This window comes from Patella vulgata, chromosome 4, assembly GCF_932274485.2.
Source record: "Patella vulgata chromosome 4, xgPatVulg1.2, whole genome shotgun sequence".
NCBI lineage: Eukaryota > Metazoa > Mollusca > Gastropoda > Patellidae > Patella > Patella vulgata.
In genome coordinates, this window is record NC_065882.2 from 62,437,370 (window position 1) to 62,581,548 (window position 144,179).

Consider the following 144,179-nt stretch of genomic DNA (forward strand, 5'->3'; position numbering starts at 1 on the left):
GGTTGTAACGTCCTACTTTTGCTTTTCGACTGGACTAATAAAGACGGGAATTTTGCCCGGACAATGGCACTATGGTCAACTCTTATATCGAATTCCAACTGTCAAGGGATCTTTTACGTGCACGCCAATTTGAATATAGAACTTCTGATTTTCGTCCCATCGGAACGACTATACGTTGGCCCTTACCAGGCGCTTGCACCACTGACATGGGCGAACCACGCCGGAAAATCCCAATGAACCTTCTAGGCCAATACCTTGATCGATCACGGGACCTCCAGGTTAGTGAGCCAACGTTTTACTCACTGAACCAATGCGACCCCTTTTGATATACTATTATACGGCTATGTTTCAACTGTCATGCTTGTACAATATACATGTAGGTATGATAAGTGTGCATAAACATTTCGACCAGGAACACCGTCTAGCTGTCCAGATTGATGGAAAGTATAGATCCCGTGTACAAGTTGTCGTGCACGTAAAAGAACTTTTGACAGTTGCCGTCCGGGAAAACTTGTCCCCATAGCACACTGTATGTTATATGCCCGTAAGTCCTTAGCAAAGTTTGTGCAGAAAGTAGGACGTTAAACCTCATTTCATCCATTGGGGAATAATCGTATCATGAAAATGACCAGACACATTTTCCTTGTCAACCCCGCTGACGCAATCCATGACAATTGGGATTCGAACCCAAGACATTCTAGTTAAGTGTTCAGTACCATGGCGGCGCGACTACCACACCGCCTAGATTTCAGAACTGTTTCTAATAGGTCTTGTTTTATCTTATCAGCTAGAGTAAGACGTTTTTATAATAAGGAATAGGCTACTATCTACCAATTTACCTACAATAATCCAGCTTATTGTTCTGAGAAAACCTATCTACCTAAAAGTTCGCCTTCTAATTTGAAGACTCGTTTTAGACACGTAGTGGAATATGCCGACAGCTCATCGTATTTCATGTTGGTTATAGTGGAACATTGTGTCACAATAAGGCAAAGGACCCAACAATGATGTGCTAAAAATTGAAATAGAGCTCTAATATAGGATTCAGTAAAGGCATATTCTCTTGTTATTTAACATTAGATAAAAAAAAGTCTGTAGTGCTAAACTATTTATAAATTCATTTTCACCGTGTGTGTAATCAAGGGATGTTAGACACAACTTTAGGTATACTAGCGGTATCACGTGTTCAAGAAAGATTAATAAATTGCCCCGTACACGATGTCCGTAACTACACAATTTATATGGAATACAATCACTGGTTTATACAGCACGACGTTTCGACAAGTATTCTCTTATGTTATCAAGAAAAAATGAGAATAATTGTCGAAACGTCGTGCTATATGTATATAAACCAGTGATTGTATTCCATATAAATTGTGTTGTGTTTTTTTAATGTGCTCAATCACTAAATGCCACTCAAGGATTATGTTCGTAACTGTTTATAGCTAATTCTATTCTTCCAATATATATCAGTCGCATAGATGAACTTTCATTTCAGAATCTTGGACATTATTTACATTATAAAGGTGAACTAGAACCGGCGCTTTAAGAAGTCAATGATACCTTATTGATGCGCTACTGATCGGTTTTTACTGGAGCAATTAGTCTTCTATTGAGACTTTCTTTGAACTACGCAAATGGAATGTTGCGCACCATTAAGAAATTAGCTCTCTATTTTATAATGTTAATAAAAGTGTTTAGATATACGACACGTCTTCCTCAATTAAGATCAATATTTTATTATGCGATGAGTTTTGCAATCTGTTTTTATAAAGTTATTGTCCGAACTAATTAACACAGACACGTTTTATTCGTAAAAATTCAGATGTATCATGGAGACTCCCATTCTGATTAAAACGCAGATCTTAATTCATTTCGTTTTTTATAGTTCAAAATTTCGTTTTACTTGTCTTTACTATACCAGGATCTGGAAGAGTTGTTATATACTATTCAAAAAAAGTAGGGGATATTTGATTTTTAAGTGTTATTAAAGTCACCTAATGAAACTGACGAAGAAACAAATGACAAAATGAAATGAAGTTCACATTCATCGATTTATTCCAAATGATCATTAGACTAAGTAAGGCACAGACTGACCATTATAAGGGTAAAATGATACCCGGGGTCAAACAGCAAAGTTACCACAGCATCACAACCAAGTCAGTAACAGGTAAATCCTCCTCTGTTTGCCAAACAAGCATTGATCCGACGTGGCATACTCCTGTTGCAACGCAGCAGCAAGTTCTTGGACATTGGCAGGACGTTGTTGACGTTGACGTAACCTCTGTCCAAGCATGTCCCAGACATGCTCGATGGGGGAGAGGTCGGGACTCAGTGCTGGCCAAGGTAATGTGGTGATGTTCTGTTGTTGGAGGTAACCTGTAACGATCCTGGCCCTGTGACATCTTGCGTTGTCATCCTGGAAGATGAAACGGCGGCCATGACGTCGTGCGAACGGCACAACATGGACTGCCAAGATGTTGTCCCGGTAGTACTGGCCTGTAACACGCCCTGCAACAACATGTAAAGCCGTTCTTCCAGCAACAGTGATGCCTCCCCACACCATAACAGAACCACCCCCAAATCGATCATGTCTGATGACGTTAACGTCTTGGAAGCGCTCGTTTCGACGACGCCACACCCTCCTACGTCTGTCCAAAAAATCAACAGTGAACCTTGACTCATCTGAAAACATCACATTGCTCCAGCGTCGATTATCCCAGTGTTGACGATCCCTACACCAACGACGTCTTGCCTGAATGTGATGATCTCTCAAACAAGGGATCACGCGAGGACGTCGGGCGCGAAGGTGACCCCTATGCAGTCGATTCCGAATCGTCTGGCCACTCACTCTCACACCAGTGTCTGTTTGAAGACGAGCGCTGATCTGATTTGCTGTGATGACACGATTTCTCAAGGCCAAGGTACGGATAAATCGATCCTGGGCTTGAGTTGTCGCCCTTGGTCGACCTGAGCGTGGTCTGTCCTGTACAGATTGTGTATCACGGTATCTGGACCATAGCCTGCTTATGACAGACTGAGAAACATTCATCGTCCGCGCCACAACCGCCTGTGTTGTGCCGATCTGTAGCATGCCAAGGGCACGTAACCTTTCATTTTGGGTAAGCCGACGCATATCAAAATTTGTTTTCTGGTCTCTAAAACAATTAAACTGATGTTTCCACCCTGGAATTCAATGCCACAATGACTGTAACATTCAAAGTCAGAGTCGTGCAAATCTTGGGTTGGACCCCCATGATGATCCCAAGCATCACCTGCATTCCATGCGGTAGCTATTGGTGCGTTTGGGCGTCACATGTAACTGGAAATGTTTCTTCTGTTAGGTTCTATAGTGACTTTTTTCGTAGTCATTTGCATATTTTAGTATTAGGCCCCCAAAATCAAATAGCCCCTACTTTTTTTGAATTGTATATAACCCGCGTTCTGGTTGACATGAGGGAATAGCCACTGAAACGGTCTGTTGCAGCGAGTTATTGGTGTGCTCTGCACGGAACTGTGGATATTCTACAAGAAACATCAATACTGGTTTGTTAATCAAAAGGGTATCGTACGGTCTGCCAATGAGTCAACTGGCGTGGTTTCGTTTCCCCTGTAACAAGGAATAGGATCACCTATCCAACCTTGTGGGCTTTCTCCGGGTCCTCCGGTTTCCTCCTAATGCTAAAGACCCCTACGCGCAAGCGAATTATTGAAATAAAATTGAACCATATGTTAGTCCCGAAATGACCTAGTTTATGTCTAATGAACGTTAAACTCTCTCTCTCTCTCTCTCTCTCTCTCTCTCTCTCTCTATCTCTCTCTCTCTTGCTTTTAGACTGAAAATTCTGTTTACCTCTCAATATTTAGTGGGTGTCTGTTGTTATTGCATATTGCACTATTCTATAAATTCCTTGTTTATGGTGCTTCCACGCTTGTCCTTGTTTGATATACGTTTTGGGTGTGGTAGAGCCATTGTAGACTCACTTGAATATAATAATTGTATGATCGAAGCGGTTTGTAGAATAAAACAAAAGGTCAGTATTGGAAGAGTAGAAATTTTTGTTTCGTCAAACAAATATTTCCATATTTAATTATAAAGAAATTAACAGGTGTTACATATTAAAGATACTTTATATAAATGTTGACGATCATCCACTTTAGTTAATAAATCGAAATGGTCAATAAAAAAATAATTAACTATGAAAGAGCTGACCTAGCGAACAATATATGCCACTTGTGACGAACATAATATGAAAGGTAAATCTGTAACCACCCGAGTGTATGTACAAATCCCACTCTGTCTAGATTATCAAATACTTATATCCTTGAAAAAGACACATTATCACCCTAGTCTACCCATTATTTACTTATTAGGCTACTTTAATATTGGTCATTATAACATTTATAGAAGACCAGCAACAGTTCTTGTATATATAGTTTGTTAAATGACAATACAAGTAACACTTGTATCATAGACATTTGCCCAAACAGTGATCAGTGTTATTAAATGATGCCATAATTGCGATGAATAAACAAGCGTATACAGCAACCACTTAGTTTTGATTCCTGCTTTTGAATGATTATTAAATTAGGTTATTTTTATTGAATATCATAACGATGACTATTATAATTTACAGCTTACCATTCGTTAACTGAATATATACGTCATTGTAGGTTGTCTTTCTGGTAATCGTATCGCGCATAAAAAAGTTTGTCGTATACAGTAATAGACCCGATTTCGGTGATTTCGGATAAAGTCGTAAATGCATTAAATATGTATTCTTTTAGTATTAATAAGCTCACCAGGAGATATCAAACATCATCTTCGTTAACTTATATATGTCGGCTACCGCTGACATGAGGTTTTGTTTTGTAAAATTCATAATGTAAAACGATATCTAGATCCTCATTTTTTTTTTTACCAATTTCTGTAAAGTAAACGTTAACCGAGAAGATATGTGTTAGGACAGACTGGTGGGGTGGGGTGTAAGCATGCTTTCATACACACCATACTTATCCCACCTGTAAACAAACAACCATATGGATGGGGTCCAAATCTAGATTCCAGTTTCAGAATCGAGTCATCAAGAAAAACAATTTAGGGTGTTAGAGAAGACCAACTTGTTCTGTTAACGCGTGTATGGATACCACATTGAATCCAAAGAATCCACCGGTTCACAGATTCAAATATGTATTGTCGGATTTCAAAATCGTCCCGAAGCAAACAAAACTGATTTTGAATCTGAAAAGAATCTAGATACCTGTTCGTCGCAAGAAAATATGAAAACTACAATGGCGAATGTATTAAAACGTCTTAGTTCACGTCGTAGTTATCCGTTACTTATTGAAGGTTTTACGTAAAAAAAAAAACTATTGTTTTAGTAATTTAGATACTCAACAGAGATTATAATGTATCTATAGGCCGGAATTATTTTATATTATTTTAATCTTTTAAAACGTTTCTTATCGCGTCCCTCCGTCTTGGAGTGAGGGAGAGATTAGTCGATCGATCGAGTTACTAAATCGATCTATCTAGAAACTCAAGTCGTGCGCTCGAGATACTTAAGCGCTCGAGATAATTAAATCGTGCACGCGAGATATTCAAGTCAAACGAGCAAGATAATATAATCGTACTATGGTAGCTGGGAAAGTACATCCAAAGATTTTATTTTCCCAAAATTATCTCGATCGATCGATTTAGTATCTCGATCGCTTGACTTAGTATCTCGAACGCTCCATTTAGTATCTCGAGCGCTCGAGTATATATATTTTGGCATGTCCTAAATCACTAATCACATTGTAAATTATTGCACCTTGTATACATAACATGTTATTGTCTGCGATATCACCTCGGTGGAAGCGGACGTAAAATACAACTAACCAACAACAACATCAGCCACCGTATTTACCATGCTCACATTTAAGTTATTTATTTTTCAGTTACCAAGAGCAGTCTTGTCTGAAAAGCTATAAAACACCGTTACATACTATTATTATCTTAGGACATCAAAACACAAATATTCTGATATTGGAACAAGCCATGGACTCTATCGGGCGGATAACTGTAAAGGTAAAGCTTCCTGCGAACATTAATAGCAATTATAGTTTTTAGATGGATATCTCAATTGTTGTCATTAACAAACATGTTAAAAAAACCTAATTATATAAATGGAAACCATTTGTGCATATTTGATTTATCAATTTATCCATAAATAATGCACCATGCATGAATGTTAACCAAGAAAAAAAATTAGATGAATACGGGACAGACAATCCAGAATGTCAAGTTGTTATTTTTACTGTCTGGAACCATTAAAACTAAGTGTCCGGTGAATAGACATTTTCTATGTTTGTTGTATTTTAAGAAAAAAAACCAATATTCCGCTTGGGATTCCTATTCAGTCTGAGGAAGCTCTGAGATGGAATTGAAGAATGAAGAACGAGAATGAATAGATATTAAACATTAATAGACGTATTAGCAAATTAACAGAGAGTGGTTGATTTGCGAGACACAGTATTACCGGTGTTGCAGCAATATGGAGACAAACAAGCCTCATTGATATATTTTTAAGCGAACTTTTATTTGTTTCCAGTACAATAATGTATATACAATTAACATGTATAAATAGAGGTTATCGTGGGATAGAATTGAAAGTCAATGCCAGAGTTGCGAGTGTAAGGCTTATGAAGACATCTTATCAGTGATTAGCCTTTATCGATACAAATGAAGCAAAGAATTGCATCCTGTACAGTATAATAGAGACTTTCCGCACACACCATTGACGACTTCCTATAGATAAAAACTATATGTAGCAGCCAACCTATGTCGAACAGATAATACTTTTCAGTGTGTTTATGATAAAATAATGAAATGATTAGCGTTCCATAAGACCCCGTAAACCTTGATTGTCAACGTTCTGACTATCACCATGTCAAACTGGGTAATTAATTACATAATTTGGCAAGTAAGTACTATTATATATTATTTTGTTCACGTTAAATTGGAACCATTCTAACTAAGAAATATGAATTTGCCACAACTTAGGAGGAGCGCCCGAGTGTCAGAAGAGGTAATACTGGATTCGAAAGATTGAAATTATGCAATTACCACTCTTGTTGTAACTGAATAATATGTCCCAATCTTTATTCTGGTTAACAAATTGTACTATTTTACAATATTCCAATTAATTGATTATACAAATTTCATCTTAACACACCTAATTTAAAAAAATTGGAAACATTCAACTAAATAATTTGAAAAGCCTAACGTAAACCTTTTCAAATGTGACTTGGATTTAAAAATATTTTCGAACCCTCTGGACAAGTAAAATAGGATGTAATGGATAATTTACACAACAGATAGGACACTTAAACATCTAATACTTAGAATAAGGCTATTATTTATTTTCTGGAGCTGTCAAGCCAGCAAGAGTGTTATCGCCCCTTTAAAGGTGCATTATGTAAGAGATAAATCTTCTTAATGTAGATCTTTCCTTTGGACTCAAGTGTTATATAAATCATAAATTAGACATTTATTCACATGCAAAGCGCATAATTACAACTCTCTAGATCATCGGATGGTTTTGATTTTCATCGGATGTAAACACGATTGCCAGTTAATAATTTAAATAAAAATTGGATAATCGAGACTTTGTTTATCAGCGTAGCAACAGTAGCAATGGCAATCGAAGCTACACTGTTCTTCAAACGGGCATTGGTCCGCCCAGAATGAAGTTGTTTGATTGAAACTGTCAACATATTCCCTTTTCATTATCTAGGTTTTAACTATTATAGCGAGAACCGCCAGCTCTTTATCTGAAACAATTTAACATTTCCTGTCTCAAAACGTAACACCTGACAATAAAACCCACCAAACTAGATAATTCGTCGAGTTTATAATGAAATATATATCAATATATCAGATTATATATCCATGATGACGTCTCGTTTGGATACTTTAGAAATTGAATAATAATGGTTTATATTATCTGTGGAAGCAAGATTTCACAGAGCGTTTGTTAGAAGTTCCCTTCAATATGCCTTCCCAAATACAAATTGTGATTTGATGTTATATGTGGATTAAAACATATTCAAACTAATTGATCTTTTAAAAACTTGCTTCATATTCATCTCAAAACATTTTACTTGTTTTATAGTAAGTGTAGGATAAAGCGTGAGACTGTGGTTATGCTGGGGGAGAGGCTTCGGTTTTTCTGTCAAGGGTTTTATCTGAAATCTTTCTTCCCCAGCATAACCGAAGTCGAAGATTTTGTCTTGCTAATAAACCGTCTATGTTTACATGTACGCAAAATGAAAATATCCCAGAAATCCGGTAAGAAAAAGCTTATTTCATGTTTTCTTATGGAAAAAAAACCCTACCCTGTAAGAATAACCCGTTACAAGTTTAAAGAAAAAAATTCAGAAGAATAACCCCAAATTCCCCTGTATATATCCAACGCCGTTTCAAAGATCAAAGAGATTTAGTGTTATAGGTTTATAAACCATGCTAATTGCTAATTTTAGGCACGGGAGGCAGGCTGAGGAAAAATTATCGTAAAACAATTTTAAGTTGTACAAATATTTCGCATAAATACTATGGCATAAGAAATAAAATTTGCATACTATAAGATTATTGCGCTCACTATAGACTGAACTATTCCCGTATTTGCTAAATACTGCAAAGCAATTAGTTAGAGTTTCACAAAAACGAAAATAACGTGGACGAACTCCGATTCATTATAGTTTTTTTTATAATGTATATACTATATACTATATCTGGAGCAATGCTATGACAATTGTCCACTAATAACCTAGCATTAGTTTTCAATGGATCATTAATGACCGTTTCCAAACAAATGATAGTACATTCATTATTTCAGAAAATGTATTTATCATCACTTATGTTGTTTTATAACAATATTATCTGACACCAACGACACGTCAAAGGTATTATCACCAATATCCCTAATTGATTATCTTATACCTTAAATTAATTGTAAAAAGTCGTAATAAAAATAAATTAATATATTGATTTTATAGAGAGAAAAAATACAAGGCTTTTAAACCCATACATCAAAAATTACCTCAAATGGACAGCACAATACATTACTTGCAATATCAAAATATTATTGTGTGTCTATAAGATTAATTTATTTTTCGCGATTAATGTCTGTACACGTAAAAATAATATTAGTTATTGTTTCATCTTTGACATTATGTCGGATTAATAAATACATTAATAATAGATCGAAACATGACAAAAGAAAAGGTGTTTGTGCAATGTGTTTTTGCATGTAGTGTTGTTCACCTGTAATAACTATCGAGAGTTCATGTGTTGAATACCTAGGATTATTAATCCACAAAAATGAAATGATATGTGGTTTAAAGGACAATATTGGTGCCAGTCATTATCACATATGTGATAGAACTGGTTAAACACATTCCAAATATTATTTTATCCCAGGGATCATTGCTACGATAGATGAGTAATCAATGTTTCAACAATAGGAAGTGACGAACGCAAAAAGAAAATACGAGTTATCCCTTTATATAACTGAATGAAGTGACGGGTGATAACAGATACATGGGCGAATTTCTGCTCACTAATAATTCCTTCGAAGACCAAAAGTTGTTGTATGGGACTGTGAAAGGATATCTGACAATTCATAAACAAAATTGACTCTCACTAGATAAGAGAACATGAAAGAAAAATAGAAAAAGTCCGTGCATTACCAAGTTTTTATAAGTATAGAATGATTAAACGACGGTGAATGTACGGGCGGTTTCTATTTTTCTCATGTTCTCTTATCTAATAACATGCAATTACTTTTTTGAATTGTCAGATATACTCTTACAGTCTCATATAACAACTTTTGGTCTTCGAAGGAATTTTTAGTGAGCAGAAATTCGCCCATGTATCTGTTATCATCCGTCAATTCAGCCAGTTATATAGAGGGATAACTCGTGTTTTCCTTTTGCGTTCATCACTTCCTATTGTTGAAACATTGATTATTCATCTATCGTAGCAATGATCTCTGTGATAAAATAGTATTTGGAACGTGTTTAACCAGTTCTATCACATATGTGATAATGACTGGCACCAATATTGTCCTTTAACATCCGACTATTCTGCTCCAAGACAGTTTGTTATGAGGGACATTATCATGGGACACGTGCGCTACACTGCCAAGTGATCTTTTACGTGCGCGCCATTGTGTACGCAGGGTCTCGGTTTTTCGTCCCATCCGAACGACTATTAGTTGCTGCCCCCACACCCCCCCTTGTAAGTGTTGCAGGACAAAGGGCTTGACAAGGGGATGTGTGGGGGAGGGCACGTCGGAAAATCCCGTTGAATTATGTATTGGTCTAATGATAGCCTACTGATGTTGAGATAACCATTAAAGATGCATTATGTAACATTTAGATAAAGAGCTTGACTTTCTTCCTATACTAGTTCAAAAATAGAAAAATCAGTATATTGAAAATTTCACACAAATTACTTTATTCTGAGCGAAGTTATGAGAATTTGAAGTTTTACCCATATTGTCTCGGTTGTCAAGTACCATTACTGCGATAATAAACAAAGTATTGCTTATCCATTTTATCATTGAATTATTAAATAGCGAGATGATTCTAATCCATGAAATATCTAACCCGCCCGATGTCATGTGAACAAATTTTGAAATATTAACCTCAAATAAATAGGTTCTAATCCATTAAATATCTAACCCGCCCGATGTCATGTGAATAAATTTTTAAATATTAACCTATAAAAAAATAGTTCTTTCATAATACACCTTTAAAGCAACCACCCAGAACATATCATTAGACATAAACTATATTGGAGGCCTCAACAATTATTGTGATGGTGCAATACAAATTTAACTGATATGACCAGGACTACAATATACACATGGAATAGACATGGTTTTGCAAGGGTTGTTATATAACAAGGTGGTATTACTGCCCTTTAATTTTGTCATTTTATTAACATATCTTTTGTACTGTAATTTCAGTTAATCATTAAGTCCGTTACAACATGGCATGGCTTTGGTAATGAGAATTTCCATTGTTGGCCATACGACGCCAACAGCGACAATCCAACACCATTTACAGAATGCAAAGGTAAATATTTCCAGTATTTAAAGATACATTATGGGAGATTCGATAACGAGTTGGCAGTTCTCACTATAATAGTTAAATGAAAATTTCATTCAAATTGATCTACTATGAACCGATTGAAATTTCCGCCTAGCTTCGACCATCATTACTAAAGTCAGTACGATAAACAGCATAGTCTCGATTATCCATTTTATCGTTAAATCGTGAAGGAAAGTTATACAGTAAATTGGTTCATAATCCACTAAAGTTCGCGGGCTAGCGATGCCATCTAAATTTGGTTATGACCTGGATAGGTTAATTAATGTCTAATTAATAATTTAGATAACATTTCAGGCTTAAAGAAAGACCCGCAATAGACAGATTTAGCTCTTGCATAATGTATATTTAAGGCATAATGACATAAAGATGATTCAGTTATAAACAATGTTCATTATTGTCTGTAATGGATACTGACTGTGAATAAGCGAAATAAAAATACTGAAAATAGAAAGGTTATCGTTCTTTGTTGTCACAGATTCAATATACCAGTGGTGTTACATCACATGCGAAATATGTCACCGAGATCACGCATGCCTGCTATGCATTTAATTTTACTTTTTAGTATATTTCCTCGTTGTTGTTTCATATTTAGGTATAAAAATAAAATGGATTGTGGAGCCACCTTCTGAGATAAAGGCGGAAGAACATTTTAACACGACATATGAGTTGATCATAGAACCAGCATTTTATACTTGGGGTATTGGTTTAGATTTCTTTACACAGGCAAATATTACAGGCATCAGGTGGGTTTCATACATCATCATAAAACATTATAATTTGGAATCCAAATAGAACTGGCAAGTGGGAACATCCACATTAGGTCCGTCGACCGTCCACACTTTCTTATGAACATTGTACTGTCAGATTTCTTTACAACGCTCCCAATGAAGATTTTAAAAACGTGGTTCATTTGAACCCTACCTAACTAGTATATCTGGTCGTCGTTGCTACTGGTGCAACATCGAGACAGCTGGCAAGCCATCTACAATGTTATTATATTTTATCACCCAATAGTACACAGTAGATATCGCTTGTGTAATAAATTTCATAATTTACTGCGATAATATCGCTTTACATGAACTTAATTGGCAAAGGAACTACTTTTTTTTAATTTTCAAAGAACAATTCAATTTTTATTAAAGGAACTTTAATGTCTGCTAGTTGTATTATTTTCTTTAAAACAAGCTAAAATAATTAAGTTAATTAAAGGAACACAAGTAATAAGATCTGCCTCCTACTTTGACGTTTATTTCTTACTTGATAGAAGTAAAGCTATTTTCCTACCACTGTGTATAAGTTATGATGTTTTATGGCAATCATGATAAATCGGAAGTAATTGTGATTCGTTTTTCGTTTAATGTCGATACAGATTATTACTTGAAAGGCAAAATTTTACTGTCTATTATCGGTTATCAAGGGGATAGTACACGAAGGTTAGAATTATTAAAGCTGCGTTAAGTAAGAGCTAAACCTGCTTATTGCAGGTCTTTTTCTTGCTTCAAATCTTATACACATTATTATTTAGACGTGTATGTACACGCCAATGCTATAATGAACTCTCTAGAGCATCGGGTGACTGGGGTATTGAATGTAGACTACTCGCGCCACATTATCGGTTAACGTTAACATGGACGTCACCCAATAAAAGAACTAGAGTTATAGTTTATTATCTAATGGCAATGGTACGTGGCAATCGGTTATTTCTGGTCAAATCTTTAAACATTCATAACTTCGATAACTTAGCTCAGAATAAAGTAATTTGAATGAAGTTTTCAATACATTAATTATCCATTATTTATTTTTTACCTAGTATAACAAGCAAGACCAATCATCTAACCAAAAAAAAACAAACAAAAAAACAAAAACAATTTCAATATGTAGCAAAACAAATAAATTATATTAAAGATTCTATCGTGTTAAGTTAAATGTTAATTTAAAAAAAAAACAAAAAAAATTAAAAAAGAAGCAAAGAAAATTATTAAAGTTTAATAAAACATGAAAATATGTTTACAGTAGGTTTAAACATAATTTTAATCTATAAAAACTTGACATCCACTCAGTTCCATCCTACTCTTACTTTATGGAACAGTTTTTCTCTTCACTAACACCAAACAGTCTTAACTACATTCAAATCAAACTTAATGTTTTTATGTGTGTTAAATGTGTGGTCGACTCTTAGGCATGTCCCTATGTAACGTGGACTATAGCTCAATATACATTTCCATATTAACTGTATGATGTAATAGTCGTACCGGATATTTCGAAAAGAACAACCATATTCACCGCTGTTATTTAAAATGAATCAATCATGTGTCCATCCAAAACCACGATATCAGCTTGAACACACATACTTCATGCATAAGTTACAGCATTAATATGATAAGAAACGACCAATAAGGAAAATAGAAAATGCGATTAAAGGTCATAATGGTCGCTAATATTATTGTTCAAATTAATAAAGAATTGATAACAGGTAATGTGTCCTTTATCTTAAATGTTAATAAGTACAGAACGCTCATTATGCCAAAACTGTTTCTCAATAACAAGATTATTTCCAGCTTGGCTAAGCGCATAATATACATTGTACGTTTCTATGCTAAACCAATTCCAAATCCAATGGTATTTGTTCGTCCTATCGTTTTTATACGTCAATATTAAAAGGTGATCATATTGTCGTCACTTCTATCTGTCCCCATCTACAATTCCCGTGGATACTCTATGGACTTAAGTTATCATCGGACTGCTTGCTTTGTATTGGTTTTGTAGATAATTACTGTGGTTATGATCTATAATCATGGGGCTAAGATGATCATCCAATTGAATTGAGACTTATTCATATTCCTAATGTTCATGAAGCCCACTGCCCTTGGTGATTTTTTTAAAAAAAAAGTTTCTAGGTCCCCTGGAGACTAAAGCAATTTGATACCAAGTTATCACCTGAATACCGATACGTGTATTTTTGACCGCTAGGAAAAAGAAGAAACCATCCATATTTTTATACTTTCTGGTAATTATTGGACATCGAAATTTATTAATTAACGGTTACCATTTCGTTTACAAAAGAACACTTTATGGATTATCGGACGACTTTGCTGCTGTGTGTGTGTGTGTGTCTTTGTGGTTCGTTGCCTGACCACATACTTTTCGTATTTTCCAGTGATGCGGCATTGGCTGAACAGTGGTGTAAAGATGTTATTTGTCCAGCCCCGTCATTATCGACCCCTGAGAACTGTTGCGTTCATCACGTCAACGTACATTCATGTCCTCTGGGGGAAACTGACACAGTTCAAAATGGCCTCTGTGGTCCATGGATTCCACCTTCCGGTTCTGTCTTCACGCATTCAAGCGTTATGGTTGGCCCTGTGGGTCAAGGCAACTGGACTAGCACTGTTGCTGGGTTGTACGCTGTGGGAGAAACCTCCGTCATAGCCCATTTCAAACTGGCTAGAATGCATATTGCTATTGAAAAGAGAGTAAATGTTTTACCTCGGACAAGTAAGTTTACATACATGATTCTTCAGTACTGAATATATTCTTTAGCGGATAAATATAATCTAAATACGTAGATACGAAGACAATTATTTATTATCAATTTATACTTTTATTCCACATATGTTCTACTTTCGATTTTCACATGGTCAATAATATCAATGTTTCCTGTATTTGTATGAACAGTTTGTGGTGATGGGCGATGTGAACTAAGTGAGGGCGAAGAGTGTTCAAGTTGTCCTAAAGATTGTGCTGAATGCCCTCTAGAAGATTGGGAAATCGCCCTTATTGTTACCTTCATTATGATCATTCTTATCATCTTCCTGGTCATAATAATAGTAAGTCAGTTTTATTCTTCTCCTCGTCATCGGAGCAGAACAGTAGGACGTTAAACCCCATTTCATTTCATTTCTCCGCATCATCAAGATGACATTGTTTTCGGTTTTGATATGCAAATTTAACTAATGCAAATTAATTTTGATTTAAACATATCCCTATTTTTGTATTGTCAGTAACATCTGCTTAATAAACACAAACATCATCATCATCATCATCATTATCATCATCATCATCATCATCATCGTCATCATCACAAAATTTGCACTAATGTCGGTAATAATCTGTCGTTTGCATTAGTATTTTAGATATCAGAAAAGAAAGTTATTTTGGGATGAGAGCTGGATCATACCACATGAAGATATTAAAGAAGGTAAACATACGATCTGTTGCAAGATGGATGAGCACAAAGCATGTTCTTATTAGGGTAAACGCAATACCTTAATTGCTCTGTTTTGCTCTCAGAATGCTGTGATGTCTTTACCATTTGACATAATGTCAATTGACGTACTTGTATAACAGTTAAAACCAAACCTAAGTGGAAATGGTTATCGATACAAAGCTTAGAGCTTTCAGATTAGATATCAGACGAACAAATCAGTTAATTTGTAATAAAGATTTTATATAAATAGTGTAAAAATGAGACCAAATTTAGGTTATGATATTGATTATTATGTATCTTGTACATTTAGACAACGGTTTGAGAGGTGCGTTTGGCAGCATGTTAAGTATCATTTCCGGTGGAAGCAAACAAAGTGGTAGTGTAAGCTCCATGGCAACGTCAGCCGTCAGAAGGCAGGTCTTCGCAACTACAGCGTTCTAGTATGTTTCTATTCTCTATGTCCAAACATTTATATTAACAAATCTAAATGTTAGTTTTAATTGTGCATGTTATTTAATATTTAACATGTTTTGAAGCAAATCAAATATAAACGTTAAGGTCTATCAAGTACATGTTTAGTTATGTGATTTATTAGGAGGCAACGTGACGTTAATGACCCTTTGTTTAAACTATTATTATAGCGCGAAGAAAGGCAAGCATGAATTTAGTAGCGTAGCAAGGGTGAAGGGCGGACTGGGACCCAGAGACAGCATAGGAGTGGCGAATCAGGCCTCCCTCATACACAACTGGAAATAGTGCTGAATAACGCGAAAATATAGAACTCTTTCTCCCGGTCGAAGCGTAAACCACTGGTCAACCGAAGCTTTCAACATTCTTAAAATATAAAAGATTTTATCGGGGGGGGGGACGAATCTATACCCTGTCCATGCTCCACAACTCGTAGTAGTAAACCTAGCATATAGAGCACTCAGGCATTAATTTGTATGTCTGAAGTTCATTATATTGAAGTTCATTTGTTATATAATACACAGTAACGGATGTATTTTTCCAATCGGATCCCAAACTCACAAAGATTGCACAAAATTATTGAAACAGGAAATTCCTGGATATCACACTGACTGGACTTGCTGGTTTGATAATAAGTCCCTTCATTTAATGTGAATATGAAGATAAAGGCCGAGCTGATAAAAATATACGTTCAGGAATGTATTTTTTTCAGTGATGGTAGAACAGTCGCGGTAAAACGAATTAAAAACTCAGAATTCGTTTTAACCAAAGTGATTCGAACTGAAGTTAAAACTGTACGGTATGTCAATTGACTATTACTTTCTTCATAAGTACAAATGGAGTGATCGAATTCTTCCATTATTTTCGTATTAGCCATACTTGATTTGAATGTACTGAAATAGAATTCTCGTTCTAATTATTCACATATAAAATTTATAGAATTCCGGTGTCACCCTTTAGTACCAGACGTTTCTTTGAAATACCTTTTATAAAATAAACATATGCCTGTGGGTTGCGTAAAAGATAAACTATATTTGCAATAGTTACCTAAAATGGTCTTTATCACCTTTAAGGATTCCTCCATCATATATCCAACACAGTTTTATTAACTTCAGTTTGTAATTTTCAGTGAAATGGATCATCCTAATCTGTGTAAGTTTATAGGTGGTTGTATCAAAGTACCAAATGTGTGTATTGTCAGTGAATATTGTCCTAAAGGGAGTCTTAATGATGTATTACTGAACGATGATATACCACTTAGTTGGTCTTTCAGGTAAGTCGTGGTAGTTAATTAATTATTTTTGACCTGAAGTTCGGCAATCTGTTGCTTTATTTTGTTATCATGAGTAACTAAACCTCTGAATGAATGACTTCGTGGTAGTTCAATCAATTATTTTTGATCTGAAGTTCGGCAATCTGTTGCTTTTTTTTTGTTATCATAATAAGTAACTAAAACTTTTCATGAATGACTCCCTCGACGTCGTGGTTGTTGGTTTCTTTAATGGGATTATATGTCTTAGCAGGAAGAAACCATCCCCCCATGTACATTGTTACCAATGTATATGTTTAAAAGATAGTTTCACATTTTATTAAAACAAGAGCGTAATTTGTGTCTGTATACAACCGGCTGGTTTTAATCTAATCGATTATTAGTAAGTCTTCGACGTACGTGGAGATTCATTGTCAAAAGCGAACCCAAGACAAATCCGGCGAAATAGACAGCAATGGTTTGTTTCTGGCATTTTATTGTCAGATACAGTTTCAGTTTAATGGGAATATGCTTTTATAAACGATAAAAAATAAACATTAATATCGTTATGACACTATCCAACACGCTTTCCGACTTTCCATTTCATAATTTATACAAGACTGGTGATAATCGATTTGACGGATATTTACGATAACATTCAATGAATTATAGTGTATTCGTTTTGAATAATTTACATCTTAATGCTTCTATATGTTATATTTACCGTAGCATGCGCAGAAAGAGAGGATCCTAGGTATGATCCTAAGGCGATGATCCTAGGTATCCATTTCAGGGAAGCAAAGGCATCAAATCAAAGAGTGAAATTTTTGAAAATATCACAGTTAACATTCATATTTTGTATATTTTAAATGCTACCATTTTTCACTTCTCGAATGTTTGGGGTATACGATCGAAGAGTTGACTCGGGCATCATCAAACCTCGCAACACCACTTCATGCATGCATAACGTCCTTGTTTAAACTATTCCAATTGGACGTTTGCTGACATTTGCATAATATTTAAAATGTCTTCCTTCCCCGCATATCTCGCTACAAAGCTTTATACTTGAATCTTGAGGACATACGACCAAGGTGTTAGCCCCGGGCATCACCAAACCCTCGCACGTTAATGGGTACACTATCTCAGCCGAGCGTGTGCTAATTGTGTTTACATTTTTGACAAGTACGATATTATTCAGCTTAATAAACAAGTAATCACCTGTAAGAATGATAACAATTTAATCAATCTAGTGTCAGGGTTAAAATAATATATTGACACAGAAGCTATCGCTAAATCCCTTTGGGGATAAGCAATAAAATAACAGTAAAAAACCACTTTATTCATATTATTGAGAAGTTTTATGATCTGCGTCTCTTTATGTCTTTCATTGATTAATGAACTCTCTGTAAGCCGTATTATTGCTAGTAATGTTGTTTTAGCTACTCGTTATGCTTTTTATATCACTTTGATGTTGGATAGCCCACAAGAAATACAGTATATCAGAGAAACGTGCATTTCATCAGCTTTTAAAAACTGTATGGTTTAATTCTAGGGGCAGATTCAAAGAAGGGGGGGGGGGGTAAAGGGATCCGTGACTCGCCAAGTTACTGTAGATTTTCTCATGGGTGCAACTCCTCTTTTTAAAATGACACTATTGTTTGGAACCGAGAATTAAAATAAATATAAGGTACTAAACTTTGGTAATCAAGGATGCAATTATAAATGACGTTGTTGCAAATGAAACGCCGGGTCTACTAAAAGTTGAGGATCGCCACCACCATTATATGGGTTAATATATCACTGAAACATGGCCTTTTTAACGTGCCTACAGGCACGAAATGGCCTCTGGATAACAAGATCCGTGCGTTGAAAATCTGAAATCCGTGCTTTGAAAAAATGCTATGTGGCCTTGTGAATTGTATGGGGAAATTTAACTACCATTATGATCATCGGCCACTTTCGATTTATGTTTCAAAAGTTTTGTAGTGTTGACTTATTCCCACCACCACCTAAATCACGAAAATGACATCGTCAGGTGCAGGTGACTAGCGAAGGTTCGTATGTCTTTAAATCGACTTTGGATGGTTATTTGGGCGGTTAATGATACTGACACACGGTTATAAATATAAAAATATTAATTCTGTTATATATTGGTTATAAACGTGCGGGCATGATATCGTGTTATCGGCAGTCAATTTCTAGATAGTTTCACATTTTCACAAAGTCATTTCCAACTTCCAACGGGGTTTGGGAAACCATTGCCGTCGGATTTGCTAACCTATTTACTGTAAAAATAATTGACATATATGCACTTGTCTTTTACATAATAGTTTCTAATTATCCTAAAGCTGTCATCAAACCTGAATTACAAGACTAAATAACAGAAGAAAAAAAGGTGACCATCCTTCAGTGTGTTCGTTTCTTTATACAGAAAATGTATTCTTTCATCAGTGTAATATTGTGCTCTGGGTCTTTTAGAAATTGAACAATAATAGCTATGTTTGATTGGCCTCAAGTGTTCTTCTGATGGGCTAATCGCATGCTTGATATACATAAATCATACTATAGTGTCCTATCCATCATACCTATTTTATGCCATTGTATGTACGCTTTATTAATCTTTCAAGCTGAATAGATCGGAAAAAAACACACCGATGATCTTTTCCACGAGACAGCTTAGTATAAGATTTATAGGTTCAGTATACGCACTTATTTGTTGCGGGGGGGGGGGGGGTGGATGGCTGAATGGTTAGCGTGCGCGCGCTGTATCATAAAGTCTGTCATTGAGTCGACTGGGGTGGTTTCGAATCCCCGGTTGTACGTGGCAAGGAGTAGGGTCGCCTGTCCAACCTCGTGGGTTTTCTCCGGGTCCTCCGGTTTCCTCCCACTGCTAAAGACCCCTACGCGCAAGCGAATTATGTAAATAAAAAATTAAAAAACCATACGTTAGTCCCGAAATGACCTAGTTTGTGTCGAGTGGACGTTAAACCCCATTTCTCTCTCTCTCTCTATTTGTTGCTAAAATCCCCCGAAGCGTTCTTTAACGAGTTACTAAATAAAATACTAACATTTCGTTCCATTTTATTTTAGATTAAACTAATTCAATTTTAGCTTTATTTGTTGGTGATACTACGTGTATTGTGATTGGTCGACTTCACGCCAATCTACAAATCAAATTTGTGATACAGAAAATTTCACAAAATTCTAGGAATATCTCTGATAATCGAGATATTGGTTTAATCAAGGTCAAAAGTATTATTATGCTGTTGACACAGCTTTAACGCGTTTTCCCGAAACAGTTATGTAGGTGTCAACACGGAATATGGTGTATACATGTATATGACATCTACATAAATGTATATATATTTTCATAATAATATTATCCTCGTGGTCATGGTATCAGATAATAGATCTTAGCCTAAAGATGTACAGATCTAAAGTCCACTTGGCTTAACGTTCTGCCGTGGAAAATATTTTTGGCGATATCTTTTCTATTCCTTTCTGAATGAGCCAGCGATACTCGTAACTGTTGCCTTTGACGTCTTCTTTAAGACGTATATCGCCATATTATCGAATCTAGGATTTATGCCTTCTTTTTGGTAGACTTACTATTTTAAGTCACTGTATTTCCAGGTTATAAGAAATATTATATTTTCAGCCATAAAAAATGTTCGCTTGGGGCTGCATGGAGTGCAATAGATGACACAATAAACTCCGAAGGAACATAAGGTTTCACAAGTCGAAAGTTATATAAGTCTGGTTAGTTAAGACTCGGTACATGTGTCTGGGGCGTGGTAAGGTGTGGAATATCTAAGATACAACTGAAAGAACACAATACCCAACCAAAGCTTCATGCGATTTTTGTATTTACAGGTTTTCCTTTGCTACAGATATAGCTAGAGGAGTTAGCTATCTACATAGTCGATCTTTATCACACGGAAGACTTACATCCAGTAATTGTCTGGTTAGTTAAGACTCGGTACATGTGTCTGGGGCGTGGTAAGGTGTGGAATATCTAAGATACAACTGAAAGAACACAATACCCAACCAAAGCTTCATGCGGTTTTTGTATTTACAGGTTTTCCTTTGCTACAGATATAGCTAGAGGAGTTAGCTATCTACATAGTCGATCTTTATCACACGGAAGACTTACATCCAGTAATTGTGTTATTGATGACAGGTGGACTGTTAAAGTTTCAGGTAATACATAAATTATATTTTGTTACGAATACGGTGACGTACAAAAGATAGAGTATGCTTATTCTTCTAGAAACTTGATACTGCTTTGCTAATAGAAACACATTATCAAGTTCACATGCTATTGCATTAAACGTGCCATACTGGTGATAGATTTAAAGTTGTTTACATAGACTTAAGACATTAATAGGAAGAATTATCAATATGTAATAGGTACTATCCGAGGAGGATCTTCACAGTCCCACATCTTGTCTCCCATCCCTATGCAACTAGCTCGCTGTAGCCCTTGTCGAATATTCAAATAAAAGGTTGGAATAGTGCTACTAATCATAATTCTAATATCAACCCAACTCACACTCCTTCCATTTGTGTTTTGTCTCCAGTATCAGTTAGTAGTTTTATTTTATTTTTATTCAGATTTTGGCTTAAAGAACTACCGAGAAGAAGACATATTAACAGATGAAGCTGCCGACGAACTTCAGTACAAAGAAAGACAAAGAAACGTCTATCTGGCACCGGAAATACGAACAGGATATTGTGTTATAGTAACAGAACCGGCAGACGCCTACTCCTTTGCAATTCTATTGATTGAAATTGCTAATAGAAATGATCCTTACGGGGTGAGATACCAAAAATTGTTAATACGTTAATCCGTAAAGCTTCCCGTTTTATCATATTTGCATGGTATCAAACACATACACTTTGTTTAATATCCATTGCCAATATTATATGATACATACCAGTGGATTTCTTTTATAATATATTGCAGATATTGCACTAGATTTTAAAGTTATGCTTCGTTTAGAATCTAATTCTTATATTGTATGATATCCACTAGCCAGGCCTTGATGTACCAAATAAACATATTTTTTAATATGAAGAAATTGATCTTTTGATTCAGGATGAAGATGTATGCGATTTACCTGAAGATTGGGTGCCGCCATTACCAGGATTTAGTGATATTGAAGACAAAGACAACATATGTCCTTGTCCGTTTGAATATTGTAAAGTAAGTATCTCAAATAGTGTCAAATATAAATTGTATCTTCAACATTCATAGCATCGGTCACGGGGATTGCTACAAATCATATCCTAAATATGGTAACGGTGTCACAAGTATGCTCGCATACATTCCAAGTTCGTCAGAAAAGGCCCTTGATTTGATGTTATTCACTTTAAAGATGAATTATCTAAGAGTTAAATCTACCTATGTAGTTTTTCCTTTGACTTCAATTCTTATATTAATTATTCTTTAGATATTTATTCACACAATACGCCTATAACTGCACCCTCTAGTGGATGGTCGTGATTTAAATGAATTTGAAGATCCGCGAGGTTAAAACATTTAAGGCTAAAATGGACAATCGAGGCTCAGTTTCAGTTATCAACTACCGTTGCTACGTTAACAAAAAACCAAAAAAAAAAACGATCTACGCTACATCTTCAAACAGTCATAACTTCGCTCCAGAATTTTCAATGTATAGACTTTTCATTATCTATTTTTAAACTATTATAACAAGAATGGTCAGCTATTTATCTAAATCTTCCATAATCGCAGAACTCTACATTTGGGTGGGGTGTATCAAAAGCTTAATTACAAAGTTAAATATATGGACGTATGTATTATGTTTTAGTTAATTAAAGAATGTTGGAGTCAAAAGGCGGTGGATAGACCATCGTTTGACGTCATCAAGAAAACTCTACATAAAATAAACCCAAGTAAACTCAGCCCAGTAGATCTTATGATGAATATGGTAAGTGTCTATTAAATCTAATTCACCTACACTGACATCCGACTAATATGATTTTTATAAAGTCTTACTGGCGATACAAAAAATGTAAGCGTTGCACCGGGGTGTGTGTGTGTGTGTGGGGGGGGGGGGGGTGCTGTTAACTGTTATACTAGCAGGTTAAGGCTTAATGATGAATTCTCAATTTAGTACATAATATTCATTTGACCACACATCGGCTGGGTGCATCCTCGAATTGATTTTTAAAAAAATCGAGATTAAAAAGGATTGATATTCTAATAACGATGCTTGTCTATTTGGTACAGGGATGAAAAGTTATATATTCTATTAAAGATACATGTACACTTTGATACGGTCCAAATGTATAATATTATTGATCTAAGAATTTCGGTGCTTGTCTTATTGGTATATAAGGTTGAAATCGACAGCATTTTTGACAAACAGTATTGTCGATTTACTGATTATTTATTTATTTGATTAAATTAGATGGAAAAATATTCTAAACACCTGGAATCTATAGTTGTTGAACGAACACAAGATCTGGTGGCAGAGAAGCAAAAAACAGATAAATTACTTTACAGTAAGTAAATTTTCAATTTATATTGTGTCTCCAAAATCGTAAACCGGCTGATCCCACTGGAAGAATTTTGAATTCCTTGCTAAGTACAATGCTGTGAACGTTGAATCTCTTAAAGGATTACCTGTCCAAAAGTGGTTTAATTCCGTTTATTATTTACAACGCTAGGAGTGTATGAGTTGAATTTTCTCTTCAGACGATATAAACAAGCCAGTGCCACATATAATATTAATATTCAATTGAACCAGTTAATGTTCAATACTCAGTTTGATTAGACTTTTAGCTTTTTAAGCCGTGAAAAATATAGCCCGAAAATTGCAAATAACGATAAGCGGCTTGAAGCTAAGGCACACACGGATCAGAAGTGAATATTCGCCAAGCCGCTACACTCACTGGGGGGGGGGGGGGACATCGGTGCGGGTTAATGAGCTCGCAGTATTAACTTATTTCCTTCTACAAATGAAATTCTAGAACATTTTTTGAAGTATTAGAAAAATAGATAATGGTGTTTGAAATATATGTAAGTAAAAAATATTGATATTTGCTTATATCAAACATGTACGAAACCCCAGAAGGCTCATTCCAAATTCCAGATTTCAAATTCCAGATTCCAGATTCCAAGTTCCAGATTCCAAATTCCAAATTCCAGATTCCAAATTCCAAATTTGCTGTTGTAGCAAAAAAAAAAAAAAAAAAAAAATGCCAATCCTAGGATACCGAGTAGCAGAGTAGCTCACTGCAGAGGAACTTTGCCCCAAACTGTTCACATCTGCCGAAGCAAACCCGAACTGGAATATTGTTATTATACTCTAACTGATTAGGGGGGGGGGGGGTTGGATGGTCGAATGGTTAGCACGTGCGTGCTGTATCATACGGCCTGTCATTGAGTCAACTGGCGTGGTTTCAAATCCCCGGTTGTACGTGACAAGGAGTAGGGTGGCCTGTCCAACCTCGTGGGTTTTCTCCGGGTCCTCCGGTTTCCTCCCACTGCTAAAGACCCCTACGCGCAAGCGAATTATTGGAATTTGGAATCTGGAATTTGGAATTTGGAATCTGGAATTTGGAATCTGGAATCTGGAATTTGGAATTTGGAATTCGGAATTTGGAATCTGGAATTTGGAATTTGGAATCTAGTAATTTGGAACGGGTATTTATCCGGCCCAGATAGGTAAACTAGAAGTAATTAGTTGTGTAAAATTACAATTTATATAAATTCTAATTTGTTTAATTGAGGGGGGGGGGGGGGCTGCCAATTTGCTATTTTATCGGTAAGACATGAATTTGGAATTTGGAATTTCGCATTTGAAATTTGGAATTTGAAATTTGGAATTTCGCATTTGGATTTGGAATTCGGAATTTGGAATGAGCCTTCTGGGCTTTCGTAAACATGCGACTACAAAAAAAAATCTTTACAGTAATACAATCATTTTATTTTCTTACAGGTATGTTACCTCGTTCCGTAGCTGATCAACTACGACAAGGTCAAGCTGTAAATGCCGAAGCGTTTGATGAGTGTACGATATATTTTAGTGACATTGTGGGTTTTACTGATCTATCTGGTGGTAGCTCACCTATGCAGATTATAGCATTATTAAATAAACTCTATACAACATTTGATGAAATTATTGATCGATTTGATGTTTATAAAGTGGAAACAATAGGAGATGCATGTAAGTGATAAATTAATTTACGATTGGATTTATTGGAAACAGTCTATGTCGATTCTCGGCATTATGTAATTTTGGATGAACGCGGTACCTCACTGAGTAAGACTAAGACGTTGGATCGCTAACCTGGAAATCCCGTGTTCGATCCCGGTATTCGCCCAGAAAATTCATCACGAATTTCCGGTTTGCCCCGCCACCCCACCCCACACGTCCGTTCGGATGGAACGAAACGTGAGGTCCCGTGTACATATTGGCGTGCGCAGAAAAGATCACTTGGCAGTTGGAATTTGATACAAAACAGACCGTAGTGCCGCTGTCCGGGCTAGGACTGGATAATCGCCGCGTGTTGGGGTCCAAATAGGGCACATATTTAAACAATTACTGGAGATGGACTAGTTTACTACTTTAGACAAATTGCTTTAGAAGATTAGTCAGATATCTAACTTTTAAAGCTGGAATGACCATAAAGACTTATTTGTCACGACATTGCCTATATCACATCTAATTCATTTATATAGCCCGGTAATGCAGCTGTAGATTTAAGTATTAAATAACGCATTAAGTGAACACGACGCATGGCATTAAAGGGAGATAATACTAATTATTTTACTTTATGAAATGAAGTTTTATGACACGTCAGCACCAATCGTGATATATTGCGCCAAACATATTGTGACAGGCTAAATTATGTCACAGAAAAATATTATATGCATATATAAAACAATATCACAGTAAGTAAAATTAAAAATAAAAAAAAATCTTTTATGCATACAAAAATTAAATGCTATATGTATACAATTAAAATTTATGATAAAATCCCGTTTCTTTTATGTTATTATGTAAACGGTAAAATGCGACTTTACATCCTTGATATGACTGCACTCAATCAAAATGTGCTTAACTGTCAACGGAATATGATAGTTTTGACATTTTGGTCTAGGCTCACGCTTTAATTTACAAATATTATGAGTTTAAAATGTATGGCCAATGCGAGGGCGACACAAAACAACTTCATGAAAATAAAAGTATTTTCCTGTTAGTGCTTTTGCCCCTCAAATTAAAATCAAATGAAACAAAAATGATGAAAGCGGTGTGTTAAGGTTATTTTGTTGTATCGTCCAGTCTATCCCAACCACCATCTAATTGAATTTTGATTGTATTTGAAGATATGGTAGTGTCTGGTTTACCAGTAAAGACACAGTTTCATGCTAGAGAGATAGGCAGCATGGCACTAGAGATCAACGATGCTTGCAAAAGATTTGTAATACCACATAGACCCGACGAGGCGTTAAAAATTCGAGTTGGATTACATTCAGGTTTGTTATAAGTATAATAATAGTTTCTTTCGCTGATAAAATAGTAACAATTAAAACGCCAATGCTCAACATATACAGCGATTATAAACTTTAAAGAACTTATACCAGACATGTTAATGAATACAACTGCGGAAAGCACTCATATCAACTGCTGTGGTAGTCCTGTGCAGCCCATCTTGAGATTTGTAACAAAATCGAAGAAATACAAACTTTTATTTTCCATTAGATATTGTGCCGAAATTCCATTTGAATATACACGGCGTCATAGTAAAAGATTAAAGATACATTAAATTAAAGAGCTAAATCTGCCCATTGCAGGTCTTTGTGGGTTCAAATGTTATATTAAGCTATTATTAAGACATGTATTAACATACATAATCAACTCTTTAGAACATCGGGTGGCAGAGATTTAAATGGATTAAAACGTCCTCGAAATTTAAAAAAAAATAGCGATATAATGGATTATAGAGACTTAACCTCGTTTATCCAATACCGTTGCTACGATAATAAACAATCTTCCAACACCCATAACTTCGCTTAGAATAATATTATCTGAATGATATTCCAATATATTCATTTTTCATTATCTATTTTTGAGCTATTATATATAGCAAGAGAGAAAGAAATGGGGTTTAACGTCCACTCAACACAAACTAGGTCATTTCGGGACTAACATGTAGTTCAATTTTATTTCAATAATGGGAGGAAACTGGAGGTTCCGGAGAAAACCCACGAGGTTTGACAGGCGACCCTACTCGATCTTTGTCACGTACAAATGTGGAATCGAAACTCAGTTGACTCAGTGGCAGACCTAATGATACAACGCGCACACGCTAACCATTCGGCTACTCAACCCCCTATTATATATACATGTAGCAATAACGGCCAGCTTTTTTTTTTTTATCTAAATCTTACATAATACATCTTTAAAGGACAATATCGGTGCCAGTCATTATCACATATGTGATAGAGCTGGTTAAACACATTCCAAATATAATTCTAATGACATTCAATTACTTTATTGAATTGTCAGATATCCTCTCAGTCTCACACAACAACTTTTGGTCTTGGAAGGAAATATTAGTGAGCAGAAATTCGGCCGTGTATCTATTATCACTCGTCACATCAGTCAGTTATATAGAGGTATGACTCGTGTTTTCCTTTGGCGTTCGTCACTTCCGATTCAGGAAACTTGTATTACTCAACTATCGAAACAATGATCTCTGTGATAAAATAATATTTGGAACGTGTTTAATTAGTTCGATCACATATGTGATAATGACTGGCACCAGTATTGTCCTTTAAGTCACTTACCAAAGATGAATGAAAATGCTTGTATGAGTTACGTAAGCCCGTAATATTAATTTCTGAAGTAAATAGTTAGGGAGACACTATAAAACAGTCGTCCTGGATAAAGATAAGCTCGGCCCAGAAACTGGGGTTTAACTTTCCTCAGCATAACCCATGACTCCTACACCGAATTATCGATTGTTTCTTTACTACGTATTGGGTATACACCAGTACTTAAAAGATTCCATAATATATAGGTATTTTATAATGATATTACAGGACCAGTGTGTACAGGTGTAGTTGGTTTAAAGATGCCTAGATATTGTTTATTTGGTGATACGGTTAATACAGCATCTAGAATGGAGTCCAATGGAGAAGGTAACTTTAAGACAACCTTTGTCATAATCCGTTGGTAAAACAGTATTAATACCCGTTGTTAAACATATGCCAATATATCAAGCTATAGACGTCAATAGTGTATTTTATATAATTCTTTGACTCGGATGAATTGATTGAAATACACGCGTACCAATTAGACCTACACGTGTACCAAAATTGTTTGCGATATCACTCGCGATCGAAGCGAGGGTTAAAACCACGAACTAACTTATACCAATAAATTCAGTGCAGTAAATAGCTCGCTAAGACTGTTGCCGAAATTCATAAATATGTAAACAAAATGTCCGGTTACGGAAGATGCGAACATCCTTATTCTCTTTATACAGTCATGCAATGATTTATATTTGCCAGATTTTTCTACAACACTTTTCATTTCAGCTTATCGGGTTCATATTAGTTCGTCTACACATAGTTTCCTGGAGAAAATAGGTGGTTACATCTTTGAGAAAAGAGGCGCTATTCCTATAAAGGTAACAGATACAACGAAAACTTTATAATTAACTTTCTGGTACAGGAATGCAACATTTACGTGACAAATGAAATGAAACTTAATGGAGTTTAACGTTATACCGTCCGGTCCGACTGGTATAATGAAGACGGCCATACGTGATACAGAGTTTTATGATGGCCTACTCTTATCTAATTTCGGGGGGTTGTGTGCCGAATGGTTAGCACGTTGGCGCTGTATCATAAGGCCTGTCATTGAGTCAACTGGCGTGGTTTCGAATCCCCGGTTGTACGTGACAAGGAGTAGGGTCGCCTGTCCAACCTCGTGGAGTTTCTCCGGGTCCTCCGGTTTCCTCCCACTGTCAAAGACCCCTACGCGCATGCGAATTATTGAAATAAAATTAAACCATATGTTAGTTCCGAAATGACCTAGTTTGTGTCGAGTGGACGTTAAACCCCATTTCTCTCTCTCTCTTATCTAATTTCAACTATCAAGGGTTCTTTTAGTGAATGCCAATCTGTACAGGGGACCTATGTTTTTTTGTCCCAATCTAACGCCTATACGTTGTCACTTGCCAGACACTGACACGCCGGAAATTCCTGATGAAGTGTCTCGGTGACAAAAAAGTGGATCGAACAGGTGACCTTCGGGTTAGCGAGTGCTAACGTCTTACTCCGATTTAAGTGGGGTTAAAGAATTTAAGTTCATCTACAGGTAACTAAGTTGGTTAAAACTGGCTTAGTGAAAGTTCCCGTAAATTCAAATAGATGCCCCCCCCCCCCCCCGCCCGTCAAATTATTCTATATCGCTCGGTGAACGTCAAACTCACCTACTCAAAGATACCTATACTCAGTATATATATGCTGCAATATCAAACATTCGGTATAAATGGCATGCATATCCAACCTGCTTACTCTTTTTTCGAGTGCAATTCGGCTTCTAAAACGTACATGATATCAATTATACGTAATATGCTAATGAGTGTCGAGCACAAAGTAAGGTATTCTGACTGACTAGGTGTGACATGATACTCGATGTCATATTTCACGTTTTTGGAGGTTTAAATAGCTAAAAAGTCTAGCTTTTCATGTGTAATAGGGAGGACATGGTGATATATCGTTGAACTACTTATAACAAAATTGTTTCATTAATTTCCAGGGCAAAGGAGAAATGGTCACGTGGTGGCTTGTAGCCCACGATAGATCAAAGTCTGATAATTCCGGCGATGATGACAATGACAATCATGGCGGAGGTGATGATGCAGCATTAATTAAAAATAGAGTGAAAATAGATGACACAGAAGGTAGCTCTTTATTGTAAATTCAAATGGTAGGATATATTTTGATACATGACATGGTAGAGAGTAGTCTAACTAGACGATATGCTTACAATTCTTAAAACTTGAACAGAATTGAACTACATGTACTGGAAATTAAATGAAATGTGTTTTAACCACCTGCTCTTCTGTGTTAACCGGGATGATGAAGACGGACATGGTCATGTAGTGCGCTGTGATGGAATCTGCCCTGACCGCTGTGTTGACGCCAACTCTTAATCGAGGGCTGTATCAAGGGTTCTGTTACGTGCACACCAACAACTAAACGTTTTTTTGCACCACTGACAGATACAGGTCAAAATTAGAAACGGTTATGATAATGTCAATTTTAATTTCAAATCTTTTAATTTGAAACTATTACATACAATTTCAAATAATATATATATACTCACAATATACCTTATTAATTGCCATATTTAAGGTTAGCGCGAACTCTTTAACTTAGCCTTAAGCTGGAAATATGAAACTTGTTTAAATACAAATTTCGATATAGAAGTTAATTTACACTGATTTACAATTAAAAGACGGTTGTAGTAAGATTTGTAGAATTTTTGCTCTTTAAATTAATAATAGCATTATATTAACTATGGCGTTTGACTAATTATTGATTTTATATTATTGAAAAATCTTATCCCACGCACTTATATTGAATGAGTGATGAGTTGACACATAAAAAGATTTATAATTTGGTAAACATAGCTGGCTGTATGTGAAAACAAAATATCACAAGATCATTATGATAGAAAAATTACTATTGCATCATTTGGTTTAGTAACCAATCATTATAATTAATTACGTCATATTTGACCAATTAGATAATTGAAAGCCGAAACCCAGGGGTACATTCTTAGAGAGCACAGACCATGTAGATTCGTTGGGAGAGACCTGGTAGTCAAACATCTCAGTATGAAGAAAATACACAACGTGAAAAAGGGTCCTAGCCATAAGACGAGAATTACAAATATAACCAATGACAATACTAGACGATCACAAGGCTATTGAAATATGTAGCAGTGGAGCGGGTATGCGTCACACGTTGGATGTGGGGGATTTTGGTATCTGTGCTTTCCACATCTAACCAGCGACGCATAACACTCCAAAGTACTATTAGGTATAATACTGTAATAGAATTGACAAAAAACTACCCTCTTTTCTGAATTTGTCTCTTCATGTCAGTATATTGGGATTGGGTATTTTTTTAAAATTAATATACAAATTTAATCATGGTGTTAATATTGTTATTTTGGGTTTGATTTTCAGATATTCCCAGGAAAGATAGTGCTAATAGTTCACAAGATTCTGGATATAATGACAAAAATAGATAAATCTGACGTATTAAGGTTTGTACTTTTAGAATATCGGTGGGTTGCTCGGTTAAAGAAACTTCCAACGGGTTAAAGATTAAAACATCGTAAACATAGGTTCATGCTGTAACGTTTTGTTAAAAGTACTGATTAATTCGCAAACAAGTCAACACGGTCTATGGTGTCATAAAACAATCGATGGCTCAATGAGAATTGAAATATTTGATATATAAAATAAGATGAGGGTAGAATTATCTCCATGGCTTTTCAAAATATATTATTGGTATTACCCGTAAATATCACTGTGTGAAGTGAATCACTAAACAGCACAGCAAAGATAATCCAAATTGTCAAATTCATAAATGACAAAGCCCATCACAATATAATAAATCTATTCAATTAGATTGCGCGTAGGGATCTTTAGCCGTGGGAGGAAACAGGAGGATCCAGAGAAAACTCACCAGGTTGGACAGGCGACCCTACTTCTTGTCACGTACAACCGGGGAATCGAAACCATGCCAGTTGGCTCAATGACATACCTTATGATACAGCGCGCACGTTCTAACCATTCGGCCATCCACCCCTCTATTAAATTAAAATACATACATAGTACTATACAATTATTAGCAAACACTGTGTTATTCTAGTGTATACTATTTTTAATTATTGAATAATAACTTCTATTAATTGATAGGTGACGTCATCAAACCTATTCATGTTATAGAAGGAAGTCATGTCCAAATCTGTGGATAAATCAGTATTACAAAGAAATGTGGGATAACTGTTTAATAAAGCTCGGTGACTGTTAGTGCATAAAGAATAGATGATTCTTGCTTCGTACCTGATTCCATTGTTAATAGATGTAGGGAAGATAAATTTCATTTTTTATTTTTGTCTTCGACTATATATCATATTTAAAGATTGTACTTCTTTCCAGGGTAATATTAAGTCTCCACACTTTACGAATCCCAGAACACAGGGAGAAAGAGGGAAATGGGGTTTAATGTCAACTCGACACAAACTAAGTCATTTCGGGACTAACATACGGTTCAATTTTATTTCAATAATTCGCTTGCCCGTAGGGGTCTTTAGCAGTGGGAGGAAACCGGAAGACCCGGCGAAAACCCACGAGGTTGGACAGACAAGCACGTCATCTGACTCAATGACAGACCTTATGATACAACGCGCGCGCACTAACAATTCGGCCACCCAACACCCTCCCCCCATCCCGGAAGACAATTTGGCATTTGCCCAAACTGTAATTTTCCGATATTAGTGAAGTAAACTTTAATGACTCCCTATGCTTCTTGTAAATCATTGCTAAGTTTTTGGAAATCACCCTTTATGTTCATATTCCAATAAACAATATTGAAACCATTTTCCCTAATACATTTTTCAATGTCCGTATTTTGTTGCATTCAACAGCTATGGTGATATTTTCCCAAGATCAATCACTAATTTACAGCATATCCATAACGGGTTTTATTCTGGAAAATCCCAACTAAATTATATTATTACTGTACAAGTGTTATTTATTTTAAGGTTGGCCCTACTCCATTTGATATGGTTTAATATTTGTAGCGGTTGTCGGTTATCTCAGATATTACTTTGATATTGGGGTATTAATTGGCGATATATGTATTCCCTTTTAGCAAGTCCATTTCCTATAAATTGTCATGATTTTGACTGTTGACTAATGGAGTTTTGTATCTGATGAGATCTTTCAAGTACCGTATTTTATGTTAGAATATACTCGTGTATAATTAAATCGTGTATAAAACCGTCATAACAATGATGGATACTGATTATTATTTGTGTCAGTGGACAGCTTGATATGAAATAAGATCTTATTAAATTTATAATGAAATTAGTTACTGTATCTAGCGTGCATTTGTTATGTATTTCTTAAAATTTGTTGAATTTAAAAGCAGTGCCATAATTTTTACACAAAAATAAAAAAAATAAATTCACCTTTTATTGTATTTTGTTATTAATAAAATCCAAATATAAAACGATGACATTCGTTTGCTGATGAATTCAGATTTATAAATTTTTTTTTGCTTTTTCTTCGTATTGTGTCAGATTACATCACCCAGTATAAGTGACTGCATCAGACGAACGGGGTATGAAGTACGCTTCCAAGACCATAGGTTATTTTTACTCTCCCATTCATCATCCGTTTGCAAGCCGGATGTTTTCACAAATCAGGAATTCAAATAAACAGGAAAAAGAAGGGCTCAATTTGTTACACCACACAAGAAAAAGTATTCTAAAAATCCTGAATAATTTCCTCAGTGGACACTGGAATCAAACCTGGACCTTCTGGTTATTCAAATAGTGCATTACTCACTGACCCAAAGTGACCCCAAATTCAGGTATTATACAAATATGAACATCATGGATAATCTAATAACACAGTTCTGATCAAAGAGGAATCGGGTGATGTAAAATGTCACTAAAGTGCTCATCCTCGAAACCTTCAAGGAGTGTTATCTTACATGTCCAAGGCTGAAGCGTTATATTATTTTTAGAACGACACCAAGACTCCACAACAACAATGAGATCTGTCTCTTCATAACTTATGCCTTAAATTTTGTAATAGTCCACGAATGACCGATTCATAATAAGAAGGATCAAAGAAATCACCTACAGCACCAGTTCTGAATGCTGTTCATTTCGAAATGTCAACAAGATGGCCGCTATAACGTCATACGCAGTTCCTGGTCTATATAGTACGCAGGTTCTTGTTTATATTACTTTTTAGGTGATTTATTTGTTTAACATGTTTCACAGAAATTAAACAAATTTAATTAAACATACATTATGCAAGAGCTAAATCTGCCTATTGCAGGTCTTTCTTTGGCCTGAAATGTTATCTAAATTATTAATTAACATTAATTAACTTAGCCAGACCATAATCAACTCTCGATGGCAACATGATAGCCTGCGATGTTTATTGGATTAGGTTCCGATTTCCTGTTCGACTTCCATTCATAATTTAATCATGAAATGGATAATCGAGACTATGTTTTTTTTATCGTACGGACTTTAGTAATGATGATCGAGGCTAGGCCGAAAATTCAATCGCGAAAATCTCAGATCAATTTGACTGACATTTTCAGCAATTTGCCTTTACATTATCTTTTTTCTAACTATTATAGTGAGAACTGTCAGCTCTTTATCTAATCTCCCATAATGTATCTTTAATTAATATCTTTATTTTGCTTTTTCTCTTCCTTGTTTGATCTAGAGATAGTAACCTTTACATTATCTTTTTTCTAACTATTATAGTGAGAACTGTCAGCTCTTTATCTAATCTCCCATAATGTATCTTTAATTAATATCTTTATTTTGCTTTTTCTCTTCCTTGTTTGATCTAGAGATAGTAACCTTTATCAATTTATACGTCCATATTTGTTAAAGGGCGTATAAATCTAACAAATTATTAGGCCTATCCATAATTCGAAAATTAGAATTCAATATTAACGCGAGGGCATACATTTAGAAACGTCGGCAAAAGAAATTAGATGTTTTTCATAAGTCTGAGTTATGGTTTAACATTGCTCTCATCAGCTACTAAATGCCTCTAAACGATTAATATCGACGTTGTTGTCTTACCATAAAAAAATATATTTTCATGACTTTCAATATTTAAGATATAAAACATACTCACAAGGCCATGCAGAAGTTATTACAAATGGCTGATTACTGTTGGATATATGCCAATAATTATGTGCAGATATTTAATGCAATCAGACCAATAACTGAGTTCTAATGGTTCTTTTACGTGTACGCCAAGGTATACAGCACCCAAATGTGTACACGTGATCTCGGTTTTTCGTTCCATCTGACGTTTTCCCTTGTCAGGCCCCCTGTCCTACAGCAATCACAAGTAGAAAATTTCAGTGACCAACACTGGGATCGAACCCTGAGACCATCTTGTTAATGCCCCCGACAGACCAACCAGGGTGTCGTCCTTACTGCACTACTACGACCGTACGGTGACCAGAAAATGCAAAAGATCGCCGGCAAACGTGAACACAACGCGAGAAAATGTCCAAAAAAATTACAAACTTGAAAAAAGTCACATTCTCACAGCTTTCCAGGTCAGATCGCAGAACCTTGGCGTTTGTTCAAAACAAACGCGGTGACTCGGCAATCTTTGGCGACCATGGAGACCACAGCACGATATCTGGCGTTCCACCACGCCTTTAGCACGTTTATGGCGATCTTGACCCGCTCCGGGACCATTTTCCATCGCTGTAGCATCGCAGTAAGGACGCCATCCCGGTCTGATGGGGGTATAACGAGCGAGTGCTCTAACTCACTGCGCCAACGTGGTTTCTGGCATCAATTGGAACATACGATATGATGTTAACCAATGGCAATATTTTTGGATATTATATTTGCAGATAAACAATCAATGTCTAAATAATATTCTTTATTTAATGAAACCCGAGTTTTGTCTCATCCGTTTAAAATATTCCATAAATCATGAATACTTTATAAAAGTTTTTTGAATACATAATACATGTAACAATTAAATGCCCGCAGGCAAGTTGATAAATTGCTCATTTCAGCTTACAGAGACAACGCGTGATGTCCTCGGTCTTCTACATCGCTTTCAATCTGCCTAATGTTTTTGCATAGAAATTAATAAATAAACAATAAAACCGGAATAAACATCTTCCTGGTCTTAATACTTATAATACGTGGCGTTGTTAGAGTTGCCACACATGGCTAGATGGGTTTAGACCGATAAAATGGCAGGGTTAGGCATTGGATATTTGGGTCTAATATATTTGTTATTTCATTTCTGCTACCTCACAGGTAAGAAATATACTTATTTAATTGATAATATATGACCACTAATAGCAGGTCCATTGTTTCAAAATATTGAACATGAACATTGGTTATAGGGGGACCTTTGAATGAAATCTCATCAACATTAAAATCAGTCAAAAATATGCATAAGATTAAATTCAAATACAGTTTAATGCTCAATTGCCTGGATACATACTTTCGATATATATATATTTAGAAACTATATGCTTCTATAGCTCTGTCGTGTACTTTTCGTGCTTCGCATTAGATTAGTTTAGCCTACTTTTAAACCAAAAACAGATCAGACGAAACGAGAAATCAAATTTATGATAATGAATTGAAATAAAACATATTCATCCTCTCTGCTTTCATCCTGGTTAAATCCGGGTGTCAACAAAAAATAATTCTCGGTGTGCGCAGACTTCAATGAAAGTATTTTTGTTTTTTTTATTATAGGTAGATATGGTTGTTATTGTCAAGAGGAATGTAATATTGGATGCACGGATACCGGATGTAATAATACGACAGGTGTCTGTACAGAATGTAAACCGGGTTTTTCTGGAAACACTTGTGACACTTGCAAACAGGGTTTATTTGGTACTGACTGTACAATGGATTGCCATATAATTAATTGCATAGGCGACTGTGACAAAATCAACGGGAGTTGTGCTAAATGTAAAGTTGGTTTCCATGGTAATAATTGTCAACAAACGTGTAGCAGTGGGTGCAATGAAGGAGTTTGTAGTAAAACTACTGGTGATTGTACGGATGGATGTAACGATGGAAAATTTGGTTCAGACTGTATCAAAAGATGTGATATTACTAATTGTGTAGATAACTGTAACATAAATACAGGTTACTGTATGGAATGCAAACCTGATTGGTTTGGTAAAAACTGTGAATCAAAATGCTCCGGAAGCTGTGAAGGTAACTGTGGTAAAATTACGGGCCACTGTACGGAATGCAAACCTGGTTGGTTTGGTGACACCTGTGAATCTAGATGCTCTGTAAACTGTAAAAGTGAGTGCAGTCAAGCGAATGGTAGATGCAACGAATGCAAATCTGGATTGTTTGGTGATGGTTGCACCGAACAATGCCCTGTCAACTGTACAGATACCTGTCAAAGGTCTGATGGCAAATGTTATGAGTGTAAACCTGATACAGTTGGGTCTCACTGTAACGGTACGTGTGGATCTGGATGTGTACCTATGATCGGAACGTCTGGGGGAACCTGTAATAGAGATGGCGTATGTACTACATGTATTGAAGGAAAATATGGTACTTTATGCGATATTAATTGCAGTGTCAACTGTGTTGCTGGATGTGCGAGATCTGGTGGTAGATGCGGCGATTGTATTAAAGGTAATAATGATACGTTCAACCTTATCTTTGTAACATTACAATTATTTTGGCCATATTGATTATTTCATTGGGAAATGCGTTTATAATACCGACCAAAATCTATTCTTTAAAATGTGGTATCTTACGGGCTATGGATGAGAACCCCAATTCAGTTTCAAATCTAAAAAAATTCCACCAGTTTCTCTTTATTTCGAGCCGCTATCATTTAACTTGTATTGTTCTGTTACTAGACATTCATTATTAATTAGAAGCACAACACTCAATATAATCCTCTGTTGACAGCTTTATATGTATACAGTGGACTATTCTATACTGGGCGTAGAATTTTATAGTTACATGGAGGAGGATGATCGTTGCCGGGTCTGAAAATGAGGTTTTGAAAGATAATGCTAGTTTTACGAAGTATAAATTTGACCGATGGTCCCGAGGCATATATGGCCGACCTGTACCCTAAGTTGTAGTGAATGAAACTAACATCCCTTCATTATTTTCACTAGCATCGCGGCGAAGAGAATATCCAACCTCTACTACGGTCACTCTTTATTTTTTTAGCTATTGTCTACTTTCACCCTTGCCTTTGTAATATTCCAATTATTTTTAACATATTGTATTTTAAACTAGACGCTTTTCCATAGCATATTCTGATTAATAAATCAAGGACGTGTGCTGACAAAATATTGCACAGCGCATTAGTTTTCCAGAAGTTCTTTTACATATTACCGTAGATCACGGAGAAATCCAAAACCTCTCGTGTGTTAAACTTATTTGAAATCACATCAAATGGTTTATTTTTGTCAAAATAATACTGTTTCCAATTATGTCAATGCTGGATTTCACGTATTGAAATTGAATTCTCTCAAGCCAACGTAATAAGAAAATAGTTGTAGTATGCAAGGCAACTACAAAATATTCGCCGTATTTGATCACATCAAGGTATACATCAGTTATCGGGTGTTCATAAAATTTTTAGTTAACGGGATTGAAGTCAGGGCCGTATCTAGCGGGGGTGCAGGGGGTACATTGCACCCCCAGAAAAAATAAGGCGCCCCGAGAAATTGCGCCCCCATCCCATCCAAAAAAAACTCAAAAATTATTTGACAATCTTTCAGTTATAAAATAATACACTTGATTATGATCACACAGTGATGTTCTAAAGCCACTGATCAGTCGATCGGTTTTAAGGGCGCCCACACGCCAATGGGTTCGTTTGCCCTGATCCAAACTTTCTTATATCACATACGTGGAGGCTATGGCGCCCACCACTCTGCTGCACCCCCACTTTTAAAATCCTACATACGGCCCTGGATTGAAAATAGTGGGTCAGGTCTGAAATCCATGAAACTCGACTCGATTGTAATTCTGTGAAACCTGTGTTCAGTAGAATCGTGTCGACCAGTTTAATATATCCCACAGTTTAGGTAAAATATATCTCCAGTCGTTCTCTAATTATGACTTATATTCTGAAGATTTTTTTTCCCTCTTTTGTCAACATTCAGAGCATTGGAGGTACCCACCTTTCTATTTTTGTTACAGGTAAAAGTGGAGATATGTGTAATAAGTACTGCAATGATAACTGTACTATATGTCAACAAACTGACACCAATGATTGTTCTGGATGTATTGATACAAGATGGGGAACATCATGTAATAAACCATGTAGTTCTAACTGTAATGGTAGTTTATGTCATCACGTGACCGGGCTTTGTTTGTATGGTTGTATAGCGGGAAAGACTAGAAACAGTTGTATAGAAGGTAGGTTATACGTTTAATAATCCAGGTGTAGGGAGTGGTAATTATTTGTCGTGATGATGTTTTTGATCTACATGGTTTATTGGTTAAATTGTGTGCATATTATGGATTCTGGTAGTTGTCTAGCTGGTGGTCTAATTTGTTGTATTTTATTGTAGATTTTAGAGATACTGTAAATTGTTATAATTTTTTTTAAATTGATTGTCCGTTCTGGTGGCCGGCATAGGTCTTGTTATACATGTAAATTGTTCTTGTTTATCATGTTATCACTATAGATTGTTCTGATAGGCTAGATGTTTGTTTATATTATAATATTACTACAATATTCGGTGTAGAGTGCTTGATTATATTATTATTGCAAATTGTTTACATAATTATCCTTGTTGTTAAAAGGATGTAAATTGTTTACTATATATCACCATATATTCGTCTGATGGGTGGATGATGTAAATTGTTTACAGATTCTCCTACATGATGTAAATGTATTATCTGATTACAATAGATTATCCTTGCACATATTAATTATATCATTATTGCAAATTGTTTACATTATTATTTATTTTGATTTCTCGCCGATATGGTTAATACTATTATTACAGATTTTATATGATGTAAATTATAACACATACTTATGGAAGAACAATTACTGATTTATTTAAGCGACATTTTGAAGAGTATTCTCTCAACGTTTTCAAGCAAGTATGTGTTCTTCCACAAGTATGTGTTATAGTTTATTGCTCTGTCCAGTTACTAAATGCCTCTAAAAGATCATGATGTAAATTGTTTACTGTGTTAACGCAATAGGTTGTTCTGATATGATGTAAATGAACTACATTGCTACCATATATTGTCCGGCTTCTACTGATGTAAATTGTTCATTATATCATATTGTCCTTATTTGTGAATTGTGAATTATGTTATTATTGTTAATTGTTTATATTGTTATTTATATAGATTACTGTATTACTACTTTATTATTGTACATTTTCCCTTCGGTTTTTATCCAATGTAAATTGTTTACTGCATTATTAATATTAGTAGGATTACTATTATTACCCTAGTTATATTATTACTTTTGATATCCTACTTCTTCATAGCATAAATTGTTTATTATATTAATTATTTTACAGATTGCCCTGCTGTTTTGCTGGCCTTTATAGGGTACATAATTATAACGATTATTGCCATTCTTCTGGTGTTTTATATACTGTAAATTGTTTATATTAATATTATTCTGCTGATATGTATAGTGTACATTGTTTATATTATTATTTTAGATTGTCCTGCAGGTCTGTATGGTATGGGTTGTGAGAATAAATGCGGTAACTGTGCTAACAATACACCATGTCATGTTGTTAATGGAGAATGTGGAACAATTGGATGTTTGCCAGATTTTACAGGAACATCATGTCAACAACTAGGTAAGATCAACATACCTAAACAGATGATTGAAGTAAAAGATTCGGTTTGGCCATCTCGACTTCCAACACAACCAGGGCATTTGGGGAATTGACATGTTAGTGCATGTAGCAGGGACAGGAAGCCACATAAAGCTCAGGCGTTTAGACAGATGATCCTGCATGGTTACACACAATCCTTGGAATGAGGCCTTGAATGGCACAAACATCCAGCTAATGTGTTCTCCCTGAACTTACTAATAATACAGAAACGATAATTGCGGTAATCTGTATTTCAGCGTTAAAAGATGACTTCATAAGCCTTGCTGCGAGTGGTGGTATTGGTGCTCTGGTTGGAATAATATTTACCAGCGTTTTCTGTATCGTGGGCTTTGTTTTCTATAGTAAAAGGTATTATTTACTTTACATAAAATTTACAAAATGTAGATTGAGTAACTTAGAATAATGAATGTAAAATCTAGTAAAGATTAAACCATTATAATAATATATATTAGTATTTTCTTTTACGCAAATATAGTGTACACTTTGTCTGCAGTGTTCACTTTTAATACAGCCCAAGGACAACTTCAAGTCAAGTGTTCACAGTAGAAACACTACCAAAGATACTTCCCTAGTTTAATTGATAATTCTAAAAGGCGGCCTATTTCGTCATCAGTTCATCGACATTTCTGAAAGGATGTGCTGACACTTCTAAAAGATAGTCCATTTACCACAGTGACTTTTAGTGCCAGGATTTCGGTATGACACAAATCTCATCCCATTTAAAATGTCACTATTTTGTTTATTTATTTGTTATCTTTTAGAAAACTGCAGTCTTCAAGTGCAGCAAAGACATCAACTACCGACGAAGAGTCTTATGCCAAGTTGAAGAAATTATCAGTGAATAAAGAAAGAATATACGAAACCTTACAAACATCGACGCCATCCACCAACGAACAACGTGTTACGTATGAAAACATTGATACAACTGCTTTTTCCAAGAATGATGTAAACGATACCTACGTAAATTTAGATACAAAAGCAGATTCTCAGGCCGAGTCAAATACATACGAAAATTTTGGACTTAAGTAAAAGCCTCGACATTAATATGATCAAAAAAGACAATTCTAATTTTAATTTTTCTATTTATCATTAAAGGATATGAATGCAGACCACCAAGTTTCTCTCCTTTTGCACGGCTATTTTTGTTCACCTTTTTTGATCTAAAAACTGTGTGGTGGATTTGAATTGATCTTGTGGTTTAGAGATTGTAGGTTAATAGGTAATTTAGTCCGAAGTAAATTTGGATACAAAGTTGGAGCCTGGAAAAGAGATCGGAGCCAATATGGAAATTATTGGCGGTCTGCATCCGTAAAAGTAGATTAATCGTCTGTTGTCTCCCTTGTATTAGAGCTTTCAATGTGCATGTCGGTTGCACTGGACTGATAATGTTTCGAGTATAGCCGTTGACTGAAAATTAGCTGCTTACAAAAGACCCTAAGATTCCCGAGAAAGATCGTTTAGAATTATATGATTTAGGTCATTAATCGTTATTGATAACGGTGTTTTAATTCAGTACAGATGTTTAAAAGATAAACGTCAGAAATAATTTGAAAGTTTTGAGATTAAACATGAATATGATTTTTTTGTTGAGATTAAAGATAAATATGAAATTTCGACCTTTAGGAAAAATTTTTGATGTCATAAATAAATAAATCTTAACCCATGTAATTATTGAAGATCCAAGTAAACATTGACTGGTCAGACTAACAGCGGCGCTACGATTTACCCAATACTACTCGGTTCACTCCCATTCGACTACGTCCGGTTCCGACTACACCGCATTTCGACTACAAATTTTATTACTCTCAAAATCCTGACCCCCAAGTAAATCAGCAATGAACTGTTCCACTGATTAAGAGATCTAATTAAGGTAATGATTATTGTTAAAATAGCTTATTCATGATATATATTAAAGCTTGTTTTTTTCAACATCAAAGCAAAATATCAACTCAAGAGTACATTTTTGTTTTGACAAATATTTGTAATATTTGGAGATTACATTGAGTTTAATACTTGCTTATCTATATAAGATGAATTTTTTTCAAATTTTGTACATTTATTCATCAAGTTCACTATCATTCAGTCAAAATTTACTCCGAAGAACTTGCTCAAATACCTGAAGAATTTGCGCCTAACTTAACTTCCTTTCCCCCCTCTCTAGTGGAATGCAAAGCCCTGTATAGGGAAAATTACAACAACTCATTTACAGGCGCCATTTTGGGTCCCAACTATGACGCCACAGAGTAAAAGTACACAGAGTGGCGACTGCTTCATTTGCATAAAAAGTAGGTCGCGCACTGCATCTTGGGGTTTGTCTGTAATGTCACTAAACATGGCGGCTAAAGAAGACTTTTCGCAGTTGAACAGAAGAAAATGTAAACATCCGAGTGGTGGATATGGTACCCCGAGTGGTGGATATGGTACCCAGAGTAGGTCCTATGCCGGGTGTTTTAATTTTAGGGACTATTGAGCGATTAAAAGAATTCAGCATTCCTGAAGAAAAAGAGCTCAGTCTACGTCGCGTCGTCTGCTACGAGTACGATACGAGTCATCGTCGAGTGCTAGGCCTAGTGCTATATAAATATATAATAAATACTGAGCCATAATAACATAGATATAATAGCTTATAAGAACAGCAATATATATCATCAGAAATTTTATTTTGTAAGAGTATATATTTGGTGAAAGATGTTTTCATATTTGATTGGTTAGGCTTTATTCCAATGTAGAGTACTGAGTGGGTCTACTGTAGGCCTAGAACTAGAAGTTCAAGTAGATCTATTATTAGACCTCTCGCTCTAACTTGTCTAGGTTAAATCAAATCAAATCAATGTGCTATTAATGTAATGTAGAGAGAGACTTCAGAGACTAGAGAGAAATTTGGTTTAACGTCCACTCGACACAAACTAGGTAATTTCGGGACTAACATGGTTCAGTTTTATTTCAATAATTCACTTGATTGACGGGTCTTTTTCAGCAGTAAGAGGAAACTGGGGGACCCGGAGAAAACCCACGAGGTTGGACAGGCGACCCTACTCCTTGTCTCGTACAAGCGGGGAATCGAAACCACGCCACTTGACTCCATGACATGTCATAGGTCTAATACACGGTAATTTAAATTGTAGGACCTTTTTTTTTTAGTAGTTTCGCGTACGCGAGGCAAGAAGTAGTTCCGCTTCGATGTAAACCAAATCATTCCTTGCATTCTTTATCGCATGCTATCTATTATTTTCGTAATTTTAGAATTACATGTAGATGTGATTTTTAAAGGATCAAATTTTAAATTTATATTTTTTGTAAAAACAAATAAAGTCTACAAACACAATAATAGGCCTACAGTCTACCGAATAAAATAAATTTAGATTCATATGTTGTCATTAAAGGCAATTGAAAATGAATCATGTGCGAGGGAACTAACTATATTTTCTGTTGTATTCTGGCAGAAGGATAATGGACAAGCCAAATTTTTTTGTGTATCGAAAAATGTGATTCTATGTAGGCCTACTATTACTTGTGGTAAACAATTTAAGTGTTAAGTTTATGGTATGTTATATTTATATACCTTTCCAAATTTCATAACAAAAATAGTATTTTGCTCAATTTTCAGTTGCAATAAGCTTTTAATAAAACAGTAAGCCTAATACTGTTATGCTATTCAAAATCACATTTCCCCTTTTACTGGTAGGCCTTAATCCGACCAATAAAATATTTACTGAAGCACTATCACTAATTTTAAACCATTCAGTAATTCAAAATAATTTTAATTTACTCTGTGATTATCTAGTAATAGTATGCTGTATGGTTAATTTCAGTTTGTATGGCAGATAATTCCGTAATAGTACACAGTATAAATTAAATTTTCTATTTGTAAATAATCAGTTGACAAAAAAATCACAAAAATAAAAGTAACTCTGAACACAGATCAGACCTAATGGCATGGATGTCTAGAGCAAACTTCAGAATTATAATAATTTAATATTATGCAAAATATTCATTCTCAAGTTGTTTTTGGTTTATACTTGTTTGTAAAAAGAGAAACCAATCAACTCAAATAATGTTTACTGAAAAATGTTATAGGCCTATTTAAAATAGAATTTTAATATCTTTAATTATCTTATTTTTTAAAAGCCTACATTAATTAATAGAACAAAAATCATAAAAGCACACGGTGAGTCAACGTTGGAGCCAAAGGTATTTTATCTTGGAAAACAACCAACGGCTCAAATCTGTTTATTGGAAAACGTTATATGCCTATTTGAAATTCAATTTAAATATTCTTAAATTATTATTTTATATTTTAATGAAAGCTTACTTTATTTACATAACATAAATAAGAGAAATTCTAGAAGACAAATGAATTTTTCTTTGGGAGAAAAAATAAATCATGTTGATGTTGAGTAAAATAGCCCTTATCCAAAAAAGGGCGTGACACTTTGACATTTTCAAATGGCTCATTTTAAGGTGTATGGAAATTACATTTCAAATCTAGGAATCTTAGTATTTGGTGGAATAGTTTCAAAGTAAATAAAACCTCTTAGAAATCGACAATAATTTACGGCCTTAAATAAATAATTTACGGCCGTCTCTCGTCTCACTGGTCTCAGTCTCACTTCATTCATTCCGGGCCGTACCATGCTTTATGCATGTTTTAAAAATATGAATCATGTTTTATAAATTCCCGAAACACACACACAACTAACATATTATGATTGTTTATGGGATAATTCTCAGTAGTTTTGTTACCGAAAATACTATAAAACTACGAAATTAAAGAGATTTAGTTCATCGATATAGATATCGTAAGGTCGTTGAGCGAACTGTCAGTGTGTGTTTATTACAGACAATTCCCAAGATGCATTGCGCGTCGCTGTGTTTCTATGGGCCGTAATGCGAGTCGCCACTCTGTGTATTTTTACTCTGTGCATACATTATGCAAGAGCTAAATCTAAGTATTGCAAGTCTTTATTTAGGCTTTAGATGTCATAGAAATTATTAATTAGATCTTTATTTACACAACACGCACAAAATCAACTCTGTAGACCCACGGATGGCTTGGATTTAAACAGGATTACATTGATTGATTAAATTTTTAAATGGCGTCGTAAGCGGAGATTAACCGTTACGTTGACGCCATACTCCCGGAATTTTAGAACGAGGCTAAATGATAGAGTGTACGAAGCGAGGCCGCTGTTGAGCGAGGCCACATGTCAGTCAATTTCATTGAAAGTTCGATATATACGGCCTTGATATTATGTTTAGTTGTGGTTAAAATGAGAGTTTGGATGTCGGTATTATATGCCCTTTTGTCACTTGCGTTTACAGAAAAATTATGGAAATTGATAAACATGGCAGCTAACATCACCCCAGTTGAATTGCAACCCAATTGGATCACTGTTTCCTATTTGTCTGCTTCGGGTGTTACGTAGGCCTACCAGTTACAGTACAAGAGTACACGCAGGCTAACAAGAAGTCGGCTATGATTATGCCTCATTGATTTGGTCCATTCCTTTCAAACTTTCGCTTCTTATCTATATATTAAAAGTCTTATTTTTAATAGTAAAAATAAATGTGATACGAATTGAATTGCAACCCCGTCTCAAACCGAATAGGCTAACGGTACCACAGCCATTGAAATGAAATGAAATGAAATGGAGTTTAACGTCCTACTGTTCTGCTCCTAACCTGGGCTAATGAAGAAACGTTACTTGGGGATCATGTGGCTAAGTGGGTAAGACGCTGACTCGTTAGCCTGGAGGTCGGGTGTTCGATCCCTGCATTGGCCGAGAAAGTTCATTCAGATTTTCCGGCGTGGTTTCCCCTTGTCAGTGATGCAGGACGGAGGGCCTGACAAGGACAGCTGTCTAGTCCTTCGGATGATATATATTGGAATGCACGTAAAAGATCCCCTGGCAGTTGGAATTCCATATAAGAGTAGGCGATAGTGCCGCTGCCCGGGAAAAAATTCCCTCATAGCACGCTGTATGGCGTATGCCCGTCTTCATTAGCCCAGTATAGGAGCAGAACAGTAGGACGTTAAACCCCATTTCATTTCATTTCATGATAATCGAGATTATGTAGGTGGAGTTAACGCCTGCAAATCAAACGGGTCCTAAACAAATTGCAAAAGAAACCAATGTAGTGCGTTTAATGATAAATATGTCAGACAAAATCATACTCAAAATCGGCAAAGGCAAAATGGCATGATTAACAGAATTCAATTTGGCGTTCTTCAGGAATTATTGGAGAGCGATATCTCATACTGAGTGTCTTTCAGTGGTGGGAGGATAAATAATTTCTTTTTAAATTCCTCAAACACAGAGTGGTTATGCAAGCGAAATGTGCCGAAAAATCGAATTTGACAAACATCAATTAAAAAAATGTATTTGTCATTTGGTGGCGGGCATTTCTTTCAAAATGACTGCCAAATTTGGTAATATAATACTATTTTAAAAAAAAAAGAAACAACATTAATTTGGTAATAAAAGGGCAGCGATAATCTCAAAAATTTAATTTCTTGATGGTAGAAATTCAAAATGGCCGGCAAAATGAAATCCAAAATGAAATTCTAATTAATCGTCATTTTGTTCCGTTGGGTATGACTTGTAATATGTGGTATATTAATCACGAATTGAATAGTTGCTCTTAAATGAATATATTATTGTTAACGCGCTTTAAATATCTAGATGCAATAGACTTGGTGCAGAAAATTCTAGATACATTGAAATGTTGGCAATAAAGATAATATCATAGTTAATAGTTACACATTGTTAACCAACCACCTATAGATGTTTTAATGACAATAAATCATATACTTTATTCAGCTCGAAGCAAGACTTAAAATGAAGAGATGTAGTTCGTTTAATTTGAATGTAGATATTTTATATCTATGTTGCATATATAGGATCTTTCGGCTGAATCATATCATAAAAGTATCTTATTTCGTAGTTTTACGCATTTGTCGACATTAAGGTGTACTTGTTCTATTGTTCCATTTAGCCTATGAATTTTCATGTTTCACTTGACTAAACAAAACATTTGTAGGAATGTAGGCTTTATAGAATGAGCAAAAGGCTGATAAATGTTGAGATGTGTGGAACATGCTCGAGGTGATTTGTAACAAACCTCAGACACGATATATATTTGACACTAGTTGAGCATCAGAACAACATGATTATTTCATTGGAAATACCCAAAGGAGTCGGACGATTTCTAAACCAACTGCGTCTCCTTCACTGGGCCCCTCCAATGTCTATCTACCTGTGGAATAACATGTACATTATTTGTATCTGTTTAATTTGTGCGGTTTATATATTAGATTAATATTATCATTTACACATGGGCGGGGAGTGATAACGTCTTACACCAAACAAATTGCAAAAGAAACCAGGAAGTTTCGGAGAGCTATATCTCGTATTACATGTCACTTATGAAACATATGCCCGAAACACATGTCACGCTAGACACCTTTTCTTTTTTTTAAATTACACTGATTTTACATTGATTTTAAGTTACGCTGATTTTAATGTGTTGTCCATTAGTCAATTTAAAGAAATTTCTATTTTCGTAAAATTGGTGATACAATTAATGATCGATGACCGAAAACTGACACACAATCCGGAATGGCTCCAAACCAACAAATCGTGGAATTTCAGGCAAAAAGGTTTTATCTCCCAAATTATTTAAATTTTCATTTTACACTTTACCGTCTGCACAAAAAATCTGATTTTTAAAAGCGTATGCAAGTTAAATATATTTAATAGCGCTTTTATCTGCTGTATCTTTTAGTTTTATTTCATTTTCTTATGAATTAGACTATATTATTATAACAATAATGTGCGGGGTTTTTTTGTATAATAATAATAATAGTTTGTTCAGCTATACTTTTCGTTTAAAAAATGTATGTTTTATGTCTTTTTCGCGGAATTCTATGACATAAATATCTACATCCCTGTCGGGGCCAGCCAACTTCGACACAACAGTATGATAGGACATAAAATAGATAGTGAGTATGTAGCTACAAATACTTGGGACCCAAGATGGCGTCTTTGTACACTTGACGTCATATTTTCATGACGTCATATGAAATTGTTAAATACACCTTTAACCCCAGCCACCATTCAAACAGATATTGAACTACCTGCAATCCAAGCTGCTACTGTGGAATTTGATGTGGATGTAAAAGGATGTTTTTTTTTTATTTTTCGCAGTGTATTTGGCGTAAAGTCAACCTTAGGACTTGCAGTACAATACAAAGACGATGAAGAAGTTAGGACTTGGATTAGGAGAGTAACAGGTTTAGCATTACTATCAGCCCATTTGGTACAAGAAACCTGGATGTCAATAATAGAGGAAACTCCAAACATCACTAAGGCCGATGAATTTAATGATTACGTTACTAATACTTGGGTAAATTACGACGCCAAATTTCCAATTGCTTTTGGAACCATTTTGAAACTTTTGGACCCAGGACTAATAACAACCTAGAAGGTTTCCACCCAAGACTGAATAAAACCATACCACACCGTCATCCTTGCGTCTACAGATTTATTGGTGCGAACGATCGAAATATGCTGCTCCAAACAGAAAACGGATATATATGGAAATAAACAAACAATAGACTACAAAGACTAAAGACCCAACTTATACATGACGAAACGACACCAATTCAATATTTACTAGTGCTACATGTATATTAATATCATACAAATTGATACAATAGACAATAGAACCAGTGTTTTGTAAATATTATATTTGGACTACAGTGCTTTGGAATTATTACATCTTGCTTTGTTACATATTTCATACAATTTCTATGTAAATTAATTTTTCATTCTTTTTTCTGTTTGTTTTGATATAATCTGTTATACGCAGTAGCCTGAATGGGATATGGAAGAATCTATTTTAGCTATAGAAAGGGTATTATATAAGTAGGGATAATAAAACCACCAGACCGTATAATCTGTTGTTATAAGCTGTAGTCGAAATGGGACACAGTCGAAATGAGAGGATATCTACTACCCAATACCACACCAATATCACCACATACTAGATAAGAGCTGACAATTCTCGCTATAATAGTTAAAAATAGATAATGAAAGGGAATATGTTGAAAATTCAATCAAATTACTTCACTCTGAGCCAAGTTATCACCGTTAGAAAAAATGCGTTGTGTTGATTGTCATTGCTACCGTTGTTACGATAATAAACAAAGTCTCGATTATCCAATTTTCAATTAATTCATTAAATGTTAATCGTATTTAAATCTGCTGAAAATCTCCTGTATCCGATGTCATCTAGAGTTGATTAATAATATGGTCTTGGTAAGTTAATTAATGTCTAATTAATAATTCATGACATTTAAGGCATAAAGAAAAACATGCAATAATAATAAAAAAAAACACTGTTATTTTAAAGTATATAATATACGTCTTTTTTAACCCTTTTAACCAATTGAAGAAACCTGTGTTATATATTATGTATGAATATGGTAATTTTGTGAATAAACATTTTACAATAAAACTGGAGTATCCATTAGAAATGTGAATACATAGACAACCTTTTATATCTTTATATTCACACACAAATACTTACAGAAAGACCATATCTAGTAAACTCAATGACAAAATATAGTAATTTAATGGTTCAAGGTTTCTTATCGTGGAGTAAAGGGTGTTAGACACCTTACCGTTTATTGAGTATAGCTATACCACCTCGGAGCAAGCGGACATTGTGAAATGAATCGTGGGTTAACATCTTACTGCAGGGGCGGATCCAGAGGGGGGGGGGGGCGCTCAGCTACATATTTTTTTTTGTAAATCTACAATTTTTATGAGAAAGGTTTCTCGGCTTTACCGTTGGATGTGGGACCGGATGGGCACTCAAAGCACGAGATAATGATATAGACATTATGTGATATCCCAATTAATGCTTTGCATCCATGAAATTGAATCACAATGTCATTGTATTAATTCATAATAAAATTGACGTCAAACGAGGTGTTGAATTTCTCTGTTTAAAAAGCTCAATGTGTATGTATATACGCCAAAATGACGATAGAGACCATGCGGGAGGGGGGGGGGGAGATACATTGTCTCAGGAACCTGGCAAACTCCCTCCTTCAAAAATTCCTGGATCCGCCCCTGTACTGTTCGGCTCCGACTAGGCTAATAAAGGCGGGTATATACGCTATAAAGTGTGCTATGAGGGACATTTTGCCCCTACAGCGGCAACATGGGCTACTTTTATTTCAAATACCAACTATCAATTGTTCTTTTACATGCACGACAATGTGTACACGCGTGTTTGGCTTTTCGTACCATCAGAACGACGCCCTCTGTTCTGCACCACTGACAAGGGCGAAACACGCCTAAAAATCTCGGCCAACACAAGGATGACACACGGGACCCCCAGGCTAGCAAGCCAACGTTTTACTCACTGAACCACCGCGGCATCGGAAGCGGACGTTAAATAAACCTATGTTCTCTGCAATGCATTTTCCTTAGCACCAGTATGTCTTAAGAGTGGCCAAAAATTTTGCACTTCACATTTTCACCAAATCCATAATGAAATTCAACCACTGACATATTGAAACGAACTGAAATAAATCGGGGTTTAATGTCCTACTTTTCTGCACCGACTGGGCTTATGAAGCCGGAGACATATTGAACCACACGTGCACTTAATAGAAGAAACAAATACAGCAATATGATCATGTTAACATCTCTAGAACCACCACAGTAACTGCATAATATCTGGCACTCCCTTAAAAGGCTAGCATTCGGTGTTCCAAAAGAGTCAACACAGAAACTTAACAAAACTGTCGGGCCAAAGTTGTTTTTTTCTAAGATCTTGTGTTTGTAGATATTAAAGTTCCGATGCGTCATTTTATCGCTATGTAGATTCCCTTGCGAACTACAATATGTGGCGGACGGATCTCTAATCAGAATAGCATTCCAAAATTGGTTCAATTCCGTTCAGTATTTACAAAGGCAGTTAGAATTGACATTTCATTTCCAATAGGAATAACATTCCAAAATGGTTCAATTCCGTTTAACATTTACAAAGTAATTTGGAATTGACGTTCCATCGATCTATGCCGCTCGCTATGCAATAAGCCCACCTCCATGTTGTCCTTGAAACTTTATTGATATGACATTAAAATCCGATTGAATCCAAGTCGGTATATTATTTGGCATTGGTATTTAGGAATTGTTTTATTAATTGTAAATGAATGTTTTATATTAAGGCATGGACCCTGTTTAACAAAAACTTAAAATCGCCATAAACTAAAATTTCATCCTAACTTAAGATAAGTGAGTTTCACAAAACTATTTTAAAGACCACATAAGATAATGAAACTAGAATTTATGGACTTATAGCTAGTGGTTACTATATACACATCAATCCGGTTAAATTTTTTCGACATATTAACGTTTAAGTATCGGATACCCCAAAACGCTTTTCAATTATTCCCTTAATCCTGTTGATTGGCTGGTGACGTCACAGGGACTAAACGTAGTTATATGCACTATCTATACAATATATCACTGTCTACACAATATATCAATATACACACTGCCAGTTGACTGGTGTTTATTGACGATCCCCGGCCGAAATCCCAAAAGTATCAAGTAATCAGACTGATTATCAACTATACACCCAGTTTCATCACTCTCTATCAGATAGCATCAAAGTTATCCTATCCCAAAGTCTCGGCCAATCAAATTGCTTATCGCTCTGCTTACCCTGAACAGAAAATGATCATTAACTGTCAGTTAATCTTTAATGTGTCCCATCTAAACGATGCCAGACTCTTTCGTCCTGCAACACTGTCAAGGGAAACCAGACTGGGAACCAGAAATGTGTGTTTAGTGATCATGAGCTAGCACCATACTTACGTTGCAACTGTGACTCACAGTTTGTTTGTAGTCTGTATTATATTATGCTGTGTCTGCAATTTGTTGTCATGACGAAAGCTGTCTTAACACTAACAGCCCCATGTCTATAATCAGAACTGGACCCAGTTCCGTTATTGGGACTCCTGTCTCCGCAGTCATAGATCCCGAGAAGGGTCTAAAGAGTCCAGGCCCTCACCTAGCCTACTCCAGATCAATTCGGTGGGTCTGGGTCCGAAATGCTTGTTGGGAATGGCGTCTACATAGTTTCATTTTTTTTTCTTCAAATTTTCTGAATGAAGCCACAAAGACATAAATAAATCACAGGCTTCGCGCATTCGGCGCTCATGAATTGTTACTACTACGACACTTTATGGAGATCTGAAATTACTGGTTGCCCCACCCCACTCAGTTCTTCAAAAAATAAAAAGACGACCAAGATCATCACAAGAAAGGGTACACATGATTTATCTTTTAATGTCGCTATGAAGAGAGAAGCCCATTATGTGATTGGGATCTTGGTATCAATTCACCTCTATGCACCACATACTATAGCCTGAATTGATGATTTTATATTATTAAGGTTAAGTTCATTTCAAGCTTTGCTGCCATTTTATGCTGTGGGATCAATCCAAGTATTGCGATATTCATCCTGGGCCTGAGCATTCTCCCACTTCTAAAGACCCAAGGGGATAAGCGACTTATTGAAATAAGAAAGATTATATGATATGTTTGTGGAAAAATCACCTAGCTTCTGCCTTCTACTCGGTGGACGCTATACCTCATCTCTGTAAATCATGCCTTCAATAATTGCAAGCGTCATACAAAGGGGGGTTTGGTTACCTATTTTTAAAAGTATTCACTCTATATTGACCCAGAATGAGAAGTTAAATTAACATATTTTGTAATACAATATTGTCGACCTCAAATTACTACCTGGTTGAAATATTATTAACTAAAACTAGTGATATTAGGTAAAATGTCTTGGCTAGGTAATGGATGTTTAAGTGGGATATATTTATTATTTTTTGTATACTATATGACAGGTAAGAAAAGTATTTTATATAAATTTCATACTTACTTCATACCTGAATTGCCCGAAAAAATTTCGGCTTGCAGACAGCGGTGCTCTCTCGCTCTCGCTCTCTCTCTAAACCTCTAAACGGGTTCGATGAATGTTAGGGGGTGGGGGCCGAACCTGAATTGCCCGAAAACATTTCGAGTTGCAGACGGCTGTGCCGGTCGCCATTGAGAGGCGAAGGAGTGGAGCTCATCGTGTAAGGACCCGCAAACACCTTGGGAAAAATTAGAAACACGTTTTCCCACTATTCCATCCCGTGAATACAACAACTTCAAACTACCACCCAATCTCTTTGTTATCCTGTCTTGGAAAAGTTTGCGAAAAAACTATTTACAACCATATCTTGAATTTTACTGTTATAACACAACGTATTTCCCCTCTTTCAGTCAGGATTTCAACCGGGTAATTGTGCAGTATTTCGGCTATTAGAAATGTATGATTACATTTGGAAAACATTAGATAGTGGTAGAGAAGTAAAATCATCTTTTTTGACATAAGTAAAGCCTTTGACCGCATTTGGTATGACCGTCTTCTACACAAATGTAACGCTATTGGTATCCGAAACGATACTTGAATTGCTAAAAAGTTAACTTTCTGACCGTTTCAAAAAGTAAATGTAGGTGGAAGTTTTTCTAGTAGTTTCTCCCTACTATTCTTAATATTGATTAGGAGGGCTGGATGGCCGAAAGGTTCGCGCGTGCGAGTTGTATCATAAGATCTGTCATTGAGTCAACTGGCGGGGTTTCACACTGACAAGGAGTAGGATCGCCTGTCCGACCTCGTTGTTTCTCTTCGGGTCCTCCGGTTTTCCCCCACTGCTAAAGACCCTAACGCGCAAGCGAATTATTGAAATAAAATTGAACCATATGTTAGTCCCGTTAAACCCCACCTCTGGTCAAAAGCATGGAAGGCCTATTTTAATACAGTAAAAACCAGAAGTTTAACTTTTTCCAGTAAAACCGTCCCATCAGATTTTAACCCCACTTTTAACAATGTGCCGATTATTGATAACACCTCGGTGTCGTTTTTAACTCAAAATCTAACTGAGCAGATCATATTGAGTATTTAACGTCAAAACCCAGCAAACGGATAAACTGTTTTAAATCCCTCAAATATAGGTTAAATCGCAAAGCCTTAAGAATTATCCACAAATCATTCATTTTATCGATTTTTGATTATGCCGAGATTCTATGGGATAACTGTTCGTTTGAGCAAACTACAAAGTTAGAATAACTGCATTTAGATGGCTTAAGAACTATAACTGGTCTCCAAAGGGGACCTCACATAGCATCCTGTATGACGAGACTGGGATTTGTTCACTGAAATCTCGCCTAACACAACCTGCAATGTAAATCAAATCTTTACCAAAAAATCATTTTATCCTTCATCAATAAAATTATGGAATAGTCTAGATACTGATATATCTGATTTCCATTCGTTGCCCCTTTTTCAAAAACAAAATTCGGTTACAGTTTTCAATCCCTTGTAAACTTTTCATGTGATACATTGTAAACTTCGTAATTGCATGAGTGATCTCAGTTTACACAAATTTCTAATGCAAGTAAGTAATAACCTTATGTGTAGTTGTGGTGAATCTGTTGAAAATTGCGATCATTTTATCTTTCATTGTCAACCTATTCATTGTCCAAAGATCAGTAACTATCGATACTCTGGACCCTATTTTTAGAAATTCGAAGGATGAACCTGCAAATCTAAATCATGCTGCTTTTGATAAACTGAATAGATACATTGAGTTAACTCATCGGTTTAAAGGGTAGTCTCTGTCACTTGATTACTTGATCTCACTCACTCTATGAAACCCCAATTTGACCATTATTTTGCATCTCGGAACTTCAGGTATTAAAGTGGATGTAAGTTACCTGATGTTTTGTTATCATCAATATCACACCCCATTCCTTCATTACCTGGATAACATAGGTAGATTTTCGGACGTTGAAACTTCCAATTTTAAAAACTATTCACTCCTTTATTGATGATCGACAACTCACTTTCACTTTTTATTTTTTTATTTTTATAGTTCTTTGTATTTATTTAGCATAAATGTTCAAACTACCGTTCTTTAATGTACTCTCACTTTCACCGATTTAAAATAACCACCATCCGATGATGCGATTACCATAAGCATGCTACTTGTTGTTCTCAACCTTTTTTTGCCAACGTCACACCTTGGAACACATGAAAAATAGCGTCACCTGGCTAAATATATATGACAAATATTTGAATTTTGCAAAATAAAAAATATAGTCAGTCAGACGTCATACAACCGTAGACAGAGATTAGTCATAGACACATAGAATGACTCAAACTAAATAAAGAAAAACACAGCTATGAAGTTACCAGTAGACACCGGTGAATACTCAATTGGGATCACATGGTTTTTCGCATTTTCTTAAGTGTGCCGTCCACAATTTAGCGGCACACTTAGGAAGATCTCGTGGCACACCTGTGTGCCGCGGCACACTGGTTGAGAATCACTGCTTTAGACTGTACAATTGTAGGATTATATGTAATTATATTGAATAAAATAATGCTTAAACCAATTACAAACTATTAGATAAAGATCTTGCCCATAAATAATAACAACACATTAATCTCTTCATGTGTACTTTTGTCTGCAATGTGAATTGGTGGGTGTGTGAGCCTTTGAATTTATACTGCCTCCATCAAGGTTGATCCTATTTTATTGATCTTTGCTGAGTTCATTTAAATACAATCCATGGGGAGGTAATGTGAAATTTGTGGGGCGTGATACATAATTGTTATTTTAGTTTTCGTCTAAGAAAATAATGCGGGAATGTAATAGCCCGATCAGACGCTTATATGGAACTGGTTTAAAAACCCCGGCTATAGTTAAACCAGTTTAACTTTGTCGTCTGAACGCAAACGTGGGGTAAATAAACCAGTTTAAATAAAAACCACAGCTCGCGACCTGTATTCGAGAAGGCTTTTTATTTTAAACTGGTTCACCTTGGCCGTCTGAACGGGTTAGCTTAAAAAAAGGGCTCCAACTAGCTTTGGACATGCGCAGTACGCACTAAGTTACATTCCTGGGAAAATGGTGGCGTCATGCCGTGCCAGTGTTATCGAAAGCGGCAATGATATTAATAATAATCGAATTGTACTGATGAGGAAACACATTTTCTCATTTCTGTGTGTGGAGATAGGACACCATCCATATCTATTTCAAAGTAATGCCATTTGAGAATATAATGCCGTACATGCAACATTTCCTTTCCAGAATCGACAAATGTTTGCTTCGACACACGTAAGCATTTTACATTAATCCCCGTTTTCTCATTTTATATTTTTCTATCTATCTATCTATCATGAAAATGCTTACAAAAAGTCCACAGATATGTGCAAGAACCAAGTAAAGAATATGAAGCTACCCATGCGTAGTTACCTATAACCTCCGACCGAAGAGGTCAGAATAGTTAAACTGATTTGGCCTATACTAGGTGAACGCAACATGATCCCGTTTTAAAATCCCTGGCGATATCCAGCTGGCTTAAAAATAAGCGTCTGAACGGGGTATACACAAGGTATAGCTTCAGGAACGAGGCTATTTGTATAACGTAGATGCGCGTTTATTTGTTTACTAGCAAATATTTTGCAAGTTTGTCGAATTTCAGTAATTGTAATGATGAATTTCAAATGCCAAAGCTAAAAAATCTCGGATGAAATTTCGAATAAATTATGACCCGAAGCTCAAATATATTTCCCATGAAATAATATTAACCAGTACATAATAACACGGTGACTTTACAGGTGAATATAATGACCATAATAATATTTACATCTGTCAACTTATTATTCAACTTTTAAAATAAAAAAACTTCATAATGACACAACAAATAATTGAAAGGCTATATTATATAACTTGATCCAAGTATAACATTCACTAATAGCCTATACTCTATCCCATAGTTCAGTTTACATCCGTCATTATGACCCGAAGCTCAAATATATTTCCCATGAAATAATATTAACCAGTACATAATAACACGGTGACTTTACAGGTGAATATAATGACCATAATAATATTTACATCTGTCAACTTATTATTCAACTTTTAAAATAAAAAAACTTCATAATGACACAACAAATAATTGAAAGGCTATATTATATAACTTGATCCAAGTATAACATTCACTAATAGCCTATACTCTATCCCATAGTTCAGTTTACATCCGTCATTAAAATATTATAAGTCGTGACTTCATTTTGGAATTCAATCACCTACCTGTGTGTGAAAGGGCTTATTTAAACTCGAGTCATGCATACAAGTCGTGACAGATTGAATACAATTATCAAACCATGATAAAACCATAATAATTGTCTTCCTTGTTGAGAAATGGTAGTAACTGGTATTATATAACTTTGTCGCATTTAGCCAATGTTCGATCTATGAAATGGCTTGTTTGGGTATTCGAAGCTTTGGCACACTATTTTTATTGTTTTGTTTCTATTATCTGACAGGTAAGAAACTATGAAATATTTTAAGCACCATATCTTTGAATTACTATGTTAAAATGCTTTATTCTTACCATTACATGTACTTGTTATCTTCGTGTCCATACACGAGTGTGGTACACATATTACGTACGTAGGACAATCTAAAACTTAATCAACGACATTAAAAAGAAAATAAAGTTAAAGGTTAATACAATATACACCCATAATACAAGGATAACTTGGGAAGTTACCATGTTTGTTTCTCAAAATATTTCATGATATTTTTGTAATCAATTACTTCAACATGATATACTTTAGGGAATTACGTGTACTTTTTTTACATATCATGTATGGGTTTTCTTATTTATTGTAAAAGATATTTGATCTTATTCTGATTTAAAGGTAATTTTTATAACAGGTAGATATGGTGGTTACTGTCAAGTATGCAGCACTGGATGTCTAAATGCTGCATGTGATAACTCCACTGGTAACTGTACAGATGGCTGTATACAAGGCAGATATGGTACCAGCTGTGAATCATCATGTATAGTTACTAACTGTACAGGTAACTGTGATAGGAACACAGGACAATGTTCTAACTGTACACGGGGTTACTATGGTATGAACTGTCAACAGAGATGTAATGAGGGTTGTATAAACAGTTACTGTAACAAAGATTCTGGTGGCTGTAGAGACGGATGTAGATTAGGTTTTACTGGTACTAACTGTCAATCAGCATGTATAGTTACTAACTGTATAGGTAACTGTGATAGGAAAACAGGACAATGTTCTAACTGTACACAAGGTTATCATGGTGCCAACTGTCAGTCAACATGTACAGTTACTAACTGTAACGGTAACTGTGATAGGAATACAGGACAATGCTCTAGCTGTACACAAGGTCATCGTGGTACCAACTGTGAACAGTCCTGTAACAGTGGATGTATAGACAACTATTGTAATAAAGATAATGGTAACTGTACACGAGGTTGTATAAAAGAACGCCATGGCCCAACTTGTGCATCAACATGTACTATAACTAACTGTATTGATAACAACTGTGAACGGGATACGGGGGAATGTTCTGTCTGTAAAAAAGATTACTATGGCACCAACTGTGAACAGTCCTGTAACAGTGGATGTATAGACAACTATTGTAATAAAGATAATGGTAACTGTACACGAGGTTGTATAAAAGAACGCCATGGCCCAACTTGTGCATCAACATGTACTATAACTAACTGTATTGATAACAACTGTGAACGGGATACGGGGGAATGTTCTGTCTGTAAAAAAGATTACTATGGCACCAACTGTGAACAGTCCTGTAACAGTGGATGTATAGACAAATATTGTAATAAAGATACTGGTGACTGTGCCTATGGTTGTACTAACGGAACATATGGTCCCAATTGTGCATCCACATGTGTAGTAACTAATTGTCCAGATAATTGTGACCGGAATACTGGACTGTGTAGTGCATGTAAACAAGGATTCTTTGGTCCAAACTGCCAATTACCCTGCTCGGATGAATGCATTGGGGGTTGTGATAATGTCACTGGTACTTGTACTAAATGTAAACCTGAAAGAGTTGGACCATACTGTAACATGTCATGTGGATCTGGATGTGTCCAAATTGAAGCGAAGTTTACAGAAAATTGTTATAGAAATGGAACATGTAATACCTGTATTGAAGGAAGACATGGTGATAGATGTGATCTGAAATGTAGTACAGGATGTGTGTCTGGATGTCGACAAATCGATGGAAGATGCAACAATTGTATCAGAGGTAATTGAAATATCATCTTCCAGGTGGTCGTTCAGGAATTATTTGTTTATTTCAATTTGATAAACAAAGAATATTTTGTTGTATGTACCCCCTCAGACTATTTCCGCCCATTAAGCCTCCATTAACAAGGTCCCCTCATACTTATTTTGATACTCCGGTGGGAAAAAACACAGAGTTCCCGTGTACAAACTCGCGTGAACGTAAAAGATCCATTGACGGGTGGAATTTAGAATAGGCCGCAGTACCGCTGTCCAGGCAAATATTTTCCCCATAGCACACTGCATATGGTGTACTCCCGTTTTCATTAGTCCAGTCGTGGCAGAACAGAAGGACGTTAAACTTCATTTCATTTCATATTTATATTAGGTAAAAGTGGATCGACGTGTAATAGAAACTGTGGTAGTTATTGTACTGCCTGTCAACAAGATGATCACAACCATTGTTCAGAATGTGTACCAGGGAAGACAAGTATTAATTGTACGGCAGGTAAATATATATTATGTTAATTGTTTATATGATTATTTGAGATGATCTGTAGTGGTTTATATGATTATTATTTGTCCTTATGATTCATATATATATTACTTATCATGTAATATTCTAGATCGGGAGCCGCGATGGCTCAGTGAGTAGGACGCCGGGTCGCTAACCAGGAAGTCTCTGGTTCGCTGTCGGTGCTGGCCGAGAAAGTTCCTCGGTTTTTATCCGGGGCGGATTAGCCTTGTCAGTGGTACAGGACGGAGGGTTTAGTCGTGTAGAAATTGGCGTGCATGTAAAAGAGCGCTTGACAGTTGGAACTCGAAAATAGAGTAGGCCGTACAAGCGCCGCTGTCCGGGCAAAATTTCCCCATAGCACATTGTATGGCGTAAACCCATCTTCATTTTCCAAGTCGGTGCAGAAAAGTAAGACGTTAAATCCATTTTCATTTTATTTCATCATTCAAGATTTTTGCTTATAATATTCACTGAATTACCGACCCTTGCCGCAAGAGGGGGGTGTCCCAACTGTATAGCTCACTTTGTTTGAAAAACACCGCCGTCGGCAAGTCAAGTTCACGATCTGTTAAAATGTCACGGGACGGGAAAGTAAACCCTTTGCAAATTTCTGAAGGCGGTAGAGATAATGGTTCACCCCCCAAAAAATAAGCCAAATGGTAAATAAAAACATGTCTTTAGATATTATTGGATCCCTAACTACGTTAAAAAAAATTCTTTATTTTTGTTTGTTTTTATTTTTCAATTCGCTATTTACCTACAGAGTGTTGCTGTTTAGTTTTGGCGATTTTATATCCTGTGTTAGGCAAGATAAGAATACAACCCGTATTTTCTTTCAATTTTGCAAGGTTCCAAAAATCTTCGTTGAATTGCCTAAGACAAGTGTTGCCTAGTAGGAAAATTAACAAATTGTTTCGTATTTTAAATTTGCTACCGGGAATTAGTCGAAACTGTTCGAGACTATTGGCTTTTAGGGTTAAGGGGAAAGAAATATTTTTAATTTGTTTAGGAGTTGACCGACGGACTCTTTTTAATTCGTTGTCAATCGATTCAATTGGCAGGAATGCCGCTCAACGATAAATTACTATCCAGCATTGGCTTGGGCGATCACTATGATCCCGATACAATAACCAAACTTCCCTTTGCAAGAGTTACAATAGGCTAGTACTAGGCATTATTAATGAATTTCCGACCAATACGGAGCACCAGTCTTTAAAATTATATGACGATTTTATACTGCACACATAAATATATATGATTTAAGGATGTCGTAATAGACGAAATACCGTTACGAAAGAAGATCTGTCATACAGGCATATTGAACATAGCCCCAAATAGGAACAGAATGTATAAAAGTGTGTTATGGGGCGAAGTGTGATATGGGTTGAAGGTGGCGTTAATATTCTGTGTTTAAGATTAAGTAAATATGTTAATAAGGTGCATATTATATATCATTGTCTTAGTTTTGATATTCCTAAACTGATCCCTGGGTGCCTACAATACGTACATATAAAGGCAAAATGGTAATTCAGAGGAAAGTATACTATTCACTGAATTACCGGCCCTTGCCGCAAGATGGAAGTGTCCCAACTGTATTGCTCACTTTGTCTGAAACACTAAGTACAGTGCAAGAAGTGGTAGTTCCTGCAGTCCACTTAAAGCCTTGTTTACGAATTTTTACAAGTTAAAAACAAAAAGAAAACAAAAGTTTGTGTTTTTTGCCTGTAGGAAACCTCACAGTGGAAGCAATGTGCCTACAATACTTAAATGTATAGGCAAGACGGTAAGTCAGAGGAAAGTATACTATTAGTGTAAATTATGCTATTATTCTGATAATCCGTACTGTGTAAAATGTTTATATTATTATCCCGATGATATGTATAGTGTAAATTGTTTATATTATTATTTTAGATTGTCCTGCAGGTCTGTATGGTATGGGGTGTAAAAATAAATGCGGTAACTGTGCTAACAATACACCATGTCATGTTGTTAATGGAGAATGTGGAACAGTTGGCTGTTTGCCAGATTTTACTGGAACAACATGTCAACAACTAAGATCAACAGCTGACATAGGTACACATAATTTATACATAAAAACCTCGAAGAACTACATATACCAAAATAAATAACCCAAAGAAACAAAATATAATTAAAAAAATAAAAAATTTCTGTAATTTGTCTCGGGATATTTCTTGGCAGTTGGAGTTTGATATAAGAGTAGGTCACAGTGCCCAGACAAAATTTCCCTCATAGCACACTGTATGGCGTATTCCCGTCTTCATTAGCCCAGTAGGAGCAGAACAGTAGGACGTTAATCCTCATTTTATTTCATGTGTCAGATTCCATGCACTTTACGGACATTAACGATGGCGTAACGGTGTATAGAAACTGGAGGCTTTTCAATTGGAGTATTGCCAACCAAAGAGATGGCCATAGAGAATTCAAGGTTACCTACGTAGACCGACCAGATCTGGTCAAGAACAAAAATGAAATGTAATGGGGTTTAGCTTCCTACCTTTCTGCTTGGTGAAGATCAGAGAAATAAGGACCCTGTCATATCAAACTTGATCCAGACTAGGAATGATAGGTGAAATAAATTTTGTGAGGATGAGGATCTTAGAAATCTTGTATGGTGTCAAGATGGATGGTAGTTCCTACAAGATCAGCGTAATCGGCGGCAAAGGGTTTGCGAAAGGTTTGTTGACACACAATAAAAATTCTATTGTCAGCTGGTTGATTTCGCCCTTCTTTCCTAGTCTGGAACAAGTCTGATAGAATTACGGCCTTAGTTCTCTGATCTTGACCAATTCTGGTTTGTCTACGTAGGTGTCTTCAATTTTCTTTTTGGTTGGCAATATTCCACTTGAAACGCCTGCAGATTCCACACACCGTCGATCTGTTAGGTCTTTCCTGGCCTGAGTACGGATTGACGTTTTCGATAAGCTATACATGGTTTGGGGTTACACATAGGATCACATCACTAGTAGTACACTCTGAATACACTGATTACATTTAGGAGTTCACAATGTTTACTCCAATGTGCGAAAGGTACATGGAATGGGACAACCGCAGTGCGTATACATGTACATCATATTGGCATTTTAAGCGCCGAATTTGGGCTTTTTTATGTTGTTATTATATGAAGTCATATTACACATACTTGATTACGTATGACTTTGTACAAAATGGCAGCCATGTTATGTCCACCATCTTGAATTTCCGCTAAATTGGATGGTCAAAATTAGTATTAAATTTAGATCCAGGCTATGCAGCATCGAAAACCTATAAAAAGACATTTTACAACCCATATATACCATACAAGCATGGAGTTCGGACAAAAGGGGAGCCATATTGGTCGCTTTTTTGAATATCCGCCATACTTAATTGTTGAAAATCATTTCGAAGTCAATAATCAGATTCGTTATCATGAGAAACCTGTAAAATGAGAGTATACAAGGTATCCTTGCGGGTGACAAAATCGGCATTCTTGGGCATAAGTAGGGGCGAGAACTTTCAGGGAGGTGGGGGGGGGTATAGTTAGGACTCATGTTTCTGGGAGGTCCTCCACCCCTCCCACCACCACGAGTTGTAGTTGTAATCAGTGTTTTTTTGCATGTATATTTCAGAAGGGGTAAGCCCTGCTGTTGGTGGTGTTATTGGCGCTGTGTTTGGAATAGCTGTAACCAGTATTGTCTGTATTGTAGGCGTATTCTTCTATATCAAAAGGTATATACTATAACGAAAAGTATCCCTATCCTATAATACAATGGATACACCCCTCCACCCGCAATCACCAGATTTTACATGGTAAAGAATAGGCAGTAATTGGGGTGTTAAGTTGATATCCTACCAAACTAACGAACATAATTTAGTATATATAAATGGTTATAGTTAACTGTTCAAAAACTAACGTAGATATGATATTAACTTAATGATATCTTTTGCAGCGCAGTGATAATTTTGTTAATTTCAGAAAATATCCAGTCACGCAATCGTCAACTGAAGCAGGTTCATGCCAATTGACCACTCGGCCTCAAGCAAGAAAAACCCCAAAGAAATCAGAAAATTGTCCTTACGATTCAGCAAAACGTGGATCACGTAAAGACGATCGGCCATATGAAAACTTGAATAAAGCGTCAACTTCAAACCAACCACGCGATGAGACATATGTTAATTCGGAGTCTGCTCGAAAGCAGGAGGCAAATCCATACGTTAATGTAAATAAAGCCTGATCAAAATAGTCTAATGTGTAAAATTATCCCCTTTATTTTTAATACTACACTTTGCTGTTTATGTAATTATATCATTATATACTAAGCAGCAAAAGAAACGTTAGGTTGGTATGTTACTCTGAATAGACGCAATGCATAAAACTTGCCAAATGTTTTTATTGTATATTTGTGACCACATCTCCAGCTTTACTTGAGCAATATGGCTCCTTCCCAAACAGAATTGAACCCAGGAAATGTTCTCAAAAACGCAACCTGACTTCTCAGATGGTAATGTGTTGTCCATGATTTCCATGTAACCCATGCTGCACGAGATGTTCACCGGGACCAGTCCTATAAAATACACCCATATACCTGGTTGAATCATTCACACTACAACGTCAACAGCTCAGAGGAACCAGGCGATTGGAAGACTCGACGCTGACCACACTGCCCAAGGCGTTGGCAATTACTTCCAGGTCAATGTTCGGACCATCTACAGACTTCAGCAACGCTTTCGGCCCACCAATACCACGGATGATCGTCACCAAACTCGTAGACCAAGGGTCACAACAAGGCGACAAGACCGCCGTGTTGTGCGACATCACGTGCAGAATCCCTTCACACAGGCATCTGAGACAGCACGTCAGACAGTGGGAACACACGGACGACCCATCAGTACCGATACAGTGCGCCAACGTCTCACTAGAGAGAACATCCTTTGCCGTACATCTTACCATGGACCGATCCTCACCCCTCGCCATCGACGCGAACGTCTACACTTTGCCCAACAACACCAGAACTGGCGACACAAGCAATGGAGAAATGTTCTGTTCACAGATGAGAGTCGGTATTGCGTATCAACTGCAGATGGCAGGACCAGAATATGGCGTCGACGTGGCCAGCGTTTTTCTGACCAATGTGTCATGGAACGAGACATATGGGGAGGTCCAAGAATAATGGTTTGGGGTGGAATCGGCCTGAATCGGAAAGGGGGTCCTGTGGTGTACAAAACTCTTAGTTCACGGAGAGTAGGCGGCATCACAGCAGTGCGCTACATCGATCAAGCTCTCAGACCACACTTCATACCACATTTCGCGCGTCATCGAAACAACGTTTTCCAGCATGACAACGCCCGTGCCCACACCGCCAGAGTTACTTGGACTCGGGACTTTTTACAGCAGCACGGTGTCAACGTTATGCACTAGCCAGCCCTTAGTCCGGACTTAAACCCGATTGAACATCTTTGGGATGAAATTCAGAGGAGACGTAATAACGTCATACCGAGACCAAACACAGTCGATGGATTGCGCCAGGCTTTTCTGAGAGTGTGATTCAGGTGGCGTTCATCAGTCGTCTGGTCCATTCCATGTACAGACGCTGCGCTGCTGTTATTGACACTCGCGGTGGACACACCAGATACTGATGTATAGACTGCGTACAGACTCTAACCCCTTTCGTAATGTCATGGAATTATGATGAATTAATCACTAATGTGTCAACATACTGTTCACAAAAAACTGCTTTGATCCATTTAGTAAGTCGTTTTCTAGAATGATTTGACTAAAGTCCCTCTCTGATTTTCAAATCGTACTGACGGTTTTTTTTTTTTGCTGTTTAGTATATTATGGCTTCTTTTCTTTTTTGAATATAACTTGCATCCGATAAAATTGAAATTTTCTAGCGATATAAATGCAGAAGGCTACTAGTTTCTAAATGTTGCATTTGTTCAATTTTTGAGTTGTGGCTTTGTTGCGAAACGTTTTAAACTATTGTTTTCATAGAATGGATAGCTACATAATATTAATAAGGAGTAATTGACTTTTAACTTTCGGTAGATAGATTACAATGCTCCTTTGTTACGATATCCTTAGAGGCTACAAACGTCATCCGATATATTTCTTTTTTAATTGTGGGCCGAAAGCTTCTCTAATTAATAATATAATTTTACGGGGTTAGTTGACTTTCAACCATTTATAACATTCACTACTGTGTTATGTTCCTTTATTGTAAGCCTATCAACAATTTGAAATTCATTATAATTGTCTTACTGGGATGAAGCTCACTGATTTCGAATTGGTTTTACTTTTTATTATATAACTTTTTATTATATAACTTTTTATTATAACTTTTTATTATATAACTTTTTATTATAACTTTTTATTATAGAACTTTTTATTATATAACGTTTTATTATATAACTTTTTATTGGGATAATTATGCGATGTTTCGTCATATTTGACAAATCCGTAGCAATTATGTTTCAAGGCAAATATGAATGTACAATTTATATTGATATTTACGCTGACATTTATAACTATTTGATTTTATGAAATTAGCCATGATTTTAAAGTTGTATTATAGCTGAGGCCAATTCGTTTACTATTTTTATATCAATTGCTATTTTCAAGGCTTAAATAAGTTGATTTGTGTACTAATATGTAGCAAGTAAGTCAGTTATCCGGTGTTGGAGTGGTATATGAAAATAAATCCTACACATTTGTTACTGTACTTGCTTGAAAACGTTGAGAGAATACTCTTCGAAACGTCGCCCAAATAAATCAGTAATTGTTCTTCCATAAGTATGTGTAATAGTTTATTGCTCTATCCAGTTACTAAATGCCTCTAAAAGATCAAAATAAATCCTGTTGGGACTTTTATATGGTTTTGAATTCTGGAAGAACACACAGAAACCGTTGAAAATATATGGTCACAGACAATGTATTTTTTTAACCTATTACAAAATTGTATACACCCACTGTTTAACGCAGTTGTATATTGCAGTCACCTCTGTCTGCCCGTCTGTCCTTTCGACGGGATTTCGTTCACATTTCTTGTAGAGACTACAATAACTCATAGATTTTTTTAAAAAAATTTTATGGGTTGTCTAGTCTATCTCATTGAAATGAAAATCGAATCGTATTGATTTTCAATAATTTATGATAATCACCTTCAGATCTCTGCTCCTCTGTTACCAAATTTGTTAGGCTGCAACTATTATTCTTCTTATTATGTATAAGGTGTGACTGTCATATTACTAGCACCGCCTTTGTTAATTTGTTATGAGTTTATGTTTTAGCTAATAAAATTTGGACGACCCAGATACTGGTTTGGTATTATGTTTTTAGTTGCAATGTATGTTTTGTAGTAAAAGGTAACAGTATATTCCACCAGATGTAGTTTTTAAACTATGTGATAGGTATTTTAAATAAACATACCAACAATTGTGCGAGCGTAGTGCTTATGGCATCTATAATGAGCAAAGTTCGTTTATGTCTTCAAGATAAGCCAAGTCCACGTAAACCATCACTCTGAGTGTTTTCCCATTTTGATTCTTGTAAATCCCATAAATCCGACCTCAGTTGGTGTGCTAAAGTTTAATACCAGAAATAGAAATACAGATGAAGGTTGGGGTTGAATTAAATCTTATTTAGAGGTTGCTATAATGTTAAAATATCAAACCATCAAATGAGTTTTCCATAAATACTCTCCTCTGTAACACAAGCAAAAAAGTGATAAATTAATTTTGATTAAAACCGGAAGTGATGTACATGGTTCAACGCGCTCACTGATCTCAATAGTAAGCATACAGATTTGGCATACGTTTGCTGCTCTATTTGGTTCACGCGTCGTCGTTTGGATGAGAATCCGACCAAAGGGACTGTTTATTTCGACATTATAAATATATGGAATTATGTTGGGGATTTTTAACGGTTAATACACAAATCCGACGCGTACATTCGCCCATATTGAACAGTACGTTGTGGACCAATTCAGGCCACGCGGATAATTAGGTTTACATAACGTGGTTTGACACCCGGCAAGTGAGAGATATTTGGCCTGCTTGAATGTTGTCGTGCGTGCTGAGTCTGCTGACAGTGTTTGTATTTATTTGCATAAATTTCCAAAGTATGTCAACGCCAGACACCAACGTATCGGAATTTGAGATATCTCTTTAATAGGTCTACAGTAATGTCGTATACAGATTCAAGCCCAGCCATTCTCAAGTAGAAATGGATGAAAAAAGGAAAAGTCGTTCACGTCGGCATTATGTGCCAAAATGCTATATTATAGGTCTCGCATGCCAATACTTTTGGCCTGTTTATGTTGAAAAACACTGTCAGCAAGCACAAAAACATCGAAGCAGACGAAATAGATGTCACTTGCAAGCTGTCAAACAAACCACGTGATGATTGCAAACAATAAGTCCTGTGGTGTGAATTGGGTCACAGCGTACTGTTCAGTATGGCTGAATTTACGCGTCGACTCTGTGCACTAAATTCGTTTTTCTAATATCCTAGCTAATAAACAACACTTTTGATCAGGTTTTAGGTCAAACGATGACGCGTGAACAAATACAGCGGTACACTTATGCCAAATCTGTATGCTTACTATAATTATGGAAACTTTGTTGAATAACGTTGGTCTTCCCCTTTTAGTAACCGTTGTTCCTAAACTCGCGGACAAAATTGGCACTCTGCCTAACAGGGGCACCATGATGACCGATGATCAGAATGGGAATTCTTAAGTTGCACATCCCCTGGGTTTAGGGACTGTACGCCCCCGAAATCGCAGAAAAAGTCGATTTAATTCAAATTTTTGCTGACAAAGTTAATCTTTGCTACATATGTTCAAAGGCAAACTTTAAAAGTGCCCTTCAGAACAAAAAATCCCATGGCTTCTGGCTTCAGAACGCCCCCTAGTGACCCGAGTACGTAGATTTATTTCAAATATGACGGACAACTTTGATTCCTTTTTCAGCTGATATGGTATGATCCCAAAATAAATAAAATACAACTTCAGAACGAATAATCCCCTGGGTTCCTACTCCAGAATGGGTTCCAAGCTGAACACATCACAAAATCCCGGTAGAACTAGTAGAAGACTGTTTCTTTTCAAGTATAGCGGACAAAATTATTCTTTCGTGAGAATGGTGCCACAGTTGACCTATAAATAAAAAATGCCCTTCAGAAGAAAATATCACCTTGCTTCTGTACTTCAGAACGCCCCCTACTGACACCAATAAAGAGGTTTATTTCAAATATGACGGCCAACTTTTATTCGTGTTTCAGCTGATAGGTTATGGCCCCAAAGTAAATAAAACACCAAGTTTCTCTCCATTTGCACGGCCATTTTGCTTTATCGTTTTTGGTCGAGATTCAATGAAGACGATTTGAATTGATCTTGTGGCTTAGAGGTTGTAGGATAATAGGTAATTTGGGTTATTATTCGCTTATTATGTGTGATATAAGGAAGCAAATGGAACATCCGGAGATCGGTAATCGCATTTGAAGTACATATGGCTCGGGGCCATTACCAATAAATGAATGAAACAGGGCTTAGCGTCCTACTCATATAGGGCAGTGTACATGGATGCGAGGAGCAAGGTGGCTTTTCAACTGCTAGGGGGTGTCGTGTTTATCAAACTATCCAAATGTTTTTCGGACAACTAGTTTCATTATTATAGCAATCGTTGTGAAACTAAATCGGAGAGATTTCGATTTGAGAGTTTTTACGTATATTTAAAACAGGTTTCGAAGTGTTTGGGTCCTGTTATGCAGGATCTTTTACGATGTTCAAAGTAAACGTGCCGTGCTAAGACCACCTAAAGATAAATTTTAAATGTTCTTATTATTAATTAGAACCGGTTTCGCTTTGGTAGTTTTTATATTTAAATCGTCCTTGTGCAAAAACAGAAAATTTGAACTTTTGACCTCCGGGGTCACAAAGAACAAAGGTTAATTTAGCAAGTTTACATTTTTATTAAAAGAGTGATTACATTCGATCATTTACAGCATGTTTTCATGATACACGAATGGCTGCGCATTCACTTTTAGTGTAAATAACTTCATTTGACTTTTGACCTCAAATACCTCCACAACATCCCAACGACGGACTGATTACCAACCGGCAACGTACTCTACGCAAAATTTTACTATAGAAAAGTTGGTTCCGGTTTTGTGCCCATTTGATGGAACACCCACCCCCCCTCCCCACACACACACACATACACACCCATACACACACATACCCCACACAGAGCCTCTGGTCTATAATATACTATGGTGTTGTCATCTCTAAGGTGTATGAAAGCAACTTTTGTATATCACCAATTTCTGCTTTTTGCAAAATCATCTGCTATACTAAGGAAGTTGGGTGACCGAATGGTCTATACGAGTATATTTCATTGATTCGTGTGGCGTGTATATACAGATTATAGTGTGTTAATGCTGTTCAACAACTGTCCGAAATCCTACGAGATTCTGCTATGTCTATGATCGTTAAACCTGCTATTAGTATGAAAATTCAACAACCAAAATGGTGGAATGATGAGTGTTCGGAATTAAAGCTACAGAAATACAGACTTCTAGATATTTTTCGAATCACAAACTTAGAAGACGATCTGTTAATGTATAAAAAAGTCAAAAGTAGATTCAAACTCGCGTGCACAAAAAGTCAAAAGGAACAAACTGAGCGTAAATCGAATGAGGTGATTCAAAGTAATGGTGAAGATTTATGGAAGAGCGTCAGGAACTTTTTGAAACGCAGTGATCGTAAGCCAAATATATCGGCCGATGATTGGTACTCGTACTTTAAAGACTTATTAAATTCGAGTCATTTTGAGACAGATGAACGCTTCAGTGAACTTGCTACTGAGACAGTTAGAAATCACATTCCGGTTTTCGATGAAATCTTAGACTCAGAAATCACAGCTGCAGAGATACGCAAGGCAGCGAATGATTTACCATCATCGAAAGCACCAGGCCCCGATGGCATCGTAAATGAAATGATCAAGCATGCTATAGACGTTCTGTTACCATTTCTCTTGCTACTGTTCAATCAAATTTTAAATTGTGGTCATTTTCCCGTAGACTGGGGAACAGCAGTTATCCATCCCATACTAAATTCCGGAAGTGTAGATGAACCTGGTGATTATCGTGGAATATCTTTGATATCAGTAATTGGTAAATTATTCATAAAAATCTTGAAAACCAGATTAACGACCTGGTGTTTAATTAATGATAAATTATATGAAGCTCAGGGGGGATATAGGAAGGGTTATATCACTACTGATCAGATTTTTACGTTACAGGCACTCGTACAAAAATACCTCACAAAATCTAGAGGGCGTTTTTACGTAATTTTTGTCGATTTTTGCCGGGCCTTTGATGGAATTCAACACCATATTTTACAATATGTACTGCTAAACAATGGCGTAAGGGGGAAGTTATTTAGTGTGATACAATCTATGTATCAACACCTTGAATCTTGTGTTCAAACTAACAACACAACAGTTACCGAATTCTTCAAATGTAACATAGGAACTCGACAAGGATGTATGATCAGCCCATTGTTGTTCACATTATTTTTAAACGAATTAATTTGCATGTTAGATGAGTCTGATTGTCATGGGATATTTATTAACTCTGATATTAAAGAAATATTATCATTACTTTACGCAGATGATATTGCTGTGGTAGGGGACACTGTTCCTAGATTACAATCTCAAATAAACTGCATCCAAACATTTTGCAAGAAATATGGGATGCAAATTAACTTAAGCAAAACAAAGGTCGTCGTGTTTAGACGAGGTGGAATTGTCAAGTCGTATGAGAAATGGTTTCTCGATGGCACAGAAATTGAGACGGTAAATGGCTATAAATATTTGGGTATATTTTTCACTTCAAAACTATGTTGGACCCTTGCGACAGACACCCTTGCACAGCAGGCCAGGAAGGCCTCCAATATGTTAACATATTATATCAAAAAGAACAATATTAGTATTAAAAATTCATTATTTTTATTCGATCGAATGATCGTACCAATATTAGAATATGCTTCTGCGATTTGGGGTTTTAGAAAATATGAATCGATAGAAAAGGTGCAGTTAAGGTTTCTGAAATCTATATTACACGTTAGTTCTAACACATGTAATTGTGCAGTATATGGTGAAACTGGTCGAGTACCACTCTATGTAAATACTATATATAATTGTCTTAAGTATTGGTTAAAATTACTATATTTACCAAATTCCAGATATCCTAAAGCTTGTTATGACTTATTGTACAATTTAGATTTGGCTGGAAGGTCAACTTGGGCCAGTAATATTAAGCATATTTTATATGAATATGGATTTGGTTACGTTTGGCAAGAGCAGGATGTTTTTGATGTAAATGGGTTTTTATCATCATTTAAGCAAAGGCTAATTGATTGCTCACGTCAACAATTATCATGTGATATTAAAGAGACGTCCAGACTACAAAATTATAGCTTGATTAAACACAATGTTAACTATATGAACCTTATTTATCCAAGGTATCTGTGACTAAATTTCGACAATCCTTAACTCGTTTTCGATGTTCAAACCATGATTTGGCTGTAGAGACAGGACGCTGGAAGAATGTACCAAAAATTGAAAGAGTCTGTAAATACTGTGATGAAATGCATGATTTAAAACAAACAGAGGATGAAATACATGTTATTGTTTATTGTAAATTGTATGATAATCTAAGAACCAAATTACTTCCAGAAATAGAGAACGAGAGACAACATAAAACAAATAGGGATATTTTTATTAGGGTCATGTCTGACGAAAATAATTATCGAAATTTAGCTATGTTTATTTATCAGTCATATGTTATCCGAAAACAAATTGATAATTGTAAATAGTTATGCTTATTTTGATTTATTATTATATTATATCAACAAATTATGTATACATATTGTCTTTATTACCATTATTATTTATTACTGTTATTTATCTCACATTTACTCACCGCACTTCTTATATGTTGTAAAAATTTATGTACTATGGGCTGGAGGCCTTAAATACTGTGAATAAATAAATAAAAAAAATAAAAAAATAAAAGATTTTATTTTAAAGTTTATTAAGCCATCTTTTCTTATTCAACTCAATTACATGATGAGATATGTATTGATTTTTAAAGATGTGTTATGTAACATTAGACAAGAGCTAACAATTCTTGCTATAAAAATAGATAATGAAACGGAATATGTTGAAAATTCAATCAAATTACTTCATTCTGAGTCACGTTATCACCGTTAGAAGAAAAGTCTTGTCGAGTGTCATTGCTACCGTTGTTACGATATAAACAAAGTCTCGATTATTCAATTTTTAATGAATTCATTAACTGCCAATCGTATTTAAATCTGTTGAAAATCTCCAGCATCCGATGGCATAGAGAGTTGATTAATAATATGGTGTCCGTAACTTAATTAATGTCTAATTAAAGATACATTATGTAAGATGCAAAACATGCAATAGGCAAATTTAGCTCTTGCATAATGCCTGTTTAAGTAAGTTTAATAAATAAAGAAAAAAATAACAAACTTTTATCTCAATGTATATACGCCTTTTTAAAAACCGTTTTAACTCAATTGAAGAAACCTGTGTTGTTATATATTAATGTATATATGAATATATCGTGATTATATGATAATTTTGAGAATAAACATTTTACAATAAAACGGGAGTATCTAGAAATCTCAATCCATAGACAGCCTCTTATCTCTTTATATTCACACACAAATACTCACAGTAAGACCGTATCGTGTAAACTCAATGACAAAATATAGTAATTTAATGTTTCGAGGTTTGTTTTTGTGTAGTAAAAGATTTAACCCCCCCCCCCATCCCAATGCCGTCCCCCTCACGGTTTGTTCAAAACGTCTTAACCCAGAGAACTGTGATAGTCGACCATTTTTGTAAAAGAGAATTTAACTCAATTTATTGCATATCATGGTATAATAACAGAATACAACAATATACAGTTGTCCTATTTTTAACATAGATATTCAAGTGAAGCGTATCAATACAGTGTTTATATAACATTGTGTTTATTAAGTATAGCAGGGCGAATCTATGTGCTATATCACCTCGGAGCAACTTAGCTAATGAAAACGGGCATACGCCATACAGTGTGCTATAAGTGTCATGTTGCCCCGACAGCGGCACCACGGGCTACTCTTACTTCGAATACCAACTGTCAAGGGTTCCTTTACATGCACGCCAATGTATACACACTACCTCGGTTTTTTTGTCCCATCCGAACGCCCTGCGTCTTGCCCCACTGACAAATGAGACCTACGCCCGAAAATCCGGATGAACTTTCTCGGCCAACACATGGATCGAACACGAGGCCTCAAGGTTAGCAAGCATAAGTTTTACTCGCTGAACCACCGCGGTGCCGGAAGCGGATGTTAAATAAACTAATTGGACACACGTTCTCTGCAATTGGAATTGAAATAATTACGTTGCAACTGTTTGTTTGTAGTCTGTATCTGTAATTTGTTGTCATAACGAAACCTGCCTAACACTAACAACCCGATATCTTGTTCCATCATTGGGACTTTGCCACCACAGTCATGGATCCCGAGAGAGGTCCAAAGAGCCCGGATGCCTGGCCTCGGGGTCAGAAATGGTTCTTGGAAATGGCGTCTACATTTTTTTTCAATTTTGTTGAATGAAGACCTATGAATCGTCACTGCAGCACTTTATACCAGTAAAAGCTCGACCAAAAATCTATATGGATTTAATCTTGTTAATGACAATCACAAGGCTTTTATACAAACTACCAAGATAATCACAAGAAAGGGTACACATGATTTATCTTTTAATGTCGCTATGGAGAGAGAAGCCCATTATGTGATTGGGATCTTGGTATCAATTCTCCTCTATACACGACATAATATAGCCTGAATTGATGATTTTATATTATTTATGCTGTGGGATCAATCCAAGTATAGCCGTTTCCATCCTGGGCTTGAGTTTCCTCCCACTTCTAAAGACCAATGGGGTCAAACGAATTATTGAAATAAAGATAGATCATATGATATGTTTGTGAAGAAATGACCGAGCTTCTATTATGTGGACGCGATACCTCATCCCTGCAAATCATGCCTTCAATAATTGCATGCAGGTGAGAGCTACATATTGTTCAGTAACAGTGAGAAACGTGACACAAAGGGGTATGGTTGAGCAACTTTTAAAAGTATTCCCTCTATATTGACTCAATTTGTTTCTTAATATCTCAATGAACAGAATGAAAAGTTAAATTTACATATTTTGTAATAAATTATTGTCGACCTCAAATTACTACCTGGTTGCAATATTCTTATTTAAAACTAGTGATATTAGGTAAAATGTCTTGGCTAGGTAGTAGATGTTTAAGTGGGATATATTTATTATTTTATCTATACTATATGACAGGTAAGGAACGTATTTCATTATTGCTGCCTCATTCTGTTTTCGTTTTTATTTTATATACATTTCATACTTACTTCATCATATTAATCACCTGTCCAACCTCGTAAGGTTTCTCCTTGTCCTCCAATTTTCTTCCACTGCTAAAGATATCTAGCACAAGCTAAATCTTATAATAAAATTGAACCATATGGTAGTCGCAAAATGACCTAGTTTGTGTGGACGTTACCTCCCCCCCCCTCTCTCTCTCTCTCTCTCTCTCTCAATCAATCATAGGCTAGGCGTATTGACTCGATGACTGATAGGGTGGCAGAACACCACCCTTCGAAATATTCGGAAATAAGACGGCTGCAAACGCGTTTTCCTGGGGAGAATCTGATAGTGGGCACCTAGAATTAAGAAGGTTGTGTTGGCATCTTCTATTTCTATTGTAACACCTCACTGGTTTCTATGAATAAAATGCTCCTTAACACCGCGACATGTGTAAAAATAAAATAGATATCTGAGTAACTTCCTTGTTGAATAAGTATGCTATTAGTAATATATAATATAAAGAAGACGGTGTGTGAAACTGGCTACGAATGTATAACATCAACAATAAATAATATATGGTTAAGTGTGATTCATTTTTTATACATTTGGATCATGACGTGACTTTTAATTTTTTTAATAACTAGAAGCCTTTTATGTCCACCGGTGTCCTCTTACCAAGGCAAATCTAGAAATAACAGATAAATTTATACATTAGATGGTCCCTGATGCATAGGCGTACGGGCTCTATGAATTTTTAAGTGGGGGGGGGCGGGGACAGCATCTGAAATGCATTGGAAATGTCAGTTTACACACGGCGGTGCCGGTCGTCTGCGAGAGACCAAGGAGCGGAGCGTACCGTGTAGCCCCCCTCCCCCTCCCCCTCTAAGAAAATTGGGAAACGCGTTTTCATGCTATTCCAGCGACTTCAAAGTGGTCTGACATAGCCTAGCTTAGGTGGCGGAGCTTTGACTATCGATATAGGATTCCTCCTTAGGGCAAGTTGAACAAGAAGTTCCCGGGGTTAGTCTGCACACTAGTTTAATATGCATTACTAACTTTGCCTAAATGGCGATGGTGAATGCAATGTATTTATTGCTAAGGCGTATTTCTTCCTTCAAGCTTATCTTCTCCGACGGTTGATGAAAACTATACCACCCACACGGACAATATACTGAATGATCGCATCTCTATCACTAAACCTGCAAATTAATTGGACGACAACCGGAAGGCCGGTGGAGAGAACTGGAGGATAGAAAGGGTGGTTCCATCAAACCCTCCTCATAACCATCCTATTCATGCCATACACTGATAGAAAAACTTATGAATTTGACTATATCTGAGTCTCATAATGACATAATGAACATAGCAACGTATGCAAGAACTGTGGGAAGTCAATGGTATTTAGAGACTCGCCACGTAACACTCATTAGTGACAAAAGATGGATTCTCTTGAATACAGGTTGGAATAAAGGGGGTTGAAAATAAAGGTGTACAATCGCCATGATTGTTCTACAACTTGAAAACAAGTATGGCGATTATTTAGGGTGTTAACTCTTTTTATTTGATTATTTCTGTAGTTTTGTAATCGGAGTTCAGCTTTAAGGGTCAAATAGAAGATATGTTATACATAATATGGCTGAATTGATTTTTCTGAAATATTTGGACGACTCATTTGCTAATACGAATTAGTAGGTTTACAATCCTCAGATCTGTGACCATTTCTCGGGGAACAAGGTTTGATGATCGTTTTTGATAGAAGGGACCCTAGTGAAGATATTTTTAGTTTGCAATCTCTGAAAACTCCAGTAGAGCCGAAAATCCAATATGGCGGCCCAAAATGGCCTGAAATTGACCTGGACAAGTATCGCTGGCGAAATGAACTGTGTAATATCGGTTTTGCTGGTCACCCGACTCATTTTGGACAGTTTCCGATTCATTTCACAAATGGTTCATACAATATGGCCGCCAAAATCCGAAATGGCGACAGAAATCGGCTCGAAAAGTATTCTGCCAATACCAGTGGCAACATACACGTGTGATGTATCGTTTCAGGGGTTCTAGGGGACCAGAAACGCGAATATGCCATTCATAGTCTTTTAAAAGGTTATATACACTCAAGTTCCAACCCACTTAAGGGTCAAATAGGAGATATTTTATACATAATATTGCTGAATGGATTTTCTGAAATGCGGTAAGAATCATCCTAAGATGATAAAGATAAGAGTTTGTCTGAAAGTGATTGGGGAATTTTTGATAACTATTATTGGTATGAATGTTTCTTATCGAATGGAATTGCCCGATCCCATAGTTTTAGTGAGACCCTTTAATGGGTTCAAACAAAACTTAATAGGTATATTGCTTGAGATCCTTATACGGCATTTAGTAATTGAATTTAAGATATAAAACACAAATTTATATGGAAAACAATCACTGAGTTTATTTCACACTACGTTTCAACAAGCTCCTCTTGTCGTTCTCAAGTAAGTAATGACAGTATAATAGCAAGAAATCAAATTATATACAAGGTAACAAAAACAATAACTAATATGAAACCATCAAAGGGTTAATAAAAAAGAACAATAATAATCCTGGCAATATGTTTTGAATTTTGTTGCAGCCCATCATGAGTTTTAGGAGAATCAATAACCCCACAATGTCTACTTATGTCCTTTCACGGTGCCAATGTTGGTGGAGTGCAGAGGAGATACATGAAATAAAATGTGGTTATGGATTGGTGTTTAATATCCTACTGTTCCGCACTGGGGTTGTGAAGCAGTACGTGGCGGTGCCATAAATCTGGTCTGCCCTCTGTTTGCCCCCACCCCCAATAATTTTAGACAATAAAAAAGTATTTGTGATACGTTTCGGTAATCAATATCTTCTTCGGCGATTAAATCTCACATTCACACTCAGTCATAGACTTGCATGTTGTAGAGTCTGGGTGATTTCTTACCAATCCCATCCTGCGGTAAATTTACTATAAACATTAACACATGAACCACTTGAAAAGTGCTTTTAAAGATCCTTAAAATTTTTGGGTATAGGTTCAACGCGACGAGAATATACACTCACTCCGTTCGCTTGATACCTCCGTCTCTGTTCGTATAAGCTGGTGATTTGGCGAACAACAATATCTGGTCAGCTCTATTTATCTCGACGACAGTGTCTGAAATACTGCCAGACTGCATTTCCGGCAGTCTATTTCTCAACATATCACTCAACATTTTATTCACTCACTCCGTGCGTTTGACACTTTCCTCTCTAGTCGGATAAAATAGTGATTAGGCGGCAGGCGGTATCTGGTAAGCTCTATTTATCTCGTTTATCAATGCCTGAAATACTGCCAGACTCCATTTCCGGCGGTCTATTTTTCAGATTTTCGGGGCTTCGTTGAGATTCGCAAGTCCGTTCGTTTGGCACTTTCCTCTCTGAGGTCGGATAAAATAGCGATCAATCGACAGACGGTATCTGATTAGTTCCATTTATCTCGACAATCGGTGCCTGAATACTGTCAAATGTTTCTTGTGGAGGTCCCCAATACCTTCCGTAACGACTCGTTACTTTGGAACTCATGAAGGGGACTTCGTTGAGGTTCGCAAGTAGTTCGTTTGACACTTTCTTCTCTGACCGGATAACTAGTGATCAGGCGACGGACGGTAAACTCGTCAGCTCTATTTATCTCGACGATCGGTGCCTGACTGAGTACTGTGAGACAGCATTTCCGGCAGTGTATTTTTTAAAATGTTCTTGGGGAGGTCAACCATACCCTCCGTAAACAGTCTCTACTTTGGCGCTCTTGAGTTGGAATTTTCGAGGTTCGCAAGTTCGTTCGTTTGACACTTTATTTCAACGATTTGTGCTGGAAATACTTCCAGACTGCATTTCCGGCAGCTTGTCTATCAAAAATGTCTTTATTACATACTTCGAGAAGGTATTTGTTGAGTAATAAAACCTTCTAGTAGTTTATCGAGGGCTGGCCGTCCTTATCGCACGGTACAAATATTATCACCACTAGAAGCAACAAATTCCAGAACAAGTCAGAACTCATACCAAAATGGCCGCTTTATACAGATGAGTATTTAGGGGAATACTAACCCTAACCCTTTTAAGAGAAGTAAAAACTAAATTAGACCCAAGTTCAGTCTTTTAAAAAGGATTAGGGTTCGGGTTAGTTATCCACAAAATTCTCATTTATATAAAGCGGCCATTTTGGACTCCGGAAGCACCCGAACCTTGATAAACTACTAGAAGGTTTTATTTGTACCGTGCGGTAAGGACGGCCAGCCCTCGATAAACTACTAGAAGGTTTTATTACTCAACAAATACCTTCTCGAAGTATGTAATAAAACCTAATCGGGTGACTAATTATATGATTACTTAGTTAACATTTATTACCGTACTCCTTTTGGAGAGATGTGTGACAATTGTGGAGATCTGTGACGTGTTATCGTTTTGAGATATCAGAAAATAAAACAGTGTGGCATATAATAATGTTGTTACCAGTGGGCCTATAATCCACGCTAATCGTTTTACATTATACAGTTTTAATGTATTTGTATCCACCTTTCATAAATTTGGTTATGTTTAATATAACGAACCTTGTTGTATCACTACAAAATAGTCTAATAAAACAGTCTATTGACATTCTGGAATAAACTGGGTGTTACACTAAATTATTTTGTAAATATGATTATCAACGCAACCAAACTTAAAATGAACCTCAAACATTTACGTCGCTTTATTGTCCATGACATGCAAAGCTTGTAAGAGCTATGTAGGTTAGAGCTTTTTAAAAGATCCTTTTGAAAAATAATTCAAGTAGTCAGGGAAACTGTAACGAAATTATTATATTAGCATGTATTATTTATCAGCCAAAAACTTGTAAACTCCGCACACGTCATTCTGTTTGAATTTTGAATTGTTTGTATGCCAGAGCTTTTTTAAAAGATCCTTTTGAAAAATAATTCAAGTAGTCAGGGGAAACTGTAACGAAATTATTATATTAGCATGTATTATTCATCAGCCAAAAACTTGTAAACTCCGCACACGTCATTCTGTTTGAATTTTGAATTGTTTGTATGCCCTGACCCTATTACAGTTATCAAGGAAGAGCCCTGTCAGTCATGGGTTTTCCTCTGCTCATACAAACTTATAAATGACTTTAAAAAAATAAGAGCTGGGCTATTGGATGATTTTGCCGATACCTTCACAAAGGTCGCGTTTTAACTACCAGGCGCCATGTTTAGTGAGATATTTAATGCAATCCGACAAATAATTGAGCTCAAATGGTTCTTTTACGTGCACGCCAAAGTGTACAGCACCCAAATTTATACACGGGATCTCAGTTTTTCGTCCCATCCGACCGGCTAGACGCTTTCCATTGTCAGGCCCCCTGTCCTAAAGCAACCACAAGTAGAGACCACGCTAGAAAATTCCGGTGACCTTTCGCGGCCAACACCGAGACCCAACCCCGGGACCATCTTATTAACGAGCGAATGCTCTAACTCACTGCGCCACCGTGGTTTCTAGCATCAATATGGTATAATGTTATGCAATAGCAATATGTTTTGGTAACATATATTTTTGCAGGTATACAATCAATGTCTCAATAACATTCTTTATTTAATTAAACCCGAGTTTTGTCCATAAATCTTGAATACTTAATAAATGTGTTTTTGAATACACTTAACATGTAACAATTAAATGCCCACGGGCAAGTTGATAAATTGCTCATTTCAGCTTATAGTGACAACGCGTGATGTTCATCATTCTTCAACATCGCTTTCAATCTTCCTAATTGTTTGCATATAAATGGATAAATAAACATTAAAATAGATAAGTAAACAACTTCCTGGTCTTAATACTTTAAATACGTGACGTTATTAGAGTTGTCACACATGACTAGATTGGGTTAGACCGATAAAATGGCTAGGTTAGGCATTGGATATTTGGGACTAATATATTTGTTATTTCATTTCTACTACCTCACAGGTAAGAAATATATTTATTTAATTGATAATATATGACCACTAATAGAAGGTCCATTGTTTCAAAATAATGAACATAAATGGTTATAGGTGGGCCGGAAGCCGAATTATAAGGCTTTATCATGATCTCTCATCAACATTAAAATCAGTTAAAAATATGCATAAAACGGACACAGCGGATTACATTCAAATATTATTTTACGATTTAATGGTCCTTAGAAAACATATCTTCAATGTTTAAAAATTGTGGGTTGAATGTTCAATTGTAAACAGCAATTACCTGGATACATACTTTTGCTATATATTTAGAAACTATATGCTATTATAGCTCTATCGTGTACTGTTCGTGCTTCGCATTAAATCAGTTCAGCCTACTTTCAAACCAAAAACAGATCAGACGAAACAAGAAATCAAATTAATGAAAATGAATTGAAATAAAACATAGTCATCCTCTTTGCTTTAATCCTGGTTAAATCCGGGTGTCAACAAGAAATAATTCTCGGTGAGCGCAGACTTCAATGAAAATGTTTTTGGTTTTTTTTGATTATAGGTAGATATGGTTGTTATTGTCAAGAGGAATGTAATAAGGGGTGCACGGATACCGGATGTAATAATACGACAGGTGTCTGTACAGAATGTATACCGGGTTTATTTGGTACAAACTGTACAAAGGATTGCAATAATTGCATAGGCGACTGTGACAAAATCAACGGATATTGTGCTAAATGTAAAGAAGGTTTTCATGGTAATAACTGTCAAGATAATTGTAGCAGTGGATGCACTAACAGTGTTTGTAGTAAACCTACTGGCGATTGTACGGATGGATGTAAAGATGGAAGATTTGGTTCAGACTGTATGAAAATATGTGATATTACTAACTGTCTAAATAACTGTAGCATAACTACAGGTCACTGTACGGAATGCAAATCTGGTTGGTTTGGTACAAACTGTAAATCAAATTGCCCAGGAACCTGTAAAAGCGAGTGCCGCCAAGCGAATGGTAGATGCAACGTTTGCAAAACTGGATTGTTTGGTGATGGTTGCACTGAACAATGTCCTGTCAACTGTACAGATACCTGTCAAAGGTCTGATGGCAAATGTTATGGGTGTAAACCTGATACAGTTGGGTCTCACTGTAACGGTACGTGTAGACCTGAATGTGTACCTATGATCGGAACGCCATTGGGAACTTGTGATAGAGATGGCGTATGTACTAAATGTATTGAAGGTAAATATGGTACTTTATGCGAGATAAACTGCAGTGTCAACTGTGTTGCCGGATGTGCGAGATCTGGTGGTCGGTGTGGTAGTTGTATTAAAGGTAATAATTATACATTCTATTATCTACGTTCATTCTTATCTTTGTAACATTACAGCATGACTATATTACAACCATTCCGCCTTTCTGCCACGGCAGCGGCTGCACTCGGGTAAGTCCATACGCCCGTCTCTGGTCGCCTCTGCTCTTCTCACCTTCCCGTCTATCTAACTGTCAGTAAACTTGTGGTTATATACCTTAAACAATAGGGAACGTTGATACGAACAAGTTCATTATAAATGGAATTTACAATTTATCGTATTAATTTCGCTGACTGGTATAAATCTATACAGGCCATACATCAACATTGTCAATACGTGTGGGATTGATTAAGTCTGTAATTATATAAGTACGTGCATATAGGTAGTAGACGTGTATATATAAAAAAAATTGAAAAAAGAACTACATTATTTGTCGATTACTAGCCCTTTGGCTCATTTTAATACCAAAATACTATTTTAAACTAGTATCTACTTTCACACTTGCCTTTGTAATATTCCAATTATTTTGACCATATCGTATTTTGAACTAGATGCTTTTCATACTAGACCCACAGACCTAGGATCTTCTGATTATCGAGTCTCCGCAAGCACCTGGCCTGACAGGAGAAATCCAAGAACTCTCGGGTACTAAATGGCGTTTCCAATATGCCAATACTGGATTAAAGGTATTGAAATTGAATTCTCCCAAGCCGACTTAATAAAAAAATATCTCTAGTATCCTTGGCAACTGTAACAAAGTACTCTATAACTTTCATGAATTAAACGGTCATTTAGGTGCTTAGAACTTTGTGACCTCAGCTGATTTTTTATAATATATGATATTGACTTTTCAACTCTGTATAAACTTCTCTTAAGGCACGGACAGGCTATGATCTAATTAAACATGTAATTAATCCCATATGTCATTTACAAACTACATATGATCTGTGCACACGCTCCGCATTACTTCGAGGAAATACGAACTGGTCAGTAAGCATACCATGACGAGATAAAAGAGACAACATTATTGCATATATGATCATGAGTTATATATTGTCCGAGGGTATATAATGAGGAGTTCACTGACAGTTAAACAAGACAACTAAAGACGACTAGACAGAGCAGAGAGAGACGGAGAGGCCGGTGTATGAACTTACCCAAGTTCAGTCGCTGCCTTGGCAGAGGGGCGGAATGGTGGATTTAATATGGTTATATGTGTTCCTGTAGAAGTCTAGTTCCCGATGTAGTTTAGTTCATGTTGTATGTATATAACTGTAGCTGTTTTATATACCTGATGTAAATAAATCATATATTTACTAAACTAATCTCTGTTATCACTAAGATAGTGTTACACAACAACAAGATAATCGCCGTATTTGGTCACGTCACGATTCCCAAACTGTGACAGGTCTGAATTCCATGTAACTCGAATGTAATTCTGTGAAACCTGTGATCAGTAGAATCGTGTCGACCATTTTAAAATATCCCACAGTTTTGGTAGAATATATCTCCAGTATTCACTAATTATGACTTATATTCTGAAGATTTATTTTCCCTTATTTGTCAACATTCAGAGCATTGGAGGTACCGACCTTTCTATTTTTTGTTACAGGTAAAAGTGGAGATATGTGTAATGACGACTGCAATGATAACTGTACTATATGTCAACAAGCTGACCCCAATGATTGTTCTGCATGTATTGATACAAGGTGGGGAACATCATGTAATACACCATGTAGTTATAACTGTAATGGTAGTTTATGTCATCACGTGACCGGACTTTGTTTGTATGGTTGTAAAGCGGGAAAGACTAGAGCCAATTGTACAGAAGGTAGGTTACGTTTAATAATCCAGGTGTGGGGAGTGGTAATTATTTGTCGTGATGATATCTACATGGTTTATTGGTTAATTTGTTTGTTGTATTTTATTGCAGATTTTCGCAATACATGGTTTATTGGTTAAATTGTGTGCATATTATGGATTCTGGTAGTTGTCTATTGGTCTAATGTGTTGTATTTTGTTGTATATTTTCGCGATACTATAAATTGTTTATATTATTTTCAAGATTGATTGTCCGTTCTGGTGGCCCTTATTGTACAGTTCTTGTTATAAATTGTTCTTGTTTATCATGTTATCACTATAGATTGTTCTTATAGGCTAGATGATTGTTTACACTATTACTATAGATTGTCCTTCAGTGTAGATTGCTTGATTATATTGTGATTGCAAATTGTTTACATAATTATCCTTGTGGTTTACAATATTACTATAGATTGTCCTTCGATATAGATTACTTAATTATATTATTATTACAAATTGTTTACAGGATTGATTTGTGGTTTATAGGATGTAAATTGTTTATTATATTATCACAATATATTGGTCTGATTGGTCTGATATAAATTGTTTACAGATTCTCCTACATGATGAAAATGTATTATTTGATTACAATAGATTATCCTTGTCAATCTTAATTATATCATTATTGCAAATCATTTATTGTAATTTCTCACCGATATGGTTAGTACTATTATTATAGATTTTCCGTGTGGTTTATATGATGTAAATTGTTTACTGTGTTAACGCAATAGATTTTTCTGATATGATGTAAATGAACTACATTATTACCATATATTTACTGATGTAAATTGTTGATTATGTTATATTGTCCTGGTTTATAAATTGTTGATTGTATGTTATTATTGTAAATTGTTTATATTGTTATTTATATAGATTATTTTTCGGTTTTTATCCAATGTAACTTGTTTACTGCATTATTATTATTAGTGACATTGCTATTATCACCCTAGTTATGTTATTTCTTTAGATATCCAACTTCTTCATAGCATAAATTGTTTAATTATATTAATATTACAGATAGCCCTGGTGTCCTGCTGGCCTTATAGGTTAAATAATAATGATTATTGACATTCGTCTGATGCTTTATATATTGTAAATTGTTTATATTATTATCCTGATGATATGTAGTGTAAATTGTTCATATTATTATTTTAGATTGTCCTGCAGGTCTGTATGGTATGGGTTGTAAGAATAAATGCGGTAACTGTGCTAACAATACACCATGTGATGTTGTTACTGGAGAATGTGGAACAGTTGGATGTTTGCCAGATTTTACAGGAACAACATGTCAACAACTAGGTAAGATCAGATCAACACATCGGAACAGGTGAGGGGGGGGAGGGCGGGGTGACACTCTGGGGACACTTATTCTATGCCCTGGCAGCTAACTCTTTAATTTCACACTGCCGTGTGTCTGGGTAGGACTTAATGATAGTTGTCGAATAGAACTTCAAACTCCTTTCTGTGAGTTGGAGGGGGTTGGATGACCGAATGGTTAGCACGCGCGCGCTGTATCATAAGGTCTGTCATTGAGTCAACTGGCGTGGTTTAGATTCCCGTGTTGTGCGTGGCAAGGAGTAGGGTCGCCTGTCCATCCTCCTGGGTTTTCTCCGGGTCCTCCGGTGTCCTCCCACTGCTAAATTGAAATACAATTGAAAACCATGTTAGTCCCGAAATGACCTAGTTTGTGTCGAGTGGACGTTAAACCCCATTTCTCTCTCTGGGTTCGAGGTATTTTTATGTTACAATGGTATATTCTACAGCATGAACACAGCAACTGTTCCATAGGATCCCTGCATTGGCCGAGAAAGTTCATCCAGATTTTGCGGCGTGGTTCCCTCTTGTCAGTGATGCAGGACGGAGGGCCTGTCAAGGACAGCTTTCTAGTCGTTTGGGTGGGACGGAAAACCAAAGTCCCGTGTACACATTGGCGTGTACGTAAAAGATCCATTGACAGTTGGAATTCGACATAAGAGTAGGCCGCAGTGCCGCTGTCCGGGTAAAATTTCCCTCATCGCACACTATATGGCGTATGCCCGTCTTCATTAGCCCAGTTCGGAGCAGAACAGTATGACGTTAAACCCCATTTCATTTCATTTTTGTATGTTAACGTTACACACGATTCAAACCTATGATGTCTGCCCTGGCTATTTCGCCCAACGGTCTCTCGGGAAAACGCGATAGTTTAATAGAAATAAAAAGTTTAGGGGCGTCAACTATCAGGGATCCTTGACCATATTTTGGTAAATGTTTCATTTTTTATGAAAGTTGGCTAATCTGTACCAATTGTGCGGAGACCTCTGACCTGCGTCTGATCATTAACTTAATAGGATATCATTTTAAGGAACCGTGACACAACAGTAGAACATTTCTCGAAATAAATGTTGTCAGGAAATGTGGATCAATCTAAGAAAGTTGAAGGAATCCTGAAAGGGTAGCCTGCATAGTATCATAGAGTGGCCGAATGGTTAAAGCGTGCGGTTGCGCCATACGATCTGTCATTGAGTCAAGTGGCGTGGTGTCGAATTCCCGCTTGTACGTGACAATGAGTAGGGTCACCTGTCCAACCTCGTGGTTTATTTAATACTCTGATATCGTTTCACGGGCTTATAATGATTTGAACCCAATCGATTACTGCTTTGGTCATGTTTTTTATTCTTGGTATTTTTCCGTATTTCTCGTTGTACGTACTGGCATTGAGATTCCTTGTAACACATAGATGATCATGACTAATGCTAGAATGATACAGCATTTGGGATATAGTCCTCTTTTTTCGGGGTTTGTCTCCCTTATTGTGGGTTTATTTTATTTTGAGAGAAACCTGTATCATTACACGCCCAGATCTATTCACTTGCCTTACGCATACGGTTGATGTTTATTGCTTGCAATGTCTGTGTATATTTTGCCTCTTAAAGTGTTCATCCTGCACTTACTAATAGTGAAACGATAATTGCAATAATCTGTATTTCATTGTTACTAGCTGAAGACCTAAGCAGTGCTGCGAGTGGTATTATTGGTGCTGTGGTTGGAATAATATTTACCAGCGTTTTTTGTATCGTGGGATTTGTTTTCTATAGTAAAAGGTATTATTTCCTTTACATAAATTTTACAAAATGTAGATTAAGTAACTTAATAATGAGTGTAAAATCTAATAAAGATTAAAGATTATATAATATATATATTAATATTTTCTTTTATGTAAATGAAGTGTACACTTTGTCTGCAGTGTTCACTTCTAATACACCTCAAGGGCAACTTTAAGCCAAGTGGTCACAGTGGAAACACTACCAAAGACACTTCCCTTGGGGGACTCTCTCTCTCTCTCTCTCTCTCTCTCCCTCTCTCTCTCTCTCATTTCATTACCAAATCTAAAAAGCGTCTTATTTCGTCATCATTTCATCGACGTTTCGGAAAGGCTGTGCATACAGGTGATCATTTGGTTGACACCTCTACAAGATAGTCCATTTACCACAGGGCCTTCCAGTACAAGGATTTCTTTATGACACAAATCTCTTCCGATTTAAAATGTCACTATTTTGTTAATTTATTTGTTATCTTTTAGAAAACTTCATCCTAAACTGCAGTCTTCAAGTGTAGCAAAGACATCAACTACCAACGGAGAGTCTTATGCCAAGTTGAAGAAATTACCAGTTAATAAAGAAGGCGCGTACGAAAACTTACAAACATCGACGATTACCATGAACGAACAACGTGTTACGTATGAAAACATAGATACAACGGTTCTTTCCAAAAATGATGTAAACGATACCTATGTAAATTTAGATACAAAAACAGATTCTCAGGCTGAGTCAAATACATACGAAAATTTTGGACCTAAGTAAACACCTCAACATTAATATGATAACAGACATAGCTATTCTATTTATCAATAAATGATATGGATGCAGACCACCAAGTTTCTCTCCTTTTGCACGGCCAGTTTTGTTCTCCTGTTTTGGTTTAAAAACTATGAGGAGGATTTGAATTGATCATGTGGCTAAGAGATTGTAGGATAATAGGTAATTTAGTCCGAAGTAAATTTTGATACAAAGTTGGAGCCGGGAAAAGAGATCGGAACCAATATGGAGATTATTGGCGGTCTACATCCGTATAAGTAGATTAATCGACTTTTGTCTCCCTTCTATTAGAGCTTTTAACGTGCAGGTCGGTTGCACTTGATGGATAATTTTCCGAGTATAGCCGTTGACTGAAAATTGGCTCCTCAGAAAAGGACCTAACAATTATTTTTTTTTTTTCTAAGCAATATTTTTATTCAGATTTGTATCTGAATAGAGAAAGGGAACAGGCATAGCCTATATTAAACCCCTCTCCCTAAGATTCCCTAAAAAACGTTTAGAATTATATAGTTTAGGTCATTAATCGTTATTGATAACAATTTTAATTGAAGTTTGTCTTAATTTGTGGTAAAAATAAGGAGCAATTATTTTATGTATATACAAAAAAAATCTTAAACTCATGTGGTTATTGAACATACAAGTAAACATTGACAGGTCAGAATAAAATGGGTTTTGGGTTGTTTTTTTTTTTAATTTTTTTTTAATTATTCATATTAAAATTTTAAAGTGCCCCTGAACATCTTATATGAAAGGGCGCACTATAAATATGCTGTAATAATAATAATAATAGTAATAATAATAATAATAATTAACATTAGTGTTACTTTGCTCTTATTTTTTGAAAATTTTTTCACAAGTTGTTTTCCTTTATTTTGTTAATGTAGAATGGTAATGAACTGCTCTTTTCATTTTCTTTGTTTTATTTGTTTCGTTTGAATTTGATTTATCTGTTTAGTTTTTTGATTGTTTAATTTTTGTTAATGAAGTTGATTCTTTTAAACTTCGTTTTTTATTTTTGAACTCTACTTGGTGTAGGTGTTCATCAGGTAATACCTCGACTGAGTTCAATATAGAGATTAGCCGGTCGATTTGTTGGATATAAACCTTTGAATAATAGCGCCTAACAGGCAGCTGTGTTTAATTATGTTCTCCTGATTTTGATTGTTTCTGTGTGTTTGAAGTATATGTTTGTGATATGCGCTTAGAAACACTTCACGTGTAATGAAGCGCTATATAAATCGAACAATAATAATAATAATAATAATATAGACGTGTCTAGTTTATTGAATTCACGCATGAATAAAGTGTAAAACGTCTTTTTGTTGATATATTATTTTTACAACCACTGTATAATATGGCTCGGGGCCATTACGAATGAATGAATGAAACGGGGCTTAGCATCCTACACATATATAGGGCAGTGTATTACCGATATTATGTACATGGATGCGAGGAGGAAGGTGGCTATTCAGCTGATGATATACTATGGTGTCGTCATGTCTCAGGTGTATGAATGCAACTTTTCTATATCACCAATTTCTTCTTTTTGCAAAATCATCGTCTATACTAGGGATGTTGGGTGTCCGAATGGTCTAAACGGGTGCGCTTTAGATGATATGGTCTTTCATTGAATCATGTGTCTTTGTTTGGATTCCCAGCTTCATTACTAAGAAATTGAAATTGTGTATATCTAATACAGATAATAGTGTTAAAATGTTAAAGATCTTATTTTAAAATTTATTAAGCCATCTTTACTTATTAAACTCGGATTAAATGATGAGATAAAAATTATTTTTTAAGTTTAATAAAAATAAAAAAAGAACAAAAAGGCTTCTTTTTTTCAAAAAGTATATACGTACTTATTAACCATTTTAACGAATTGAAGAAACCTGTGTTGTTATATATTAATGTATATATGAATATATCGTGATGTAAATATATGATAATTTTGCGAATAAACATTTTACAATAAAACTTGAGTATCCATTAGAAATGTGAATACATAGACAGCCTTTTATATCTTTATATTCACACACAAATACTTACAGTAAGACCGTATCGTGTAAACTCAATGACAAAATAGAGTAATTTAATGTTTCAAGGTTTCTTTTTGTGTAGTAAAGGATGTTACCCCCCTGACGGAATGGTTGGTCAAAACGTCTTAACCCGGAAAACCATGAAAGTTTTAGAGAGAATTTACCTCATGTTATTGCATAACAAATATACAAAGCATTATCACTTTATAATAACAGAAAACAACAATATACAGTTGTCCTATTTTTAAAATAAATATTCAAGAGACTTTTGGCAAGCGGAATTTTCCCCATCCGTATCCGTATCGTTAGTGTAGCTTTAGAGTTTTGGAGCAGAGATTAGTTATATTAAAAATCTTCGACTTCGACTCGGCAGCAATGTTTGGTTTCACTAATGTATCATTTATACCCCTTACCATAGAATCACATCATTTATAGATTTGCAAGGTCCCACCTCCCTAAATTTAGTACATCTACGCAGTGCCGGACTGTTGGGCGGAAGGCCCGCCTGTCAGGTCATTGACTAAGGCCTACACAAGTACGCGCCGAAGGCGCGTCACGAAAGCGCGCGAGCGTCCGAGGGCGGTCTGGGAAAATTTTGAAAATTGACAACCGCAAACCCATTTTCCAAGCATTTTAGACCAAAGCAGAAGGCGGCAAATTTTTGATTTCCTGATACAATTAGAAAACAGAATCTAAGAGCACTATCATTAGATGAATTTACCCGGAAGTGATTAATTTTTCGAGAAAAGCTCAAAACTGGCAAGTTTTAGGCGATTATTTCGGCGATAATGACTTATGAAGAACTAAGTAGAGTTTAAAAGATGAATCACATAAAGTTCTTTCCTTGTAGTACACTTCTTTTTTTGTGTTGTTTGTCAGTCATTTTTTCCTATCTTTTCTTTCTCCTGTCCTCCGTCCTGTCCTCTCCTTCCTTCTTTCTTTTTTTTCTTCTCACTCTCCTTTCTTTCTCTTTTCTTTTTTCTTTTTTTTCTCTTTTCTTTTTTCTTTTTCTTTCTTTTCTCTTTTTCTTTTTTTCTTTATAGGCTTAGGCCCACTTTTTTTTAATGAGCTTAGGCCCACCTGTCGGCCAACCTGTGGGCCTAGTCCGGGCACTGCATCTACGTAGATCAACTAGCAGACAAACAGTAAAAATGTAAAGGATCCAAGAAAAACTCATCAAAAATAATGGTTAAATTCAAGTCTTTATCATGGTTAAAATCACGTCAAATATACACCTTCGTGTTATAGGAAACACATAGATTCATAAATACACTATGGCTCAACATTTCAGCGTCTAAAAGTAGCAAAAAAAAAAAACGGCAAAAAGACGACCATGTTATACGAACCTTTGCCGTACGAAAGCTGCTCGACACGTGCTACCGACTATATGCTGTGAGATCAATTCAAATTGACCTAAATACATTTCCATATTATCCATCCCAGGCATGAGTTTTTACACTCTGGTGGCAAGCGAATCATTAAAAAAAGATATAGCATATCTGGTGTGTTTGTGAGATAATGACTTGAAGGCGTATAATAGAAGCCAAGTCACTATCTCACAAACACACCAGATATGCTATATCGGCAATACTATATACCGGAAAACACCGGAAAACAACCGGAAAACACCGGAAAACAACCGGAAAACACCATTTTATACTGAATACCGGAAAACACCGGAAAAACACTAAATACCGGAAAACATCCTAAAAACCGGAAACACCCTAAATAGGTAACCCAGAGCCTGGTCCTCTGTGTGCGGTTTTGGACCAAGTGAGCGCCGATGAAGGAAGGTCAAGGTCATGTTCGTTTTACAAAAAGCCCCCCCCACCCCACCCCACCCCCCCCCAAAAAAAAATCCGATTTTTTTTTTTCCCAAATTTTTTTGACGAAAAAAATTTTCTGTCCCCCCCAAAAAATAGAATTTTTCCGAAAAATTGGTTTTACAAAAAAAAACATTTTACAAATAGCCCCCCCCCCCCCCCCCAAAAAAAAAAAATCCGATTTTTTTTCTCCCAATTTTTTTTGACGAAAAAAATTTTCTGTCCCCCCCAAAAAATAGAATTTTTCCGAAAAATTGGTTTTACAAAAAAAACATTCCGTAGGAAATAATTTTACAGAGAAAAATACTGGAAACAAAATTTGAATTTTTTGAGAGAGAAATTTGGGAGAAGAAATTCTTAAAAAAAAATCTGAAAAGAAATTTTTCTTTGACCGTAGGCGATCGCTCGCTTGTATGTGAATGAACTTATTTCATCAGCGCTCACCTGGTCCAAAACCACACACGAGGACCAAACTCCGCATTACTAAATACCTACCGGAAAACTTAGAAGAGTAAACTGTGCCCGAGATTTTTTTTAGAGAGCGCGCCGCACAGCGCCGCGCCGCTCCGGGAGGGATCATCGACAGGGTGCGACGGGGGGTGGAATTGTCCAGTCACGTGACGAACATAGATCTTCCATTCCTCAACCCATATTATTTCCACAGTCATTGTCATTAATTACGGGATGATATACGAAAATGCAGGTTTACTTTGAAATAGTGCAAATGATACTTTTCCATCTACAATCTTCAGATCAAAGGATGAAAGTTCTTACACAGTGTAGCATAATTTGTGCAACAGAAGACATCTCGAATATCGATTGTCGGAAAAAACATTTTCTCGGGGACATTTTTTTCCGATTACGCATTCTGTGTAAGTCTTCAGCCACCAGGAAGTGGTTAATATAGTAATGTTTTATTACGATAGTAGTACATAAAACAAATTGGTTGCCTGAGATTCTCGGGGGGAAAGTAGCCTCATCGGCTAGAGTCCTCTATTTCACAAACAAAAACAACAATTGCTTCCTTGAAAATTTATGGATCAACCCTTTTCACAGACGTCCAGCTAACCACTTCCCGTCATTGCAGTAAGATAGAATATGTAGTTTCCTCATGGACAATTGGGCGAAAGTTGGGGTTTTCTCAAGGAAAACTGGTCAACGAGTTGGGGAATAAAGCTCGAAAAGTAATCCAGAAAAAAAACCCTGGTGCGGCCCTCGGATTATGATGGAATATGTTGAATATTATTATGGTTCAAGTGATTATATTTGACCCTGGAATGAAAGTAAGCTCAGAAACAAGTAGATTTTTAGCCCTTCCAACGAGATGGATAGCTCTTGGAAAGGATAGACACTTTTCAGATTACAGCCTGTCCGAGAATTGCGTGGCATCCATTTCGTTTGGTGATTAGGACACATAGCGGTTAAACCTGGAACTTCAACTCGAACTATTCAGAGATTTATTAACTCGCTTTTGATGATACTTGCTGTTTTATGATGCGATTTTTTGTTACCTAGGGAGGAGTTGGCATAATCGTGCCTTTCACTAATTCGTACCACCCTGATGCCAGCGTTACTGGCATATAACGGGGCCCTCAGAGGGCTGTGTTTAACCTACTGAAATACTGAAACACTGAAATCTACTAAAATTTACTGAAAACTAAAATTAAAATACAAAATAAAATATGGTCAATGATGGAGGTAGACTGATTGCGTCTTTTAAAACATTCAAAACATAATAGGCATCAATAAAATTTTGGAGAAAAAAAAATCGGATTTTTTTTTTTTTTGGGGGGGGGGGGGTGGCTATTTGTAAAACGAACATCGTAATGACCTTGACCTTCCTTCATCGGCGCTCACTTGGTCCAAAACCGCACACAGAGGACCAGGCTCCGGGTGTTTTCCGGTATTTAGGATGTTTTCCGGTATTTAGTGTTTTTCCGGTGTTTTCCGGTATTCAGTATAAAATGGTGTTTTCCGGGTGTTTTCCGGTTGTTTTCCGGTGTTTTCCGGTTGTTTTTCGTTGTTTTCCGGTGTTTTCCGGTATATAGTATGGCCCCTTGCATATAGTTCAGCGGAACTAACAATGAAATGCGTGATACAAAGAGTTGATTACACGACATTAAAAATATTCACTCTTTTTTGATTAAACTTTTTCCTTATATCCCGATAAAGATAATGACTATTGTCAATCTTATATTACTACCTGGTTGAAATATTATTAACTAAAACTAGTGATATTAGGTAAAATGTCTTGGCTAGGTAATGGATGTTTAAGTGGGATATATTTATTATTTTTTGTATTCTATATGACAGGTAAGAAACGTATTTCATTATTTATTTGATATAGATTTCATATCTTCTTCATCATATTATATGCGAGAATGTAAACAAGTTATAGCATTGGCAACGGGATTACTTGTATATTCCGTAGTCTGGTGTCCGTTGTTTCCTAGCTAACATATTGCAAGTTTGTCGAATTTAGTAATTGTAATGATAAATTGCAAAACAAAATCCGGGATAAAACTTCGTAGCTCACATATATTTCCTATGACACAATAAAACAGATCTATTAACCAGTACAGAAAAACACGATGACTTTACGGATGAATATAATGACCATAATCGTATTTAAATCTGTCAACGTATTGTTCAACTTTTAAAATACAATACTTCATAACGGCAAACAAATAATTGAAAGGCTATTTTATATAATTCACTAATAACCTATATAGATTCTAGCCGTTGGTTAAATTAATATTCAACACTAGAATAGCAGGCGTGACATCATTTTGACAGAATAAACACAATTATTTGCACACTATTATTTTGTTTGTACTATCTGGCAGGTAAGAAAGTGTAAAACATTTTGAGCACCATATCTTTAAATTTCTACCTTAAAATTCATGATTAATTCTTTCCAGTGTCGTCGTGTCCTGTTCATGAGTGTGGTACACACATTGCACACGGGTATGGAGATGGTGCATGCATCAAAAATCGGTTTAATAGAAATTTTACATTTTCCACATAAAACTCACACCTGAGCAGAGATTCACACATACTAACGACGTCATTTCTGGACGTATGACAAGCTTTTAGAAGTCAGGTAAAACAGCAGTAATTAGGGGAAACCCACGTGGTATTGTAGGCAGACCACTGTTTGTCAAACTCATGACAAACTTTCATATATAAAAGACATTAGAGACTTTTGGCAAGCGGAATTTTCCCATCCATATCACGTATCCGTATCGTTTACGTGATACGTGTTGCGTCAATGTAGTTTTAGAGTTTTGGCAGATTTTCGCGTCGCGTACGTGTGCGTCGATCAGCTGAGCTTAGTTCTATTACAGCATGATGACAGATATCTACCAAGATCACCATCAATACTTGTCAAGTGCCTATTAGAGCCGAGGTATTAAAAAAAATTAATGTCGAATCTTATTTAAAATCTTCGACTCGACTGCAATTTTTGGTTTCACTAATGTATCATTTCAGAAAGTTTATACCTCTTTACCAGATTTGCAATGTCCCGCCTACCTAAATTTATCACGTAGTTCAACCATCATGGTTAAAATCACATCAAATATACACCTTCGTGTTCTAGAATACACAAAGATTCAAAAAACGCTCCGAAACAACATTTCAGCGTCTAAAAGTAGCAAAAATGACGGTAAAAGGACACGACAATGTTATACGGACCTTTTCCGTATGGAAGCTGTTCGATACGTGCTGCCGTATCCGTGTGCCGTGTCACGTATGAAAAATACACACACATTGATGACGTCACAAGCAAAATCCATACGGATACGCGATACGGACCAGAAATTTACGCTTGCCAAAAGTCTTTATTATGATGTACACCGTATCCACATACTCGGCCACCCAAGCCCACCTCGCAAAAAGAATTCGTCCTCCAAAATAAAAGTCTAATAAACTGTAAATATAATACTGACGACAATAAAAGACTATGTGGTCCGAAGCTTAATCTACAGTGGCTACTTATATGATATGAAGTGGTGACGAATGTCGTTCATTTGAGAACTCACATAGCAAGCTAACCAACATGTGTAGTATTACTGCATCTGCGAGCGTGCTCTTTTTGTTTGTACTAGCTTGAAGTATTTTAGGACTCTTATGCTGGGTGTGCGTACCTCTAATAAGTCGAAGCACAGCGCTCTCACAATATTTATTATTTAAGGAGCTTTAATCTATAAGAAACATAATTACTAATTATTTGACGTCGAACTGGGTTTATTAACGAATGAACATGATAACACAAATAAAGATATATTGAAATTATAATTAAAACATCAATTACAAATTATCTATTAATGAATAATTGAATATATACTTTTAGCATATATTATGTGACCAAGTGTAATTCTAAGCTATTTCACATTATCATATTATTATGTATAAAAGAAACATACATTAATCAATAAGCGATTATAAAGTATTATCATACTATCTGAATAAGTGTAGTAAACTATTTCGCATCATAATTTTATACATAAAATAAACATACATACTAAATGAATTATTAGGCTATAAGAAACATAAGTATTTATTATTTGACGTCGAACTGGGTTTATTAACGAATGAACATAATTGTCCGTATTTCGTCTCTTATATTTATACCCAGTCGCTATCGCCAATTTTTAAATTAAAACATCTTAATAATAATTAACTAGACATGTTTGAACATATACATGATAAGGGTTAAACATATAATACAAAATGTGATATAAATTAACATATTTACATTACTGAGACCTAACTCAAATATAGGTACATACTAAATCAATGACTAAGATGTATGTTAAGTAATATTAAGTTATTTTAAGATAGATGTTCAGAAAAGGTGAATAGATAAGACAGTGTGTTCAGATTAGAACGATCAGGGTTCGGAATAAAGATTAACTTATTCACTTTAAAGCAATTAGTTAATTTAGATAAGTAATTACATGTATATCAAAATATGTACTATAACACATCTTTCACATAAACACATAAACTTACACTCTCAAACACATCACTGCAGCAGACAGCATCTGAGATTCATCAACAAATCCACTCCATATTAGTATGTAGAGTGCTGTCGCGTAAGCTTGTTAGGTGTCATAGGACAATCTTAATCAACGACATTAAATGAATTGATATTATAATACAAGGATAACTTGGGAAGTTACCATGTTTGTTTTCCAATAACGTTTCATGATATTTTGTAATCAATTACTGCCTGAAAAATTTCAGAGAATTATGTGTACTTTTATTTGCATACCATGTATGGGCTTTTTCATTTATTGTAAAAGATATTTGATCTTATTCTGATTTAAAGGTAATTTTTATTACAGGTAGAAATGGTGGTTACTGTCAAGTATGTAACACTGGATGTCTAAATGCTGCATGTGATAACTCCACTGGTAACTGTACAGATGGTTGTATACAAGGCAGATATGGTACCAGCTGTCAATCATCATGTATAGTTACTAACTGTACAGGTAACTGTGATAGGAACACAGGACAATGTTCTAACTGTACACGGGGTTACTATGGTATGAACTGTCAACAGAGATGTAATGAGGGTTGTATAAACAGTTACTGTAACAAAGATTCTGGTGGCTGTAGAGACGGATGTAGATCAGGTTTTACTGATACTAACTGTCAATCAGCATGTATAGTTGCTAACTGTATAGGTAACTGTGATAGGAATACAGGACAATGTTCTAACTGTACACGGGGTTACTATGGTACCAACTGTCAATACAGCTGTAACAGTGGATGTATAGACAAATATTGTAATAAAGATAATGGTACCTGTACACGAGGTTGTATAAGTGGACGCTATGGCCCAACTTGTGCATCAACATGTACTAAAACTAACTGTTTTGAAAACTGTGAACGGGATACGGGAGAATGTTCTGTCTGTAAACATGGTTACCATGGTACCAACTGTCAACAGTCCTGTAACAGTGGATGTAAAGACAACTATTGTAATAAAGATACTGGTGACTGTGCCTATGGTTGTACTAACGGAACATATGGCCTCAATTGTGCATACATATGTGAAGTAACTAACTGTCTTGATAATTGTGGCCGGAATACTGGACTGTGTAGTGCATGTAAACAAGGATTCTTTGGTCCAAACTGCCAATTAACCTGCTCTGATGAATGCATTGGGGGTTGTGATAATGTCACTGGTACTTGTACAAAATGTAAACCGGAAATAGTTGGACCATATTGTAACATGTCATGTGGATCTGGGTGTGTCCAAATCGACGCAAAGTTTACAAAAACCTGTTATAGAAATGGAACATGTAATACCTGTATTGAAGGAAAACATGGTGATAGATGTGATCTGGAATGTAGTACAGGATGTGTGGCTGGATGTCGAAGAATCGATGGAAGATGCAGTAATTGTATCAAGGGTAATTTATATATCTTCAATGTGGTTTTTTAGGGGTTATTTGGGGTTTTTTTCAATTTAATAAACGAAGAATATTTTGCTATATGTACGACCACAAATTATACGCCCCCCCCCCCTCCATTAAGCCCTCAGTAACAAAGACCCCTCATATTTATTTTGTTGCTTAGGGTGGGACGAAAAACCGAGGTCCCGTGTGCAACGGTGGTTCCGTGTACAATTTGTCGTGCACGTAAACGTTAAAGATCATTTGACAGTCGGAATTTAAAATAAGAGTAGGTCCTAATGCAGCTTTCTGGGCAAAATGCCCCTCATAGCCTAGCGCATGGTGTATTCCCATCTTCATTAGGATGTTTAACCCCATTTCATTTTAATTTCATTTCATATTTATATCAGGTAAAAGTGGATCGACATGTAATAGAAACTGTGGTACTTATTGTACTGCCTGTCAACAAGATGATCCCAACGATTGTTCAGAATGTGTACCAGGGAAGACAAGAAATAATTGTGCTGAGGGTAAATACATATTTTCTAAATTGTTTATATTATTCGTCCAGATGGACTGTAATGGTTTAAATGTTGTCCAGGCGGTTTATATGTTTATATAATTATTAATTATCCTTATGATTCATATATATATATACATAGATGAGAAATCTTCCTTTGTTCTTTTCGCTGATCTGTGGGGTGTAATTTGTTTATATTATTATCCTGATGATATGTATAGTGAAAATTATTTATATTTTAGATTGTCCTGCAGGTCTGTATGGTATGGGTTGTAAGAATAAATGCGGTAACTGTGCTAACAATACACCATGTGATGTTGTTACTGGAGAATGCGGAACAGTTGGATGTTTACCAGATTTTACAGGAACAACATGTCAACAACTAAGTAAGGTCAAAATCTGACATAAGTAAACATTGGTGTTGTATGAATACAAGAGTCTATATATACCGACAAACTCCGATAAAATAAAATAAGGCCAATTAACCAACGGCCAAACAACCCCGTTGAAATACCCTCGCCAAATGCCTCGAACAATCCCCTCGAAAAAATATCCGCGAACAAATACCCTTGAACAATCACTCCTGAACAATTACCACCTAGGACAAATATCCCCCGCTAAATACTCCAAGGATAAATTCTCCCCAGGGATCAAATACTCTATATTCAAATACCCCAACACCACGAAAAACCTAGGACGAACACTCCCTGCTAAATTCGCCCCCTTCTCCCACCGCCAAATATACTCAAAAATTGCCCCCACCCCATTCCCCCGGGAAATAAAACCCACATCACCACCCCCTACCACCACCACCACCAATACCCTTCCAAATACAAATAGCGCCGAGCTAAATACCCGAGTGAAACATTTAGTGTGCTTTAGAGTTCCTAATATTTTTTCTGTGATTTTTTTATATATAGCGTTTTGGTATTCTTCGGTAATATATATCCGCTATTTTTCTTTAGTTTTCAGTGTTTCCCAGTGTTAAGTATGGTCCTGAATTTCCTCGAACAAGCTGTTTGAAATACAATTTCATGTACTCCGATCTCCCGTTATACTTTCTTGATGTATATTTATACCGATATTTTAGATGATGGATAAGTCATGCTTGTGAGATTGTTGCTTGGTTTGTTATTGTTATAACCAACGTTTTTGTATGTATATTTCAGAGACAAAAGATGAAGGAGTAAGCCCCGCCGTTGGTGGTGTTATTGGTGCTTTGTTTGGGATAGTTGTAACCACTGCTGTTTGTATTGTAGGATTCATCGTCTATATCAAAAGGTATAAAACATCCGTCTACCATATAATGCATTGGACACAACTCCTTGGAAATCATGCAGCATTTCTTTCATGTTCAAGAATGGGTAGTAATTGGGGGGTGGTAAGTCGATGTTTTACCAGGCATGAGCAAAACAACTTACAAGAATTAACAGATATGAATGGTTGTAGTTTAATGTTCAAATACTAACGTAGATATTTGTTGATTTCAGAAAATATCGAGCGGCGCAATCGCCAACAGAAGCAGGTTCATACCAAATGAACAGTCGTCCTCATGCAAGAAAAAAGTCAAAAAAATCACAAAATCATCCTTACAATTCAGCAAAACATGGAATACGTAAAGACGATCAGTCATATGCAAACTTGAATATAGCGTCAACTTCAAACCAACCACGAGATGAGACATATGTTAATTCGGAGTCTGCTCGAAAGAAAGAGGAAAATCCATACGTTAATCTACGTCATGTCTGATAAAAAATAATCTGATGTGTAGAATTATCCCCCTTTATTTTGATATTACATTTTGCTCTTTATGTAATAATATCATTGTATTATGGTGGGGTTTTTTTGTTTTTGAACACAGCTTGCATCCGATACGATTGAACTTTTCTAGCGATGTAAATGTACTAGTTTCTAAATATTGCTTTTGTTCGTTGTTTTGAGTTGTGTGGCTTTGTTGGGAAACTTTTTAAACGATTGTTTTCATAGAATGGATAGCTACATAATAAGAAGAAGTCAATTAACCGTTTACGTTTGGTAGATTGATAATAATGCTCCTTTGTTACGATATCCTTGGAGGCTACGATGGTCACCCGATTTACATTTCTTTTAATTTGTAGGACTATTGCTTCTTTTATTAATAATATAAGAGTAAGGTACCAGTTGACTTTCAACAATTTATGACGCCCAATACTGGGTTACACACCCTTTGATCAAAGTTTATCAACAATTTACTACCTAATCTTTACAATCTGTTAAAATTGTCTTCAGGAAGAGATTAATGATTTCATTGTGTTTTTACTTATAAAACTTTTTATTGGGATAATAATACGATCTTTCCTAAAGAAAAGTTAAGTCAGATGATTTTGTGTAGCTCAGGTTGTTTTATATGTTTTATCTGGAAACGATAGTAATAACGTTTCAAAGAAATTTGAATGCAAAATTTATATTGATATTTGTAGTGTTGGTATTTTTAATTATAATTATATAAAAGCAAAATAATAGTATTTAGTGTTTATACTGTATTTATTAAATTAGTTGAAGGCCTGTCTAGATTTTCAAAGTGGTATTATAGCTATTTAGTCAGTTGATATTCAGTGTCGGGGCGGTATATTAAAATAAATCATGTAAGACTTTTATATGGTTTTGGTTTCTGGAAAAACACACAGAAACTATTGAATGGTCACATACAACGTATTATTTTTTTTTTACCGATTACTAATTTTTATAGCCCGACATATTGCCGTCACCTCTGTCTGCGTGTCTGTCCTTTTGCCGTGATTTAGCTCGCATTTCTTGTACTACCAGAACCCATAGATCTTTTAAAAATAATTTATGGATTGTCTGTCTGATTGAAATGTAGAAGCCTATTGGTTTTCAACAATTTTTAATAATCACCTCCAGATCTGTGCACTTAAATTTCGCTAGGCTGCAATTATTAACATATTGTTCTTATATGTATAATGCGTTACTGTCATATTACTAGGACTACTTTTGTTAACTTTCAGTGATTTTCGATAATCAGTTCAAAAGTTAATTTTTTCGATATTGTCATGAGTTTTTTTTAGCTAATAAATATTTTGACGATTCAGTTACTGGTGTCTGTGTGCACGTTTCGTTGACTAACTATGTTTTGAAGTAAAGTTAGCAGTATCCAAGCAATCTGTTTCATAGAGGATTACGAAAGTCTTTTAATGACTCTGTAAAAGATGACCACTTTCAATACATGACGTCACATCACGCGGCGTCAATCATTGGCTCAGTGGCGTGTGCATTGTTTGTCCAGGCAGAATGGTGCCTTTTACATACCCATTTACACTAAATTGGACATAGTTTTTACTTACATATACTTCAAACACCTCTATTTATTTTTCTAATGCTCAAAGAGAATGTTCTAGAATTTGATTTTCAGAAGGAAAAATGCTAATATTGGGGGCTCATTAAGCCGCACCGATGTCATTCCTATAACTGTAGCGGCCTAGCGAATATTCAATGCCGATCAATGTGGTATCCAAGATGTATAACATAAGGATTTCATTACTTTGCTATCTGCACATATTTTGAAAGAAAACAAGCCAATTATTGTGCATCCTAATCCCATCATAAATATATTGTACTCCATCTAATTTTTTTTGCGCATTCTTTTATAATAAGGCGTCGAACCTGGGCAGTTAATGCTGATTAGGAAACTATACACTATCACTCTCACTCAATTAAACTCAGAATTATCGTGTTCCAAAGCACCGACAAATCAAAACGCTTATATCTGCTCATCATCGAACATAGTAAAGGGATTGATGTAATGAAACTACGCCGCAAGTTTCATCCCTCTCACTCAACTAGGATCAATTTTATCGTGTTCAAAAGTGTCGACCAATCAAATTGTCCATTGGCAAGAAAATGTTCGTCATAGAAATCACACAATGAACAAATTTGAACATTTAATATCAGTTACAAGCAGAGTTGTGTCGCAAAAAGGTGGTGGGTGGTGAAATCTGTTATAATAGTAAACAGAAAAGAGATGGTGTTTTCATTGATCAAAACCTGAAAGCATGGCTTTCGGGTTTCAGATGTTATGAATACAATTGATTGGCAAGTCTGAATTTTGATCGGGTTTCTCCTTATGATGAGTCAAGTAATCCCATCAAGTTTTGTAAAAACAAATATCTCAGAAAGTATAGAACCCTTTGCTAGTTTCTGTTACAAAGACAGTAACTCTGGGTGAAATCAATGCGGAACTCTGACTATCGATAGGGTTTATCCGTAGGACTAGAAATCCCGGAGTTACAGGAGTTAGTCTGCACACTAGTTTATTATACCACGCAGGAAAAGCCTTGGATCATTCCCTGCCAAAACCGGTAGCGAACCCGAGACTTCCTAGTTAGCTACCGCGGCCCCCGATCTAGTATAATACATCATCAGCGATATATACAATATGAATCATAAGGACAATAAATAATTGTAGAAACAGAGCAATCGATAATAATATAAATTCTTAAACTATTACAGACCATTTAGAATAATAACATAAACAATTTACATAATATATTTTTACCCTCAGTACAATTATTTCTTGTCCTCTGTGGTACACATTCTGAACAGGGGATTCTGATACCGTACATACAACAACAGTTTCTTAATTTATCGATTGAAATAAAACAAATAAACCCCCTGAAACACCACCTGGAAGATATCTACATTTACCTTTGATACAATTACTGCATCTTCCATCGATTCTTCGACATCCAGCCACACATCCTGTGCTACATTTCAGATCACATATATTACCATGTCTACCTTCAATACAGGTATTACATGTTCCATTTCTATAACAGGTTTCGATCAACTTCGCTTCCATTTGGACACATCCAGACCTTTAATGTCTCTGTGTGTACTTTTATAGAAATGTAATTGATGGGTTGTGAGCTTTTCAATTTATACTGCCTCAATTAAAGTGTGTCCTTTTTATTGGCCTTTGCGGAGTTCATGTGTAATGTGAAAGTTTTGGGGTGATACATGAGAGGGTGAGAGAGAGAGAGAGAAGAGAGAGAGAGAGAGAGAGAGAGGGGGGACTTATAGACTTGTTTATTTGGTTCCTAACTAATATATTGCAAGTTAGTCGAATTTCAGTAATTGTAATGATGAATTGCAAATGCCAAAACCGCACCCCGAAAGTGGCCCATACACGCACAAACTTTTTCATAAATAGTATTGATCTCAATAGTATTGATGGTTTGCTCAAAAAAAAATACTACAACTTCTCCGTCAATATACTGACGTCAATACTTTTAGCCTGCCAATATCACCCATAGACGTTCAAAAGAACGTCAAATAATCTGACTTCAATACCATTCAATACCTATGACATAATAACAGGCCATTAACCAATACAGAATAACACGATGACTTTACAGGTGAATATAATGACCATAATCATATTTAAATCTGTCAACTTATTATTCAACTTTTAAAATACAATACTTTATAATGCCACAACAAATAATTGAAAGGCTATTTTATATAATTCACTAATAATCTATATTCTATCCTTTAGTTCAGTTTACATTCGCCATTAACATAATATAAGGCGTGACTGTGTGTGAAAGGACTTTTTTAAACTCGAGTCATGTATATCGACAATGCACCCATTATGAAATATTGATAAATCTGTTTTCTGCATACAATTTGTGACAGAATGTATGCAATTATTAAACCATGATAAACCACAATAATTTTCTTCCTTGTTGCGAAATGGTAATAATTGGGACTAAATAACTTTGTCACGTTTAGCCAATGTTCGATCTATAAAATGGCTTGTCTAGGTATTGGAAGCTTTGGCATACTATTTTTATTATTCTATTTCTATTATATGACAGGTAAGAAACTATGAGATATTTTAAGCTCCATATCCTTGAATTATTATGTTAAAATGCTTTATTCTTACCATTACATGTACTTGATCTCGTCGTGTAGTAGTAGTACACAGATTGCAAAAGGGTGTGTGTAGCAATTTTACATTTTCCATATAAAGCTCAAAGTTCACAAAGAAGGGAGAGACACTGACACTAACGATATCATTTCCGGACGTATATGTATGGTTCACATAAGTTTATTTTAGAAGTCAGAGAAAACAGTAGTTTTCGGGGGAAAACAAACAAGGTATTATAGGCACCCCACTCCTTGTCAACCTCAAACATAAAATATCTTATGATGTACAATGTATTCAATGTACTCGGCCACCCAAGCTCGCCATGAAAAATAATTGTCATTTACTTTTTGTAATTTTCAACCAAGTCAATTTTAATATAATTAATTTAGTTTTTTGCCATTTTCACGCAAGTCAATTATAATTTTCACCCAAGTGATTAAACATAGAATTTGTTTTTCTTAATTTTCACACCAGTCAATTGTAATATACGGAAGCGTATAGAAGACCTCGAGATCATGCGATCTTGTGATACTTTCTCGAGAACTCAATTTAATGTTCTCGAAATTCCCTAATAATTTTCTCGAGAATCTCCCATACCGTGTTAAAGATCTCGAGAATTCGAGTTAATGTTCTCGGGATCTTGCCATCCTGTATAAATTTTCTCGAGATCTCGGGTATTTTTATGTGTACGCGTAGTTTTAACGTATTAACCCCCCCACACACACACACACACACACCCACACCCACACACACCATACACACACACACAAAACCATAATAGCACGATAGAGCCTACAGTTTTTAACTGATTTTGTTTTTCAAATGTGGTGTGAAGCACTAGGACCTTTCGATTTTCAGTACTCCGTAAACTTCTGTTCGAAGGTTACCATCTTTGTCCGTATTTTTTTTCAAATATTATTTGACGATGAGAGGACGAATCCTATCGTTATTCAGCATTTTGTGACCTTCCTTAATATACCCCCCCCCCCCGCTCCCTGAAAGCCTTGTTCGCGTCATAGAGGCTTCACTTTTACAATTTTGTGTGAAGCTTTGGAGTCGTGAAATTTATCGATATTCAATGGTTAGCGACCTTCGTTTCCGGAGTTATACTCTCCATTCTTTGAAAACCTTGTTTTTAACGGAGTTTCGATATTCGGTGTTCCGCGACAAGGATGACCCCTGTTAATTTTCAGCAATATAAGATTTCTGTCCTAGCGATATAACAAGCACGTGAACACGATAGAGATTAGATTTATTGATGAATACTAGATCCTTATTCAATTTATTAAACAACCAAGTTTTCCTTTCGAATAATCTGCTGTTGAGGCATAGATGCTGCGTGGGCGAGGAATAGATGCTGCGTGGGCGTATCTCCACACTCTGTGTGGCTATCGTTCAAATTTCTTTTGAATCATTAGTGTCACAAGCAGAGGAACCCAATTTATTTTCGGCGGAACAATGAACCTTATTGATTTGCAGCGCCCCCTTGTGAACGCGTTAGAGCCCAGAGTTTTTCAAGACTTTTTATTTAAAATCTGCTCCGAAGCATTTGTGCCACAAGACAATAAACTCTGTGTCTAACTTTAATCTAAAACAAAATATGGTCTGAAAACCATGCAAAAAAATGACATATTCTACTAAACGTCGCCCTAAACATTAAATTGAAATAATTTAATACGCATGTCTGTAATTCAAAGCTTCACACATTAAAGCTAACTTTTGAAATTTCATATTTGGTGTGAAGTATTGGGGCCATAAGACGATGAGACCTATCGATTTTAATCATATTTCAAATTTAGTGTGAATTATGGGTACACTATCAGCCACCCCTACGGAAGCGTATAGGGGTCATGCAAAATTTTGTAGACGGTCTCGAGATCCTGCGATCCTGTGATACTTTCTCGAAATCCCGTGATCACCTGGTAATTTTCTCGAGATCTCAATTTAATGTTCTCGAAATCCCCTGATAATTTTCCTGAGATATTGACATCCTGTGTAAATTTTCTCGAGAACTCAATGTTCTCGAGATATTGACATCCTATGTAAATTTTCTCGAGATCCCGAGTTAATATGAAACCTTATATGGTAGTGTCTCCACGTTGTGAAACAACCATTGTTCCAATACTTCGCACCAAATTTGATAACAAAAAAATACTCTAACATTTGTTACAAAGGAAAACTGCTAACTAATGAAAGAATAAGCGGACAATCGATAGGGTACCCATGATTTACACTAAATTTGAAATATGATTAAAATCGATAGGGTTCATCGTTTTATGGCCCCAATACTTCACACCAAATATGAAATTCAAAACCCTACCACGTTAGCTTTAATGTGGGGAGCTTTGAATTACAGACATGCTTGTTAAATTATTTCAATTTAATGTGTGGGCGACGTTTAATTGAAAATGTCATTTTTGTATGGTTTTCGGACCATATTTTGTTTTAGAATAAAGCTAGGCAGAGAGTTTATTGTCTTGTAGTACAAATGCTTCGGAGCAGATTTTAAATAAAAAATCTTGAAAAACTCTGGGCTCTAACGCGTTCACAAGCTTTACCGGAAAATAGGAATAACCCTATAACAAAACCTCAGGGAGCGCTGCAAATCAATAAGGTTCATTGTTCCGCCGAAAATAAATAGGGTTCCTCTGCTTGTGACACTAATGATTCAAATCTTGAAAAATTCTGGGCTCTAACGCGTTCACAAGGTTTACCGGAAAATAGGAATAACGCTATAACAAAACATCAGGGAGCGCTGCAAATCAATAAGGTTCATTGTTCCGCCCAAAATAAATAGGGTTCCTCTGCTTGTGACACTAATGATTCAAGGAAATTTGAACGATAGCCACCCAGCATCTATGCCTCAACAGTGTCAGCAGATTATTCAAAAGGAAAACTTGGTTGTTTAATGAACTGAATAAGGATCTAGCATCCATCAAAAAATCTAATCTCTATCGTGTTCACGTGCTTGTTATATCTCTGGGACAGAAATCTTATATTGCTGAAAATTAACAGGGTCATCCTTGTCCGGAACACTGAATATCGAAAATACGTTAAAAACAAGGTATTCAAAGAATGGAGAGTATAACGCCGGAATAGAAGATCGCTAACTATTGAATATCAATAAAGTTCATCACAATGCTTCACACAAAATTGTAAAAGTGAAGCCTCTATGACGTGAACAAGGCTTTCAGAGAGCTGGCGGAGGGGGTTGGGGGTATATTAAGGAACAGAAGGTCACAGAATGCTGAATATCATTAGGGTTCGTCCTCTCATCGTCACATAATATTTGAAAAACAAAAATACGGACAAAGAGGGTAACCTTCGAACAGAAGTTTGCGGAGTACTGAAAATCAACAGGTCCTAGTGCTTCACACCACATTTGAAAAACCAAATCAGTCAAAAACTGTAGCCTCTATTGCGTTAACAAGTTTTTCGGAAAAGGGAGATAACTCAAGAACGACAAGGTGCGCTAGAAGCGACCGAGACCGTCTTCTCGTGACCCTAATGCTTTACATTGAATTTGAAACAAATCCGGTAAAAACTGTAAGCTCTATCGTGCTATTAAGGTTTTCGGGAAAGTGTGTGTGTGTGTGTGAGTGGGGGGGGGGGGCTAAATACGTTAATACGTTAAAACTACGTGCACACATAAAAATACCCGAGATCTCGAGAAAATTTACATAGGATCGCAAGATCCCGAGAACATTAACTCGAATTCTTGAGATCTTTAAGACGGGATGGGAGATTCTCAAAAAAAAATTATTATGGGATTTCGAGAACATTAAATTGAGTTCTCGAGAAAGTATCACAAGATCGCTGGATCTCGAGGTCTTCTACAAAATTTTGCATGACCCCTATACGCTTCCGTAGCCATCGCATCATAGAGCAATTTAAAACCTTATCCATCAACATTAAAATGAAAATAAAGTTAAAAGTGTACTTTTATAGAAAACATTTTTTATGAATTGATAATAGTAATACAAGGATGACTAGTTACCATGTTTATTTTCCAAAGATCTGTCATGATATGTTTGTAATCAATAACTGCAGGTCTTGCACATGACAAATTTCGGGGAATTGCGCATACTTTTATTTGCTTACCACATATGCTTTTTTATTTATGTTGAAAAGTAATAAGATCTTCTCCTGATTTCACGGTGGGTGTTATTACAGGTAGATATGGTGTTTACTGTCAACAAGTATGTAGCACTGGATGTCGAAATACTGCATGTGATAACTCCACTGGTATCTGTACAGGTGGATGTTTGCCAGGCTTTACAGGAAGCAGGTGCAATGATTGTATACAAGGCAGATATGGTTCCAACTGTCAATCATCATGTATAGTCACCAACTGTATAGGTAACTGTAACACGACAATAGGACAGTGTTCTAACTGTACACAGGGTTACTATGATACCAACTGTCAACAGTCTTGTAACAGTGGATGTAAAGACAACTATTGTAATAAAGATACCAGTGTCTGTACACGAGGTTGTATAAGTCGACGCTATGGTCCAACTTGTGCATCATCATGTACTATAACTAACTGTATTGATAACTGTGAACGGGATACGGGAGAATGTTCTGTCTGTACACAAGGTTTCTATGGTACCAACTGTCAACAGTCCTGTAACAGTGGATGTATAGACAACTATTGTAAGAAAGATACTGGTGACTGTGCCTATGGTTGTACTAACGGAAAATATGGTTCCAATTGTGCATCCACGTGTGAAGTAACTAACTGTCTTGATAATTGTGGCCGGAATACTGGACTGTGTAGTGCATGCAAACAGAGATTCTTTGGTCCAAACTGCCAATTACCCTGCTCTGATGAATGCAATGGGGGTTGTGATAATGTCACTGGTATTTGTACTAAATGTAAACCTGAAAGAGTTGGGCCATATTGTAACATGTCATGTGGATCTGGGTGTGTCCAAATTGAAGCGAAGTTTATAAAAACCTGTTATAGAAATGGAACATGTAATACCTGTATTGAAGGAAGACATGGTGATAGATGTGATCTGAAATGTAGTACAGGATGTGTGGCTGGATGTCGAAGAATCGGTGGAAGATGCAGTAATTGTATCAAGGGTAATTTATATATCTTCAAGGTGGTTGTTTAGGGGTTATTTGGTTTTTGTCAATTTGATAAACGAAGAATATTTTGTTATATGTACGACCACAAATTATACGCCCCCCCCCCCCCTCCATTAAGCCCTCAGTAACAAAGACCCCTCATATTTATTTTGTTGCTCAGGGTGGGACGAAAAACCGAGTTCCCGTGTACACCCGAGGTTCCGTGTACAAATTGTCGTGCACGTAAACGTTAAAGATCATTTGACAGTCGGAATTTAAAATAAGAGTAGGTCGTAATGCCCCTCATAACATAGCGCATGGTGTATTCCCATCTTCATTAGGATGTTTAACCCCATTTCATTTTAATTTCATTTCATATTTATATTAGGTAAAAGTGGATCGACATGTAATAGAAACTGTGGTATTTATTGTACTGCCTGTCAACAAGATGATCACAACGATTGTTCAGAATGTGTACCAGGGAAGACAAGTAATAATTGTACGGCAGGTAAATATATTATGTAAATTGTTTATATTATCTAGATTGTATGTAATGGTTTAAATGTTAATATCATTCTAGATTGCCCTGGTAGTTTATATGTTTATATAATTATTAATTGTCCTTATGATTCATATATATATATATATATATATATATATATATATATATATATATTACTTATGTATTGTTCCAGATCGGGAGCCGATGTGGCTCAGTGAATAAGACACTGGCACGCTAACTAGGAAATCTCTGATTCGATGCCGTTGATGAACGAGCAAGTTTCTCGGTTTTTATCCGAAGCGGATTTACTCTTGTCAGTGGTGCAGGACGGAGGATGTACACATTGACGTGTACGTAAAAGAGCCCTTGACAGTTGGAATTGGAAATAAGAGTAGGCCGTAGCGCCGCCTTCAGGGACAAATTTTCCCCATGGCACATTGTATGGCGTGGGCCCGTCTTCTAGCCAAGTCAGTACAGAAAAGCAGGACCTTAAATTTAACCTTTTCATTTCATTTCATTATTCTACATTGTTGGTTCATGGTTATTTTACTATTACATCTATTGTAACATAGCTGAGAAATCTTCCTTTGTTCTTTTCGTTGAATAAGCAGATTGTTTTCCCTCTAGTAGATTGGGTGGAGCTTAACCGTGCAATAACTAGACATGTTCAATGTTGTTGCACAATTTTGCTACTTTACACTAGTTTTAGTAGAAATCATATAGAGAAGTGGGGAGGGTTTTCTGTGGAATAACAATAAGCATGTTGAGCAGTTGTCAATGTTACAAGTCATTTATAGCACGCTTCATTCGTTAACAGGTTTAACCCCTCGGCCGTCGGCCTCTGGTTTAAACCTGTTAACTCATGCTATAAATATAACTTATTCTTTATGGTGTAAATTATAGTATTATTCTGATGATCTGTGGGGTGTAATTTGTTTATATTATTATTCTGCTGATATGTATAGTGTAAATTGTTTATATTATTATTTTAGATTGTCCTGCAGGTCTGTATGGTATGGGTTGTAAGAATAAATGCGGTAACTGTGCTAACAATACACCATGTGATGTTGTTACTGGAGAATGCGGAACAGTTGGATGTTTGCCAGATTTTACAGGAACAACATGTCAACAAATAAGTAAGGTCAAAATCTGACATAAGTAAACATTGAGCTTGTATGAATACGAGAGTCAATTTAAACCGACAAACTCCGATAAAATCAAATAAGGCCAATTAACCAACGGCCAAACAACCCCGTTGAAATACCCCCGCCAAATGCCTCGAACAATTCCCCTCGAAAAAATATCCACGAACAAATACCCCTAAACAATAACTCCCAAGGACATATACCCCTGAACAAATATCCCCCGCTAAATACTCCAAGGATAAATTCTCCCCAGGGATGAAATACTCTATATTCAAATACCCCAACACCACGAAAAACCTAGGACGAACACTCCCTGCCAAATACGCCCCCTTCCCCTACTGCCAAATATGCTCAAAAATTGCCCCCCACCCCCTGGACATAAAACCCACATCACCCCGCCCCCCTCCAAATACAAATAGCGCCGAGCTAAATACCCTTGTGAAACATTTAGTGTGCTTAAGAGTCCATAATATTTTTTCTGTGATTTTTTGATATATAACGTTTTGGTATTTTTCGGTAATATCCGCTATTTTTCTTTAATTTTCAGTGTTTCCCAGTGTTAAGTATGGTCCTGAATTTCCTCGAACAAGCTGTTTGAAATAAAATTTCCTGAAATCCGAACTCCCGTTATACTTTCTTGATCATGTTTATATCGATATTTCAGATGATGGGTAAGACATGCTGCTGGTGGTGAGATTGTTGCTCCATTTGTTATTGTTATAACCAACGTTTTTGTATGTATATTTCAGAGACAAAAGATGAAGGAGTAAGCCCCGCTGTTGGTGGTGTTATTGGTGCTTTGTTCGGGATAGTTGTAGCCACTGTTGTTTGTGTTGTAGGATTCATCTTCTATATCAAAAGGTATAAAACATCCGTCTACCCTATAATGCATTGGATACAACTCCTTGGAAATCAGCATTTGTTACATGTTCAAGAATGGGTAGTAATTGGGGTGATAAGTCGATGTTTTACCAGACATGAACAAACCAGCTTACAAGAATTATCAGATATGAATGGTTGTAGTTTAATGTTCAAATACTAACGTAGATATTTGTTAATTTCAGAAAATATCGAGCGGCGCCATCGCCAACAGAAGCAGGTTCATACCAAATGAACAGTCGTCCTCAAGCAAGAAAAAAGTCAAAGCAATCAAAAAATCATCCTTACAATTCAGCAAAACATGGATTACGTCAAGACGATCAGACATATGCAAACTTGAATATAGCGTCAACTTCAAACCAACCACGAGATGAGACATATGTTAATTCGGAGTCTGCTCGAAAGAAAGAGGCAAATCCATACGTTAATGGAAGTCATGTCTGATCAAAATAATCTGATGTGTAGAATTATCCCCTTTATTTTGATACTACATTTTGCTCTTCATGTAATAATATCATTGTATTATGGGGTTTTTTTTGTTTTTGTTTTTGAACACAGCTTGCATCCGATACGATTGAAATTTTCTAGCGATGTAAATGTAGAACGCTACTAGTTTCTAAATATTGCTTTTGTTCGTTGTTTGAGTTATGTGGCTTTGTTGCGAAACTTTTTAAACGATTGTTTTCATAGAATGGATAACTACATAATAAGAAGAAGTCAATTAACCTTTAACGTTTGGTAGATTGATTATAATGCTCCTTTGTTACGATATCCTTAGAGGCTACGATGGTCACCCGATTTACATTTTTTTAATTTGTAGGACTATTGCTTCTTTTATTAATAATATAAGGATAAGGTGCCAATTGACTTTCAACAGTTTATGACGCCCAATACTGGGTTACACCCCTTTGATCAATGCTTATCAACAATTTACTACCTAATCTTTAAAATCTGTTAAAATTGTCTTGAGGAAGAGATTACTGATTTCATTGGGTTTTTACTTTATATTATAAAACTTTTTATTGGGATAATAATACGATCTTTTCTAAAGAATAGTTAAGTCAGATGATTTTGTGTAGCTCAGGTTGTTTTATATGTTTTATCTGAAAAAGATAGTAATAACGTTTCAAAGAAATTTGAATGCAAAATTTATATTGATATTTGTAGTGTTGGTATTTATAATTATAATTATATAAAAGCAAAATAATAGTATTTAGTGTTTATACTGTATTTATTAAATTAGTTGAAGACCTGTCTAGATTTTCAAAGTGGTATTATAGCTATTTAGTCAGTTGATATTCAGTGTCGGGGCGGTATATTAAAATAAATCATGTAAGACTTTTATATGGTTTTGGTTTCTGGAAAAACACACAGAAACCATTGAATGGTCACATACAACGTATTATTTTTTTTTTACAGATTACTAAATTTTATAGCCCGACATATTGCCGTCACCTCTGTCTGTGTGTCTGTCCTTTTGCCGTGATTTAGCTCGCATTTCTTGTACTACCAGAACCCATAGATCTTTTAAAAATAATTTATGGATTGTCTGTCTGATTGAAATGTAGAAGCCTATTGATTTTCAACAATTTTTAATAACCACCTCCAGTTCTGTGCATCGATAATCAGTTCAAAAGTTAATTTTTTCGATATTGTCATGAGTTTTTTTTAGCTAATAAATATTTTGACGACTCAGTTACTGGTGTCTGTGTGCACGTTTCGTTGACTAACTATGTTTTGAAGTAAAGTTAGCAGTATCCAAGCAATCTGTTTCATAGAGGATTACGAAAGTCTTTTAATGACTCTGTAAAAGATGACCACTTTCAATACATGACGTCACATCACGCGGCGTCAATCATTGGCTCAGTGGCGTGTGCATTGTTTGTCCGGGCAGAATGGTGCCTTTTACATACCCATTTACACTAAATAGGACATAGTTTTTACTTACATATACTTCAAACACCTCTATTTATTTTTCTAATGCTCAAAGAGAATGTTCTAGAATTTGATTTTCAGAAGGAAAAATGCTAATATTGGGGGCTCATTAAGCCGCACCGATGGCATTCCTATAACTGTAGCGGCCTAGCGAATATTCAATGCCGATCAATGTGGTATCCAAGATGTATAACATAAGGTTTTCATTACTTTGCTATCTGCACATATTTTGAAAGAAAACAAGCCAATTATTGTGCATCCTAATTGTACTCCATTTAATTTTTTTTGCGCATTCTTTTATAATAAGGCGTCGAACCTGGGCAGTTAATGCTGATTATGAAACTATACACTATCACTCTCACTCAATTAAACTCAGAATTATCGTGTTCCAAAGCACCGACAAATCAAATCGCTTATATCTGCTCATCATCGAACATAGTAAAGGGATTGCTGTAATGAAACTACGCCGCAAGTTTCATCCCTCTCACACAACTAGGATCAATTTTATCGTGTTCAAAAGTGTCGACCAATCAAATTGTCCATTGGCAAGAAAATGTTCGTCATAGAAATCACACAATGAACAAATTTGAACATTTAATCTCAGTTACAAGCAGAGTTGTGTCGCAAAAAGGTGGTGGGTGGTGAAATCTGTTATAATAGTAAACAGAAAAGAGATGGTGTTTTCATTGATCAAAACCTTAAAGCATGGCTTTCGGGTTTCAGATGTTATGAATACAATTGATTGGCAAGTCTGAATTTGGATCGGGTTTCTCCTTATGATCAGTCAAGTAATCCCATCAAGTTTTGTAAAAACAAATATCTCAGAAAGTATAGAACCCTTTGCTAGTTTCTGTTACAAAGACAGTAACTCTGGGTGAAATCAATGCGGAACTCTGACTATCGATAGGGTTTATCCGTAGGACTAGAAATCCCGGAGTTACAGGGGTTAGTCTGCACACTAGTTTATTATACCACGCAGGAAAAAGCCTTGGATCATTCCCTGCCAAAACCGGTAGCGAACCCGAGACTTCCTAGATAGCTACCGCGGCCCCCGATCTAGAATAATACATCATCAGCGATATATACAATATGAATCATAAGAACAATTAATAATTGTAGAAACAGAGCAATCGATGATAATATCAATACTTAAACTACTACAGACCATCTAGAATAATAACATAAACAATTTACTTAATATATTTTTACACTCAGTACAATTATTTCTTGTCCTCCGTGGTACACATTCTGAACAATCGTTGGGATCATCCTGTAGACAGACCGTACAATATGTACCACAGTTTATATTACATGTCGATCCACTTTTACCTAAAATAAATATGAGGGGATTCTGATACCGTACATACAACAGTTTCTTAATTTATCAGATTGAAATAAAACAAATAAACCCCCTGAAACACCACCTGGAAGATATCTACATTTACCTTTGATACAATTACTGCATCTTCCATCAATTCTTAGACATCCAACCACACATCCTTCACTACATTTCAGATCACATCTATCACCATGTCTTCCTTCAATACAGGTATTACATGTTCCATTTCTATAACAGGTTTTTGTAAACTTTGCATCGATTTGGACACATCCAGATCCACATGGCATGTTACAATATGGTCCAACTATTTCAGGTTTACATTTAGTACAAGTACCAGTGACATTATCACAACCCCCAATACATTCATCAGAGCAGGGTAATTGGCAGTTTGGACCAAATAATCCGTGTTTACATGCACTACACAGTCCAGTATTCCGGCCACAATTAACAAGACAATTAGTTACTTCACATGTGGATGCACAATTGGGACCATATGTTCCGTTAGTACAACCATAGGTACAGTCACCAGTATCTTTATTACAAAAGTTGTCTTTACATCCACTGTTACAGTACTGTTAACAGTTGGTACTATAGTAACCTTCTTTACAGACAGAACATTCTCCCGTATCCCGTTCACAGTTATCAATACACCTAGTTATAGTACATGTTGATGCACAAGTTGGGCCATAGCGTCCTTTTATACAACCTCGTGTACAGACACTGGTATCTTTATTACAATAGCTGTCTATACATCCACTGTTACAGCTGTATCGACAGTTGGTACCACGATGGCCTTGTGTACAGCTAGAGCATTGTCCTGTATTCCTATCACAGTTACCGTTACAGTTAGTTATAGTACATGCTGATGCACAAGTTGGGCCATAGCGTCCACTTATACAACCTCGTGTACAGACACTGGTATCTTTATTACAATAGTTGTCTTTACATCCACTGTTACAGGACTGTTGACAGTTGGTACCATAGTAACCCTGTGTACAGTTAGAACTGTACAGATACCAGTGGAGTTATCACATGCAGTATTTCGACATCCAGTGCTACATACTTGTTGACAGTAAACACCATATCTACCTGTAATAACATCCATCATGAAATCAGGAGAAGATCTTATTACTTTTCAACATAAATAAAAAAGCATATGTGGTAAGCAAATAAAAGTACAGCGATCCTGTGATACTTTCTCGAGAACTCAATTTAATGTTCTCGAAATCCCATAATAATTTTTTTTGAGAATCTCCCATCCCGTCTTAAAGATCTCGAGAATTCGAGTTAATGTTCTCGGGATCTTGCGATCCTATGTAAATTTTCTCGAGATCTCGGGTATTTTTATGTGTGCACGTAGTTTTAACGTATTAACGTATTTAGCCCCCCCCCCCTCACACACACACACACTTTCCCGAAAACCTTAATAGCACGATAGAGCTTACAGCTTACAAATTCAATGTAAAGCATTAGGGTCACGAGAAGACGGTCTCGCTTGCTTCTAGCGCACCTTGTCGTTCTTGAGTTATCTCCCTTTTCCGAAAAACTTGTTAACGCAATAGAGGCTACAGTTTTTGACTGATTTGGTTTTTCAAATGTGGTGTGAAGCACTAGGACCTGTTGATTTTCAGTACTCCGCAAACTTCTGTTCGAAGGTTACCCTCTTTGTCCGTATTTTTGTTTTTCAAATATTATGTGACGATGAGAGGACGAACCCTAATGATATTCAGCATTCTGTGACCTTCTGTTCCTTAATATACCCCCACCCCCTCCGCCAGCTCTCTGAAAGCCTTGTTCACGTCATAGAGGCTTCACTTTTACAATTTTGTGTGAAGCATTGTGATGAACTTTATTGATATTCAATAGTTAGCGATCTTCTATTCCGGCGTTATACTCTCCATTCTTTAAATACCTTGTTTTTAACGTATTTTCGATATTCAATGTTCCGGACAAGGATGACCCTGTTAATTTTCAGCAATATAAGATTTCTGTCCCAGAGATATAACAAGCACGTGAACACGATAGAGATTAGATTTTTTGATGGATGCTAGATCCTTAAACAACCAAGTTTTCCTTTTGAATAATCTGCTGACACTGTTGAGGCATAGATACTGGGTGGCTATCGTTCAAATTTCTTTTGAATCATTAGTGTCACAAGCAGAGGAACCCTATTTATTTTGGGCGGAACAATGAACATTATTGATTTGCAGCGCTCCCTGATGTTTTGTTATAGCGTTATTCCTATTTTCCGGTAAACCTTGTGAACGCGTTAGAGCCCAGAATTTTTCAAGATTTGAATCATTAGTGTCACAAGCAGAGGAACCCTATTTATTTTCGGCGGAACAATGAACCTTATTGATTTGCAGCGCTCCCTGAGGTTTTGTTATAGGGTTATTCCTATTTTCCGGTAAAGCTTGTGAACGCGTTAGAGCCCAGAGTTTTTCAAGATTTTTTATTTAAAATCTGCTCCGAAGCATTTGTACTACAAGACAATAAACTCTCTGCCTAGCTTTATTCTAAAACAAAATATGGTCCGAAAACCATACAAAAATGACATTTTCAATTAAACGTCGCCCACACATTAAATTGAAATAATTTAACAAGCATGTCTGTAATTCAAAGCTCCCCACATTAAAGCTAACTTGGTAGGGTTTTGAATTTCATATTTGGTGTGAAGTATTGGGGCCATAAAACGATGAACCCTATCAATTTTAATCATATTTCAAATTTAGTGTAAATCATGGGTACCCTATCGATTGTCCGTTTATTCTTTCATTAGTTAGCAGTATTCCTTTGTAACAAATGTTAGAGTATTTTTTTGTTATCAAATTTGGTGCGAAGTATTGGAACAATGGTTATTTCACAACGTGGAGACACTACCATATAAGGTTTCATATTAACTCGGGATCTCGAGAAAATTTACATAGGATGTCAATATCTCGAGAACATTAACTCGAATTCTCGAGAAAATTTACACAGGATGTCAATATCTCAGGAAAATTATCAGGGGATTTCGAGAACATTAAATTGAGATCTCGAGAAAATTACCAGATGATCACGGGATTTCGAGAAAGTATCACAGGATCGCAGGATCTTGAGACCGTCTACACAATTTTGCATGACCCCTATACGCTTCCGTAGGGGTGGCTGATAGTGTACCCATAATTCACACTAAATTTGAAATATGATTAAAATCGATAGGGCTCATCGTCTTATGGCCCCAATACTTCACACCAAATATGAAATTCAAAAGTTAGCTTTAATGTGTGAAGCTTTGAATTACAGACATGCGTATTAAATTATTTCAATTTAATGTTTAAGCGACGTTTAGTAGAATATGTCATTTTTTGCATGGTTTTCAGACCATATTTTGTTTTAGATTAAAGCTAGACACAGAGTTTATTGTCTTGTGGCACAAATGCTTTGGAGCAGATTTTAAATAAAAAGTCTTGGAAACTCTGGGCTCTAACGCGTTCACAAGGGGGCGCTGCAAATCAATAAGGTTCATTGTTCCGCCGAAAATAAATAGGGTTCCTCTGCTTGTGACACTAATGATTCAAAAGAAATTTGAACGATAGCGACACAGAGTGTGGAGATACGCCCACGCAGCATCTATTCCTCGCCCACGCAGCATCTATGCCTCAACAGCAGATTATTCGAAAGGAAAACTTGGTTGTTTAATAAATTGAATAAGGATCTAGTATTCATCAATAAATCTAATCTCTATCGTGTTCACGTGCTTGTTATATCGCTAGGACAGAAATCTTATATTGCTGAAAATTAACAGGGGTCATCCTTGTCGCGGAACACCGAATTTCAAAGAATGGAGAGTATAACGCCGGAATAGAAGATCGCTAACTATTGAATATCAATAAAGTTCATCACAATGCTTCACACAAAATTGTAAAAGTGAAGCCTCTATGACGTGAACAAGGCTTTCAGAGAGCTGGCGGAGGGGGGGGGGGGGTATATTAAGGAACAGAAGGTCACAGAATGCTGAATATCATAAGGGTTCGTCCTCTCATCGTCACATAATATTTGAAAAAAAATACGGACAAAGATGGTAACCTTCGAAAAGAAGTTTACGGAGTACTGAAAATCGAAAGGTCCTAGTGCTTCACACCACATTTGAAAAACAAAATCAGTTAAAAACTGTAGGCTCTATCGTGCTATTATGGTTTTATGTGTGTGTGTATGGTGAGTGGGCAGATCATTGAATTGGGGGACACTTGTATGCTTGCACACCAACAATTGCTGGACCATCGGGTTTTCGAGGACCAAAATCGGTCCTCGAATTTAGAAACCTGTGTAATCTACTTTCCACCCCTGCCGAGTTTATTTTTAGAATATCTCGGTAGTGCTCGGTTAACCGTAAAATACCAACCCCTTGGGTGAAAGGGTATGTTTTCCAGCCTGATCACCTCCCATGTCAGTTCATATTCACACAGCTCAGTTACGTCATTTATCACGCATGCGCATACTGTAAGCGTATCTCCGCCATATTAATAATAGCTTAAATCACCTCGGTGGAAGTGGACGTAAAATACAACTAACAAACAACAACAATCACGGTAAGGCACCATGTTAGTCGAGTTAGAAATATTCATGTTATTTTTTTGCTGACCATTTTCCACTTTTGTTGTTCTGGTCATATTAACTGTTGTGCTTGGTGTCATGTACAAAAATTGGGATCGACTTTTTCGACATAATATGCAACGTAGTAGACTCTATCAATAACTTGTCATTTAATTTAAGTTATCATCTGATCATTTGGGCCTAGTATCATTGATTCAGTCATTGACTGATTGAGTCTAGGCCTATATATATGTATTTGTATGAATGGTGAACATCTTCTAATATTCTGGTGTTCAGTAGAACGAAATCTTGTGATGTTGAAAAAAATTAAAAATGTCTCGGAGGTTTGTCTTGCGCCAATGGGCAATCGAAATTGACCCATGTTTTCCCTATTTCTGGAATAAAATCGTTATTTCAGAAATAGAATATTTCTATTTCATGACATAGATAGAATTAAAAGTGCACCATTGTCATTTGGCTACAATTATGTATGTATCGGTAAGGCGGAAGACGTACATCAGTAGTGGAACCATTTCTACATTGTCATTGTATTTCCCAAAGTAAAGCGATAATTGCATATTTTCTAAGAAAGTCAAAACATAATTATTTCTATATCTACTACGTACACAATCATAGGAATCATTCTAGCACTTAAAAAAACATTCACATAAAATTTGAAATAATTTCTATTCGCGGACGGTATTTGGAAATTGTCACACGGACCACTACGGTATTTTTCTGCGCTAGATGTAGAATATCGGCGAGTCTGTCGAGGTTTGTCGAATGGGAAATTGTATCATTTCTTTTCACTGGAAAACTATGTCTACACAACGGAAGGGGAAATTGTCTCGATTGTCAAAGTCCGCGGTTAAAGGAGTTAAATCGCTAACATCTGATGTACGTAATGTCCTGGCAAGGACAGTGTCTAGTCGTCCAGTGTTATCATTGGCGTGTTCCTCCACAGAACACGGTATGGCACAAGTATTGTAATTTTGTTGTTGTTCTAAAAATTCGAATCAGACCATCTTTATTCATAGAAAATGGAGTTATATTTTCTTCCACTGTATTATTATTATTATTATTATTACAGCATATTTATAGTGCGCCCTTTCATATAACATGTTCAGGGACACTTTACCAAGTGACAATGTAATCATAAATAAACAAAAAGATTATGGACATGTTAACGATTGTATACAAAGTCAGATAAAAGCCTGATTAAATAAATGTGTTTTAAGTTGTTTTTTTAAAAGAATATAGAGATGTACAACATCTTAAACTAAATGGTAGATTATTCCATAAAACAGGTACTTGATAACCAAAAGAGCGCTGACCATAAGAGACTAAACACTGTATGGCTTATGCCCGTCTTCATTTGGTCAGTCGGTGCAGAAAGTAGGGCGCTATAAATCCCTTTTCATTTCATTAATTTCATTGTTCTAGATTGTTGGTCCATGGTTATTATACTATTACATATTGTGTTATTCTTTATGGTATAAATTATAGTTTTATTCTGATTATTATTTTAGATTGTCCTGCAGGTCTGTATGGTATGGGGTGTAAGAATAAATGCGGTAACTGTGCTAACAATACACCATGTGATGTTGTTACTGGAGAATGCGGAACAGTTGGATGTTTGCCAGATTTTACAGGAACAACATGTCAACAACTTAGTAAGATCAACATCTAACACAAGGAAGCATTCTTTATATTCGTTACCATCGTTTTATAACAATCTAATATTAGAATATGACAAGATGCAATTTAATGGAATATAAGTTTTTTCTTACGACATTCGACGAGGGTTCTCGCGTCTTTATCTGAATATTTACTAAAACCAAACCCCTTTAATGACAAACGTAATCGGCTTTTCGTAATACTGTAAAACACTGAAAAACTACCGAAAAACACCCCGAGACACAATATATTTTTCCCGGGAATATTTGTGTGTGTGTGGATGAGTGGGGGGGGGGGCGCCTTCGGAGGGTTGTCAACGGGTATTTGGCCGCGTACTTATTTTATTTTATTATATTTTTATTTTATTTTATTCTATTATGTAGGGTACGCGTCGGTGTTTTTCGGTATAGTGTCTCGGTGTTTGTCGGTAGTTTGTCGTCCTTTTTCGGTGTTTTTTTCCTTTTTTTGTCTGTTTCGGTGTTAAGTATGGCCTGGATTTTCCTTCTACGAGTTGTTTGTAAAATGGAATGCCCTGTTCTCCGATCTCCCGTTATGGTGGGTAAGCCCTGTTGTTGACAATGGGGTAGGTGCTTGGTTTGTAATAGTTGTAACCAGCGTTTTTTTGCATGTTTATTTCAGAGTCGAAAGATAAAGGTGTAAGCCCTGCTGTTGGTGGTGTTATTGGTGTTGTGTTTGGGATAGCTGTAACCAGTGTTGTCTGTATTGTAGGAGTTTTCTTCTATATCAAAAGGTATAAAACACACCTCTCTACCCTATAATGCACTGGACACAATCCCTTGGAAATCAGCATTTATCTTTTTACATGTTCACGAATGGGCAGTAATTGGAGTGTAAGGTCGATGTTTTACCATACATGAACAAACCAACAGACAAGAATTAGTATATATGAATGGTTGTAGTTAACTGTTCAAATACTAACGTAAATATGATATTGTCAATCTTTTACAGCGTGGTGATAATTTTGTTGATTTCAGAAAATATCCAGCCACGCAATTGTCAACAGAAGCAGGTTCATACCAAATGAAAAGTCGTCCCCAAGCGAAAACAAAATCAAACCAATCAGAAAATCGTCCTTACGATTCAGTAAAACGTGGATCACATAAAGACGATCAGCCATATGCAAACCTGAATATAGCGTCAACTTCAAACCAACCACGAGATGAGACATATGTTAATTCGGAGTCTGCTCGAAAGCAAGAGGCAAATCCATATGTTAATCTACGTAAAGTCTGATGGAGGCAGACCACCATTAAATTTCATCATCACGAATTGTAGTTCGTCTATTTATAGCAATTCTCTCTCTCTCTCTCTTTTCTCCCCTTTTGCATGCCCATTTGTGTTGATTTTTTGGTCTAGAATGGACGAAGAGGGTTTGAATTAACATTTTCTGCCAGGTTTTGGTAAATATTCATGATTTTGAGGCGGAAGGATAAGAGGGTTATCAGGTTAGCTACGGCGATATGTACGGCAACTAGTTACATGTTTTTAGTATGCTTCTTCAAGTTTGTGTATCACAAAATTTTGGTGGTCAATCTCATACAAATTTTAGTGCAAAGACATGACCATTTGTTCCTCTGTCTGTAGTGAAAAAAATTCAGCCCAATGAAAATTTGGGGAAAAGTTGGAGGTGGGCAAAGAGGCCAGAATTAACATTGAAGTCAATGGGGAAATTAATGGTGGTCTGCCTCCTGATAGTCTAATGTGCAGAATTACCCCCCTTTATTTTTAATACTACATTTTGCTGTTTATGTAATTAAATCACTGTATTGTAGTTACTTTTTGTTTTTGAACACAGCTTGCATGCGATACGATTGAAATTGTCTAGCTACATGTATATACATATGTAGAAGGCTACTTGTTTCTAATTATAATTGCCTTTGTTCATTTTTTGAGTTTTGTGGATTTGTTGGAAAACGTTTTAAACAATCGTTTTCATAGATTGGTTAGCTACATATTTCGGTAGATATATTACAATGCTCCTTTGTTACGATATCCTTATAGGCTACAATGGTCATCCAAACAATTGTTATTTATCGTAGGCCTATAGCTTCTCTAATTAATAATATAACAGTAAGGTTTCAGTTGAATTTCAACGGTTTATGACATTCACTACTGAGTTATGCCTGTTTATTTAAAGCTTATCGACAATCCAAAATTCATTATAATTGTCTTGAGGATGAAGCTTACTGATATCGGTTGGTTTTTACTCTTTATTATCAAACCTTTTATTGGAATAATAGTGCGATCTTTTCTAAAGAAATGTTTAGTCAGATGATTTTAAGTAGCCCAACTTATGTTTTATTTGCAAACGATAGTAATAACGTTTCAAAGCAAATTTAAATTCATATTCATATTTGTAGTGTTGGTATTTATAATTATAATTATTTAAAACAAAATTAACAATATTTAGTTTTTAAAAGCTGTTTTATAGCTAAGTCAAATTCGTTTACTTTTTTATATTAAGTGCTATTTTAAGGATACAATTTTATTTTTACTACATATTATTACACAAATCAACATATTAAATAAGTCTGAACTTTATATTGTTTTGATTTCTGGAAGAACACACAGAAACCACTGAAAATATATGGTCACCTACAACGTATTTTTTAAAAAACCTATTGTAATACTATAGGGGTTATTTTAGTTCTAAGAAAAGTGTTCTGTTTAATATAGTAGTTCTTTAACTACATGGTGTGTGACGAAAACTAGGGTAATGAAGTATTTTGCATTATTCTACTACTATCTTAGACTTACTTATACCGACAGCTATGTCAGTATCCATTGCTGGAAGTAGGGTACTATCGTCCAGTCATCTCGTGCACAGATTAGTACAATTAACTAGAATAGTGCTGACTTAAAACGGTGCCTATACGAAACACTTACCCAAAAATTGTAATTGTCCCACTCTAATAGCTGAAAGAGCGAGTTCAATTTCACCCCAGACATCATGATGAGACCGTAGAGAAGACATAATCCTCGAGTTCCTAGGGGAACGTCATACCGACAGCCGCCTTGGCTGAGAGGCTGAGATAGAGATAAAATGTGATGTTTAAGCCGTTAGGTCAGGGTTATAAAGGATGTTAAACTCAGACCGTGGATATTTTAATACTCCCAAATTATCTATAATAGCTGTTGTAGTTTTCCTATATTTTACCCTTGTAGTTTGCTGTATTTGTTATATAAACTTAGTAAAAACATAAACGATGTTCCAGAGTCAGTTAATTGATGATTGAAATAATTTATCCTACAACGTGAAGTCAAAGAAAGTCCTAGACGATAGTGTCACAGCCTACCTCTTATTTTGGAGTCTGTGACCAGGATAGTCACATCTGTCCACATAGCGTCACACTATTACAATATTTTATACACCTACATTTTAAATGCGGTTGTATATTGCCGTCACCCCTCTCTCTCTCTCTCTGCCCGTCAGTCCTTTTGTCGGGATTTCCTTCACATTTCTTGTAGAGATTACAATAACCGATAGATCTTTTCAAATGTTCATGGGCTGTCTATCTCATTGAAATGCAGAATCCTATTGATTTTCAACAATGTTTGATAATCACCTCCAGATATTTGCCCCTCCATTACAATAGTGTGTTAGACTGCAATTATTAACATACATGTATCCTTCTAATACATGTATGTATAATGCGTGGCCGTCATATTACTAGACCCGCTCTTGTTAGTTTTTAAAGACTTTCGATAATCATAATCTGATTAAAATACAGATCCATAGTGGAAGGTCGCGTCAGAGGTCATACGAGTGGCTTTGTAGCAGTATCCCAGATGTAGATTTTAGACAGTTTAAAAACAACATACCAACAATGGTGCGAGCGTAGTGCTTATGACATCTATAACAAACGAAGTTCGTTTAGGTCATCAAGATAAGTCAAGTCCACGTAAACCATCGCTCTGGGTGTTTTCCCATTTTGTATCTTGTAAATCCCATAAATCCGATCTCAGTTGGTGTGCTAAAGTTTAATACCAGAAATAGAAATACAGATGAAGGTTGGGGTTGAATTAAATCTTATATAGAAGTTGCTATGATGTTTAAATATCAAACCATGTAAATCCCCCTTTTAAACAAAGCTATTGGTTTTAATAGGAGTGTCTGTATGGGGGGGGGGGCTTAAATTGAGTAAAGTTGTTGAAAAAAGTTTTATGTTTAAAATAGAACAAAATGTCATATAACTTGGTTTTAGCGAAGAATTACATGTTGTGGACTTCAAATTTAAGACACAGTCGCAATAAAGGGTCGTGTACGTCACAGGTACTTCCTGAAAACAATACACATAAAGCTAGCTTGATATTGAATTATTTTCTTTTTCTTTGAATAAAGACGACCCTTTTTAGAGTTCGGTTCTTATATAACAAGTAACCATATTCTTGAAGAAACGTTTCATTTGTTAACCCCTAAAACGTAGGATGTGTATACATAAGTCTATTAGAAGAATTTTGTTCATCTGAAAAATTATCAGAGCGATTAACAGCAGGAATATAAGGATAATAACGAGATAAAAAGTTCATAATAAAGTCACTAGGTCCGAAGTTCAATACAGGGGTTCAAGGGGTCATTTGGCCATTCGAAGATTAAACTTTGCATTTCGTAATTATACAGAGAGCTGCATGGTTTCGGCAGTTCAAGCATTGTTAGAATGCTCTTCAACAAATTTATAATTTGATACAAACATAATTTGTTTGATGCTTATGATTTATTACGACAGTTCCTTACAGGTCGGGGGTTGGATGACCGAATGGTTAGCGCGTGTGCGTTGTATCATAAGGTCTGTCATTGAGTCAACTGGTTCGGTTTCGATTCCCCGGTTGTGCGTGACAAGGAGTAGGGGCGCCTGTCCAACCTCAAGGGTTTTCTCTGGGTCCTCCGGTTTCCTTCCACTGCTAAAGACCCCTACGCGCAAGCCAATTATTGAAATAAAATTGAACCATATGGTTTGTGTCGAGTGGACGTTAAATTCCCCCCCCCTCTCTCTCTCTCTCTCTCTCTCTCTCTCCCTACAGGTCACTAAGAAAAACAATGTAGCATAAGCTAAACGGCTTTAACATGAAAGGGCTATTCTTGAAATCTCAACCAACAATGAAGGATTATATAGGATGGGATTTATTGTCAAGAAGGTATTGTTTGGGTAACAGAGTTACTCACCAAATACCATGACAATTTGTTTTACTCTGTTTTATTAGTCAGATTGGTTTCTCGTGTAGTATTTCTGACTAACCATTGAACATGATGCTGTAAGGGCACAGTCTGAAGATTAAATTAAAATTCCCAAGCAATCCATACTAATTAGTTACTGTCTAAATAATTTATTTAATCGTTTTCTTTAACAAAACGTCTGATAGCATTTACTATGTTTTCCTGTAATATTGGTCATAGAAATTGAGCGTACGGTGGAGTGGGAGTGAGGGCATGTTCGGTCCTCTATCAATGCCCATGACTGAAGTCGCATAACACATAATACAGGACATTAAATAATGCGTATCATATTATGTCAAAAAGTCGTATAAGCTAGGTACGATGTTTGGGTTATAACTTCTCGACATAGTCTGGTTCGATATCGTAAGATACAAACATCTATCTAATACAGGTCGCTGTGTATCAATGTTACACTGAGCACTATGTCTTCTTGGGCTAAACAGACTTAGCTGACCTTGTTGGGGGCTCGTGTATGAAGGTGACATTATTTCTACTAATAACAATAATTATGCTGTTGACAAATAGCCTCAGATACGTCAAGAATTATCTAGAAGTTATGTCCTCGGGAATAAAGTATATGGATTACAATTATTTAGCGAGATGAATCTGGCAGGATATTAATCTTTAAGGCGGCTGGGATAACTCTAATTCAAAGTCCTGAATATATTAAATATTCATGCTTAATGCATAACCACAGAAAAAGAATCTAATTGATAAAAATATAACATGTATTACATGTATTCGGTATGTTGTGTTAAATCTCAGTTTCTTTGTTTTAGCAAAGTGACTTCCATTTGCCCTAGATATAAGCCAAAATGACGCTATATGTTTCTTTCAAAAATTTTCGAGGACGGGCGGAGAGATCCCACAATCCGCTCGACAAGTAGCTTATCCAGGGCCGTCTGGGCCCTGTCGCGGACTCAGCTTAGTAATGGCGTCATTGAAATAATATTATGTGATATAATTCATATTACGGAGTCAAACGGCTGGTTTAAATTGATCATTCATGAAGTGTTAATAAGATAGATTGTCTTTAAAAGAACATCATATCACTATTTCCGAAATAATTATTTCTTTAGTTTCTGCATTACATGTCAAGTTTAAATGGCGCATCTTCGGTGACATATATAAATATCTGCAATAGAAGAAATGAAACTTTCCTTGAATAATAAAGGAATATGAGGAAAATTATTTTCCTATTATTGCAGACGATTGTATTATAAGTGGTTTATTAGTTACTCGTATACAAATAATTCATCTGTATGTTATAGTTATATTATAGTTGGCCCAGGCTACATGAAGACAAATTTAACATTTCGTAAATACATTAATAACTGAATTAGTTATATATTATAGAATAAGATATCATAAAACCAACCAACTATTTTCTACTGGTTCATGTAAACCGACAATTATAAGATCAGAGTTTTATCTTGTCTAACTACATTTGGTCACTTCGGTTATCACTATGACGTCATGATAATAATGACCGTGATATTACAGAACCCTTTGTCTGTTATCAGGGATTTTGCGTTAAGGATAACACAGCTGCCAATTAAAACAATTAGTGATGGCAAGGCAGATGGGTATCTAGGTAGATAAGTAATTAGTGAAAGAGAACAGAAAATGTACCATGTCAACAGAACCTTGACATTATGTTGTATAATAATATATTGTTCTATGTGGAAAAATGAAGAAAGAAACAACAAGCTTAGCCGCCTGTAGATATAGATTAATATGTCAACTATCACCCTATATCCTTTTAAAGACGCACTTCGGCTTTATTAAAGTTTCTGTTAAAATACAGATGTTAATCAATCCATTGCTTAGGAAATTTGCATATATATACTTTAGGTATAAAACCAACTATAATATTTAGCGGGGTTGGGTAACCAAATGACCTCACACGTACGCTTTAGAACTGTCACCGAGTTGAGTGGCGGAGCTTTGAACCCACATCTGTGAATAGAGTAGCCTAACATCAAGGTTAGGCTCCAGTGTCTCTAGTTTTCTTTCATTGCTAAAGACCCGTGTTAGTCCCGAAATGACATATGTGATCGGATAACATTTTCGCCATCTTTGTCTATCCCTACCTATATTCCCTTTATTCACTATCTATATTTATATATCTATTGAAAGCAGATGGCATCGAAAGCTGTAATAGTATTGTACATCTTACTGTCCAAATAGTCTATATCGACAATACATTGATCTGAACTACTGTATTTTATTTGCTTTTCATTCTTGATTGGCAGCTACATAGTTAATATAGGGTTACCACCTGAGCGTCAGTCTGACTTAGAGTCTATAGTGGCGCGGTTTCTATTCCCCGTGAGTAGTTTCGTCTGCCCAACCTTGTGTGTTCCCCCGATATCCCCCACAGCTAAATATTCGTACTGGCAAGCGAAATATTGAGATAAAATTGAACCATATGCATCTTTCTTATGCATTTTACTATCAGCATTTCCAGTTGAATTCTGGACCATTGGATTGTTGGTCTCTTAGGATGTGGCTATATTGCATGGTTGATTATGTAGCGATAACTTTTAAAACATAACGTTATATCTTTTTATCGGTTATCCAGATTCTGGGTGTCGTAATATACAGCTGCATGTCTGTTAGATACAAATATACCGTTTCGATACGTTTTGCCGAACAATTCACAAAGAGTAGTCTGGGGGGGGGAACTTTTAAGCATCCCCCCACACTCACCCATACACAGATCAAACTGCCCCTCCGCACACACCTACACTCTCACATACACACCCCACTCTACCCCTCCGCACACCTTTAAAGAATTAAACAATCCTTCTCAAAATAAACACACATATAAAATTAAACAGCGTGGTGTAGGCTGTAGGTGATTTGCAAATGTTGATTTTAAAATTGGAAAAAAAATAGATTAGTAACAAAACAAACTTAATTTTAAACAGGCTATCGCTAAATCTCAATCACAGACGAACTAGAAAACTGGACGCAGGTGTCATCTGACATGTCATGCTGGTCGTGACCAAATTCATTCATAACAATTCTTAATCTTGTCCGACCCGACACGCGTGGTGACAGCACGTAGGTGTTTCTAGCATCGATTTATCCGCCGCCATATTGGATACCAGGTGGTTCCCAGAATTCCTCACACCTCCCGGTAATGGCAGGAGTTCCCCCATGGCATGATTAACACGCGTGTTTTTATCCTATAAATACCGTTTTGTCAATAACCAACTCGCTCACTCGGGCTCAGGACTAACGTGGATACATTGATGTTCCCTGGCAGAAAATTTTGATATTTAATTTTCTTTACATTTAGACCACTGCCAAGGGTATTTTAAAATCCAATTGACCAACGTCAATAACGAAACAAAATAAAGAAACAAGAAAACTAATTTGATCTTTAAGAACGAATAAGTAAGTACCAGATTTTTTAATTTATATTTAATTGAATAATCGTAAGCTAAGGATAAACATTTTTTTTAATTTTTAAGTAAAAAAGATGCATGCTTAGCTGCAAATATTACTTTTAATTAAGTGAAAACAATAAACATTAAATGTGGATGATATGTGGTTTCAAAACAAATCAGTTTGAAAACACTAGATTGTTTAATGTAAGTTTACCACAATGTAAGTTTCATGCAAAAGTTTACTTTCAAATATCCAATTTGTTGTGCGAAATGGCATTGAATTTTTTTCCTATTTTTTTGCACCAACTGGGTCAATACATGAGGGGCTTGTGCCATACAGTGTTCTGTGGAGGAAGTGTTTCCAGGACAGCGGCACCACGGCCTACTTTTATTTCGAATTCCAATAGTCATGGGCTGTTTTACATGCACGTCAATGTTAACACTGGACGACGAGACACTGTCCTTGCTAGGACCTTGGTCCTGCACAACTGACAAGGGGAAACCGCACCGGAAAATCGTAGGAACTCTTTCGTCAATACAGGGGGCGAAATATACTCAAATTGAATACCGGTATTTAACATATTAACGGGATATTTTAGAACTTTATACACCTGGCCGAACATTACGTACATCAGATAAACTACTTTTAAAGTACAAAACTGTTCAACTAGTCTCTTATGGTCAGCGCTCTTTTAGTTATCAAGCACCTGTTTTATGGAATAATCTACCATTTAGTTTAAGATGTTGTACATCTCTATATTCTTTTAAAAAAAAAAACTTAAAACACATTTATTTAATCAGGCTTTTAACTGACTCTGTATACAATCGTTAACATGTCCATAATCTTGTTGTTTATTTATGATTGTATTGTCACTTGCTAAAGCGCCCCTGAACATTTTATATGAAAGGGCACACTATAAATATGCTGTAATAATAATAATAATACAGTGGAAGAAAATATAACTCCATTTTCTATGAATAAAGATGATCTGATTCGAATTTTTAGAGCAACAACAAAATTACAATACTTAAATCATCTGGAAGGGACAGCAATGCAGATTTCATATATTATCACCCCTATTACTGTATCTCACCTTTTGACTGTTCCATTTAAACGTTTCAGATTGTAACGTACAAGAAACAAAATGTCTGGAATAATACCAAAAACTGCAGCTCGTTTGGCTGCAAAAGCGATACCAGAAATAGCCGCTAAGAGAGTTGTATCCACGTCCGCGTCGCACAAACAAAGTGCACAAGTCCTCGAGATGGATCCCGTTGCCATGGGAACGGTAAGAAAACAATTTACATATTTATTTATTTACACTTATTTAGTAGTTTTGAAATTATAATGAAAATTTGAATCATTTCCGTTTTTTTTTTATTCCAGTGTCCTTTCCGTAACACATTAGAAACTGTAGGTAGCTTTATGAAAAATCCCGTTGAGCCAGAAATCCAAGCACCTGTTAAACAGTCAGCCATCAGATCATTTGAACATGTACCCGGCCCCAAGGGACTTCCCATATTAGGAACTTTATTAGACTACTTCAAAAAAGATGGTCTTCGTTTTAATAAAATGTTTGAGGTAGGTGTGTCGAGTCATTTGATTTTTATAGATTTTGAAAAAAATCTAATTTAAGTCACTCACCTTATTGACGTTTAGTATTGTTTATTATTTATTAAATGCTTTGATGATTGAAACATTGATTTTGATGTATATGTTTCTTAAAGCTCTGACTCCAAAGCAACCCGAATAATTATTATATGCCATTGGACATTTTAAATCGTTTACAGAAGGCATTAGTAATTTGTTTTAGAAAGTGTTCAGGTGTTAGCATTTGTTATTGAAAGTTCATTGAATTTGACGAACGGTATTAACATTTATATCATGGGGTAGTGTGAACATGGCGATGAAAATGTTTAGTTACTCGTTGAATCATGTATTGCACAGATGTTCCGAAGTTTCCTAAATGTAAAACAAGTTGCACGATGCATTTTTTTATATGAATCAATTTTTTCTCGTCTAACGTCCCCATAAAACTTTAATATCCAAAGAGCCTGAATATTGAAAGTTTTCGAAAAATGATGAACAATGTTATTTGCGATTCAAACCAGACTATAGGAAAAATGTTCAGAACTTTCAGTGCTGATTTTCGAAAACGTCACTTTAAAGGTCCTTTGACTTAATAATTTCAGGCTTACCAGTCTCGTTCTTTAGAATTTGGACCAATATTTAAGGAAAGTATTGGCCCTATTGATACTGTGGTTATTAGCGATCCCGATGAATATAGTAAAGTGATACGAGCAGAGAATAAATATCCCAACAGACGTGAAATGGAACCAATGGCCTATTATAGAACGAAGAAAAACCTCACCTTAGGTCTTGTAAATTCGTAAGTATATATTTATATACCACTCAGTTAAAATATAATCTATAAAAAAATCGATTGGCAGAGATTAACATAACTTACCCGCAAGTTTCGCGTTCCCTTCGTCGTCGATAATACACCAAACAGTGACTTTCCATTTGTTTCCATTCTATGACATTGAATGTTCATTTCCCGTTTATTTAGTAAAAATGTATATTTTGAAATTAGCTCAACTGGCCATATAACGCAGTACGTTAAATCCGGATTTATTTCAGTAAAACCGTCGTACTATATAATATTATAATTTATTAAAATTAAGAATATCTTTAAAATGAAAGAAAAATGTGGTATTTAAAGTAACGATGCGTGATTTTCATTTTTCGGTAAATATCAAATTTCTCACGCTAGTATATTTAATTAAGAATATGGCATCGAGGTCAATTGGATTTAAAACAGGTTCATCAATTTCGTTCACGGCAAATACAAATTGGGGCGTCTTGTTACATGGGAAGGAGCATATATCGAAGGTACTGTATTTTCAATCGATCATATCTTTGTAAATACAGAACGGAATTCAACCGTTTGGAATCTGACTCTATAGCGCTAAAATTACCTGTACAGTTTTTAACTTCTTGGATTTTCCTATGTTTGAGTACTAGTTTTATACATACAGACAGGGTGAAGAATGGCATCGACATCGAACAGTTGTAATACAGAAGATGTTGAAATTAAGCGAAGTTCAAGATTACTGTCAACCTATGGATGTAGTTGCAAATGACTTTATCAAACATCTAGATGTTTCTCGAGATGCAAACGGAGAAGTGCAACAATTAGATAAACAATTATTTAAATGGGCTATGGAATGTAAGTTTATTTTTGTACGCTCACATTATGTCGTCAACCCCGTTCTCCCGACAAGTTTGGTGTGTCGAATATGGGTCATATTTCTCAAAAGGGGGTGGACCTTCGATGTTCAGTGCTCTGCGACTAGTTGTTCCTGAGTTGTCTCCAATTTTCCGAAAACCTTGTTGAAGCGATTTTTTTTTCAAATTTGGTTTGAAGGATCGGGTTCATAAGAGGACAAACCCTATCGTTATTAAGTGCTGCGCGATTTTAAGTACCTAAGTTACCCCCCTTGGCTTTGTAGAAAACTTTGTGAATGCTCATTGCTATAGATAGGGTGCCCCGTGAAGTGAAAATCCTTTCCCGACAGAAAGCTGAACTCGATACGGCAAAAGTGCACGCTTCAGTGGCTTGTTTTGAAGTGATTTCTGTCTAATCACGCAGTGCGACTCGGCGCTAGAGTCTATGGGTCTATAAATAGCCATCGCATGTGAAATTCTCTATACATCTATCAACTATTACAGCCGTAAAAATCTATTGTTCACGATTCTGAATAGCAGTAATATTTAGCTTTTGGTTATTACAGCAGCTTTAGAAATTGCATTCGTTTTATTTTTTTAAATTGCTTTATCATTAACTTTTGGTTTAGTACAAAAAATATATCTGAAACACTCGGGTTAGGCAAGAACATAATACTAGCAGTAGTTTCATTTTACTTTTACAAGGTTCTTAAAACAATTGTTGAGTTGCCTAACGTGCGTTTTTTCTAAATTCAATTTCTTGTTCCAGCTTTCTGTTATGTTTCGCGAAAAAGTAGTTTTGATTATCCCAGCCTGTCAATCAGACGTAGAATGGTCGGTAGACTGGTTAAACGAGACTAATTTCAAAACAACGGCACGTAACCTATTTTTTACTCAAAAGTGCTCCGATGTTACCTTTGTCGCGTTGAATATATCTATGAAAACAAAAAAAAATTTAAATATCTAATTAACTTGGATTATGAATTTACAGCCATTGGTACCTTCCTATTTGAAGAAAGAATTGGTTGTTTGAACGAAAAGCCCACAGAATTAGCTCAGGAATTTATAGATACTTTACAAAAATATTTCCACCTCATGCAACATTTAATGTATAACCTTCCACTGTATAAATTATTCCCCACCACCAAATGGCAAGCCTTTGAAAAATATTCTGACAGAATTATGGAGATCGGTCGTGAATTCGTAAATAAGGTAAGTAAATATACTTAGCTCATTTGTTTTAATTTTCTATTTCCGAAAGTGTGTCTGGATTTAGCTGTTAAGGAAATTGACATACCTATAATAACCAATTTAGCAAATATGAGGTGCGGAGAGGGGAAAGGTCGGCGTGGAATTTCCTGTCATATTTGTTATTTGAAGTGTGCCTTACAAGTATCCTTCTTCCAACGGTACAAATGCCTCAAAATTGAGAATTTAACATGTTCCGATATATCTTAAATGTGATTTGCAGAGATACATTGCGTGAATAATATTCTCTTTGTGTATGGTGCACCCTAGAGATAAGTACCATTTCATAATATTCGCCGGTTGTACGTGACAAGGAATAGGGTACTCTGCCCAACTTCGTGGGTTTTCTCCGGGTCCTCCGGATTACTCCCACTGCTAAAAGCCCCTAACACAGACCTCTAATACTGTGTTTTATTTCTTTTAAGAAAATAGAAAAAATACAAAGCAGCGATTCCAATCATTCCGAAGAAAAGGGGGCTTTCCTTACTCACCTTTTATCACAAAAGTCCCTGTCTGGCGAAGATGCTACATCAACTGCAGTCGATTTACTAACTGGGGCTGTGGAAACGGTATGTATAATATAATATATTTATTTTATGGTATTTATTTAAAACGTAAAACAGGGGTCAAAATATATCAGATAGTGTGTATAGAACAATGCGCCAACTTAATATGTATACTCATTCATATTCATTCGTTCTTCGGGAGCCACGGTGGCTAGGTGGTTAATACGCTGGCTCGCTAGCCTGGAGGTCGAGTGTTCGATCCCTGCATTGGCCGAGAAAGTTCATCCAGATTTTCCGACGTGGTTTCCCCTTGTCTATGGTGCAGAACGGAGGGCCTGACAAGGACAGCTGTCTAGTCCTTCGGATGAGACGAAAAACCGAGGTCCCGTGTATATATTGGAATGCACGTAAAAGATCCCCTGGCAGTTGGAATTCGATATAAGAGTAGGCGATAGTGCCGCTGCCCGGGCAAAATTTCCCTCATATCACACTGTATGGCGTATGCCCGTCTTCATTAGCCCAGTATAGGAGCAGAACAGTTGGACGTTAAACCCCATTTCATTTCATTCGTTGTTCCTTAACTTCCTGTTAACTTTGTACAATTATCATCGAAATTACCTAATTATAAAATTCTGAGGGATGATTAACGATGCTTATTGGAGTTTTTCCCCTTGGTTACGAATGCCTGATTGTGAAACCGTGTTATTCGAAACCGGGTAGACTCCATTACCACACAGTTACCCGTAACATTTTCTGAGTTATTCACGTTGGGGACAGATTGGGGTAAATGTATGGACGCGATGCTAAGTCTAAGGAAACGAACCAGTAACTACTAGTCGTTTACCAATACAAGCTAATGCAAACGTCACATCGTTGTCTGTTTATTTCCCATAATTATTAATTTGATTTTCTGGTGCCGCCATCGCCTCTTAATCACCATTCTCACAGTACCGCAATAAATCGGTTGTACCAATTTAGATTATCTGTGCCAGAAACGATCACGTTATGAGTGGAATCCCACACAAAAGTTATCTCGCTGCAGTGAACATCGCGCGGGGGCGCGCTTAATGTCAATACTAAACGTATATATATTGAAACATCCGGATCGGGTTTGGTTTATCTTTACACTAGACCCAGGGTGTCAAACATGCGACCCGCGGGCCAGATCCGGTCCGTCAAGGGTTTAAATGTGGCCCATGGAACAAATTATTTCACGAGACTAACGTGTCGATAATTCTTAGAAACTAGCGGTAGAAATCAGTAAGACTCTGTACTGTATGTCATTATAGATATCTAAGTTGGCTAATTTGGTCCATTTCAAAGTACTGACGAGTTTAATCAAATAAAGCAATAAAACTTTCTTTATCTTGATATTTTTGTGGCCCCTGAATCGAAGTGAGTTTGACATCCCAGCACTAGACATTTATTAACCTGATCGAAACCATCTTATTTCGGCGGACTGTTCCGGATTTGGCACGCTTCGTCCCATTTAGCCTAAACAAATGAACATTTTCCAATCCGTAATAAGTCCGGGCTTAGTATACACCGTTCTGTTTTTGTAATGGAATTATTATGTCATTAGCTTTCTCTAAACTGGTATAAACATAAAGTTCGTTATGGCCTACATGTGGTTTTTTTCCAGACATCTACAGCAACAATATGGTGCTTATACAATTTAGCGAAACACCCCGAAGTCCAGAAAACAATGCATGACGAAATTTCACGAGTCTTGCCCAACCAGGAAGAAATCACACCTCAGAAACTTGCAAAACTTCCTTACGTCAAAGCCGTTTTAAAAGAAACCTTCAGGTTAGTTGTTCGCTAATTGGGCCGCCTGCCTGGTCTTGTTAATTAACAATTGTGAATATCTAAATATTTTGCTCTTAAATAGCAGGTCAACACCGGGGGTGCAAATTGTAACACTTATTCCATATGGCATGGTTACATTTGACATTTACATAAATAAGATACCAGAAGGCACGCCGATATCACACGATTCTTTCAAAACACATTAAAAATAACAAAAATATAAAAATAACAAAACAGGTACTAAATCCAACACTAAATGTTGCATTGATATTTTATGTCCGGGCATAACCCACATTAATATACTTGCATTGAGAGTGGTAAAATGACTTTCAGCTATTTGAAAGCATAACGTTTTCAGATGCAATATTTTAGAAATTATTTGAATATAATCTATTTGATACAATATAGCCGCCAATTATGTATGCGTTTAATTTTGACCATGATGTGGTAGGTTCAGGTATATGCATTTATCAACATAATTTTTAATATGATGTGGTAGGTTCAGGTATATGCATTTATCAACATAATTTTTAATATTTAGTTCACTTTGCACATTGGCGTAAATTGTGAACACATTAGTCCGTCATTCATTTTTGGTTGACATTTCTGTAATTGCTATATATTTATACTCTACAGACAATACCCTATTACGTTTGCTACAAGTCGTATTTTACCTGATGATTTGGAAGTTGGTGGTTATAATATTCCTGCTGGTGTAAGTATATTTTGTACAGTGACTCCATCAATGTCAAACTTAATATCTTCAATTTTTTTAAAATTGAAAACAGAATATGATAATATGTAAATATTTACTGCCAAGGGCTGTCTGTGTCAGTGCAAGTTACGCTAAACGTTTGCAATTCCAGTAAAGTAAATCGGCAGTCACCGTATGCTGGGTATCTCCAATGGTCCCATTCCGTTCCATTCCACTAACCCCTGGGATCATCCATGGGGTGGGGGCGTATTCAAATTATCTGCCTTTGATGACTATGCTATTTTTATCCTTCCTTAAATATATAAAAAACTGACATAAAAACATCTTGCCCATCAAAAACATATTTATGGACATCCTATTTGTGTGCATGTCACTTTATTAAATTCCTTGCGAACTTCCTCATAATCGAGCGAACAAGCCGCTATATTGTTGTGAACGTAAACAATATTTCCATGATAGCAGTGGTGCTGCTATCAATTGATCTACAAAAAGTAATCATGTCAACAACATAACCTGCAGTTAATTGAAACATCGATTTAAAACATATTAACCAACCCAAGTTAAGTTAAGTCCTAAGTCATGCTGTCTCTAACACATGACTCGTCATAAGTAAGGAACTGTTAGCCATTTAGTAATTCGCCACCTTAAAACCACAACGACCATGTATATAGAATACGATCACTGGTTTATTATACAATCAATTTGAAAACGATACGAGACCACTTGCCGAAACGTCGTGCTATATTTTTAAAAAATAAGCGATTATATTCCATATAAATGGTCCATGTGTTATTAACACCAACGTGGTTCTTTTAAGGGTAATTCACAAATTTTGGTTCATGTAATTTATAAACCATTTTAGAAAATATCTGTCTACCCCTTAAAAAGCAATTTGATACTAGATCTATATTATTATTAGGGAGAATATCAGTACATGTTAAATAAACACTATTAACTAATAGTCTGTTAAAATCATTTTATTCCAGACCCATGTTCAAGCCAATGTCTATGGTATGTACAGTGATCCAAGTCTGTTCCCAGAACCAGAATTATTCAAACCAGAGAGATGGTTACGTGGAAATATGGACAGCAATTTAAAGTCATTATCGAACCTGGTGTGGGGACATGGTGCCAGAATGTGCATAGGTAATTTATTCAAAGTTTTAACTTGAGCTTTCATATGGTCACCCGAATGCTGATTGTTCCAACGCCTTTGCAATTTTGAATATATGTGCTTGTAATTTGGAGCCGTGGTGTCTTTGTGAGGTTCAGTGCCCGATCCCGGTGTTCCTCTTGAAAGTTCATCGAAATTTTCTGGTATGGTTCTATCTTACCAGTGGTGCCGGGAGGAGGGCCTGGCAAGGGACAATGTATAGTTATTCAGATGGGATAAAAACTGAGGTCTTGTGTAGGACTACATATTGGCATGCACGTGTACGAACCATTGACAGTTGGAATTCGAAAAAAGAGTAGGCCATAGCGCCAATGTCCGGGCAAAATTTCACTCATAGCACACTGTATGGCGTATTTCCGATTTCATTAGTCCAGTCGGTGCTCAGCAATTTTCTAGGGTATATGAAATGACCAGCAACCAAATCTACTGGACTTCATTGGAGTAAGCCATTTTATGCAATGGAGTCGTGAAATAAAGTCAGGCTAGAATAATATCATCGTAAATCAAAAAGATATACAATACCATAATATTTTACATCCTTGTAGGAAGAAGATTTGCAGAACAAGAAATGTACATCGTTTTAACGAAGGTAAGTTGTAACTGACACATTATTACATATTTGCGCTAGCTTTTTTTGGTTGAAAGGGTTGACATTTTCTTTAAACCGAATATAGATTACTTTTGCATTTCTTTGACTTATTGTGCACGATCTTCACCGATCTAACTGCCGTAAATGTGGACATAGCACAGTGAATAGGAGGGCGGATTTCAGATGGGTCTCGGGAAATACAACAGTTGAGGGTCTAAATATTGTGTGTGTGGTGGGTGGGGTGGGGTTGGGCGTGAGATTTTAGTGCTGTGTCGCGCCCTCAGCGTCTACGTATATATATATATATAACATGGCAAAAATTAAATTGACTCTATTCTCCATTTGATTTTCAGATCATCCAGAAATTTTCATTAAAATACAACCACGAAGATGTAGAAGCCGTCTTAAACACAGTCATGACCCCTGATCGACCTGTTAAGATCCAATTCATTCCAAGGTCGTAATCTTTGACCTTCAATTTTGATTTTTAGCTGTGATAACCGCCATTCCTCGTACTTTTCATATATATTATTCTGGGTTTTTTTCTTTTTAAACAGAACGCTTGAAATAAAACCTATAAATATATCTGGAATTTAAAATAAATTTATTTCTGGCTCAACTACAGGAACTTTCATACAAGCATTTGTTTGCCTGACATTTCCTTAAATCGAAGATTAAAATTGGGGCTGGGGTTTCATATTTATTTCGCATTACAGTGAGATTAGGGTTGAGCTATTATAATTATTCTCACTATAGTGAGCTTTGGGTTGCGGTATTATAATTATTCTAACCATAATGAAAATTTGGGTTGGGAAATTTAATTATTCTCACTGTAGTTGATTAGGGCTGGGGTATTATCAATAAGGTTGAAGTATTATAATTATTCTCACTTAGTGAGATTAGGGCTGGGGTATTATAATTATTCTCACCATAGTGAGATTTGGGTTGGAATACTATGATTATACTCACTCTGGTGAGATTAGGGTTGGGGTATTATAGTTATTCTCACTATAGTGAGATTTGTGTTGAGATATTATAATTATACTCACTCTGGTGAGATTAGGGTTGGGGTATTATTCTCAATATAGTGGGATCCAGGTTGTGTTGTTATAATTATTCTCACTATAGTGAGATTATTGTTGGGGTTTTATAACTATTATCACTATAGTGAGGTTAGGAATGGGTTTTTTTTTTTTTGGTTTTTTTAAAAATTATTCACAGTATAAAGAGATTAGGGCTGTGGTATTATTACTATTCTCACTACAGTTGCGTTTCATATTTATTCTTACGATGATAAGTTTGAGGCCGGGGTATCATACTTATTCTAGCTTTAATTAACTTATAAGGTAATATATTTCAGAGATTTGACAAATTATGTCTAAGGGATATTTTGATAAAAAAAAATATTTTTAAAAATTAAATAAAAAAATAATTTAATAAAAATATTAATATTAGTCATGAGAATACGACACCACAGTCTTCCACAAATTTCTATTAAACAATAATTATTTGATCACAGAGACTAATAAATCAATTGACACACGTAAATATATTTTGTTTTATACAAGATAATTTATTTATTTATTTATTTATTTATTCTTTTAACTATGAATTGTTTCTTTCCGGTGTTTTATTTACTTAACATATGAAAATATTCTTCCTTTTTATTAATTGTTTATGTTGATTAAAGATACCAATAATCCATTATTTCCTTAATCAGCTAAATTATTTTTAATGAAATTTAATTTAAATTTTTTAATTATTTTGAATCATATACGTTTTTTTTTCTTTTATGTGGCGACCTATCACCTGCTTGTGAAATGCAGCGTGTTCATTAGTAAAGAAAACAACAAAATCACTATGTTCTTAACAACTTACCTGCCTTTAAATAAAATCAATCTTGTTTTGTTATATTGGTAAGAAGATAAAAAAATGAAAACGGATTGGTCCGTGGAGAAAAACTGGATAGTTCCAAAGTAACTATTTTGATATGTATATAATATTGCTATTTTTTTTTCCGGTTTAAGTCAGAGTTACTATCCTTCAGTTTCAAAGAACTTTTTTTACTTTAACGAATGTGCATTACAAACTTTTGCGTTGAATTTGTGTTTATATTTCGATCATTGATTTTATTTTCCTTTATTTTCCCTATTTAATATTAATAAGTAACCCCAGGTGTATATTTATCATAGTTTCTCTAATATATCAGTGTGATAAACATAGTGTTATTTATAACACCTCATTATATTATACATTTATATATTAACACCGAACACATTTAGTTTTTGCTTAATTTCCTCGAATATTGTTGTTTTGCGGCTCCTCTATTCTTGTAGGTAGTTTTTATCATTTCCGTCTTCATTAGCCCAGTTCGGAGCAAAACAATAGGATGTTAACCCCCATTTCATTTCATTTTTATCATTTAAGACAATATTGTACGCCGGTAAATAATATTGTTTTGATTGAAAAAGACGAACTTATAGTAGAAACGCATAACATACATAACAATGGAATTAAAACGTTTCATAAATATCTTAAAGCTGTATCTTCCAAATGTCTTGAAATAAATTGATTGCATGTTTAGGAGGGAAAACGTTAATAATATCCAATCCTCCTCAATATTTCTCTGAAATAATATTCAATGTGAAAGAGACATTTTCTATCAAAACCAGTTGTATTTTTGTCTGCAGTGAAAGGTCGCCACATTTATTAGGGTTGGTATATTAATGTATGAGAGTTGAGGTTAGATGATATAATAAAAGATGACCGTCCGATAGATTGATTTGTTAAAGTTTTGGTTTAGAGCATTATGTATTTCTTGTCTTTATAAAGGATAGAGAAATAAAGAAATACACAGGATCAATATGTCTTCATCTTTTTTTGTATGTTTTGTCACTCTGCTTTTATTTCTGTATTTTTTTTCAGTGGGTTGCGTGCATGGAGGGGAATACCGTTTGGTGCTAGAGTCGCAAGCGGAGGGGCGGGGGAGGGATAATATCTAATTGGTTTAACGCGTCTGTCACTGTCGTGAGTTTTGTCCCGATCACTCGGTTTCCTCCCACTGCTAAAGTCACATTCACGCAAGCGAATTATTGAAATAAAAACAAACCATATTATTAGTCCCGAAATGACCTACCTGTAGTTTGTGTCGAGTGTACATAAACTCGCTTGTCACTGGAAGTAGTACTCCAGGAACGCAACTTGAAGATGTTCGTTGGAGACCACGAATTTCGTCTAAACGGGATTGAACTTGTGTTATGATGTTGAAAGGTCATTAATAAATCAACGAGTTTTCTCAAAATTAAAACAAAAACTTAAAGGGTAATGCCGTATGAGTGAATACGTTTGAAATGAAATGAAATGAAATGGGGTTTAACCTCCTACTGTTCTGCTCCGAACTGGGCTAATGAAGACGAGCATACGCCATAAATTGTGCTATGGGGGAAATTTTGCTCGGACAGCGGCACT

General features: G+C 35.9%; 6 protein-coding genes across 7 annotated transcripts in view; all 6 read left to right on the forward strand.

The window, feature by feature from the left end:
• Positions 1-21,057, forward strand: part of LOC126818444 (atrial natriuretic peptide receptor 2) — a 21,277-nt gene extending 220 nt beyond the window's left edge. The window contains exons 2-11 of the mRNA XM_056100259.1: positions 5,941-6,965; positions 11,016-11,124; positions 11,753-11,903; positions 14,318-14,655; positions 14,836-14,987; positions 15,286-15,358; positions 15,678-15,807; positions 16,548-16,634; positions 16,965-17,108; positions 20,958-21,057. Of these exons, the coding sequence (XP_055956234.1) occupies positions 6,930-6,965; positions 11,016-11,124; positions 11,753-11,903; positions 14,318-14,655; positions 14,836-14,987; positions 15,286-15,358; positions 15,678-15,807; positions 16,548-16,634; positions 16,965-17,108; positions 20,958-21,057 (1,320 nt within the window). The 5' untranslated portion in view covers positions 5,941-6,929. The remainder of the gene's footprint in view (positions 1-5,940; positions 6,966-11,015; positions 11,125-11,752; positions 11,904-14,317; positions 14,656-14,835; positions 14,988-15,285; positions 15,359-15,677; positions 15,808-16,547; positions 16,635-16,964; positions 17,109-20,957) is intronic.
• A 15,023-nt stretch (positions 21,058-36,080) lies between these two features.
• On the forward strand, positions 36,081-42,650 carry LOC126817975 (multiple epidermal growth factor-like domains protein 11). The gene is made up of 6 exons (XM_056100373.1): positions 36,081-36,199; positions 36,650-37,555; positions 39,089-39,307; positions 40,582-40,725; positions 41,001-41,112; positions 41,526-42,650. Exons 1-6 carry the CDS (start codon positions 36,133-36,135, stop codon positions 41,791-41,793), a joined length of 1,716 nt encoding a protein of 571 aa, XP_055956348.1. The 5' UTR covers positions 36,081-36,132; the 3' UTR covers positions 41,794-42,650.
• A 10,978-nt stretch (positions 42,651-53,628) lies between these two features.
• Positions 53,629-67,801, forward strand: LOC126817976 (cell death abnormality protein 1). Its single transcript, XM_050545149.2, has 6 exons — positions 53,629-53,704; positions 58,634-60,004; positions 60,371-60,490; positions 62,411-62,572; positions 64,126-64,225; positions 64,473-67,801. Exons 1-6 carry the CDS (start codon positions 53,638-53,640, stop codon positions 64,729-64,731), a joined length of 2,079 nt encoding a protein of 692 aa, XP_050401106.1. The 5' UTR covers positions 53,629-53,637; the 3' UTR covers positions 64,732-67,801.
• An 8,038-nt stretch (positions 67,802-75,839) lies between these two features.
• LOC126818740 (multiple epidermal growth factor-like domains protein 10) lies at positions 75,840-90,283 on the forward strand. 2 transcript variants are annotated; one of them, XM_050546287.1, is made up of 6 exons: positions 75,840-75,937; positions 82,502-83,272; positions 84,863-85,081; positions 86,266-86,409; positions 88,091-88,193; positions 88,673-90,283. In XM_050546287.1, the coding sequence occupies exons 1-6, from the start codon at positions 75,871-75,873 to the stop codon at positions 88,950-88,952; spliced, it is 1,584 nt and encodes a 527-aa protein (XP_050402244.1). In that variant the 5' UTR covers positions 75,840-75,870; the 3' UTR covers positions 88,953-90,283. The 2 variants fall into 2 exon arrangements, with proteins under 2 accessions (XP_050402244.1, XP_050402245.1); XM_050546288.1 differs by lacking the exon at positions 75,840-75,937 and adding an exon at positions 81,870-81,955.
• An 8,097-nt stretch (positions 90,284-98,380) lies between these two features.
• Positions 98,381-101,584, forward strand: LOC130012405 (multiple epidermal growth factor-like domains protein 10). The gene is made up of 5 exons (XM_056100260.1): positions 98,381-99,251; positions 99,644-99,763; positions 99,996-100,139; positions 100,923-101,034; positions 101,244-101,584. The coding sequence occupies exons 1-5, from the start codon at positions 98,381-98,383 to the stop codon at positions 101,500-101,502; spliced, it is 1,506 nt and encodes a 501-aa protein (XP_055956235.1). The 3' UTR covers positions 101,503-101,584.
• A 3,932-nt stretch (positions 101,585-105,516) lies between these two features.
• LOC126817978 (cytochrome P450 10) lies at positions 105,517-141,175 on the forward strand. The gene is made up of 16 exons (XM_056100261.1): positions 105,517-105,626; positions 109,853-110,770; positions 111,144-111,263; positions 112,250-112,393; positions 113,152-113,263; positions 123,803-123,866; positions 132,829-133,023; positions 133,635-133,831; positions 134,481-134,671; positions 135,662-135,882; positions 136,344-136,487; positions 138,067-138,233; positions 138,870-138,948; positions 139,935-140,094; positions 140,668-140,711; positions 141,065-141,175. Exons 1-16 carry the CDS (start codon positions 105,560-105,562, stop codon positions 141,173-141,175), a joined length of 2,934 nt encoding a protein of 977 aa, XP_055956236.1. The 5' UTR covers positions 105,517-105,559.
• Positions 141,176-144,179: the final 3,004 nt, after the last annotated feature.

What these genes read in the sequence shown, in the direction of transcription:
- LOC126818740 (XM_050546287.1), top strand. Translation starts at nt 75,871, where the DNA reads ATGTCTTGGCTAGGTAGTAGATGTTTAAGTGGGATATATTTATTATTT. An exon ending in GTGTGGTAGTTGTATTAAAG is followed by an intron (nt 83,273 to 84,862) that starts GTAATAATTATA and finishes TTTTTGTTACAG; the next exon opens with GTAAAAGTGGAGATATGTGT. An exon ending in AACAACATGTCAACAACTAG is followed by an intron (nt 86,410 to 88,090) that starts GTAAGATCAGAT and finishes CATTGTTACTAG; the next exon opens with CTGAAGACCTAAGCAGTGCT.
- LOC130012405 (XM_056100260.1), top strand. Translation starts at nt 98,381, where the DNA reads ATGAACTGTCAACAGAGATGTAATGAGGGTTGTATAAACAGTTACTGT. An exon ending in AAGAAATAATTGTGCTGAGG is followed by an intron (nt 99,764 to 99,995) that starts GTAAATACATAT and finishes TTTATATTTTAG; the next exon opens with ATTGTCCTGCAGGTCTGTAT. An exon ending in AACAACATGTCAACAACTAA is followed by an intron (nt 100,140 to 100,922) that starts GTAAGGTCAAAA and finishes TGTATATTTCAG; the next exon opens with AGACAAAAGATGAAGGAGTA.
- LOC126817975 (XM_056100373.1), top strand. Translation starts at nt 36,133, where the DNA reads ATGGCAGGGTTAGGCATTGGATATTTGGGTCTAATATATTTGTTATTT. An exon ending in TAGAAACAGTTGTATAGAAG is followed by an intron (nt 39,308 to 40,581) that starts GTAGGTTATACG and finishes TTATTATTTTAG; the next exon opens with ATTGTCCTGCAGGTCTGTAT. An exon ending in TTTGTTTTCTATAGTAAAAG is followed by an intron (nt 41,113 to 41,525) that starts GTATTATTTACT and finishes GTTATCTTTTAG; the next exon opens with AAAACTGCAGTCTTCAAGTG.
- LOC126817976 (XM_050545149.2), top strand. Translation starts at nt 53,638, where the DNA reads ATGTCTTGGCTAGGTAATGGATGTTTAAGTGGGATATATTTATTATTT. An exon ending in ATGCAACAATTGTATCAGAG is followed by an intron (nt 60,005 to 60,370) that starts GTAATTGAAATA and finishes TATTTATATTAG; the next exon opens with GTAAAAGTGGATCGACGTGT. An exon ending in AAGTATTAATTGTACGGCAG is followed by an intron (nt 60,491 to 62,410) that starts GTAAATATATAT and finishes TTATTATTTTAG; the next exon opens with ATTGTCCTGCAGGTCTGTAT.
- LOC126817978 (XM_056100261.1), top strand. Translation starts at nt 105,560, where the DNA reads ATGGCTTGTCTAGGTATTGGAAGCTTTGGCATACTATTTTTATTATTC. An exon ending in AACAACATGTCAACAAATAA is followed by an intron (nt 112,394 to 113,151) that starts GTAAGGTCAAAA and finishes TGTATATTTCAG; the next exon opens with AGACAAAAGATGAAGGAGTA. An exon ending in ACCTTAGGTCTTGTAAATTC is followed by an intron (nt 133,832 to 134,480) that starts GTAAGTATATAT and finishes TTATACATACAG; the next exon opens with ACAGGGTGAAGAATGGCATC.